This window comes from Nycticebus coucang, chromosome 9, assembly GCF_027406575.1.
Source record: "Nycticebus coucang isolate mNycCou1 chromosome 9, mNycCou1.pri, whole genome shotgun sequence".
Classification (NCBI taxonomy): Eukaryota; Metazoa; Chordata; class Mammalia; order Primates; family Lorisidae; genus Nycticebus; species Nycticebus coucang.
In genome coordinates this window covers 76,839,433-76,945,909 of record NC_069788.1, presented here as the reverse complement: position 1 = coordinate 76,945,909, position 106,477 = coordinate 76,839,433, and the positions used below count along the sequence as shown (strand labels likewise).

The 106,477-nt window shown below is 43.5% G+C and overlaps 2 protein-coding genes across 14 annotated transcripts; both read right to left on the bottom strand.

Annotated features, from left to right (window-relative positions):
• Positions 1-11,990: 11,990 nt before the first annotated feature.
• Positions 11,991-32,961, bottom strand: SERPINB9 (serpin family B member 9). 10 transcript variants are annotated; one of them, XM_053601692.1, is made up of 7 exons: positions 32,868-32,961; positions 26,865-27,042; positions 21,764-21,901; positions 21,273-21,390; positions 19,161-19,303; positions 17,032-17,187; positions 11,991-15,735 (listed from the first exon to the last, which is right to left on the bottom strand). In XM_053601692.1, exons 1-7 carry the CDS (start codon positions 32,933-32,935, stop codon positions 15,331-15,333), a joined length of 1,206 nt encoding a protein of 401 aa, XP_053457667.1. In that variant the 5' UTR covers positions 32,936-32,961; the 3' UTR covers positions 11,991-15,330. The 10 variants fall into 10 exon arrangements, with proteins under 10 accessions (XP_053457667.1, XP_053457668.1, XP_053457674.1 ...); XM_053601693.1 differs by having other exon boundaries at positions 32,913-32,932; XM_053601699.1 differs by lacking the exon at positions 32,868-32,961 and adding an exon at positions 31,692-32,829.
• Positions 32,962-41,602: 8,641 nt separating this feature from the next.
• On the bottom strand, positions 41,603-67,646 carry SERPINB6 (serpin family B member 6). Of its 4 annotated transcripts, none has more exons than XM_053601690.1 (7): positions 67,492-67,646; positions 55,256-55,430; positions 51,359-51,511; positions 46,684-46,801; positions 45,830-45,972; positions 42,316-42,471; positions 41,603-42,146 (listed from the first exon to the last, which is right to left on the bottom strand). In XM_053601690.1, the coding sequence occupies exons 2-7, from the start codon at positions 55,418-55,420 to the stop codon at positions 41,742-41,744; spliced, it is 1,140 nt and encodes a 379-aa protein (XP_053457665.1). In that variant the 5' UTR covers positions 55,421-55,430; positions 67,492-67,646; the 3' UTR covers positions 41,603-41,741. The 4 variants fall into 4 exon arrangements, with proteins under 4 accessions (XP_053457665.1, XP_053457663.1, XP_053457666.1 ...); XM_053601688.1 differs by lacking the exon at positions 67,492-67,646 and adding an exon at positions 67,170-67,451; XM_053601691.1 differs by lacking the exon at positions 67,492-67,646 and adding an exon at positions 67,267-67,451.
• Positions 67,647-106,477: the final 38,831 nt, after the last annotated feature.

The window sequence follows — 106,477 nt, the reverse complement described above, 5'->3', positions numbered from 1 at the left end:
ACAGGCGCTGCCCCCTCTCTTCTTTTTTTTGAGACAGAGCCTCAAGCTGTCACCCTGGGTAGAGTGCTGTGGCATCACAGCTCACAGCAACCTCCAACTCCTGGGCTTAAGCGATTCTCTTGCCTCAGCCTCCCAAGTAGCTGGAACTACAGGTGCCTGCCACAACGCCTGGCTGTTTTTTTTTTTTTTTTTTTTTTTGGTTGTAGTTATTGTTGTTTGGCAGGCCCAGGCTGGATTCAAACCCACCAGCTCTGGTGTATGTGGCTGGCACCTTAGCTGCTTGAACTACAGACACCAAACCCAGACTCTCTTCTTGTTGGCTGAAAATTTAGCCCACATCTTTGTTCCTGTCAGCAGTTTTTGTTTTTTTTGTTTTTTTTTGTACTTTTTGGCCAGGGCTGGGTTTGAACCCACCACCTCCAGCATATGGGGCCACCACACTACTCCTTTGAGCCACAGGCACCGCCCCCTGTCAGCACTTTTGTACCGGATATTGAATAATTTCAAAGTGTGAGGAGGCTTCAATATTTTTCCCACCTCAAAATGAAAATGAAACTTGGTCCCAAAACTTTGTGCTATAACCAAATGACCATTACAACTTGTGCAAAGTGGGAGCTAATGATGACTTCTTGAATTACCCCAAAAGAGCAACTGACCATTATGGAGAATGAAATTCACAAGCCATCTCCACGGAAGGTCAGGACAAGAAGCCCTATTTTCAGTTTGCTTATGTGGAGACGCTTTCGGGGGAAGCCAGAGTGCTGTATATAAAACATACAGTGGCGATGTCTTCAGACACTGCCTCCCAGCCTGAAGCACAGAGGGACCTCTACAAAGCCTGGCAGATGCTGGAGCCAGAGAAAGACAGTGGGAGGAGGCACTAGGCAGTGACCCAGGGTGTCATGTAAAGAAAGCCACATTGCTTATGCTGCTCCGAGTATGTGTCTGGATGTTTTGGCTCTGACCTAGGTTTGAGAAAGCCAGAAGGAGGTGCTGACCTGCTGGACACCAGAGGAGAGGGTGGCTGGGGATGCCGCGAGAGGTTTGCTGACAGCAGCCCAAGCCAGGCTGGGAGGCCCCCTTTGACCATGAAAGCATGTGCAAGGGAGCACAAATGTCTCTTCAGAAAAGGCTCCCACGGTTGGCCTTGGCAACGCTGTTGAAAGCATCCCCTGCTTGCTTTCTCTAAAAAAATATTGCTACTTAGTGTCGGGGGTGGGGAGGGGTGTGTGTGGATTTTGTGTCACTGCCTCTGAGGTTTCCCTACGTCATCTATATAGGGCAAGGCTGGAGGCATGAGAAGCCAGTTTGAAATATAACCACACCCAGCCACTGTCCCCACACCTCTCTCACTCAGGGTCAGCCCCCTGACATTGAGAGGGTCAGCCCCTCTCAATGAGATAGAGGTCAGCCCCTCTACCTCGTTTCGTGGCCTGATCACCCCAAAAAGCACCTATGGATGGGAAAGCACCTTTCTGTCCATAAATAAAGGTGAAGAGGCTGCAGTTTTTAAATTTGAGGCAAGACAGGTACCGTCCCTGCCCTCTCTCGCCCCCCTGCACACTAAGTGGGCCGGAATTCATGCAAACACAGAGGTAGAAGAGAGGTGGCAAGATCTATGTGCGTGGGAGGGCCAGGGTCATGGGGGGGCAAGATCTACGCACGTGGGAGGGCCAGGGTCATGGGGGGGCAAGATCTACGTGCGTGGGAGGGCCAGGGTCATGGGGACTTGTGGTTAGGGGGGAGGTGGGCCTTCCTGAGACATGGAAAAACAGGTTTAAACAAGTTTAGAACAAGCTATAACCATTTTTGTGGGGGTATAAAGTGAAAACAGCACAGAATTAAACTCTTGAACTGGGAGGAGAGAGGAAGGGCACATGAACATTCCCCTTTCGTTAGGGCTCAGCTGTGTTTACAGACAACGAAGCAAGGTGATAGATAATAATAGGCCTTAAGAACTTCCATCTTTCCTTCTTTCTCTCTTCCTTTTCTTCCTCTCGCTTTCCACTTCTCCCTGTCCTTTCCTTCTTTCTTTCACCATGATCTAGAAAAAGAAAGTTCTGCTTCAGACCTCCAAAATAGAATTGGTTTCGTTTTGTTTTATCCAATTGACTGCAGGAAGCTTGCTTATCAAAATATACTATATCTTCTTGAGCAAACAGAGCACAGTCAACTTCCCTTCTTTCCCATGACCCCACTTCTGCTTCAGATCCACCTCACCTCTTCCCCCAAAGGCAAATCAGCCTCTTTCTGGCTGCCAGATGGTCCTTGGGAGCAGAGCTTCTGGTATTCCATCAAAGTGCCGGATATCTGGTCAGATTCCTGGAAAACAAGAAAAAATTAAAGTGCCCTCGCCCCCAATGAGATTGTGTTACGCTACCGATCACTCACAATGGCTCTGGGATTAAGTTGCCCTCAGCTTCAGCATGGCTCCCACCCCAAGGGCTTCAGCCCCCAGCCACTCCCTTTGTCTGGCCCCGCCAGCCGGTCCCTCTGTGACTGTGTTACAGGTCTCCTGCGCCTTTCCTCCTACGGGTCCCCGCTCAGACGCTCAGCTCATCAGCTGCAGTTTTTAAGTCTAACTCACTGCTGTTCCTCTCATTTACATCTCCGTGTAATCAAATGCCCAAATTTAAAGTCCCAGCTCTGTCTCCATCACCTCTATGTGGGTAATCTCAGACAAGTGTCTAGTGAAATCTTAAGCAAGTTCCCAAACCTTTGTGTCCTGGATTCCTTCTATTAATGAATAGAAGGTAATGGTTTATACCTTGTTTGTGGCCTAGAGTTATTATAAAAAAAAAACAAATTAGTACAAATAAATAAAAAACAAATTATCAAGATAACAAGAGTTGGCAAAGATGTAGAGAAAAAGAACCCTGGCATTCTGTTGGTCCACATACAAATTAGCACAGCCATTTTGGAAAACAGCATGGAAGCTCCCCCACAAATTCAAAATAGGACCACCATATGACCCAGCAATTTCACTTTTGGGTATATTCACCAAGGAAATGACATCAGTGTTGACGAGAACACTAGCATGTTCACTGCAGCATTATTCACAGTAGCTAAGGTGCAGAAACAACCTAAATGTCAGTCAATGGATGAACAAAGGCAGTGTGGTGTATGTATAGGTAGTGGAATATTTATAATTCAGCCTTAAAAGAAGGAGATCCTGTTAGAAAGGTAGAAAACGTTATGCTAAGTGAAATAAGCCAGATGCAAAGAGACAAATACTGCAAGATCTCACTTACGTGTGCGGTCTCAAAAAGTTGCTCGTGGTGGAGGAGAATGTTGGTCAGCGGCACAAAATTTCAGTTTCACGGGAGGACTAGGTTCTGGAGTGCTAATGTACAGTATGGTGATGATAGTTAATAATAACATACTGTATGGGTGGTGCCTGTGGCTCAAAGGAGTAGGGCGCCAGCCCCGTATGCTGGAGGTGGTGGGTTCAAGCCCAGCCCCGGCCAAAAACAAAAACAAAAAAATAATAATAATAATAATAACATACTGTGCCTGAAATGTGCTTAGCTGTTCTCAACACACACACACACACACACACACACACACACAGTGATGGGTATATTAATTAGTATTACTGTGGTAATCATTTCATCATGTATCTGTATAGTGCTATAGCTTGAATGTTTGTCCCCTTTCACAGTCATGTTGAAATTTAATTGCCATTGTAACAGTATTAGGAACTGGGACCCAGAAGAGGTTACACCATGAGGGCTTTGCCCTCCTGAATGAATTAATGCGCTTATCTCAGGGGTGGGTCCTTTTCAAAGGGCCTATTCAGGCCCCTTTGATCTCTTTCCGCTTTTTTTTTTTTTTGTAGAGACAGAGTTTCACTTTATTGCCCTCTGTAGAGTGCTATGGCGTCACACAGCTCACAGCAACCTCCAATTCCTGGGCTTAGGCGATTCTCCTGCCTCAGCCTCCTGAGTAGCTGGGACGACAGGCAACCGCCACAATGCCTAGCTTTTTTTTTTTTTTTTTTTGTAGTTGCCATTGTTGTTTTAGCAGGCCCTGGCGGGGTTCAAACCCACCAGCCCCATATATGTGGTTGGAGCCCTAACCACTGACCATGGGTGCCAAGCCATCACAACAGTTTTAAATACACATCTTCCAAAAAGCAATAAAACAAATTAAGTCAGTATTCATACCACTTGTTCCTGAAAGTGAATATATAATATACGTCAATAAATCTCTTCATAATTTCACATTAGCAATCAGGCAGAAAGGACAAGTTTTATTAAAGAAATACTTCAAAGTGAAATGTCCATTTAATTTTAAATCATCTTTAATCTTCCCACCCCACCCCCCAAAAGGTGGCAAGAAATGTACATTTTAACATGTGAAGGTACAGGCAGCACCTGTGGCTCAGTGAGTAGGGCGCCGGTCCCATATACCAAGGGTGGCAGGTTCGAACCCGGTCCCAGCCAAACTGCAATAAAAAAATAGCTAGGCATTGTGGCAGGTACCTATAGTCCCAGCTACTTGGGAGGCGGAGGCAAAAAAATCAGAATCGCTTAAGCCCAAAAGCTGGAGGTTGCTGTCAGCTGTGATGTCATGGCACTCTACCGAGGGCGACAAAGTGAGACTCTGTCTTCAAAAAAAAAAAAAAAGTGAGGGTACCAAGCACAGCACCCAGTGTATTCAGAACATGGGAACCCAAAGATGCTGATACATTATCTAAACCAGTTTGTTAAAATTCTAAAGAAAAGAAAGTCATGGGGCGGCGCCTGTGGCTCAGTCGGTAAGGCGCCGGCCCCATATACTGAGGGTGGCAGGTTCAAACCTGGCCCCCGGCCAAACTGCAACCAAAAAAAAATAGCCGGGCATTGTGGCGGGCGCCTGTAGTCCCAGCTACTCAGGAGACTGAGGCAAGAGAATCGCTTAAGCCCAGGAGTTGGAGGTTGCTGTGAGCTGTGTGAGGCCATGGCACTCTACCGAGGGCCATAAAGTGAGACTCTGTCTCTACAAAAAAAAAAAAAAAAAAAAGAAAGTCATGAAAACCAGATGATCACAATCAAATGATGAAAAGGGGAAGGTGAGGGCGGTGTCTGTGGCTCAAGGAGTAGGGCGCCCGTCCCATATGCCGGAGGTGGTGGGTTCAAACCCAGCCCTGGCCAAAAAAAAATCACAAAAAAAAAAAAAAAAAAGAAAAGAAGAGGGGAAGATGAAAGTTTTCTTTCTTTCTTTCTTTTTTTTTTTTTTGTGATTTTGGCCCGGGCTGGGTTTGAACCCGCCACCTCTGGCATATGGGACCAGCGCCCTACTCCTTGAGGCACAGGCGCCACCCAAAAGTTTTCTTTTTTTGAGACAGAGTTTCACTATGTATTTCTCAGTAGAGTGCCATGACGTCACAGCTCACATCAACCTCCAACTCTTGGGCTTAAGCCATTCTCTTGCCTCAGCCTCCAGAGTAGCTGGGACTACAAGTGCCTGCCACAATGCCTGGCTATTTTTTTGTTGCAGTTGTCGTTGTGTTTTAGCAGGCCTGGGCAGGGTTCCACCCAGCCAGCCCTGGTGTATGTGGCTGGCACCCTAACCACTGAGCTACAGGCCCCCAGCCAAAGACTAAAGGTTTTAACTGTTAAAAATATAACCTAGACTCAGAATGCTCACATGATGTTGTAACGAGAAAATCACCTCTGGAATTTAGGCACTCATTTGCATTTAAAAACCCAAGAGGAATGATTGTGATTCTTGACATTTGTATCAGTTTTCAGAGTTGCTATAACAAAGGACTCCAGTTGGGCGTATACACAACAGACATTCATTGTCTCACAGTCCTGGGGCTGGAAGTCCAAGACCCTGGTGGTGTCAGCAGGCTAAGTTCCTCCTTGGGACTCAGAGAGAATCTGTCCCAGCCTCTCTCCTAGACTTGCAGATGGCCTTCTTCTCTCTGTATCTACACTGTGTCTTCCCTCCCCAGAACCTGTGTCCAAATTTCCCCTTTTTATAAGAGCACAAGTCATATTGGACTGGGGCCACCCTAATGGCCTCATTTTGCCTTAATTACCCCTATAAAGACTCTGTCTCCAAATATGGTCACATTTTGAGGTATTGGGGATAGAATTGCTGTAACTTAGGACTTAGGGTGGGAGGAGTGCGGAATAGCACAGTTCAACCCGCGACATTGTCCCAATGTTTCAAGACAGTTTTTGCACACATAGACATACCTTGCTAATTTTAAAAGGCTTGGTCCCCCAAGATGAGGTTCCTCTCAGCTCCCCCAGAGGAAGGAAGCGGCTCCATCCTCTGACTGCAGGAATATTCCCAGTTGTCATGTGAGCCAAAGACCTCACAGGCTGGGGTTGTCTTTGTATCCTCAGCATCTGGGCCAAAGTCATCATTTGTATATGTTTATTAAACTAAGCTCAACTAGAGGAATCTGCCTCAAATACCAGTGATTCTTTGGCTGCCCTGCCCTGAGCTATGAGGTCTGTGATTTCTCTATAGCTAAGTACAGAGAGGGCTAAAGAAAAATTCATTTGCTGGTGACTATTGTTCTAAAGCTTTTGTCTCCCAGAATGATTAAAACCTGAACACTTTTCCTTTCCTAGTATTTTATCAATTCATATATGGTAGAAATAGTTATGGAAATCCTGGTAACAACACAAAACTATATACAAATTAAAGATTTAATCCTCTGTCCTTCCTGCCACCCTGACATTTGCATGTTACCTGGACACCTCTGAAACTTCAGCAAAGGACGGCCCCTCAGAGGCAGTACAGGGATAGTGCTGCCTCACTTCTGATCAGCCTAATTAACTGTAGAAAAGCAAAAAAAAAAAAAAAAAAAGGACCTCCTAACCACTGGAATTCAGTCCATACCCACATAAAGAGGGGCCAAACCATCTGTCCCTTGAGTAATGTCTTCCAGGACCATCGAAGCAAGATGCTGACGCCAGTTGATAAGGAACCAGACCTCTCTGGATTTAACCACCTCAAACCAAAACAGACCCTCGCACTGACCTTAGCCTGACTTTTCCTTCGTTGTAACCTCACTTTAATGCTAAAAATAATGCCCAGAAGTGGATATCATTCATGTGATGCGTGAAGAAGCAAGACTGCCAAGCTGCACAGCTGCCCCTGCATGTGATGACTTCAGAGCTGGCACCTGCCTCCCTCTTTACAACCCCACAATAGTTCCCCAGCCTCTTGTTTGGAGAGTAGTCTGCCTGCCCTCTTAACTAGTGATGTCTTCCTTTTGTTCTAGTAAAAACTCCAGTAAAGTTTTGCCTGTCTGAATCTGTCCAGTCACACATCAATTTCTATCAACTTGAGGATCAAGAATCCAAAGTCCAGTATCATCTCCTGCTCAGCCTGATAAATTTCTGGCAAGATTCTTTAAAGTTCTAGGAGAAAGACCAATCTTTCTCATTCTTGCATTGTCAAAAACTTTTCCAAGAAATGAAGACCCTAAGAATTGTCCTGACAAGATGGTCAGCTTCCTGCCAACAATCCCAGATGGTCCTATGTGTATGATTAGAGATGAGATGGCAACAGCGACAACAGATTATCCATAAACAAATGGAGACAATGGCAGCCTGGTGTGGTGAAGATCAGTCCTAAAACAATGGGCCCATTGCTCCAGATGGATTTTAAGGTCCTTACAGATGGGATTCTATCTATAGAGAACTCTAATCAACAAAAAATAGCAAACAACCTCATCTATCATTGAGCAGGAGACATGGATAGAACCTTCTCCCAAGAAGACTGATGAATGGCCAAAAAACACATGAAAAAATGCTCATTGTCCCCAATCATCAGAGAAATGCAGATCAAAACTACCTTGAGGGTGGTGCCTGTGGCTCAGTCGGTAAGGCGCCGGCCCCATATACCTAGGGTGGTGGGTTCAAACCCGGCCCGGGCTGAACTGCAACCAAAAAAAATAGCCAGGCATTGTGGTGGGCGCCTGTAGTCCCAGCTACTCGGGAGGCTGTGGCAAGAGAATCGCTGAAGCCCAGGAGTTGGAGGTTGCTGTGAGCTGTGCGAGGCCACGGCACTCTACCGAGGGCCATAAAGTGAGACTCTGTCTCTACAAAAAAAAAAAAACCTTGAAATATCACCTAACCCCCATAAGAATAGCCCACATCACAAAGTCCCAAAGCTGCAGACACTAGTGTAGGAGGGGAGAGAAGGGAGAACTTACCCACTGCTGATGGGATTACAAACTAATACAGCCCTTTTGGAAAGAAGTATGTAGAATCCTCAAAGAGCTAAAACTAGACCTTCTATTTGATCCCACAATCCCATTACTAGATATCTACCCAGAAGCAAGCAATCATTTTATCATAAGGATGTTTGCACTCAAATGTTTATAGCAGCTCAATGAGAAACAACCCAAATGCCCATCAACCCATGAGTGGCTAAATAAACTGTGGTATATGTATACAATGGAATACTATTCAGCTATAAAGAAAGAGAGACATTATATCTTTTGTATTTACCTAGAAGAATGTGGAGAACATCTTCCTAAGTAAAGTATCATAAGAATTAAAAAGCAAGAGTCCAACGTACTCAATATTAATATGAAACTAGTAGATAAATGACTACACATCCACACAAGAGAAAAATACATTTAAATTCAAGAAGGAGGAGGGGTGTGTGGCAAGCTCTCTCCTGCTGAGTACAATGTAGGGGTATATGATATACCTCCCGGGTGAAGGGCTCAACTGCAACTTGGACTTTAGCAAACACAATGTAATCTTATATTAATCTGAAACTTTTAAAAATGATGGATTCTATCATGAATTTATGACCCCTGTATGGGTATGGGGGAGCAGCATGGACTTTTTTTTCTTTTCTTTTTTTTTTTTTTGAGACAAAGTCTCAAGGTGTCACCCTGGGTAGAGTGCTTAGCTCACAGCAACCCCAAACTTTTCGGCTTAAGCGACTCTCTTGCCTCAGCCTCCCAAGTAGCTGGGACTACAAGCGCCTGCCACAATGCCTAGCTATTTTTTGGCTGTAGTGGTCATTGTTGTTTGGCAGCCCTTGGCTGGATTCGAACCTGCCAGCTCCGGTGCATGTGGCCGGCACCCTAGCTGCTGAGCTACAGGTGCTGAGTCGAGCGTGGACATTTTTTTTTAAATCTTGAGTCCCTTCAGGGGAAGTTCCATTCACTTGAAAAGTGAATGCACAATCTGATGAGAACTAGGCCTTCCGAGGGAACCAGATGTACAAAGTGTCTGGTTCCCTGTGGAAACTAAAAGATGGATTCTTAAAATATATTCTAGACTTGTTTTTTAGAAATCCCTAGAGGGTATAAAATTCAGATAAAGGGGAAACTGTGGACTTGGACTCTAACCACGTCCCCCTGTTCTAATTTCTCCCTAAGGCACTTGCCATACCCATCTTAACATTCTTTGCTGCTAATCCAAAAGTCTCTGCATCTACCTGTGCCCCCCACTTCAGGATAGCCTGCATTTTGGGCCAGGCCAATGTATAACCTCCCTATAGTGGTTTATAATTTTGCCTGCCTGAAATGTACCCCTACCTTTTAAACCCTGCCTTGTAAGTCACTGGAGAGTCTGGGTCTTAGGCATTAGCTGCAGGCACTCCTCGCTTGGCGCTCTACACTAAAACCTTTTTCTCCCACTGCAACCCTTGGTTTTGGTGTCTGGCTTTAGCACTGGATGAACAGACCCCAGAGTGGTTCAGTAATATACCTTCTTCACCCTGCAATGCCTAGCACAGAGCTCACTTATCATTTGACTTTGAGAAAGAAAAGAAACTTTTCATCTGAGAAATGTAAGCCCCTTTAAACTATCAGGCCCAGAGAGTCATTAAAAGGTGAGAGGAGTAGGTAATCTTGAGCTAAGTAATCTACTTGTTACAGGATTCTAGACTGAGTATCACCTAGACTGAGTATCACCATCAGTAGCCATTAAATTAACCTAACAACACCATATGCTGGACCCTATAGTTTAACAATGGATAGCCAGTCATTCATCAATGTTATTGCTGTAAACCAATGAGAATTCCTAACAAATAGCTTTCGTAGTAATTTCTTGATTTATCTGTTTTTCTTTAAAAACTCAAGCCTTTCTTTTGTTCTCGAGAGCACTTTCCAAAGTGGCTTGGAGGTGTTTCCCAGGGAGCTGTCATCAATCATGGCCCAAATAAATACTCTGTATTAATTTTGCCTCAGTTTCTTTCTTCAGGTCAGCAACTCCTAACTAGGTGTTTCCATCTGTGTCCCCAGTTGATGATAGAGAGCACCTTAAATGTTCGGAATTTCCTGGGTCATAGGAATGTCTTCTATTATTCACAATGAGCCCTTCAACCATACCTGAGTTTAAGCTAATGATGAAGGGACTCTCAGAGAGGCTCCAGGGGAAGGGGGAATGGTTGAAAATCAAGATCAATCACCAATAGCCAATGATTCAATAAACCATGCCTACATAAAGGAACCTCCACAAACCCCCCCAAAATGGGGTTCTGGGAGCGTCTGGTTTGTTGTTAAGAGAGTGGTGTGCCCAGAAAAGGAATGGAAGCTCCACATGCCCCCACCCCATAACTTGCATCGCTTCCATTTGATTGTTTGTGAGTTGTATCTTTTATAATAAACCAATAATAGTAAATGAAGTGCTTTCTTGAATTCCATGAGTCATTCTACTACTAAGTTATCAAACTTGGGCAGGGTCATGGGAACTCCCAAATTTGTAGTAGTCCTGAAATGTGAATAATCTGGGCTCTTTATTTGGTATTGGTGTCTGAAGTAGGGGCTGTCTCGTGGGATTAAGCCCTTTACTTCTAAGTAATTAGCGTCAGAATGGAATTGTTTTGTTGGACTGCATGTGGTATGGAAGAATTGTTTGTTGTGGGGGAATATAAACCTTTTAAAGTTCTTTACTTATACTTATGCAACAGAGAAAATGGCCTGGAAAGGGGTAAAAATGTTTTATAAGGTGTCTTTTTAAAACCTCCCCCACTCTTTTTTTTGGAATTAAAACCTGCATCTGCGGGGTCACAAGACAGAAGGGAGTGTTCTTTGTACCACAGGTGATGGTTCAACAGAATTGTCTGCAGGAGGTCACCAAATTGTCTTCTCCAGAGATGGCATGGATCAGGATCCCCAACTGAGAGTTATACTTAAACATCAGTAGCCCGAAGCTGAAAACCCTCCCTTTAAAAGCTCTCTTTTTCTACTTATACAGTGGAACCTCCACAGTTGACCACCTCCCTACATTGACCACTTCCTTAAGTTGACCTAATTTTCATAGGACATGTACCTAACAGTCCAGTAGGCCTAGTTCCTTATGTTGACCACCTCTGTGTGTTGACCAGTTTGTTACAGTTCCTTGGATGGCCAACTTACAGAGGTTCTACTCTAGTTAAGACAATGGTACTTTAAGACGGAAGTTGGAAATTCTCTTAATTTGTCAGCAAATTAATAAACCTCCCTTTCTTTCTCCTCAGACCATTTGTCTTCCATTCTTCTGATATAGCTTGGGGAGGTGCTGAACTTTCGGTGACACTTACTGATAGTGCTGCTAAGTTCATAACTGTTTTTTTTTTCTTATCTGTTATGACTTACTAAGAGGAAATCATATGCCTTCTCTCCAATGAACCTGTTAGCTGCCCTACACAAGTGTTCAGTGAGAAGTGACTGTAAACTCCAATGACTGTCTTTATTTCTATTTAAAGAAAGCACCTGTTAAAAAAAGAAAAACAGAGCACCTTCAGAGTTTCCCTTAAATCTCCCAAAGAATAGTGAGTGTTCACCACGTGAAATCTTTCTACTCAGTTCTTCTGGGTTTTTCCTGTATTAAGAGAGAGGTGGGTTGGCTTAGAGAGCTTTGTCCATTCAGGGAATGATCATGTGATAAAACTAGAAAGAAACTAAGCAGCTGTGCTAACTTGGTAGACTGAAACTGTGGTTGAAACCACAAGAGTTTTGATCTAGGACCACTTGCTCAGTTCCCTGTGGCGCACGATCAGCAACTGTTCAGACAATGAGGACTACCAAAGAAAAAAGGAAATTTTAATAGAAAGAATGAGAGAAGCAGCCTCAAATCCACTGCCCTGACTAACATAGAGTAAGAGCTTTTCTCAAGATGGGTATTGCTATGGGAAAAGTTATCTTGAAACTACCAAGAGGAAATTAACAAGGATCTATAGCAAATAATTTTCACCAATAATAAAAGAAAGGCAATTGGCGTCTATCTTTGTATAATATAGGATGTTGCAGATATTTCTAATTTACATAAAATGTACTGAAGTATATGCCTACTTCCATCTCTTTTTTCACTCAGTATCACATACCCATGAGATTGGATGTCTCATCTGGTTAGTTCTCTAGTTTGCTCTGTAGTTCCTAACCCCTACATAGGAAATGAAAATAAAAGCCACTTCACACCCAGTAGGATGGCCATAATCTATTGTTTAAAAAGGGAAAGAAAAATAACAAGTGTTGGTGAGGATGTGGAGAGAAAGTGGAACTCTCCTACAATGATGGTGGACATGGAAGATGGTTCAGCAACTGTGGAAAACAGTTTGGCTCTTCCTCATAAAGTTAAACAAAGAATCACTATATGCCCCAGCAATTCCACTCCTAGATACATACCCCAAACATAGAAAACAGGTATTCAAACAAATACATATACGTGAGTGTTTACAGCAGCACTATCACAATAGCCAAAAGGTAGAAACAATACAAACGCCCGGCAGTAGATGAGCAGATGAACGATTTGTGCTACATTCCCATAACGGAAAGTTATTTAGCCATAAAAAGGGATGAAGCACTGATTATACTACAATCTAAATGAACCACAAAACTTAGGCTAAATGAAAGCAGTCAGACACAAAAAGTTATATGTGATTCAATTTATATGAAATATCACAGAATCGATAAAGCCATAGAGACAGAAAGCAGATCAGTGACTGCCAGGGGCTGGAGAGAGGAGGGCGTGGGAAGTGATGCTTAATGGGTCTAGGCTTTCCTTTTGGAGTGAGGAAAAATATTCTGATTCTGGGAAGATGACTGACTAGTAGCAACCCTTGGCTAAAGCTCCTGATCAGAGGGAGAAAAACTGGACAGAATCGGACTCTATGAAGTCAAAGGTGGGGAGCAAAGCCAAGAAAAAATTTCAGCAAGCTGTGACTCCAAGGAACAGCATTCAAGAAAACAAATTACAGGTACAAGCAGGGGTCCTCAAATGTTTTAAACAGGTGTCCAGTTCACTGTCCCTCAGACCGTTGGAGGGCTGGGCTATGGTTTAAAAAAAAAAAACTATGAACAAATTCCTACGCACACTGCACATATCTTATTTTGAAGTAAAAAAACAAAGCGGGAACAAATACAATCACCCCGCTGCATGTGGCCTGCGGGCCGTAGGCCAGAGACCCATCTTGGGCTCTCTGCCAGGAACAGGGAACAAAAGACCTCTCATCTACGCCACTGGAAAGAGTCACTAAACACTGGGTCTCCTTCTCCAGGGAGGTCCCACTTACAAACCTAGAAACCACCCTCCAGGCATAAAATTGAACAAATATTTTCCCGCACAATTCCTAACTCCCAGTCCACCCTTCCCCCTCACATGGTGGTCTGAAGTTCTGCCCCCTGCAAAGCACAGAGTGTTTGGTCTTTTCCTGACAGATCTGGGCATAGTGTGAACCGCCAAACATCAGGATAGAATCTGTGACTAGTGGGAAAGAAAGAGGGTGAAGATAGGGATACTCATGGGAGGAGGAGCAGTCCCTGGTTAGGACTTTGCCCGGCCAGTGGTGGTGTTGACCCTCGGTTTGGGCTGTGATTGACGGGAGGGGATGCAGAACCCCCAGCTCTGACAGTGCCCACAAGCAGGAGAGTGGTTGCCCTGTGTGGACTAAGCTCAGCAGGCGGGGCTGGTCCCCGGCTCCAACTGGGCCAGCAAACAGAGGCTCGCCTGGTGTGGACCGAGACCTGAGGGCAAGGGCGTGGTCCCCTGATTTCAACAAAGCTGGCAAGCCTCCAGGTGTGAACTGAGACCTGCGGGCAGGGTTGTGGTTGCCTGACTACAATTGGGCCGCTGAGCAGAGGGTTGCCAGGTCTAGACTGGAGGGCGGGGGGAGTGGTCCCTGGCTCCAACTGGGCCAGGGAGCAGATAAGTGGGCACCAGTGGTGGGCGGGGGCATGGACACAGATACATAAGCTATAGTCTCCACCCTCACTGAATTTAAGGTCTCAAGAGAGGACTTTTTTAAGGACAAAGAAACATTAATAAATACAGCTACTGCCATGAGAGAAGTGTCTTTCGTGGGCTAGGAGAATTAAAGATGTGCATCTGGTTATGGAGAAAAGGAAAAACTTCTTAAATAAGGCATCTGAGACGGGCTTTAAAAGTTGAATGGAATTTTTACTGTTAGAAGTAGAGAAACACAATAACAGAGGAAGGTGTGAACCCTGGAAGGGCAAGTTTGAAGACATTAAATAGTTCAATCTGGTTATTGCAACATATACAAGTTGTAATAGATATAAATTGTAAAAAATATAAGTTATAATAGATATAAGTTGGGCACAGATATCAAAGACCAGCTGCCCAAAGACCATGACCTGTCCCTTTTGTCTACTCAAGTGGCTAAGGCAGTGTTTGGTGTGTACTTGGTGATGGGTAAATATTGCAAAAAGATAAATATAAATGTTCATTACAGAAACTTTTTAAAAAGACCAAGCAACAAGAAAACTATAAAATAGTAGCACTATCGCAGCATTGGTAACTATTCAGACAGGTTAAGGCAAGTGACAAGTTTTTTTGTTTTTTTGTTTTTCTGAGACAGACTCTCACTATGTTGCCCTTGGTAGAGCGCTGTGGTGTCACAGCACACAGCAACCTCAAACTCTTGGGCTTACACGATTCTGTTGCCTCAGCCTCCCAAGTAGCTGGGACTACAGGTGCCTGCCACAATGCCCGGCTATTTTTTGTTGCAATTGTCATTGTTGTTTAGCTGGTATGGGCCAGATTCAAACCCATCAAGGCTTGGTATGTGTGACTGGAGCCATAACCCCGTGCCATGGGCACTGAGCCAAGTGACAAGTTTTGAGGTACCAGGAAAGCAGAATTAACTTAAATGAATTGCATGTAGAATTCTAGAAAAACTTGGCATGCCATGCTATGGGATTTGGGATACATCTTAAATACAGCAGGGAGGCATTAAGGTCTGTTCTGGTGCTGGATTTACCTGGATTCAGAGGCATAAGTGAGTGGTGGCTATGAGCAGAGCTGAGTGCCTGAAATCAGATGGGTAAGAATTTTGCCTGCACAATTGCACTTGGCTGTAGGGGGATATGGGGACATGCAAAGAGGGAAGCGCTCACATGCACAGTAAGCACACCCCTTATGGAGACGAGAACCTACCACAGAACAGAAGGCTGTTGGCTGTATTGTGCCTGATGAAGAAAAGGAAGGGGTGGTCAGCACAGAACCTTGGTCCAGATTCCATGCAATCCTGTATAACAATTAAACCCGAGGCTGCCGCAGCCTCTGTACCTTCCTCATTCACCTCCAGAAAACTTTTGTGCACAAACTTGGACAGACACAGGTCTGTCTCCACTGCCATTGCTGACAAGTCAGCCTTGCCCTGTTGAAAGGCATCAACCATTCCCAAACACTGAAGTACAGTTTCCATGTCATAATCCTCTTGCAGTGTAAATTTTGGAAGGAGAACTTCAACATCAGTACTCTTCATCGACTCTGGCTTGGTCCAAGCCATGAATTTCTCAAAAGTGAGATTTCTTTCCACCTGAAAGACCAGAATCAGAATTAAAGATTCACACTTCAGTGCACAGGCAGGCCCACGAGCAGTAACCTTCCTCTTCATTGTCCCCGCAGGAGCAGCAGCCCCTCTGTCTACCTGCCAGGGAGCTTGTGAGCTCTCCTTTGTGGTCCGTGCACTGGTCCACGAACAGCTTCCGTGACAGGCAGAGCAGATACCAGACAGCCCACAGGCAGGAAGTTCATGGCTGTCTCCACCTTACCCAACAACTTCTAAGACATCTTTTACTCCAACAAATGTCAACACCCAGATGACAATGCTTTTTTTTGTTTTAAATGATACTTATTTTTGAAGACAACACACCATTGCTAGTAAGGATGAAGATTAAGAAGGAAAGCGCTCTTGCTATGAGTCACCCTAGGAGGAGAATCTGCCCTAGATGAGATTTTGTTGAGGTTTTTACAGAAGAGAGGTCACAGGAAAGTGAAAAGAAGGAGAAACAACAGCTTCTGCTCCACTCACACAGACCCCTGAGGTCACAGGTTAAAGTTAGGGATTAGAGTTAGCTGCACTGCCTGCTTTCTCTGGGAGAGTGGGCTCTCTCACCCTGGGGATCCACGCTGAAAGGAAGCTAGCAGGACAGAACTGAGCACTGGACTTCACACCTCCCAGCCATGACAAGTCCAAAGTCAAGACGTCCTCATTCTCTATTTCAGATTAGAGCTTTTTAGATTTTAAAAACATGGCGGCACCTGTGGCTCAGTGGGTAGGGCACCGGCCCCATATACCCAGGTTGGGTTCAAACCAAGCGTGGCCAACTAAAACAGCAGGGGCAACTGCAACAAAAAATAACCAGGCATTGTGGCGGGCGCCTTTAGTCCCAGCTACTTGGGAGGCTGAGGCAGGAGAATCGCTTAAGCCCAGGAGTTGGAGGTTGCTGTGAGCTGTGACGCCACAGCACTCTACCGAGGGCGACAGAGTGAAACTGTCTCAAAAAAAAAAAAATGACGCTAATAATAATGATGATAGTAATGGGTCACATTATACTGTTTACTATTTGCCAGACCCCCATTCTAGCGATGAGAAACCAGAGGCTGAGGTGAATGACTCCGCAGATGATTCATATAAGAACGGGAGCACTCAGTCTTGAGCGCAAGTTCCATCCCAAAGCCAAGTGTCCCCACACTCTGCTCTGCAGGCGGCGCCAGCTCCAAAGGAGACTACCGCAGGTGGAAGCCGTGCGTGCGCGGTCTGCGCCCCAAGGGAGCCACCTGATTCTCCCGCAGAGGCAGGGAGCGGGACGGCTGCTTCTAGGGGCCTCACCTCCGCCAGCTCCACGCCGTCGTCCGGCAGCAGCACCAGCATGCTCAGCTCCCGGCCCGCGTAGGGCAGATCCAGCACCTGCGCGCGCGCCTCGCTGATGTAGCCGATCTTAAAAGTGGCTTCCTGAAACATCATCTGCACCGGCCTTTGCTCTTTCTGAGGGAATAATGAACACAGGCTCACGGAATTTAAAATAATTACTGAAAGACACGATAAAACCTTCCGAAGGAGCTGCAGTAAGCCTCTGCAAGTGCTTACAGGCCCATGATGGAAACCACATTCCTGCGGCAGTGAACACTTACAGGCCACGTCAACCAGTGCCTTCCTAACATCAATGAAAGTATTCAATCCTAAGCAGACACAGTGTTAGTCTGGAAAAAGTATTACTCAACTTGGCTCAAAGGAGTAGGGCGCTGGCCTCATATACCAGAGGTGGCAAGGTTCAAACCTGGCCTAGGCCAAAAACTACTTAAAAAAAAAAAAAAAAAAAGAAAAGAAAAGAGAAAGAAAACCTGTTTGGCGGCACCAGTGGTTCAAAGGAGTAGGGCGATGGCCCCATATGCCAGAGGTGTCAGGTTCAAACCCAGCCCCGGACAAAAACTGCAAAAAAAAAAAAAGGCCTTATTCAACAAAATAAAAAGTGATCTGCATTTTCCAGAGGAAGAAAGCAGATTTTTCTCATATAAATATATGCTCAACAGGGCGGGGCCTGTGGCTCAAAGGAGTAGGGCGCCAGCCCCATATGCCGGAGGTTGTGGGTTCAAACCCAGCCCCGGCCAAAAACTGCAAAAAATAAAAATTAAAAAAAAAATATGCTCAACAAGTATGTCTAAAGGAAACAAAAAATTGTTTCTATTTAATTAGAAATAAAAATTTTATAAACTGGGATTAAATTTATAGCTTCACAATAGTATGATTGGTAATATAGATGGATACATTCCCTTGAGACAGGGTAAAGAACCACATATGTATATGTGGGTCACTAGAAAGTTGGTATTTTGGTTTTGTTTTTTTTTTAACTCAAAAGTTTTGAGATAGGCTGTGTTATGATCCATTACTTCACTTCTAAGAAACACAGCTGACAGCGACCTTTCTGAATCACCTGTGCAGTTTCAACTTGCTTGCCTTATCCATTATTTTACTTCCAAGAAACAGAGTCCACAGCTTCCTTTCTGATGTACCAGTGCATCAGCTTGCTCAGCTGATCAGTGTTGCTGGGAGGGCTTCATTTCTTACCATCCTCCCAGAGGTTATCTCTCTTGATTTTTGAGTATCTCAAACTTTTGTAATGACCCAGGTATTTTAACCCAATTGTTTTAATTCTGCTACTTTAAGGAAATTTTTTTAATTACAGAAGAGTATATGATTGCAGAAGTTAATTGAAGTATTAGATTTATTAAATAATTTTTAAAAATTGATACAGATAATCTGTTGTAAAAATTAAAATAGTTCTGATATCAATATTAGAAAATTTCCCCTCTACACCCTACCTTTGCAACTAGAGAAATGATTTTGTTCAAAGTTCTCTAAAGTACATCTTATTTTTTAAAAGGGGCAAGTTATTATTTGTACAAGTTTTCTAATGCATTAAAATGATATTTTTCAGGGGCTAGAGGATTTGGGAAACTATTCTAATATCAAGACTAAGGTCTTTGTCACTCAGTTTTATTAACAGAAAGCTGTAAATACTGAATACATGGTAATAACTTAGAATTGAAATAAATACTTACTTTAATTTTTTTAAAAACTGATTAAAGAAATGCGTTTTCATATTCTCTCCCTCTGTCCTGTCCCCTCTCCACATACACATATCGCCTTAGGACCTGATTCTTTTGCTTTCTATCCAAGCAACTTGGGCTTACAGGAGAATCTTTAGTTTCTAGAACTAGGTATCGGTAATGGTGTAAGGGAAATTATCAGAGGCAGCAAGAGCAGTGATGAAATGCAAAAATTACAGGCAGGAAATATCTTTTATCCCTTCAGTTTTTTTTCTACTGAGTATAAAAATTCATTCAGAAATGTGTCATTTCAAATTATTTTTAACCAGTCATTTATGCACTTACAAAGTTAAACTTCTCCACTTAATTTCTTCATCCAACTAGAATGATTTTTTTAAAGCTTCCCCCTACCTGGTTTACTTTAAAAGGCATTTCTCTTGTGTATATTTTGTCAAACTGTTCATGCCATCTTCCTTTGAAGTAGATAGCGTTGACAAGAACCAGCCTGGTCTGTGCATCAATTGAGTTATCCAGCAATAACTCCCGAATTTTACCTTTCAAGAAAAATAAAGCTACATTTAGTGTTTTTTTGTTTTGTTGTTTTGGTTTTTGAGACAGAGACTCAAGCTGTCGCCCTGGGTAGAGTGTGGCATCACAACTCACAGCAACCGCCAACTCCTGGCTCAAGTGATTCTCCTGCCTCTGCTTCCCAAGTAGCTGGGACTACAGGTGCCTACCACAACGCCTGGCTATTTTCTGGTTGCAGCTGTCATTGTTGTTTGGCGGCATGGGCTGGATTCGAACCCACCAGCTCAGGCGTATGTGGCTGGCGCCTTAGCTGCTTGAGCCACAGGCACCGAGCCTTAGTTTTGTTTTTTTGTTAATAATAATCTGATGAATAAACTGTGATACAATGTACTGGCAGATCCTAGATGATTAGTCCAGAATCAAACATTCTGTTTTCAAATTTGCTGAGTTCGGGTTGTTATATACAGAAATCAAAAACAATACCTATAAGTGATATTCATGATTATTGACACCTTGGGAACATCCACCAAGTTGAGGACGGTGAAAGACTCGTAAGTCACTCAAGGAAACAGGTTGGTAGAGAATAGAAAAACTACACCAGGACAGAGAACAAGACAAGCAGGATATGGGAAGTGGCCTGGGGTGGTGGTGGCACCATGTATCTCACATGGTTAAATGGAGGTTCGATCTAACCCTCCATGGTCACACCAGTTCTAACACTCCATGACTATACATGAGCAAGTCAGAGGTAGCCAGAACGATGGCTCAAAGGGGGGAAAGTTGGCAATGGGCACTCGGGGAGTTTCCAGAAGCCTCTGGAAGAGACATTACTATTGTATCCTCTAAACAAAACACCAGGCAGGTCTGGAAAAGAGAACGTGGTCAAATAAAGATGCCACTTTCTCCCTATGGAGAGCCTGTGTTACCTTTCCAACAAACTAAGGGCATCCCTGCTACTTCACTGTCCCTAGAGGGTAGCAGTGGTGAAAGTTCCAAGATGAAGTAAGAGAAATAATTGCTGAATCTTTAAGGGAAGACTATCTCTCATTCTTGACTGTCTCATTTATTGAGGAAAATATAAATATTTCTATTGGTACTAAACATAAATGGTGCAGAAGACTGTGAATGGTCCTTGATCTTGGGAGCCAAAGTTAGAACCTGTCACTGTTTAAAATAGGAACAAATAAGATTTTGGGTGGTGCCTGTGGCTCAAAGGAGTAGGGCGCTGGCCCCATATGCCGGAGGTGGTGGTTTCAAACCAAGCCCTGGCCAAAACTGCAAAAAAAAAAAAAAAAAAAAGGGCGGCGCCTGTGGCTCAGTAGGTAAGGTGCCGGCCCCATATACCGAGGGTGGCAGGTTCAAACCCGGCCCCGGCCAAACTGCAACCAAAAAATAGCTGGGCGTTGTGGCGGGCGCCTGTAGTCCCAGCTACTCGGGAGGCTGAGGCAAGAGGATTGCTTAAGCCCAGGAGTTGGAGGTTGCTGTGAGCTGTGTGAGGCCACGGCACTCTACCGAGGGGCATAAAGTGAGACTCTGTCTCTACAAAAAAAAAAGAAAAGAAATAAGATTTGACACTAACTAGAGGGTATTTTCAGCCCTGAGAGAAGGTGTGCGGTTGACCAGCATGTGAACATTGTAGGCCAGTGAAGTGTGTTTTAATGTAAGTTATTCAACTAGAAATCTGGCTTAATTTTCTTTTTACAGTTGTATCAGCTGCTCTGGTCCTGGGAGAATAGACAAAATTAAATCTCTATTGTTGAAAACCTGAGCATCTGATCAGAACCTTTATGAATCCGCTAAGGTTCAGTACACCAAGAGGCTCAGCCAGCCAACAGCACACTGACCATCTGAAACACCGATGAGATCAGAGGGGTTGAGGGGAGATAAGAGGAAAGGACAGGAGGGGAAGGCCAGAGAAGAAGAGGACAGGTGGGGGGAGGAGGACGAGGTGGAGGTAGGGATGATGAGGAGGGTGGACTGACTCACAATTCTCACCTTCAGTCTTTTTTGAGACCCAAGTGTTGATGTGTCTCCTGGACTCTTCTGCTGTTATGACAAAAGAAAGCTGCTCCAGCTCGGCGTGGTAGAATTGAAGACAAGATTCCTTAAATATCTTCAGAGAGAAAAGTGTTTAGTGAGGCTGCATTACTGAATAAGATGTCAGCAAGCTTCCAAAAATTCTAAATATTATATATTTTTTAGAATAAAAAGAATATGTATAGCTCTTAAAAAGTGATCATATCTTACTCTACTAGATGTTAAAATATCCATGTTTGTAAATAGGTATGGACTAAGCCCTGAATAACTAGAAGTGAATTTTAGAAATAGTCAGACTTTAAATAATAAAACACATAACTATACAACTGTAGCCATTTTTTAAAAAAAGTTTACAATATCTTTCTCAATTTCTCTAGGGTCTTTCTCATAGACTCTATATCACTAGGTAATTTCAGTACAACTTTTATTGCTCTAAGGATCCAACTTACTGAAAGGAATTTACAAGTCTTCTCTCCAAACAGCCTGTTGGCTGTTCTAAGCAAGTACTGGGTGCCAGGCTTGTTCACTTCAGTGAGAAGTGACTGGAAACTCCTGTGAATGTCTTTCTCTGTGTTTAGAGAAAGCACCTGTTAAAAAAAATAATTTTAAAAATTATCAATGTAGTACTTGGTCTCAGAAAAAAATTTGAAAGAAAAACTTTTTCGCAAATATTTAATAAAATTTTCTTTTGAAAGAAGGCTATTTTATTTTAATTGAGTATTTCATACATCCCAGAGAAATGACATTGGCAGGTGGGTGAAGAGAGGAGAGAGAGAAGGCAGAAAACAGGTGACTAAAAGATTTGGCTACTCTGCCTGAATGGATCTCTCTTGCTTAAAGATAAGTAATAGGAAAAAATGACAAGGGTGAGAGAGGTTCAGAGAAGGGGCTATGATAAAATCCTGCATCCCAAGGAAAGCTTAAATGTGACTTAAATAGAGGAAAACTTACCGCTTTTCTTAAAAATATGCAGTTAAAAGCACTAAAAATACGAGGGAAAATAGGCAGAAATACAATCATAATAGTATTGTTCAAAAGAAGATAAGGAAATAAAATAACAATATAGTTAAGGGTGGCGCCTGTGGCTCAAGGAGTAGGGCGTCGGTCCCACATGCCGGAGGTGGCAGGTTCAAACCTAGCCCTGGCCAAAAACCAAAAAAAAAAAATATATAGTTAATAAGACGAAAACATAGTTGCTACAATTATACACTAGAAGGACATAAAGTTATGGCCATGAAGTTATGGCTACCCTGTGTGTGTATATGTGTGTGTGTGTATATATATATATATATATATACACACATATATATATATATAGAACCTTACTTTAATATTTAAAAAAAAATCTACCATATATCAGGTCATAAGAAAAAGTCTTGAACAATTCTGAAATACAGAAATTATACAGGTTAAAACGTGCAGAAATTATACAGGTTATATTCTCTGACCTCAGAGTGGTAGAAAGAAATCAATAATATTATAATAAAATACTAATACTATGGAAATGACTGTACTAAATACTCTTGAAAACACTTTTCTAAGTAATTGTAAGTAACAATTGAAATGCTCTTGTAAATAATGCTTCTAAATAATCGTTTAAAATACTCTTCTAAGTAATTATATAATTTATAAAATAATCAAAATAGGAGTGATAATATCTAAGACCAAAGGTTTTGACCAAAAATAAGTAAAAACAGAGCACTGATTGTTTTTAATATTATCTAGGAAATAAAGAAATGATAAAACTTTCAATACTTCATGTTAGAAAAGGTACAGAAAAATTCCTAAAGAATTTGGAGAAAGACAGAAAAAGGTCAATGGATCCACGTCCAGGTTCTTTAAAAGAAAACACATATATTCACACACAAAATAGACAACCATCCTGCAAATGTAAGAAAATAAGAAAAAGCATCTGAAAATTATAAATGAAAAAGCTTACAGAAATGGATACAAAGGAAACATCAAAATAATAAAACTATATATAATTACTTTCAACAAAGTGTAGGTTATAAATTGCCAAATGAAAGTCAAAATTATTAATATATCAGTGACAATAAAGAAACAAAAATGCAGAGAACTGTTTTAGAAAAGGTAGGATCTTTTCAGAGAATCAATTTCTAATATTCAATAAATTTATATTTCTCATGCAATACACACTGTTCTATAACATAGGAAAAGAAATAAAGCACCCAAATTAATTTTATAAAGCTCATAAATTAAATAAGGAAACATGTCAAAAACAAAAGCTAAGGCTGGGCACCGTGGTTCATGCCTATAATCTTAACACTTTGGGAGGCCAAGGCAGGTGGACTGCTTGAGCTCAGGAGTTCAAGACCAGTCTGTGAAAGAGCAAAGAAACCCAGTCTCTGTTAAAAACAGAAAAACTAGCCAGGTGTGGTAGTAGGTGTCTGTAGTCCCAGCTACTTGGGGAGGCTGAGGCAAGAGGATTGCTTGAGTCTAGAAGGTTGAAGTTGCTATGAGCTATGACGCCAGGGCACTCTACCCAGGGTGACAGAGTGAGACTCTGTCTCAAAAAAAAAAAAAAAAAATCTGAAAGCTAAAACCAATTTCACTTAAGACTGAAATACCACAATTACTATTAATAGCTAACATATGTTAAGCACTCACTTTACATAGATTGTCTCATCGGTTCCTGACATTACTTGAAAGAATATTTATGAAAGTAAAAAGTACGGGCGGCGCCTGTGGCTCAGTCGGTAAGGCGCCGGCCCCATATACCGAGGGTGGCGGGTTCAAACCCGGCCCCGGCCAAACTGCAACCAAAAAATAGCCGGGCGTTGTGGCAGGTGCCTGTAGTCCTAGCTACTTGGGAGGCTGAGGCAAGAGAATCGCTTAAGCCCAGAGCTGTGTGAGGCCACGGTACTCTACCAAGGGCCATAAAGTGAGACTCTGCCTCTACAAAAAAAAAAAAAAAAAGAAAGTAAAAAGTACGGTATGTTTACCAAAGTATACAATTTAAAGCTAAAATGGGAAAACCAGGGCTGGAAGAGAATGCTTTACATTCTCGAGGGTGGTTGTCAGAGTGGACCACAGGGATTTCTTTCCCCTCTTCTTTCATCTCTTAAGATATTTTATTTTATTTTTTTTATTTTTATTTTTTGCAGTTTTTGGCCAGGGCCAGGTTTGAACCCACCATCTCCAGTATCTGGGGCCGGTGCCCTACTCCTTTGAGCCACAGGCACCACCCTGATATTTTATATTTTTATTTACCTCTTTTATGTTTACATGGATGGAGCTGGAGAATATTCTTCTTAGTAAAGTATCTCAGGAATGGCAAAAAAATATCCAATGTACACAATACTACTATGAAACCAATTCATAATTACTCACACTTTCATATGAAAGATGAATCACAACTATAGCCCAGGATGAAGGAGGGAAGGGGAGAGGCATGGAAGGGAGGGGGGTGGTTTGATAGAGGGAGGTTTAATGGTGGGACCAGACCTATGGAGCATATTGCAAGGGTACAAGTCAAATCTATCAAGTATAGAGCACAAATGTCTTAACACTGTGATTACGTAAATGAGGTGAAGGCTATGTTAATTAGTAGGATGTAAGGCCTCCGATTTGTACAAATAATCAACACACTGAATCCCACAAAGGCATAAATGTATTCACGATCTATGTATATATGACTTAATTTAAAAAAAGACATTTTATATTTTTTTAAAAATGGCTCTTAGGACAGCACCTGTGGCTCAAGGAGTAGGGCACTGGCCCCATATGTGGGAGGTGGCAGGTTCAAGCCCAGCCCCATCAAAAAAAAAAAAAAAAAAAGGTACAATGTAAAAAATTACCACTCATATAATGAAGGAAACAAAAACAACTTCTTATCTTTACAGAAGTAATCAAGTTAGACAATGGATTTGTTAAAACATTTCTGCTGCAATTAGAACATCTCTTCAGGTTATAGGTAGCAATATGCACCTAGCATGAGTGCTTTGTTAGCATTTGGTTGAACCCCAGAGGCAGGGAGCGCTCTGGACACCATACCTCGGAAAGCAGCCAGGCAATTTCCGTGCTCTCAAAAAAGAAAAATTTAAAAGCTCCCCATGAAGGATTTATCAGTGAGTCAAAAACATAGAAACACACTATAAATATTTAAGCATAAAAAACTTCAGAATCAAAATGGTGTCACTAATGTTAAACAATAACAAAAAATCCCCTGACAAATATAAGGTGTCCCAAATGTTGCCATGCATATATACAGAGAGAAAAAGGAAATCTATAGCTAAATGTATCTTTATTTATAAGATATTCATTACAAAATGTTATAAAATATTTCTCTTGGTGTTGACATATAAACATTAAAAATATTAAAAACATAAAATATGATATAAAATATTATGTGAGTTTATTCGTTTTCCTATGTATGGTAACCTTTAGGACACCCTGCTGAGCCAGGAAGGGCCACCAAGAGAGGGTTCTGAAGCTTGCAGGCCTGATAACAAAACTTCCCAAAAACCTCTGTAAAAACCACAGCCTTGCTGAAAGGCCATCACAGCCTCTCACAAAAAAATACTTCTGCAAGGAACTACAGAAATACTTCTGCAGGAACTGCTTGTCCAACCTTGAACTGGCATCACCTTTGTTAAACTCTTTGTAGCCAAGGATAATTATTTCAAAAAAGTTCTGTAAAGCTCCTCATTTTTTCCTTTAAAAGTCTTTATTTTTTTAACTCCCCAAATATGCACATAGCGTGTGCAGCCCCACTGAAGTGCTGTATTCCCAAATAAACATCTTTTCTTTTAGAGAGTCTCTCTGTTATTTAGGTTAACACCCTCTACACATAAGCCTTCATTCTCTCACACACGTGAACTGGGAATTTATTAAAGTGAGAAATCATTATTGAAAAGGGTCATCAAGGGAAAAGAAAGTCCTATCGAAACAAGGAGCAGTGATGAGTAACATTTCCACAATAGAGGTATGTTCAGAGGCCCAAGTTCAAGGATGACACAGCTTTTAGGTTTCATGTCAAGCATGTGTCTTCTACCCTCTCTAGAAAGCTCCTGGAACAGACACTGATTCTAAATCATTTCCAAAGTTTCACTGGATGTTTGTTAAGCTGAACTAATCAGCACTTTGGCAGGAAGGAAGCGCATGCCTCTGGACTCTTCCTTTTTATACTTTCGTTTATGCTTCACCTGGCTAGGAAGGCATTTCGGTGTAGAAATGGCTTAAAACAGAGAATAGCCTTCAGTCTCTTTCTGCAAAAAAATTGATCTTATGTTTCAAATCATTTCCAGTATCATTGCTTAGACACAGATAAAATGCTAGGACACAATTTTGGCAATCTTATCCAGGTTATTAACTGAGGAAACGCGCCCCACAAAACATATCTCAGTGGAGCAGATTCCTCATCTCCCTTCTCCTTTGCACTTTCTTCCCCAGTTGATCCCACCTCCCTGAACTGGTGTGTGCACACCCAGGCACCAGGGCCGCCCTCCTCCCTCAGCACTTCTGGAGCATGAGTGTGAAGCTGGTGATTGAACACATGGTCCTCCCTCCTGGGCAATGGGGCCAGCTTACCTGGGCCATCTGGGCCGCAGTGTTTCCCTTTGCCCCTAGGAGGACCATGGCCAAGGCAGAGGAGACACTCATGGGAGAATAAAACACATTATGCGAAGGGTTGTCTTGACACAGTATCTTTAAAAGGCTAATGGCAAAGGTGCCATTTGCTTCAGCAAGAATTTCCATGATGCAGGTCCTGGAACACAAAAGCAGAGAGAAATGTTGCTTCAACACATCCCTGCCTGTTATTGACTTCATACATGGCAATTTTGGAACATTTCTCTTTTTGTTTTCATATTAAAGCTCATGAATATTTTAAATTGGTGGAAAATGCATTTTCTGTTGGTCTCCATCCAAAAAATAAGTCAATTTTTTTAAGGCAATTAACTAAGTGAAGTGACAGTAGCAAATCAAACCAATTGCAGAGTTTCAGGAATATCAATGGAACTGGCTTCACCTGCCAGACGGATGCACCCAGGAAACAGCCTAACAGAATGGGAATCAGTGAAGTCAGACCCTTTCCTGTAAAGACTTGGTCCTTCCATTTGAGGAGGAGGAATCCCAGAGTGAAAAACAGCTGGGTTGTCTAGGCTGGTCTGGGGAACACTGTGTTGCCTGCATTTATGAAGAGTCCTTCTGAGATTTTTAATTGGACACCAGGCTGTGGCCTTCCTATTTCTTAGGGAGATGCTAAATCAGAGGCAGATAGCTGCGCGGCAAGGAGCTGTCACCTATCAGTGGCTGCTCGGTGGGCCCCAGCCAGTTGGGGGACAGCCAGCTCTCCAGCTCAGTCCCTTCACCTCCCAGACAGCCCAGCCCTAGGCTCATATCTGTTGACATCCGACAACCCAAATCGGCGTTCCCAAACTTTGCTATCCTCCAGACACCATGTGATCTTCAAACACTGGAAGTCGGGCTGAAACAATTGTGTGCTGTTTTAGCTTTTTTTGGTTTGTTTGCAATGTTCTTGCTAACTCAGAAACATATGTTTGGGAGCTTAGCTTTACTCTTTAGTCCCACCAGAAAGTACACTGGGCACCGGAGGAAGGGACTCATGCCTGTAGGGTGCCGGAAAAGAAGGGCAAGAAAGAAGAGTAGAGAGTGAGGCGGTAAAACCGGCAAGAACAAGGAGGCACTACCTGTGAGGTCAATGGAGAACCAAACGTGAAGCTAAGCAGACAGGTCACCAGCACACCTGTGCCACCACCTCCAGGCCACAGTTCCCAGTGCCCTTGGCAATCAGACCTTCACTGCCCCGGCTGCTCTCCGGAGACCCTGGGAGACCTCCCTGACTCCTTCCCGTCTCTCCCTTGTCGCCCCACACCCATCACCAAGGTCTGCCTTCTGCCCCCAGTCTCTCTCCAGCCTGTCCACTTCTCTGGTCCTGTGGCTCATGCAGGCTCCCCCCGGAGTCTCTGATCTCCCTGCAGCCACTTTCCACTGTGACAGCTGATCCACACACACAGAGAGCACTAAGAGGAGGGTGGTGTCTTAAACCTCTTACTTTTACCACTCCCCTTCAACCTCCCCTGGTCCCTAAGGATGAGCTCAAAGCCCCCCTGTTGAAATGGCTTCTCCACCGCCCCTCACACGAGATCTCTCTCCCCCTCACAGCCTCCGCCTTCTGTTTCTATTTCAAAGTCATTTCCGAGCCTTGGCAAACACTACTTATCCCACTTCCAAGGCCCCACCCCCGTCACAGGTTAATCCCACTGCCCCTTCCTACTTCCACTGGCAACTGCAGACTCCGGAGGCTCCCTGGACCCCGTCCACCAAAAAGCTCCCCAGAGGGCCCATCACCCCCACGGCAATTCCTAGTCTTAGTGCCTGTGGTCCCCGCCACACTGGACATTCCGAAGGCAGGGACTGTGCTTTGCACGGCTGATGCTAAGGCAAAAGGCTCAGGTGCTCAGGCAAAAAGGCTCCGTGGGTTTAGCTGCATTATTGAAAGAATGAGGATGGGTAAGAAGTGCCGGGATTTGCAACCGGAGACAGGGTGATCCTAAAAGGACGGAGAAGAGGTAGGGCGGACGTCATTCTGTAGATCCCTGAGGACAGAAGAGCGGTGAGAAAATAGTGCTGGCAGGCTGAAGACAGAGGCGGAGTGAGCAACGAGAGGGACAGCGTCTGCGGCTTGCGGAACATCGCGCGCACAGTTGCGGCCTCCGGCTCCTACCCCTGGCCGGCCGCAGGGAAAGAGGCATTTCTGCAGCCTAGACGCCGCCCGCTCCGGCTTTCCTAGTGCGCAGAGGGCGCGCCTATCCTCAGTCCCTTGTCTCACCGGTAGCCGGAGGGATTTAAACCTCTCCACTCCCGTCCTCCTCCCCCACTTGCCTCCTCGATCCAGCACCGCCGCCGCCTCCGAGCCTGGATGCCGCCCCGGGGCGCAGGAGCCCACTACGCCCCTGCGCGCCGCGATGTCCCGGCCTTTATAGCCTCTGCACTTTCAGTCTTACACGCAGCGCGCACCCTGCGGAGTAGGCGTCTACGGGGAAAGCAGGTCAGGGCCTCCGGGATCCCCCAGGCGGTACCCGCGGACGAAGCCCCCGCCCAGGCCCGGCCTCTGAGACCCGCAAGCTCGAGCGAGTCCCCAGTCGGCGGGACGCGGGGTTGGCAGAGGCGCGCGCTCCCCCCGGGCCGGGAGACTCCAAGATCCGACTGGGAAAGAAAAGTGTCCCGAAACTGACCTGGTGGGAAACCAGGCTGCAAGTCCGCGGCGCCAAGGAACGCGGAGGAGACGGACCCGGGAACCCTGGTACTTTTCCCTGCCGGGGAGCGAAGGTAAAGTGACAGGCTCTGACGCTAGGGTCTTCTGCAGTTACTCTTTTACTTTCTTTTTCATCAGTGTGCGAACGCCACCGGGGCTGTCCGCAGTTCTGAGAAAGCGCTGTGTACCAGCCATGTGTTCGCAGCAGTGACAAGAGCCTGGAAACCTTGGTGAACACCTGTGCCTTTGTTTAAACAAAGAGCCTGGGGATAGTAAACGGCACACAACTCTGAACTTTGCCGCTTAATTCCTCAAAGAGCGACCTCCAAACAAATCTTTATGCTAGAAAATGATGGAGATTCCTGTGTGAGAAGGCGCTTGGTTGAATTGTCTAGCCCGTGGTTTCTAGACTGCGGCAATGTTGACCCTGAGGCCAGAAGATTCTTCGTCGTGGGGGGACCGTCCTGTGAGATGTAAGCTGTATGGCAGTGTCCCTGGCCTCTCTACTCACTAGATACCAGCAGCTTTCCCCTCACAACAACCAAAAACATCTTCAGACAATTGCCAAATGCCGTCTTGGCTAGGGCATAGTCGCTCCCCACCCAAGATGGGGACTACAGATCTAGGAAATTTAGTCTTGCCAAGGAAGGCATACTGACAGGAGACAGACAGAACAAAAGGAATAAATAATAAGTCTTAGGAATTAAATCTAACATGGCTCCAAGGAACATAAAAAGAAGAGACATAAAAACAGCAATGATTCTCCAGTAATTTTACTGAAGTTCCCCAGACCAGACTACGATTTCACTGTCAAGCCACAGAAAGAATTAAGGCTGTTTCTATCTCTTCCTCCCCCTTCCCTCCTCCAGTGGGTGAGCTGGGCATCTGGATCCACAGATTACTTGCAAAATGTGTAGGTGGTAACACTTTCTGGGACATTTTCACCAGATTACCAAAGAAACCTAAGACTCAGAGAGGTTAAGGACTATGTCTCTAACGCATTATCCACTACCTCATTTGTAGATAAAATCACACATAGCCCATTTTTGAGAAATCATATTATTTATTCCCTCTTAAAAAACTCCAAAAGAGGGTGGCATCTGTGGCTCGGTCCGTAAGGCGCCGGCCCCATATGCCGAGGGTGACGGGTTCAAACCCGGCCCCAGTCAAACTGCAACCAAAAAATAGCCTGGCGTTGTGGCGGGCGCCTGTAGTCCCAGCTACTTGGGAGGCTGAGGCAAGAGAATCCTTAAGCCCAGGAGTGGGAGGTTGCTGTGAGCTGTGTGAGGCCACAGCACTCTACCGAGGGCCATAAAGTTAGACTCTGTCTCTACAAAAAAAAAAACTCCAAAAGATATAAGTTCTCATTTGTGCATAATCATACATAAAATAACCCACTTTACAAAATGTTTATTGACATATATCTGCATTTCCCTCTTCAATACAATTTTAGCAAAAATTTAAACTATAACAAAATTGAAATCTTTTGCCTTTCTGTGGATAGAATTGTAGCTTTACTTGACTTATCCAAGAGCCAGCTTTGCTATGGTATATGGATGCTTTTGTCTAGAGCAGTGGTTCTCAACCTTCCTAATGCTGTGACCCTTTAATACAGTTCCTCATGTTGTGGTGACCCCCAACCATAAAATTATTTTTGTTACTACTTTATAACTGTAATTTTGCTACTGTTATGAATCCTAATGTAAATATCTGTATTTAGGTGACCTCTGTGAAAGGGTTGTTCGACCCCCAGGTTGAGAACCACTGGTCTAGAGAAAATAACTTCACATGATTTCTCTCATAAACACCACAGGAAATTCCCGTCCTCCAAAGTTCCTGAAGACCATGATCATGGCAGAGGAGATGCCCAGGGGTAAAAAAAAATATGTTTCATAAGTTTCTCTTGTTATGCATCATTCTTAAAAACCGATGGCAAAACCACCATGTGTGTCTCAGTTTATCCATCAAGGAAGGTTAGGATCAAAAGTACAACCCAGGGGCCTTCCTGTAGTCACCTAGTCACTAGTTCTCTGGTCAGTGGACATGGGTTGTAGTCAACAGGATAATAACCCCGCCCTGTAAATGTTCACATCCTAATCCCCAAAACCTGTGGCTGTTAATTCCATGGTTAACTCCACCTTTGAGTGAAGAATCTTGAGATGTGGAGATGATCTCACTTATCTGGATGAATTCAGTGTAGTCACAAGGTCCTCATAAGAGAAAGACAGGAGGATCAGAGTCAGAGAAGATGTGAGGACAGAAGCAGAGGTCACAGTGACGGTCACCGTGAGAGAAGCCACAGGACAGGAATGCAGACCACCTCTGGAAGCTGGAAAAGGTAAGTAAAGGGATTCTCTCAGGAAAACGAACCAGCCCTGCGGACGCACAGTGGACTTCTGACTTCCAAAATTGTAAGATATAAACTTGGGTTGTTTTCAGCCACGTCTATGGTAATTATAGCAGCCAGAGGAAACTAATATATTGGTTTATTTGCAAAGTAGCCAGTCCTGGTGGCCCTCAGCAACAGGATGGCTGCAGAGCTCACAGACTCCCTCTGAGGCCTGCTTGCTGTACCTTCCCCTAGAGCAGTGGTTCTCAACCTTCCTAATGCCACAGTGTATTTTCATTGTTAAAAAGGGGTCTCGACCCACAGGTTGAGAACCGCTGCCCTAGTGTAACCACAGCCAGCACTTTTCCTGGCAGGCTCTGCTAAGTAATGTACATGCATCACCTCCCTTCACCCTCACAACATGCCAGGTCCTATGGTTATTTCTCCACTGAGATGAGGAGACTGCATTTGCTCCAGGTCCCATAGGTAATTGCTATCGAAGCAGTCAGGATTGGGACCCGAGGTTTGACTCCAGAACCTGCATTCTTGATTGTTGCATAAAATCCCCTGCTGCTGCTAGGATTTTCAGTTTGGTATCACTAATACAATTTATAAGCAATGCTCTGTAAATTAAGAATGTAATGGGCTCAGCGCCCATAGCACAGTGGTTATGGTGCCAGCCTCATACACCAAGGGTGGTGGGTTTGAACCCAGCCCGGGCCAACTAAATAACTGCAACAAAAAAATAGCTGGGCGTTGTGGCAGGCGCCTTAGGAGGTTGAGGCAAGAGAATTGTTTAAGCCCAAGAGTTTGAGGTTGCTGTGAGCTGTCACGCCACGGCACTCTACCGAGGGCCACATAGTGAGACTCCGTCTCAAAAAAAGAAAAAAGAATGTAATTCTGTGTAAATAAAAACATTTTTGCTACAATGTTGTGAACTAAAATAAAATCTTAAGCACACACCCCCCCCCGCACCCCTTCCCACCTGACTGACTGGATCGTTTCTTGGTCAAGGGGATTCCAGAAATACCTGAAAGCTGAGTTTCTGGCCATGAGAAGGGAAATCAGACAGACCTCACCATGCCCCGCTGCCTTCTTGGAGACAGCCTTCATAACTCATCAACAGGCCTAAGGCTATGCAAGACAAAGGTTAACCCACATTTGCAGAATCAAATGGGAGGTCTAGTTTGAGTTCCTTGAGGATACTTTATACTTCCTTGCAAAAAGGTTGTATTAGTTTGCAGTCCCACCAGCAGTGTAAAAGTATTCCCTTCTCTCCACATCCACACCAGCATCTGTGGCTTTGAGATTTTGTGATGTGGGCCATTCTACAGATGACCAAATTGTGGAAACAACCTAAGGGATTAACAAGCTGTGGTATATGTATACCATGGAATACTATTCAGCCACTGAAAAAGCCACTAACTTTACATCTTTTGTATTAACCTGGATGGAGTTGAAACATATTCTTCTTAGTAAAACATCACAAGAATGAATAAGCAAGAATCTAATGTACTCAATTCTGATATGAGGACAATTGACCTGTACATGGCAGGGGTGGGGGATGTATGAGCAGAGAAAGGGAAGGAGGGAAAGGATGGGGGATTCACAGTGTGTGGGGGGACACACCTCTTGGGGGTGGAACACAATTGCAAGAGGGACTTTACCTAATAAATGCAAGCAGTGTAACCTGGTTCTTTGTACCCTCAGTGAATCCCCAACAATAATAAAACACACACACACACTTGCAGTTCCTTGATTTACTGAATAAATCATTGAGTCCTGGTCTATATCTAGTGGCTTATCTATGAATTAGCAGACTTCCTCATCTTAACTGAAAACATTCCAAGCCTTTAGATAAAGGTTCATTTCTTTAAGTAATCAAAAATCGAAGAATCTTTAAAGCCAAGTATAAACTAATCTCCCACTTCAAGAGGTCCATCATTTTCAGGCTAAACTAATGTACACCTTGCATGTATTAATTTTTTTTTTTTTTTTTACTGAATGTGGGTTCTTTTCCATTGACAATGTCATGTGGAAACAGCTGAGCAGAGTTCATCAAGCCTGAAGGATTTGTTTGAGACATAAAATACGGGCTAAATTAGAGAGTCCACGGAGATGTGCCATTTCCTAATAGAGTTACCAGAACTGGACTAGGAAGTTGCCCAGGGCACCCTTGGCATGGATTTCTGATATAAAGACCGAATCTCAAGTGGGGTCTTTGAGTTAGAGGCATTGATTTGGATCCAGCCGTCACATCTCTTGGTCTACCGACGAGGCATGCTCCCGGATAAGAGCAGCAGGACTCACCCATATGTATCCTGGAAAGTACAAGGAAAAGATGTTCCTGAAAGAAGCCTCATTACTAAATCAAAAGTTATTATAGCTTACTAGTCATTATTATAATTTCAGCAAATTATCATAAGTCCAGCATTGTTTCTTTCTAGTAAGCCTTAGTCATAGCAGGGTTCTCTTTGGCTGGGTTACTAAATAAAATATTAAAATTCATCAGTGCACCTCTATTTGCCTGGATCTCTTTTCTGTTACAGATTTTTCGAGGATGTTTTAGGAATCCATAATCTAATAACTCTATGTGAGAAGAGATAAAACTGGGCTTTCTCACCCATAGCCCTGCTGGAAGCATGGGATGAGCCAGAAGGCACCTGGTATTCCTAGATAGACATCCCTGTACACAGTGTCATCCTTCTTAGGTAGCTCTGCTTGGTGTTGCCACTTCCATTCCCTTGCTTATAAAGATGTAGGGCACCTGCCGCTTGGTGGGACCTGCTAAGCTAGCACTCCGTGCCTCTGTGAGCTGAATAAATAGCATGTCAGGCCTGCCCTCCAGCCCCAAGTTTTTCTCCCACTTATCTGAAGTGAACCATTTGCACAACACTGTACAAGCTATTTTTCTCTATTTTATTGTCCTCTCTCTTTTTCTATTTTCATATAATGTAAATTTTTGCTCAAATGTTTTTATAGCCACATAGGAAAATGTCTAGTTTGGAAAGTTAGAAAATAAGCAAAACAAAAATTATTGGAAACTCCATGCAGAGATAAAGATCACTGTGCACATGGTGACTTTTATATGTGGGCAGATCTATTTATAAACTTTAGCAGGTGTGAGCAGTGAAGGACAAAAGAACTGAGCAGGCAGGGCAGGGTATGGAGAACAACTCTTTCAAACAGGGCATTGCCCTGTTAAATGTTTTCTGTTGTTTTGTTTTGTTGTGGAGACAGAGTCTCACTCTGTTGCCCTGGATAGATAGCTCACACTAACCTCAAACTTTGGGCTTAAGTGATCCTCTTGCTTCAACTTTCCCAGTAACTAGGACTACAGGCACCCACCACAACTCCAGGCTATTTTCCAATTTTTAGTAGAGACAGGGTCTTGCTCTTGCTCAAACAGGTCTCCAACTCCCAAGCTCAGGCAATCCACCCTCCTTGGCCTTGCAGAGTGCTAGAATTACAAGCCAGGCGTGGGACACCACACCCAGCTAGATGTTTTGTTTAAAACTTCTTCCAAAAATATCTTCTCAAGAGGGAATTTCATACTTAAAAAAACAAAAGTGTGAAGTACACTCTTTAAATATAGAGAAACAGCCCAACCAGCGCAAATTCTTTTAAGTTTCAAACACCATGTGCAAAGGCCAACCAAAGAAATGTAATAGTAGCATAATACACACGAGTGCCCTGCACCTAAAAAGTCAGGTGTTATAGGACAAAATGTTAAAGTTCATCAACTATCCTCAAATCATAAAGCCTTTCAGAGCTCCAGGCAGATAACCTGATGACTTTTCTAGTTTCTTCTTGGTGCTCCAGTTCCATTTGTTCATTCAAGCTTTTGAGAGGGTTGGAACTTTAAAAACAAACCTCTCCCAAACAAAAAAAGGAGAGGATAACTGCTCTCAATTCCCAAAGCACCCCGGTGTGCTGTGAGAGGTCTTAGGTGTACCATGAAAAATTTAAAGATCATTAATTAAATTATTTTTGAAAGAAGTTCTAAGCACAGTAAGCATGTGTATATTCTTTTTTTTTTTTACTCTTTTTTTGTCAACATAATTTAAGTGTAATGCAGAAGTTTGACTATAGGTTCAAGTATACTGTGAAATAAAAAAAGGTTGAAAAACACTGCTTCAAGGCCTGCAGCTGCTCCAACATGGGTATGTTTGCTGTGGGAAAGTCTTCCGCAGAGCAGGGTCCAGCCTGCCTCCTGATTACTTCTGGCCACACTTTTCTGTTTCTAGTTAGTCCGGCCAAAGGTTTATGGATTTTATTTATCTTTTCTTTTCTTTCTTTCTTTCTTTCTTTTTTTTTTTTTTGAGGCAGAGCCTCAAGCTGTTGCCTTGGGTAGAGTGCTATGGCATCACAGCTCACAGCAACCTCCAACTCCTGGACTTAAGGGATTCTCTTGCCTGGGTCTCCCAAGTAGCTGGGACTACAGGTGCCCGCCACAACACCTGGCTATTTTTTGGTTGTAGTTGTCATTGTTTGGCGGCCCAGGCTGGATTCCAACCTGCCAGCTCTGGTGTATGTGGCTGGCACCTTAGCTGCTTGAGCTACAGGCACCGAGCTGATTTTATTTATCTTTTCAAAGAACCAACTTTATGTTTTGTTAATCTTCTGAATGGTTCTATTCTCAATTTCATTTAATTCTGGTATGATTTTGGTTATTTATTTTCTTCCAGGTTATCTTATCTTCTGCTAGGTTTGGGATTGTATTACTCTTCTTTTTCCAGTTCCTTGAGATGATTTATTAGGTTGTTGAGCTCTACTTTTTTTTTCTTTTTTTTTTTTGAGACAGAGACTCAAGCTGTCGCCCTGAGTAGAGTGCATTGGCATCACAGCTCACAGCAACCTCTAACTGCTGGGCTCAAGCGATTCTCCTGCCTCTGCCTCCCAAGTAGCCGGGACAACAGGCACCCACTACAACACCTGGCTACTTTTTTTTTTTTTTTTGGTTGCAGCCGTTGTTGCTCGGTGGGCCCAAGCAACAATGGGATTTAAACTCGCCAGCTCAGATTTAGTGGCTGGTGCCTTAGCCGCTTGAGCCTCAGGCGCCGAGCCAAGCTCTTTTTGTTTTTTTAGATGTGATGTGGGTATCTCATGTGATAAATTTCCCTCCTAGGACTGCTTTTGCAGTATCCCACAGGTTTTGTTTTTGTTTTTTTGAGACTAAGTCTCACTTTGTCTCCCTTGGTAAAGTGCCATTGTGTCAAAACTCACAGCAACCTCAAACTCTTGGGCTCAAGTGATCCTCTTGTCTTAGCCTCTCAAGTAGCTGGGACTGTAGGTGCCCACCACAATGTCCAGCTGTTTTTACAGACAGGGTCTTGCTCTTGCTCAGGCTGGTCTTGAACTCCTGAGCTCAGGCAATCTACCTGCCTCAGCCTCCCAGAGTGCTAGGATTACAGGAATGAACCATGGCGCCCAGCTATCCCACAGGTTTGATTAACTTTTGGGTTTGTTGTCATTTTGTTTGAGGAATCTAGTGATTTCCTTTGTTATCTCCTTCTTGATCCAGCTGCTATTCAGCATAAGGCTTTTAGTTTCCATGACTTTGTGTAGGGATGAAGGTTTTTTTGTTGGAGTTGAGGTCTACCTTTATTGCATCATAGTCTGAAAAGAGACAAGGTATAATTTCTATTCTTTTAAATTTGCTAAGGTTTAATTTATGTCCTAGGAGATGACCAACTCCAGAGAAAGATTCATGAGTTGACGAGAGTATATACTCAGTAATATTGGGGTGGTATGGTTCAGGTGTGTCTGTTCAGTCCGTTGTTCTAGGGTCATGTTTATTTTTTTTTATTATTTTTTTTTTTGTGGAGACAGAGTCTCACTTTATGGCCCTTGGTAGAGTGCTGTGGCATCACACAGCTCACAGCAACCTCCAGCTCCTGGGCTTAAGCGATTCTCTTGCCTCAGCCTCCTGAGTAGCTGGGACTACAGGTGCCCGCCACAGCACCCAGCTATTTTTTTGTTGCAGTTTCGCCGGGGCTGGGTTTGAACCCACCACCCTCGGCATATGGGGCCAGCGCCCTACTCACTGAGCCACAGGCGCTGCCCTAGGGTCATGTTTAACTCCATTGTTTCTTTGCTTGGTTTCTAGCCCAGTTCTGTCCATGGGGTGTTAATGTCCCCAGTTATTATGGTGTTGTAGGTCTCGTCCTATACCTCATTTTTTACAACCCCAGCTCCTATGGTATTGTAGGATATCATATTGTTCAGACCCACTAGGGTTTGTTTTATAAATCTGGGATCATTTAAGTTGGGTTCATATATTTTCTTGCTGTATTATTCCCTTGACCAGTATAGTGTCCATTAAAAGTCTTCCAGCAGATGTCTGGTGGGCTGAAGTCCCTCACTAAAACTTCACTGCTCTCTGAGGGTGTGGTTTATAAGTACTAGTGTCCCATATAGGAAGGCATGTGCATAGGAGTGTATGGAGGCTAGAGCCCACACCGTGAGACAGAGAATCTCAAACAATTCAGACAGAGCAGAGAGCTGTGAAGTTGGCACCACAGGGTATATCTGAGAGGTCCCAAGGCCATGTCACAAAGGCCTCACAGACTCTGATACTGGGTGCAGTAGTCAGGGGTCTCCAAAAACAGACCCAATAGGATGTGTATACATACATAGAGAGAGAGTCCTTTTAATGAATTTGTTCATGTGATTGCAGCAAGTTCAAATTCTGCAGGCTGGAGACCCAGGGAAGAGTTAATGTTGTAGCTCAAGTTCAAAGGCCATCTGGAGCAAAAGTCCATCTTCTTTAGGGACCTGAGTTGTATTTTTGTTTTTTTTTTTTTTTGTGGGGGGGGTTTTGAGACAGTCTCACTACGCTGCCCTCTATAGAATGCTGTGGTGTCACAGCTCACAGCAACCTGAAACTCTTGGGCTTAAGTGATTCTCTTGCCTCAGCTCCCAAGTAGCTGGGACTACAGGCACCTGCCACAATGCCCGGCTATTTTTTTGTTATTGTTGCATTTGTCATTGTTGTTTTAGCTGGCCCGGGCTGGGCTCAAACCCACCAGCCTCAGTGTATGTGGCTGGCACCCTACTCACTGAGCTATGGGCACAGAGCTTGAGTTGTTTTTTTAAAAAATACTTTATAGAGCTATTTTAGGCTCACAGCAATATGAAGTAGAATGTAAAGAGAGTTCCCATATAACCCCTGCCCCCACAAATGCACAGCTTTCCTGATATCAGTATCCCCCAACAGAGTGGAACATTTGTTACAGTGGATGAACCTACACTGACGCGTCATTTTCATCTGATGTCCGTTGTTTACATTAGGGTTCACTCTTGGTGTTGTACATTCTGTGGTTTGGATAAACTTTAAATGACAGGTCTCCACCATTGTAGTATCACACAGGATAGATTCACTGCCCTGACCTTTCTTTGCGTAATTGAGTATATCAATATATACTTAGAATAATGTCTGAGTCAGCTTGGGCTATAACATAAAATACCATAGACTATTTGGCTTAAATAATAGGAATTATTGACTAACTATTTAATTAACCTCGTGGTTCTGGAGGTTAGGGAGTTTAAGATCAGGGTGCCAGCATGGTGGGTTTCTGATGAGGGCTCTTTTTCTGGCTTGTAGACAGCCACCTTCTTGCTGTGTCCTCACATGGTGGAGAGAGATCTCATTCTCATTCTCATTCTCATAAGGCCATCACTTCTATTGAATTGCCTACTCACCATGTCCTCATTTCACCTTACTGAGATGTTAGCAAATACTGAGTGACAGATAACTCTTCAAAAGCGATTTGACAGCTAATTTCACAGCAATTTGAGGTCAGCACCTCAGTGAGGACCAGAGAGTCTCTCAGGGCAGAGCATGTGTTGTGTGTCACAGGTTTGTAACAGACAGGGCCGCCAGCATTCATCTCCCTAACTCACGACTGATATGGTCCCAGGAAAAGGGAGGACAAACACCAGGACCTGGATGGTGAGAACTATTCCACTTACCACCAACCCCCACCTCACCCGAGTGGACCCTCTGCAAGGCCAGTCCCAGGAACAGGATGGTAGGCTGTAGCTGCCATCTACAATCAGGCTTCTGCAGAACTTAAAGCATCACATTGTAGGGCCAGACAAAAGATGTTTGGACTTTCTTGCCCATGGCCTTGGGTATGGGATAAGATAAAGCTGTCTGGCTTTTCTTCCTCATGCCCTTGCCAGAGGGGGCCTGTGTTCCTAGTTAGCCGTAACTGTGGGTGAAGTCATGCTTATGTAACTGCTGCTTGGCATGCTGCCACTTTTGTTCTCCTGGGTAGAAAGGTGGACATGACCTTCTCCTTGTTTGTACTGCTGATCACAGAATGTGGACTTTCCATGTAACTCAGCCCTGGGTCGCCAAGAGCTGGATAAAAGCGGACCTCCCCTGCTTGCTCACCAGTTCCTGCAAGTTTTCTAAAGGGTGTTGCACCTGCCCTCCATGCCCGAGTTTCTGTCCGGTCTGTCCAAATAAGAGCACTGGCTTTACCTTGTCCTAATTTCTTTAAAGAAGTACCAGGAGTAGGCTTGGCGCCTGTAGCTCAGCAGCTAGGGCGCCAGCCACATACACCAGGGCTGGCGGGTTCGAACCTGGCCCCTGCCTGCCAAACAATGAGAACTACAACAAAAAAAAATGGCCAGGCGTTGTTGTGGGCACCAGCTACTTGGGAGGCTGAGGCCAAGAGTTTGAGGTTGATGTGAGCTGTGAAGCCACAGCTCTCTACCCAGGGTGACGGCTTGACACTCTGTCTAAAAAAAAAAAAAAAAAAAAAAAGAGGACCTGGAGTACTATGTGGAGGAGGGAGGACACAAGAGACAAAACCACAAGCCCCAGGCCTCCCTTTCCCCTCCGGCTTGTCGTGGCCACATGTCCGGATGCTCCTGAGTCCTATTCTATCACCATGGCCTAGATTGAAGGAGATAGTGGACCACGTGGAGCAAGGTTACAAGTTGCACCAGTGGTCAGAGGGGCTGGACTCCCACTGCCTTCAGACCAGGCTCAAGGAGAAGCCATTCCTGCCAGCTCTGAGAAAAGCACAGCTCCTGCACTTGAATCTGGCCCACATTTTCCTCCCATGTTGCTAAGCAGGGTGGTATTTCCAGCAAGTAATACAAGTGGCCTCAGAAACCTTAGCTGTCTTAGTTTCTGTTTATAATATTGGCAATGAAACAAAGTCATGTGGTGCTGACTCACGAAGTTCAAGTAAACTGTGTTATTATGAACAAACATGTCTAATTATCTCTCCCCCTTGGTAGTAATTTGAGATATTCAGGGGAAATGTGTAGTGTGCATTTGAATAGGTATGTGACTAACCCACCAGTCCCTGGGGATGCATAAAGTCCCATAGGGACTGACGGGAACTGATTTCTCAACAGCTGTCCCACCTCCTTGCTCACCTCTGGAGAGCTCCCCGGGGAGGACCTGCTTCCCATACCTCCCCACAGCTCCCACTTCACTCTAACCTCTCCCTAGAAGTCAGTGAGATTTTAATGCCACTGGTAGAGAAACACCCTTTGTCTGTTTGTGCCTGGGGAAGAGTTGCACAGCTGACAGGGGGGCGGAGGGAGGCAGCTGTTTGCCCACAGTGAAGCGTTAAGGTCCACACAGGCTGTAGGGGTGGGAGACACCTTGTCCCCAGCAGCAGTGAGCTCAGCCACCAGTGACCCAGACCCACAGAGAATGGCAGTTTCAGATCTTAGAAAAACACCTCACAGAGATTCCACAATCAGGCCCTTTATTTCTGAACTATCATTGCTGCATAGGTCAGGTCACGTGGGGTGCAGGCACAGTGTATATGTCAGAGGGAAGTGGGTCAGCAGGAGAGAGGAGAGGGCTGCATGAGTGTAGGCCACGTCCTCACGGGGAGGAGAACCGGCCGCAGAACAGCATCTGTCTGCTCCTAACATTCTGGATGAAGAAGAGGAAGGGGCGGTCAGCACGGAACTGGGGGGTAATCCTAGCACACCGCAGCATCATGTTGGCGGCCGTGGCAGCTGCGGCCTCTGTGCCCTCCTCATTCACCTCCACAAAGGACTTGTGCACGACCTTGGACAGAAACAGATTTCTCTTGGAAGACATTCCAGAAAAGTCTGCCCTGTTCTGCTCAAAGGCATCGTTCATGCCCAGGCTGCGAAGGACAGTCTCCATGTCATAATTCTCCTCCAGTTTAAACCTTGGGAGGAATACTTCCACCTCCTCTTCATCCATCATGTCTGGTCTCGTCCATTCCATGAACTTCTCATAAGTGATTTCCTTTTCCACCTGGAAGGAGAGAGTGGAAGACTTTAAGGCCAGGAGCCGTGACGTGAATGCTCTATGCTGTGTGCAGCTACCAGTAAACCAGTTGAAACAGCCGACTGGCAGAGCAGCCACAGCGGGAGCCGGGCACGAACCCTCACCAGATACCACAATTCTAGCTCAACTCCATTACCGTTTTTAAGTCGGTGTTCTCATCTGGAAGCATGATGACCATATTCAGCTCCTTGCCAACATAGGGAAGCGCCAGAATTTGGGTGAATATTTCTCCTACATAGGTGATCTTAAAAGTAGATTTCTTAAACATCATTTGCACAGGTTTCTTCTCATTCTACAAAAGAAACAGATAAACATTAAGCCAAAACAAGACCCAGCTAAGACACTGGACAAATCCGACAGAGTGTCTCGTGGGATCACTCGCTCCCCAGTTTCTAGGACACACTTGTCACCACTCTTCACTGGTGCCCGTTGATCTCCTCAACTTCTAGCTACTGTGATGCTGGGGGGAAAGCCAACACTTCTCTTCTCTTGGTGATCTCATTCAGTCTCCTGACTTTAAACATAATTCTTAAATGTACATCCCCAGCATGGCCCTCTCCTCTGTAGGCAGGACTCTGATATTTTACTCCCCACTCGATGCATTTGGACATAAAAGAAACTCCCAATGTTGCCCACAACACTGGGCTCTGAAAACTTCCTCCAAGTCTACTCCACCCACAACCCTACCCAGCCCAGCTGAGGACACACCATCATCAGCAGTCAACAGCCTGGAAGTGGCCCGAATTCCTATCTGTCTCGAGCACCCCCATACAGCAAATTATATTGGCTGTATCTCTAAATTATAACCCAAATCTGACCTGCTTTTTCTACCTCCACTGCTACCTGCCCTGGAGATCACAATAACCTCCTGTGATTATTCTCTGCTCTGCAGCCAGACGGAGGGGGTGCAATCTATGTCAGATCACATCGCTCTTTGCTGGACACCCTCCCTGGCTCTTCCCTACTTGGAGCAAGGGCCAAAGCCCCTAAAACAACCGGTGATTACAACAAGAGCTCGTTCTCCTTCCCTGTCCCTTTGCTCAGCTGCTGTAATCACAGGGCCTTTTCATGGTTCTGGGGGCAAACCCGGTTCTCACTCAAGTTCCAACCAGTGCTTCCTCCTCTTCCCCTGCCTCTTTCTGGTCTTTGCCCACCTGAGACTACGCCCCCATGCCCCCCCTTGGTGTGTCTCCCTGGCATTCACCACTGTCTTAGCTAGGCTTACTGTCTCTCCCCCAGGGAGACGTGAGCTCCGTGAGAGCAGGAGTGCTCAGCTGCTTTTCTACACGGCTGTTACAATACCTAGCACAATGCCTGGCAGCAAGCAGGCCCTGGCCAGGCCAAATTTACACATCTTACTAGAAAAAGCTGCACTGGTCTCCAGTGCATCCCCAGCGAGACAGGGAGAAAGACCGGAGTACAGTCATGCAACCCACCCACCAATCCTCCTCAGCCCAACTCCAAGCAGCTCCTCTGAATTTACTAAATAACCTGCGGCAGGCACAGTCAACAGCACCTTATAGTCTCTGGTATAGCACGCTATTATCATATGGAACAAAGTACACCGCTGCTACAGATTTCTATGTTCACCTCGTGGCACCCCAATTCCCTTCCTCAGCCAGTGACCAGCACACTTTTTCCATAACTGGCCAGAAAGTAAATATTATTGGTTTTGTGCCTACACACACAGTTTCTGCCACAACTACTTGACCACCATTATAGGATAAAATATGTAAGCAAATAAGCATGGCTGTGTTTCAATAAAACCTGCTCTAAAAAAATAGGTGATGGGCTGGCTTTGGCCCTACGATAGGGAATTTCTCCCCGAACTCCTCCAGGACCCAAAGCCTCCAATTTTATAACATAAAGCTTTCAATTTTAGTAACTGGATGATTCACTCAATATGCAATTGTGTAGATACTTTCTATTTTATTAGCAATAAGGCATTAAAATGAAAATGCTTTATCAATTCAAAATATGTGCCCTTAGAGGAAACCTCTCCACCCCTTCCCGCCCCACAGCAGCCCTTTCCGCTTCTTTTTCCGCTGCAGAGATGGGAAAGCAAGAGCGGATTCCTCACCTCCCCCAACAACATGGAATAGTTCTGGCCTTTGCCACACAGAAGGAAGGTTTCCCTTTCTGAATACAAAGGCAGATCCTCCCAGGGAAGAAGGCTTAAGGCCCCTTCCTTGCTCTGTCCCTCTTGCTCCCTGCTGCCTGGACTGCAGTGGTGATGTCTGGGGCATCTGGTGACCATGAGCAGGTTGGTGGAGAGAAGTGAGCTAGCCCCTTGGATTGGTGCCCCACTGCCGCCTTAGCATGCATCTCCACTATCTCCAGACCTTCTGTAGCAGAGATAAACTTCTGTGAGCTAAACTGTGATGAACCGGGGTTTCTGTTACTCACAATTGAATGAAATCCTATTGTACATCTTATTAAAGATTAATTTCTAGGACAGAAAAAAATTTCCCAGGGGGAAAACTGGACAATTCATCTCAGAATAAAGCTTCAGAGAAAATACATTTCTAGAGGAACTAAGGTTCAGGCTCTAATTGGCCTGGAAGATCTATTTAGTGATCAAGAATACGCTGTATTGGGCAGCACCTTGGCTCAGTGAGTAGGGTGCCAGCCCCATATACTGAGAGGGGCGGTTCGAACCCGGCCCCGGCCAAACTGTAACAAAAAATAGCTGGGTGTTGTGGCGGTTGTCTGTAGTCCCAGCTGCTCGGGAGGCTGAGGCAAGAGAATCACCTAAGCCCAGGAGTTGGAGGTTGCTGTGAGCTGTGACACCAGCGCACTCTACCCAGGGGGATAAAGTGAGACTCTGTCTCTAAAAAAATAAAATTAAAAAGAATACGCTGTGTTTGTGCGATGCAAAAATCTCTATAAATAGAGATGAACAAAACAGGCAAGAAGCAACCGGATTCCGTGAGAGAAAGATGAAGGGCTATTAGCAAATGACATATTCCAAGCTGAAGGTGGCTAAACTCAGTATTTACATACGTGTCTTTTTGTTTGCTTGTTTAAAACAAGCAAAAAACAAAAGGCTATCCTCATGTAGCCCGTACTATCAAGAGAAGACTGAACATCACTCATGGGTTGGGCACTCCAGGAGCGCCACCTGCACCTCAGCGCCGGGTCGGCCAGAACGCAGCAGGGTGGGGCTCGGTCAGCCCCGGCAGAGTCTCGTGGCGACCAGCAGAGGGCGCGGCAGCTCAGAGGAGGGAAACCAGCGGCAGGACTGGCCAAGGGCTTATCCCCAAGTGCTACGGTCCTGATGGAAATGAAGCTAGAGAGATGGGGGGAATGGGCAGGATTTGGATCCACCCAATCCCTCAGCAATCGTAATTAGGAGTTTGAACTTTCAAGGCCTCAATTAAGCCTGAGACACACACTATCAGGTCTGCCATGTAGGCAACAGTCGGGCAAGTGTCGGATTGGGGAGTCAGACCAGAAGCCAGGACCAAGGTCCCCCCCCTTTGCGGACACCTAGGGGAGGAGCAGGACCCGGCTCGTGGGGAGCGCGGCCATCAGCTTCCCGAGGCCACACAAGGCTCAGTTGCTTGAGCTAGACTTGTCCCGTGTTTTAGAAACTCATGTGAACAAAAGGACCATGGTAAGAATCTCATTTAATAGGGCACAGTATTCACCTTGCTGACTTTAAATGGTCTCTCCTTGGTATGCTCTTTGTTAAACTGTTTATCCCAGTTTCCTTTGAAATAGATGGCATTCACAAGAACCAGATTAGTCAATGAATTCACTGAATCTGGAGAGAGCAACTCTGAAATTTTACCTAAAAGGAAGAATTAGAGAATTTCTTAGTTATACATCAAGATTGATTGGGGACATTTCCTTAATTACCAAGATACATGAATAAAGAGTATCACTGTCTCTCAGATATAAACGAATACTTGTCCTTAAAACAAAGCTACAAAACTTTACAAGTAAAAAGTTTTACTGCTAAAAAAAAACAAAACCATTATTTGAATAAAATGCACAAAATGAACGCGTAGATGTTAATTATATGCAGGACTAATTCATACATATGAGACAGAAAGGAACGGACTGGCGCCTGACTTAAAAACAGCAACTTAAAGGACTGTCAAAAAGATGGACAAATCGATGTTACTGCAGGTACAAGCCAAGTGTCCCACGGCAATACCCAAAACTGTTGAGCATCAGCTATCCCACAGAGGGCAATAGCTCAAGACCCATAATAACCATCTTTTCATGCTATCTGTGAAAGGAAAGACTGTAATTTAAAATGCAGATTGTTCCAGAAGAGACATCATAGGTACATTGAAGAGAGCAGGAAAAAGCTACAGAAAATGTCACACATTCCAAAGTTTCAAAATGTCAAATACTGATAATATTTTAGATTTTTAAAGTTTACAGTTATTTAGGGAAAAAAATCATTCCTGTTTACAATCGACAGTCTTGCAAAGGAAATGACAATAAGACTGACTGAGACACTGTTACAAATAGAATAATAATATATTTTCACCTTCTGTCTTTTGCTCCACCCAGGTGTTTACGTATTTTCTGGACTCCTCCGTAGCATTCCTAAAGTCGAGCTCTTCTAACTCTGCTTGGTAGAATTTATGGCAAGAATCTTTAAAACACTAGGAGAGACAGAGTGACAGCATGGCTACAAAAATAACCAGCACCAACAGCTTACTTCTTCATTGTGCCAAATCAGAGAATTAGTAACTTTATGATTTACATGTGTACTTTACAAATAAATATAAGGGGGCGGCGCCTGTGGCTCAGCGGGTAGGGCGCCGGCCCCACATGCCGAGGGTGGTGGGTTCAAACCCAGCCCCGGCCACCCAGCCCCGGCCAAACTGCAACAAAAAATAGCCGGGCGTTGTGGCAGGCGCCTGTAATCCCAGCTACTTGGGAGGCTGAGGCAAGAGAATCACCTAAGCCCAGGAGTTGGAGGTTGCTGTGAGCTGTGTGACGCCATGGCACTCTACCAAGGGTGATAAAGTGAGACTCTGTCTCTACAAAAAAAAAAAAAAAAAAAAACCAAATAAATATAAGGAATTAACCTGAAATCCATTTTTTCAATTTTTAGGCTTTTTTTTTTTCTTGAGATAGGGCTCTGTCACCCAGGCTAGAGTTTAGTAGCATCATCATAGCTCACAGAAACTTCAAACTCCTGGGTTCAAGTAATTCTCCTGCCTCAGTCTCCTGAGTTGCTGAGACTACAGGCATGTGCTGCCCAGCGTATTTTTCTATTTTTTTTTTTGTAGAGATGGATTCCCACTCTTGTTCAGGGTAGTCTCAAACTCCTGGCCTCAAGCAATCTTCCTGCCTCAGTCTCCCAAAGTGCTAGGATTACAGGAGTGAGCTACCATGCTTGGGTTTTAGCTATATTTAACCCTTGCTTATAAACTAAGTCAAATCATGATCTGAATATAAAACAAACTGCCAGATCCTTTAAGGGAGCAGCTATGCACAGAGGAGGTGATTTATGAGACACGGCGACCAGTAACTATATTGCATCCCTCCTTGATAAACCCTTTCCTGCTCTGAGTGGGGTTAGACAGTAAGAACCACAAGTCCCTCTGTGCTGCATAGTAGCCAAGCTGTACTGTGCCACAGAATACAGGAAATGAGTTAATTTTATTTATTTATTTATGTATTATTTTTAATTTTTTTTTTAAACAGAGCCTCAAGCTGTCATCCTGGGTAGAGTGCCGTAGCATCACAGCTCACAGCAACCTCCAACTCTTGGGCTCAAGCGATTCTCCTGCCTCTGCCTCCCAAGTAGGTGGGATTACAGGTGCCTGTCACAACACCAGCTATTTTTTTGGTTGCAGCTGTCATTGTTGTTTGGTGGCCCGGGCTGGATTCAAACCCACCAGCTCAGGTGTATGTAGCTGGCGCCTTAGCTGCTTGAGCCACAGGCAATGAGTCGAGTTAATTTTAAACAGCGCTTTCTCAAAAGCCTTCTGTGATGACATCTGCAAGAAGGCCATTGCATGGCTATCCAGCACCAGAGACTCCATGAGTGCAGCTGAGGAAAGAGTGCAGCTGAGAAATGGAATGTCATTTCATTCCATGTTAATTCGTCATATTGGAATTCAAACAGCTCATGAGCCCAGTGGCTAAGATACTGGATGGCTCAGTTTTAGACTCTTAACCCAATGCTGATGGGTCACAAGTTACCCAGTAACATGGGTAGTTTCTGCATAAAACTGCCAGTCAACAATGTGTTAACATAGCAGCTGCTGCCTGCTTCATTTCTCCCAGTCTCAATTCCCAGTTGTCCCAAATTCAGTCTGTTTTATTCCTTCTCCCCTCATCTCTCAGCTGCTTATAATGTACAATCACTCAGCGCCTCTAACAACTCTCAAAAAAAAATTTCAAACTGTAACTTGCTAATATATTCTATGAAATGATAATGATGTTAATGAATGCCTACATTGTACCACCGAAAAGCAGAAAATGTGAAGGAAAACAAGTGCGCTGGAATAACTATGTGGACAGTGTACTAGGGATGCTTTCCCAAACTTTTCTTTTGACTAGCTTATGGCTAAGAATTTAGTTCGTCTTTTGTTTTTATATTACAGGATTTCACATTTCTCCTTCAGTAGGACATCGGAGAGGCAATGCCACACATTGGCATTGGAGTGAAGGAACACAAGTTCTACAACACATTAGCAGTATGGTCTTAGAAAAATTGATAGGTCTCCCTGTGCCTTCTTGTTCTCCCCTGTTTTCCCCTCTAGTTGCACCTCAAGGACCAGATGAATTATTTTCATATTACTATGTACCGTTACTGTAGTCTCAGTATGGTGCAGACAGTGTACAAGGTGAACTGCACAGAGCATTTAAGCCTCACATAACACATGCTTTGCCAGTTTCGCTGCGTGGCTTATCGATCAATGCTTTTGAAAAAATTTTGTTAACTCTCTCAATCTAACAAAATAGCCTGGAAGAAAACCGGTCACTTGTATATTGATAATTTGCCATACCCTAGGATGATTTTTACGACTATTAAACACATTTGAAAAAAATGTCTGCTATTTATAAATTTTTTATAAGCAATGAATAGTCAAACTAACAGTGAATAATCAAAGAAATATCTAATTATATGTTGCGATTGGTACTGGATTCTTGTAACACTACATTAATGAGAAATAATTGAAAAATATGTCTGGTTTCTTCAGTTTATAATAGCAAAATAACAGTTGTTTTTTTTTTAGACAAGAGTCTCACTATGTCACCCTGGGTAGAGTGCTGTGGTGTCACAGCTCACAGCAACTTCAAACTAGCAGGCTTAAGCAATTTTCTTGCCTTAGCCTCCCAAGTAGATGGGACTACAGGCTCCCGCCACAATGGCCAGCTATTTTTTGGTTGTAGTTGTCATTGTTGTTTGGCAGACCCAGGCCGGATTTGAACCTACCAGCTCCAGTGTATGTGGCTGGTGCCCTAGCCGCTGAACTACAGGCACCAAGCCGCAAAATAACATTTTAAATATCAATCTTTTTCTTAAAAATATCTACCAAAAGAGAAGGAAAAAAAGAAAATTAAAGTAAATCAGCAATCCTCTGTGTTTGTTGGAAATTTTGTTTTTCTTTATATAGATGGCTTTAAAAAAAAAAACACAATAACCTAGGGCGGCGCCTGTGGCTCAGTGAGCAGGGCACCGGCCCCATATACCGAGGGTGGCGGGTTCAAACCCAGCCCCGGCCAAAACTGCAACAAAAAAATAGCCGGGCGTTGTGGTGGGCGCCTGTAGTCCCAGCTACTCGGGAGGCTGAGGCAGGAGAATCGCCTAAGCCCAGGAGTTGGAGGTTGCTGTGAGCTGTGTGACGCCACGGCACTCTACCGAGGGCAATAAAGTGAAACTCTGTCTCTACAAAAAAAAAAAAAAAAGACAATAACCTAGAAAGTAGCTAAGATTGATAAAAATAAAACAAGTTGTAAAAAAATCACACTGTGGTAGAAAACTGACCAATATTGGACCTCATACTTGTCTACATTCACTTCATACCATTTATTTAAAACAATTAATGTAGATTCTGAAGCCAGTTTCAAAAATGATGGAAAAAACCCCACAGTAGAATAAGACTGATATCCCAAACATATAAAGAACTCACAAATGAATAAGAAAAAAGGCATACATACAGTCCAATAGAAACATGAGCAAAGGATATATAAATAGGCAATTTAGGCTTGGCGCCTATAGCTCAAGCAGTTAAGGCAACAGCCACATACACCAGAGCTTGCAGGTTCAAACCCAGCCTGGGCCTGCCAAACAACAATGACAGCTACAACCAAAAAATGACTGGGTGTTGTGGCGGGAGCCTGTAGTCCCAGCTACTTGGGAGGCTGAAGCAAGAGAACTGCTTTGAGCCCAGGAGTTCGAGGTTGCTGGGAACTGTGATGCCACAGCACTGTACCCAGGGTGACAGTTTGAGGCTCCGTCTCAAAAAAAAGGCAATTTGCAGAAAACCTACAAATGCTCAAAAAACAAAAGAAAAGTTGTTAAATTTCATTAAAAAATCACTTTGAAAGGTTCACAACACACATTATTGATGATGGGTGCAAAGGAGCATGCTGCTAATATTCCTAGAGGGAATATAAACAGCATTTTGAAGAGCAATTTAGTAACATTTATTAAAATTTCAAAGCTTACCTTCCTTCCTCCCCTCTACAAATCCATGTTAGAGCATGATGTAGATCCACATATACTGAGATGCAAAGAATTTAAGACATTTTGTTTGTTAGGTGAAAAGAAACAAAATTACAAAACCATGTTTATGGACTCGGCACCCATAGCTCAGAGGTTAGAGCGCCGGCCACATATACGGGGGCTGGTGGGTTCAAACCTGGCCCGGGCCTGCTAAACCACAATGACAACTGCAACAAAAAAAATAGCCAGGCATTGTAGTGGGTGCCTATAGTTCCAGCTGCTTGGGAGGCTGAGGCAAGAGAATCACTTAAGCCCAAGAGTTTGAGGTTGCTGTGAGTTGTGACAGCACAGCATTTTACTGAGGGTGACATAGTGAAACTATGTCTCAAAAAAAAAAACAAACCAAAAAAACCCATGTGTGTGATATAATGACCTTCACATCCCACGCACTTCCTGCTGTGCCACATTTCTCCCCATCACCACCACCTCACCATTTTTATTTCCTTGGTCAGTAACAAAGAGTATGACTTACTGAGAGAAAATCACAAGTCTTTTCCCCAAAGAGCCTGTTGGCCATTCTAAGCAAGTACTGCTTATCAGTCTGGTTCACTTCGGTGAGAAGTGACTGGAAGGCCTGGTGGACATCTTCACCTTCACTGCCCTTGATTTTGTTTAAAGAAAGAGCCTGAAATCAAAATAGAATAGAAACACAACTTCAGTAAACCCTGACGTCGGGAAATGAAGCCAGCACCAAAGTTGACTTAACAATGACTACGTGAGGGGTGGCGCCTGTGGCTCAAGCAGTAGGGCGCCGGTCCCATATACCAGAGGTGGCAGGTTCAAACCCAGCCCCGGCCAAAAACCACAAAAAAAAAAAAAAACAATGACTACGTGAGGACACGGGAGGAGATGTCATCAACCACCCAAGGAGACAGGCCACGGGAGAACCCAACCCTGCCAGCATCTGGTTCTTGGACTTCCAGAACTGTGAGGAAATAAATTCTTGTGATTTAAGCCTCCAGGCTGTAGACTTCTGTTACAGCGGCCCTAGCTAGTTACCTTACCTGTCCTCACTGTTTTTCTTTAACACAAAGACAATTTTATTTCTCTATCAAAGACTCTAGGAAATGATGACATATAATAAGGTTAATGGAGTTACTGGCAAGACAGAAAATAGGGTTGAAAAGTTATTGATGATTGATCATCCTGTTTCATTCAACCTGTTCCAGAGCACCTCTGGCCTACTCCCAACTGAATCATAAACGTGATGTGTCCTGGTGATGCAGTTATGGTCCCCTCCTGGTAGTCCTCATTATCCCACCTTCTTTCTTTTTCTTCTCCTTCTCTGGTCTGGGAATTGCTGAGCTGTGCATGGCTCTTCCTCCGAAAGCGGCTCTTCCTTAGGGGTTTCTTTTTATCCTTTTTCTTCTCCTGCACAGATGTCCCTTCTTCGAACACTTTTTCTTCTTCCTCCTCTATTGTCAACTTTAATTTCAAGCTTGGCTGTTTCCACTTTCTTTTCGGTAATTTCCTTGTCTTTACCCATTTGTTCTAGTTTGTGTTTTTTACAACAAGTTGGAAGTGTAGAGTCCACCAGAAAGATGATCTGTGTTCACATTTTTCTGTTTTTTGCACATGCCTTTTCTGTTCTGCTTATTTTTTCTTATTGCTCTATCTTCCAAAATTCTCAGCCTGGCCTCTGATTTGGCTCTGTTCTCAGCTCTCACCACAAAGCTGAAATCTTCACTAAAAACATCATAGCAGAGAGGTCAGTCTTGGTTGCCAGAGTCCAAGAACTCTTTCCCAGGCAGTCTGCACTTGTGGAGCCCAGTCTGTGAGACCGTGCTTAAGAGAACCATGCCTAGACCTGAGGGCTCTGACAACTGAATTTTTTCTTCTATGGGTCTGAATGTGGAAGCTACACGCTCAGCCAAATTAAAAAAAGAACCTGTATGAGCAATAAGCCGTGTTCCACTAATTTCCCAACCCTGGGAGAATGATGATCATAATAACTCAACATTGTAGATGTTCATAGACCTGGGTTCTATATTCGGAGATTGTTGGAACCTCTGTTTCCACAGATATTTCTGCAGCTGCTTTCATGTCTGCTTCAACTTCTGGCAGCAATTCTGAAAGTCTAGTGGAGGCATAGGTCTTTCTGTCGCCAACTTTTCTGTAAATGCTAAAAGTAATAAATTTCCCTCATTTAGAGAAATGTCAGTCATACCAGTCTCCACACTGCATTCATGTAATACAGTTGTTTAGTTCTTTGTCCACAAGGAAATTGCCTGAACAATTGTTGTGCCCACTTTATCAGTGCTAAATTTCAATCTATCACAGGCTGTGATCCATCCCAGGCACACAGTTTCCATTTCACGGGTTTCAGCCCAGGTGTTAGTCCACCCATTTGTGAATGGACTCCTCCCTAAGTTCTGTAACAACAGGACTCTGGATATGAATGGGATCCAGCTTTTCTTTCCTGACCCCTCCTAGTTTGGCATCAGGTACAGCTAGGGCAGCAGTTCTCAAGCTGTGGGTCGCGACCCACAGGAACTGTATTTAAGGGCTGCAGCATTAGGAAGGTTGAGAACCATTGAGCTAGAGGTTCACGGGCTTTTTTTTTTTTTTAACTGTTTTCTTTAGAACTTTCTTCAGTTGAGGGCGGCGCCTGTGGCTCAGTCGGTAAGGCACCGGCCCCATATACCGAGGGTGGCAGGTTCAAACCCGGCCCCGGCTGAACTGCAACCAAAAAATAGCCGGGCGTTGTGGCTGGCGCCTGTAGTCCCAGCTACTCGGGAGGCTGAGGCAAGAGAATCGCTTAAGCCCAGGAGTTGGAGGTTGCTGTGAGCTGTGTGAGGCCACGGCACTCTACCAAGGGCCATAAAAGTGAGACTCTGTCTCTACAAAAAAAAAAAAAAAAAAAAGAACTTTCTTCAGTTGCTAATCAATGTTGTCCTCCATCAGGGCTGTGAATGCTGCCAATGGCTTCTGCCGTATCCTGAAATTTCTCAAAATGTTCTAGTTTTGCTATCTTATTGTGAAGTTTCAAATTCTTTCCACAATCATCAACCTCTTTAAGTTTCTTCTCACTTAGAACCTTAACAATGACATTTCAAACAGCAGTGACGTGGTAAGGCTGAATCAGGGTAGCGCAAGGCCCACCACGAGTTCCTATGCAAATGCTGCAATGCAAAAGCTGCAATGCAAAAAGATCAACTTCCGCAGCCCCCAAGGCCTGCTTGACCAAGCACAAACCTGCAGGCCTTCCTGCAATGAGTTAGAGTATGACACCTAAACATTCCATGTTGAACTTCCCCCCATGCTTTTTCAAGGGAGTGTCCACTGCAGTTATTTCACTCTGACTCACCACTGCATGTCTGGGTGAGGTGAGAAAAGATAATTCTCTTTCTAGTTTAAGAATCTCTGCACCCAAGTAGCCATACAGAGGAGCCTCACCAGCTCCTATTCCTTTTGGACTTCTAAGCTGAGCTTGAGCCCAGTGGGGAATGGACTTTGGGGTCCTTGGAGGGGAGAAGGGTCCATATCCCTTACCTGTGGGAGAGCTGGGAACTAGAGGGCAGACAGCAGCAGGCACAGGTGATCCCAACAAACCATGCCTTTGATGTTCATGCTCCTTCTCAGGCTGACCCTGGGCTTGGAGGTGTGTCTGCCTGCAGCAGCCGGACAGTACAAGCAGGACACTTGCACAGGCTTGAAGTGCAAGTGTGTATCAAGCCACATGCACTTCAAGCCTGCCCTCTGGGAGCACTCCCTCTCGGAAGCAGTTACAGTGCTAACAGGAGCCCCAGAAATACTGCTAAAGAGATGCATGCAGAAGGCCCTCCCGGAAGAAGGCCATGGGGAAGGGGCCCCCCTGAGCCCCCACTGAAGCAGCCACATAAAGGACCCACCCAGCACCATGTGCAGCAGAAAATCAGCAAACAGAAAAGCATCAACCTAAGCCACAAAGTTTTTGAGTGCTGTTTACTCAACAACAAATAACTGAAACACTACTAAAACATTTTTGGCTGACAAGTGACCTTCTAAGAGGATTTTATACCTAAATGAGAAAATACAGCTTGCTAACAACCAAAAACCAGGTGACAATATTCAAAGAGCAACACAGGATTTGACCTGAAGGGTGTGGCTCTACATCTCTATACAAACTCATGAACCAGCTAACCCACATGAAGATGAAATCATTCATTCCTAGTTTGAATCAAGCACCTCCATGGATCCCAACAGATCAGAGCGTTCTGCCCGGGGCACTTGGGCAGGGGTAGCCTGTCCTGTCAGCTCTTCACACCCTATGATACCCACAATTATTCATCTAGAGCGGTCCTGTGGGACTTGGAACAGGGAGGACCAGCTCAATTGGCAAATAAGCATTTAGAGTAAAACGGCATTTACTTTTGCCCTGAAATGGTACCTGAGCTATCTGGGTGGCAGTGTTTCCCTTTGCCCCCATGGAGACCATGGCCAGGGCGGAGAAGATGCCCACTGGTGAGATAAACACATTCTTCGAGTTGTCTTCACCCAGAATTTTCAAGAGGTTTAAGGCAAAGGTGCCACTTGCTTCTGTGAGAGGCTCCATTTTGGCAAACCTGGAAAATAGATTTAAAGTGAGTATCACACAGACATGGCTTACTGTACTCTCATTCTCCTGCTGACATTTACCACTGACGTGAGAGCTCAGGGAGCAGCCAGGGACACACACAGAACTCTGAGCATTTTTTTGGGGGGGGGGGCTCAGAATTATTTTGTGTGTTTCTAATGTTAAGTGAAAAAAATAGTTATGTTTAGCATGCAACCTATATGAAGGCTCTAAGTGCGTGCTCACCTGTGAGCAGGGAGCAGGTACGGGAGGGGCCTGGGAAACCCTTTCCTGGACTCACTTTCTCGGAGTCAATACCCCACCTCCAGGGCTATATTCTTTGGTGTGCTGCATATGCCTAGACATGCTGTGTTATAATTTGAAAATCGTTCAAAATGATAAATAAACCCACAGAGTTACACAAGAAAAGATAGCTGAGTGTTTTCATAACATGGGACAGGACCCCATTTTAGGGTACCCTGATGCCTTAAAATAAAAGGTAAGTCAAGCCATATACAAAGATGCATACAAGTCTTACCAACCTGCAGACTCGTTCTAGGAAAGCTATGCAGATGACGGAAGCTCCGGTCCTCAGCTGTGCTCTGAGGACCTCCTGTTGGGTAGGGCAGCCACCCTGTCCCTGTTCTGGAGCATGAGGGCACTGGGCCTGAGCACTCACAGCACCTGTCACACAACCCCAGCCCCTGGCACCACCTGCAGATCTAGGCTCTGAGTTTGGAGCCAGGCTGCACTCATCTCAACTGCCTGGCCATGAGGCTCTAGCTGGGTCCAGAATGGGAATGTGGCTGGGCAGTAGGGGCAGGGTAAGGCGGGTTATCTTTAGGCCAGCCAGATTGAAGAATCACAGAACGTTCAAGCACAAGAGGTCTTTACAGATACCTATGGTCAACTCCCCATTTTATAGGGAAGAAGGTGAAGTTCACAGAAATGAAGCAATTATTTCCAGGCCACGGAGCAGATGAGCCGATTAAAGGCCAAGGCCTTGTCTTCCAGCTACTGCTCAAGAGAAGCCTTCAGGAATAGGGACAGAAAGCACAGGGCAGATAAGGGCTCAGCAGTCAGGCAAGGCAGATGGGGAAGAGGGACTCTGGAGCATAGAGACGTCTGCTCTGACAAAGTTCACAACTATTTACCAAATTAATATTTTCCTAGTGGAAGAATGCCACATTCTGACACATTCCTGATGACTCACTTGAGCGGTTGGTGGGAAACCACAGAACAAGGAAGGGGAGACGCCAGAATAGCTACCTCAAGGAGTAGATGGGAGAGGGAAGGAGGTGCCCAACTGAGGGACCTGTGAGGAGATGACAAATTAACCCCTTCTTGTCTGCATGGCAAGGGCCACAAAGATAACTGGGTCCTAAACCGGCTCCCTTATATGGCAAGAGGGACTCTGCAGCCATGCTTGAGTGAAGGCTACTGAGATGGGGAGATGATCCTGAATTATCCGAATGGCCCCTAAATGCAATCACATGCATCCGTGTAAGAGGGAGAGCCGCAGAAAAAAGCAACACAAAGAAAAAAGCAAGATGCCACTCTGCTGGCAAGGAAGGTACAGAGGCCTCAAGCTGAGGAATGAGGAAGGCAGCTGCAGAAGCTGGAAACAGCAAGGAAAAGCAGCTCCTGAGGCCCCTGCATTTGATCCTAGCAAAAACCAGCTTCAAACTTCTGACCCAGGACTCTGAGAATAAACACCCGTGGTTTTAAAGGTACCAAGTTTGTGTTAATTTGTTTCAGTGGCCACAGAAAACTAATACAATGATTAATATATCTGACAAATCTTGCTTACTGTCCTTGTTTAAATATTTTTTTTTGTTTTCGAACTCTTCTTTATTTGTTATAGAGAAGACTTAGGGCTCTTTCTATATATATCTTAAGATCACTGATTTTTAATGAAAGCAGAATACACATTACTAAAATTCTTCTGTATATAGGGATTCTTTGGCAACACAGAAGTATCTCCAGGACTTAGCAGTGCACATCAGTATAAACAAAAGTAGCCATTACATGAGACTGAAGCAACCTATTTTTGGTTCTCTGGGTTCTAGATCAGCAAGAGCTGCCCACTGATCATAAACCTTAGGAAAAACTATTGGTAAAAAACAAGAAAATGTCAAAATTAAGTATTAATAAAAGAGGAGATACCCCAAAGCAAGAACCACAAATCCCACCCTGACGTCCTAATTTAGCCAAGATTCCATTTTACCATCACCACACATTTTCCACCCCAAAATGCTGAAGCCCTCTTAATTCAAATGCAAATGGCAACCTAAGAAAGCCCATTAATAAAGCACGCTGGTAATGTCCTTAAGAATTTATTTTGTATCAGTGACCTCAACAAGACAAAGCTATCCTCTTCTCTCCCCCGCCTAAGACACAAGGGCAGGGTCCCTGCCAGTCTAGCTAGCCCACGATACATCATCGGGGCAGAGGAGAAATCCATGTGCACGGGTTTCATTGTGTCAAGGGGACCTAATGCAGTCATTTTTTTTTTTTTTTATACTAAACTGGGAAAATCAACCAGGACATTCAAAGGAAAAGGCCCATGGTAGGAAGGAGACAGGGTTTACAGTCTCAGCTCTGGGGTCCGGGACAAATCACTGGGTTTCTGATATCACTTCCCTCCCTGTATGAAGAAGGGACTATACCAGAGAGTTGGTGTTTGCTTCCATCTTTAACATTCAATAACTGTTAACATCAAATGCAAAAAGAAGAATACAAATTCAGCTCCATTTACAAAGCCCACAGTGAGACAGTAATAACATTCCATTTTTCAGTTGAAAGTCACTGCTGAGAGCCATGAAAAAGTAAAATTATATTTATGCCCTATATAAAAATGACTAAATATAGCCGGGCATTGTGGCGGGCGCCTGTAGTCCCAGCTACTCGGGAGGCTGAGGCAAGAGAATCGCTTAAGCCCAGGAGTTGGAGGTTGCTGTGAGCTGTGTGAGGCCACAGCACTCTACCCAGGGCCATAAAGTGAGACTCTGTCTCTACAAAAAAAAAAAAAAGACTAAATAAAAAAGAAACAATAAATCAGTAATGCTCTGGAGGTTTATCCAAGATATGCAGGATAATCTTGACACAGAAAATAATGTTAATCACAAAATGACTGAATAGCCCACTCCTGCTAAGTGCTCTTCAATGAAATAGCAAATGACACATCCTATACTTCCTTAAGATAAGAGATAAGCATTATCTACTTCTTGGCTGGGTATGGTGGCTCACGCCTGTGATCCTAGCATTCTGGGAGGCGAAGGCAGGTAGATTGCTTGAACTCAGGAGTTTGAGACTAGCCGGAGCAAGAGTGAAACCCCCATCTTCCCTGGTGGCGTGTGTCTGCAGTCCCAGCTACTGGGGAGGCTAAGGTAAGAGGATCCCTCAAGCCCAAGAGTTTGAGGTTGCTGTGAGCAAAGGTGCCATGGCACTCTACCCAGGGCAACAGAGTAAGGCTCTGTCTCCAAAAAAGAAAAAAAAAGAATTATCTACTTCAACTATCATCATAGTCAATATAGCATTGGATGCAGCCCCTTTAATCCCCAAATAGGAACAAGATAAAAATATCTGTCATCTTATCCTTATATAACTTTAGTTTGATGGCTCTGGCAAGGCAAATACAATTCATGAAACAAACCCGAAGGAAAATTATCAGAAAGAAGATAAAATAAGCATAGTTTGATGTTTTACCTGAGAAGCAGCCAGAATCAACAAAATATTCTCAAAAAATGATAAAAATAATGAAGTAAAATGGGCTACAAAAAAAGGTGAAACAGTCCCCAATAGAAATATGTACAAAGGGCATTAACAAATTTACCCCCAACAAAAGAAAACAATGCTAAGGCTTACATTGAAAAGTTTCAATTTCAGAGAAAAACAGTAAATACCATCTTTTAAGAATACACTATGTTCTAGTCCACATTAGTGCTTTTCTTGAAAGAGCCTTACAAACCTACCAGGTAGGTGCTGAGAATTTCTGCATTTTATAGGCAAAGATACGGAGCCTTATCTCTTTAAGTGTTTCTAAGTAGCCCAGAGGACCCAGCGTAGCAGAGTGAGGCCTGGACATAAGGTCTGTATGGCTCTGAAGCTCACCTGCTAGATCACTATGGTACACACCCCACCCAAAAAACAAGTGGTGGAAAGCAAATTAAAGATACTTTTTTAAACCATGAACTTTGCAAATATAAAAACCATTCATTTCCAATACTGACAGACAGGTGAGCCCTCTCATACTATGCAAGTGATGCTTTAAATTAGTACACCATTATTTCCTGAGTACAATTTAGAATTATGTAAAAAAAAAAAAAAGTAAAATAAAATAAAATGAAAGAAGGAGGGAAGGAAGAAAAGAAAATGTCATGAAAACATACCATCTGAATCAAAAATAACACTTCTAGGAATCTCACTGAAGATAAAACTCACAGGTACTGATACAAATTTTATATACAAAGCATCTATTGGAGTATTTCATACACCACAGGAAAATAAAATCCTTAAACGCCCAACCACAGAGAAACAGTTAGATTACATAATATCCATGATGGAATATTAAGGGAGGTAATCATAAGAAAAATCATAGTAACGCCATGGAAATGCACAAGATTATGTGGGGAAAAAAGAAGATACAAAACTAGAAGTATAATTTAATCTTATCTATGCAAATTAGGAAGAAAGATACATGTAAGTGTAATTTCTGTAAATGTGTACGTTCTATAAATGTAAGCATAACTTGCAGGAAGAACAGGAGGATATCCCATATACCAGATGTTTTTCAGTAATGGATAATTTTTAGATTCTTTTGCATTTTTCTGTGTTTTCACATTTTCTACAACATATTATTTTAGGGAGTTTTATGGTTAAGTGTTCTTTCTATGAAATTAATATAAATGCATTTAAAGGCTGGGCATGGTGGCTCACACCTATAATCCTAGCACTCTGAAAGGCCAAGCTGGGTGGATCGCCTGAGCTCACCAGCCTGAGCAAAAGTGAGACCCTGTCGCAGGATCGCTTGAGCCCAAGAGTTTGAGGTTGCTGTGAGCTATGATGCCATAGCAATCTACCAAGGGTGACAAAGTAAGACTCTGTCTCAAAAAAAAAAAAAAATGCATTTAAATCAGATACTGCTAAAAGAGATATAAAATATCAGGTATCCTCCCATATCTCCCAACTTCCAAGAAGCAATGGCTCGCATGTCTTCTGCTCTTTCTTCTGGTATTTACCTCCATATTTCTACACAATGTGTACATTGATATTGTTGACATAACAATTTTACTTATTTACTTTGAGACAGAGTCTCACTATGCCACCCTTGGCAGAGTGCCGTGGCATCACAGCTCATAACAACCTCAAACTCTTGGGCTTAAGCGATTCTCGTGCCTCAGCCCCACAAGTAGCTGAGACTACAGGCGCCTGCCATAATGCCCAGCTATTTTTTATTGTAGTCGCCATTGTTGTTTGGGAGACCCTGGCCAGGTTCAAACCCACCAGCCACAGTGTATGTGGCTGGCACCCTAGCTGCTGAGCTACAGGCACCAAGCTGACATAACAATTTTAAATATTCTCTATTGCTTTCCTAATTTAGGGGCTGAGAATCTGGTTCTCTTAATGCTGCTCCCTCACCCCTCCCTTATCCAGGCTAAGGTGGAGGGGTGGAATAGAAACCCATTTCCTGTTTTCATTTAATGCTGCTTTGCCCTATGTGAATATTGTCTCTTCCCATATTCTTTAATTTTCTATGTACTTATGACAAATTTTCCCCAAATGTTCAATAGGTCAGTCAATTTTTTTTTTTTTTTTTTTTGAGACAGGGTCTACTCTGTCCCCTGGGCTAGAGTACAATGGCCTCCTCTCATAGCTCACTGCAGCCTCAAACTCCTGGGCTCAAGACATCCTCCTGCCTCAGCCTTCCAAGTAGCTGGGACTACATGTGCACACCACCATGCCCAGATAATTTTTCTATTTTTTTTTTTAGAGGTGAGGTCTTGCTCTTACTTACTCAGGCTGGTCTTCAACTTCTGACCTCAAGCAATCCCCTTGCCCCCTGCCTTGGCCTCCCAGAGTGGTAGCATTACAGGTGTGAGCCACAGCGCCAGGGTCCCTTTCAGCCATTCTTTTCATTCATTCAGACACCAGGACTAATTTTCCAGCTGCATTTCCCTCTCCCACAGCATGTCACAGTGCTGCTGAGCACAGGGACTTAGACTCTGAAGAGGAATTTTCACAGGCAGACAACTTTCCCTATTACAACCATTAGTTAATGGCCCAATTTATTGTATGGCAGACTGGTGAGTTTCTGCCCTCCTCAAACACAGCACATTGCTTACATGGCAAAGAAATTATTTTTTCTTAAATATTTAAGTATTGATAACATATTTCAATTGTCCGATTTTTAAATACTTCTGTGCACCTCTTAAAAGCAAACAAAAAACCCACAAACAAATCTTAGTAAATATTTAAATTTCTATAAATCTAATAAATCAAGATTTACAAGTTTAGTAAGTTAGCTTGTCCTAAGACTTTCATACACAAAAGGATACAATGATTATGAAACTTGTTTCTATACCTGTTCTTGAGTCTAGCAAAAGGTATTAATTAATATATGGGTTTAACTTATTTTGTCTTTGTTATAACTTTCCATACTTTTCCTAAAGTAATTGTAATACCTATTTTAAGGGTTTCCTAGGGGTTAAATTAATTGCAAGGGACCATTTTATCTCTGCAAAAACAAGGTTGGGCTCCCAGGTTCACGGTCTTTGTACATCCCAGTTGTTTCTCAGCACTCATTTATTACAGCAGGCATTTTTGACTAGTTATGGGAGCTTTGACCTCTAATCTCACCTTCCTTGGGATTTTACATGACCTTGGCCAAACACTAAATTTCAGTTTCTTGTAGCCTGATGTCCTTTCTTAAAATGAATATTATTTGAGTTTTCCTCTGAGTTGTATAACCTAGAGTTATAGCATATAATTTAGTCTTTTAGTTTAATTTTTAGGCCTTTAGGCTGGTTTGTACAACTGCTGTGCTTGTTAGTCTAGGAACTTGTAATAATCAAACTTTCTAAGACAAAAGCAAACCTTATTTTAAAGCTCATTTTGTTTGCCTGAAGTTATTAATGGACTTGAATTTTTTTAGCTATATATTTCAATGAATTGATGTTCATTTTCTTCTTGGCACTCAAATTGCCCTAACTTGATTTGTGGGGAATCTCTTTAAATAGGTTACTTTATCCCTAAACATTCTTGCTTTATAGAAAGTTTTTTTTTTTTTTTTTTTTGTAGAGACAGAGTCTCACTGTACAGCCCTCGGGTAGAGTGCCATGGCGTCACACGGCTCACAGCAACCTCTAACTCTTGGGCTTACGCGATTCTCTTGCCTCAGCCTCCTGAGCAGCTGGGACTACAGGCGCCCGCCACAATGCCCGGCTATTTTTTTTTTTGTTGCAGTTTGGCCGGGGCTGGGTTTGAACCTGCCACCCTGGGCATATGGGGCCAGCGCCCTACTCACTGAGCCACAGGCGGCGCCCACTTTATAGAAAGTTTTAAGGCCCATTTTGGATTTTTCTAGTTGAAACACATCCTATGGGCCCTCTTCTGGTTTCTTTTAATGCAGAAGAGTTGTAAAGCACAAAATCTGAATTTGGGGGGAGTACATGAGTTTTGGGTGCTGACCAAAAATATTGTTGCTGTTGTTGGGCACACCAGTGACAGATTTGGAACAGGTATTTCTTCTAAGTCCTTCATATATCATGCTGCAAATAAGACTGCCAATTTAAGTTTGATAAACCTGGCTCTGCTAAAACACACTTGCACTTAAAAGCTTTCATCAGGCTGCAATCTGACTACTCTTTCATAATATGTACCTGTGGGCATCAAGCATGTCATTATTAGCCACATTACTGAACTGGTTCCAGTTTGGACTTATTACTCTGTAGAGCACTGAATAGCTGTCTCATCTGAGGTGACTCTTTGCCAATAATATCTTGGGTTTGGACCCCACTGTCTTCTTGCTTCATAGTTTAATTCCTTACTTTAATAGAGCAAATTGTGCAATAACTTTCTAAGACAGAATACAGATGTTGTGATTTCTTGCATTTCTGGAAATGTCCTTTTCCTACCATTCTGTATGACTGGTGGATTGGCAGTCTACCAGTCTGCACATCATTTTACCTCCGAATCTCTGAGACATCCCTTCATTGCTTTCTAGCCTCCAGCTTTGGAACTGAGGAGTCTGGAAACATTCTGACCCAAGTTCTATCTGCTGCCCCTACCCTCATCCACTCATTGGAACCCTATGAAATTTTATCCTTACCCCTGATATTTGGAAATGTCCTTCTGTGAGCTCAGTTCATTCATTTTGCTGGGCACTTGGTGGGCTCTTTCAGTCTAGCAAGTCAAGAAAACTTCCTTTCTGCTCTGGCCAGGTGGGGTGGCTCATGTCTGTAATCCTAGCACTCTAGGAGGCCGAGGCAGGTGGATTGTCACAGGTTCGAGACCAGCCTGAGCAAGAGCTAGACCCCATCTCTAAAAATAGCTAGGCACTGTGGCAGGCACTTGTAGTCCCAGCTACTTGGGAGACTGAGGCAAGAGAATCACTTGAGCCCAAGAGTTTGAGGTTACTGTGAGCTGTGATGCCATTGCACCCTACAGAGAGCAACAAGTGAGACTCAGTCTCAAAAAAGAAAGAAAACTTTCTTTCTGCTCTGGAGGAAATTTTTGAAGTGCTTTCTTATTTCCTCCAGAGTGGCTTTCTGTTCTTTCTTTGTACCTCCTATATTAGTCAGGTACAAAACTCATGACCTGACCTCATCCAGGACTTTCCAACATTCTCCATGTTGTGGCACACACAGAAAATGATAGTGGCATGGCACTTTGGGCAAGGCTACCTGCTACAGAGGTGACTACCCGAGAGCTTCAGCCACCCTGACGCACCCAGGTACCCTGAGTTGGAGGGTTCCATTACCCCTCAGACTTCTTCCCTCTCTTGGATTTTCTGCCATCATTTGTTCTGTTTTCTGGAAGAAAGTTCATGATTTTATCTTCTGTTTTGTTTTTGGCCAGGGCTGGGTTTGAACCTGCCACCTCCAGCATATGGGGCCGGCGCCCTACCCCTTTGAGCCACAGGCACCACCCATGATTTTATCTTCCAATCCTTCTAACGATTGTTGTATTAATTTCAGCTATTACACTTTCAATTACAAGGACTCTTTCTCCTTCTCTGATGCTCCTTTCTTTCTGGACTTCTTTTTTAATTGAGTCCTCTTCTGCTTCCTGCACTGTCTTTCTCTGGGGCCTTTCTATCGTGGTTGGCATTTGCTTTATTTTATTTAGGTCTCTCTCTTTCATACCTCGGCATCCCCAAAATGCCTGATGACTCTTGATGTCCATCCATATTTGAGGAAAATGCAAAAAACACTAGAAATTCTGATGACAGGACAGGACATGTCAGCTGAGGGCTTCATTGCAGTGTGAAAGGGGTCAGTAGTGTTTTTGGTTGAAGAACCAGTAAATGGAGTCCGGCTGCTGGTGGAAGCAGGCAGGGAGGGGGTGGGGGAGGGGGATTTCCACTTATCTCAGCCCAGCCCAGTGCCTCCCCATAGTGCCTGCAGGTCCCCAAGTTTGAGCATTTTCATTATCACTTTGCAATAATGAATAATACATAAATACTTAACAATCAATCATAAAGAGATGAAAGCAATCCTAATCCTAGAAAGAAAAACAAACTCAAAGTTTACCACCCACTAAAATACTCTAAAAATCAAAAAATATATAAACAATCCAGTGAGATTTTTGCCCTTTAAGTGAATGTGCCAGTAGTAAGTATGCACCTTTCAGATCACATTGCAAACGCAATAAATAAGTAATAAGATAGCCAAGTGTCCTTCATAAATATGAAAACATACATATGTATATATGCACATGTATATGTAAAATTCATCATGTATTTCAAAACTATTTACTACTTTAAAAACAGTATACCTTTTAAAAATAAAAATATTTAACCACAGATGTAAAAACTGGATATTCATGAACAATTTTATATATTTTTTAAATACATCTACCAAATCTATCCTAGCATCATTTTTTTCCTGTAGCATCACCAGTAACTTTGAGCAGGTAATGTTCATAATTGATTTTGTTCAACTGCTCATGTCTTAATAATTTTTTAAGATGTCACTATTTAATTGTGCTTCTTAACTTCTATTAAGGGTGTCTTCATTTTCTACAAAATTAACCATTCCAAGATAGCTTTAATGGAAACGTGGGCTCCTGCTTTGTCCCCACTTTGTTTTCTTGTGCAGTGTTTATGAGTTTAACTTCTCTGAGCAGCAGATGCCTACCATGTGAACAAAGCATTTACTGTACACACTATATTCTTTCTTCAGATGTCTAGGCCTAATCTAGGTCCAGCAAGCCTGGAAATAGGAGATGTGTGCTCTTCCGTCCACTTGGGTGCCCTTATCAACAGCTACATAGAAAAGAATGTTGATTAAGTTAATTCTAATTTCACCCTATTGTTACTGGTCTGAGTTAACTGTAATATGCTGAATTGCAGTAAGATGCCTTGGATCGGAACTTCTCTTATTTAATCTAAATACTAAGTTTCTGTCGTCAAGTTGACCAAAGTGCCTTTCTTGGTGATGACACAAAGTGACAATAGATTCAATTTATTCCTAGGTGGCCATGAAACAGCCTGGTACACCCCATCCATACTGATAACATCACTCATTCAAGTTAATCACAGGAACACAACAGCCCCAGCAATATAACGTAGTCCTCAGACCCTTAAATCCAAAGGTTACCTAAGGCACATAACTTTTTTTTTTTTTTTTTTGTAGAGACAGAGTCTCACTTTATGGCCCTCAGTAGAGTGCCGTGGCCTCACACAGCTCACAGCAACCTCCAACTCATGGGCTTAAGCGATTCTCTTGTCTCAGCCTCCTGAGTAGCTGGGACTACAGGCACCCGCCACAATGCCCGGCTATTTTTTGGTTGCAGTTTGGCCGGGGCCGGGTTTGAACCCGCCACGCTCGGTATATGGGGCCGGCGCCTTACCGACTGAGCCACAGGCGCCGCCCTAAGGCACATATCTTATCTCACCAGTCCTAAACCACCCCAAGAAGCAAGCAGTAAGCCTTTGGGTATATTCCTGTCATCAGGAACACTGGTCTCAAGGAAGCAAAAGTGCAAAAGCTGCTCCATCTTCTCCCTCCCATTTGAGTATTCCTGACAGCAAGTGAAAACTAATTTTCTATACATTTTCCGAAACTGAGCTTTAAGAGGAAAAGGGGGAAGAAACTAACTTCAATGCCAATTTCATCTAGCACACAAACTCCAAATACGGTTAAAATCCTCCACCCCCACCCCCATGTCCTCCTTACCTTGAAGTCATCAAATCTTGTAATATTTTGCCCGCAGTGAGTTTACTTAAAAAAAAAACAAAAACGGCAGTAACAAGATCTGGAGAAAACGTCACGAATTGTATTCACAGGCCTGAGGCCCTGAAAAGTACCGCAGAATTTGCCGAACTGCGGAGCGCAGGCTGGGCGGGTCCAGAGAAAAGGCACTGGAGGGCTGGGTCCCTGCTCTCTCCTCCACCCCTCCCACGTTCCCAACGCCTGGCGTTCCGTGGCGCGAGACCACCACTTGTGGGTCGCGGGGCGAAAGTGTCACCCGTGGACTCTGGGAGGGTGAGGGATGTCACCGTGGCCGCGGGGACAGCGAGGATCACCTGTGGCCGAGGAGGCTCTGCACCGCCCCCATCCCGCGCCAGCTGGGGGTCGGGGCGGTCGGCTGCGTCACCGTCCTGGCGACCATGCGCAACTCACCGGGCTGCGTCACTGTCCGCCGGAGAAGGGAACCTGATCCGGGACGCTCAGCCCTAGTCCTCCGCCCCTTGGGGACTGCCGGGGTCACGGTCCTGCACGGACACGCCCCGCTGCTCCCGGGTCCCGGGTCCCGGCGCGCGGTACCCGCTGCCCCTCCATTCCCCCGGCGCTGCAGCGGGTAACTGAGCCCCGCGCGTCCGAGCGGGTCCCACACCAGACACGTACCCCAGAGTCTCGGCGCTGTCGTCCGGAACGAGCAGAGCGGCTGGAAGGAGGTGTCCCAGCGCCCTGGGCCTCAAATACTGGCCAGGCGGAGAGGCGGGCCGAGGGCTGGGCGGGGAACCGGCGCGCCGCCAGCCCCGGGCCTGGGCCCGGAGAGGGAGCGCTGGGGAAGTAGGTGCGCCGGTGTGGGTCAGGTGCGCTCTGACGTCAACCCGAGTAGCCTGGCCAGTCTTTTGAAGGAACCGCTTCTTTCTTGGTGCTCTCACTTTTTTCTCTGGACACTGGAGAATCAATGGGAACCTTGGCCCTCAGGGAGTTCTCCATCTGGGGGCGACGTTGCGCAGCGCACTGGGGTGTTTACTGTGCCTTTGTAGTGACACAAATACCAGCTTAAATTGGACATGGGCAGAACAGAAATTTTAAATGAGCAACGCCCATGAGATCACGATGTGTGTTCAAAGACTTATAATACAATTCAGTTTCATAAGAACTGGACCTCAGGGTACTAACAAATTATACAAATGAATATGAAGACCCTGTTCACCATCTCGAAAATCTGGAGTGACTGGGAAAAATGCCAGCCAAGTTTTTAAAGTGAGTTCAACTTTGGGAAGCTCAAGCTATTTCCTGCCTTCGTCCTTACCCTAAGGAGAGTTTCTTGATACTATTGACATTTGAGCCAGGTAATTCTTGGTTGTAGGGGACTGTCCTGGAATTATATAATGTTTCACAACATCCCTGGTTCCTTTACCTGTTAGATGCCAGTAGCAAACCATGACACACACACACCCCCAGGTTGTGAGTTTTAATTTTATTCTTGGAGTAGTGCAACATAAAGGATACTCAGAGGTATCTCACATTCACTCTTCCGCAATCCTTTCCATGCCAATTTTATTAGCTTCAGATTAATCCTTCCTGCTTATCTTTTGCAAAAATAAGCAACGTGTATGTATCTGTATAAATTCTAATTCCAATTCCATCCTTTTCAAAGGGGTAGCATCATATTATCTATCAGTAGCTCAACAACTTACTTTTTCCACTTAACATATTTTGGAGATCCCTCTGATTTGGCACACATAGATCTCCTTTTTTTTTGTTTCAGACAAGAGTCTCACTATGTCTCCCCCCAATAGAGTGCTATGGCGTCTCAGCTCACAGCAACCTCAAACTCTTGGGCTTCAGTGATTCTCTTGTCTCAGCCTCTCAAGTAGCTGAGACTACAGGCTCCGTCACAACACGGCTGTTGTTGTTGTAGTTGTCATTGTTGTTTAGCTGGCCAGGGCTGGGTTCGAACCTGCCAGCCTTGGTGTATGTGGCCGGTGCCCTACCCACTGAGCTATGGGGCTGCCTGATGTCCCTTTTTTCAGGCTGTATACTATTCCTTTGAGTGCCATTTGGATTATTTCCTATCTTACCTCTTTACAAGTAATGCTGCCATAAATGAGTGCAGCCCTTCTCAAACTTCACTGCACATACAGATCATCCCATGCTATTGTCAAAATGCAGATTCCAATTAACTAGGTCCTGAGATTAGGCATTTATAACAAGTTCTATGTAGCGAATCCTGCTGGTCCATAAACCACACAGTACAAAGAGTTTAGTGTGAACATCATTTTCCATTAAGCAAGAAGTACCCTGGGCGGTGCCTGTGGCTCAGTGAGTAGGGCACCAGCCCCTATAACCAGGGTGGCAGGTTCAAACCCGGCCTTGGCCAAACTGCAACAACAACAAAAAAATAGCCAGGTGTTGTGGTGGGCGCCTGTAGTCCCCCCTACTCTGGAGGCTGAGGCAAGAGAATTGCCTAAGCCCGGGAGTTGGAGGTTGCTGTGATCTGTGACTCTACGGCACTCTACCGAGGGTGATAAAGTGAGACTCTATCTCTTTTTTTTTGTAGACTGAGCCACAGGCGCCGCCCTAGATCTCTGGGTTTTTACCAATCTGATAGTTGAGAAATGTTCTCTCAGTGTAGTTCTAATTACCATTTCCTTTATTTTGAGTTAAGTTGTTTATCTTTTCATATGCCTAAAGGCCCTTCTGTCTTTCTTAAGGTTTCCCCTCTGAACTGTTTCACTTTTGTTCTTTGTTTTAATTCACTTAAAGATTTTTTTTTTTCTTCTTGGTCTTAAGAGTTTTTTATAATTTTTTTTTTTATTCTTTTTTTTTCTGAGACAGCCTCAAGCTGTCACGTGTTGTGACATCACAGCTCACAGCAATCTCCAACTCCTTAAGCGATTCTTTTGCCTCAGCTTCCCAAGTAGCTAGGACTAGAGGTGCCAGCCATAATGCCTGGCTATTTGTTGGCTGCGGTTGTCATTGTTGTTTGGTAGGCGCAGGCTGGATTCAAACCCGCCAGCTCAGGTGTATGTGGCTGGTGCCTTAGCCACTTGAGCTACAAGCACCGAGCCTTTTTAAAATTCTTTTTTGAGACAGAGTCTCACTTAGTAGCCCTTGGTAGAGTGCTGTGGCATCATAGCTAACAGCAACCTCAAACTCCTAAGCTTAAGTGATTTTCTTGCCTTAGCCTCCCAAATAACTGGGACTACAGGCACCCGCCACAATGCCTGGCTATTTTTAGAGATGAGGTCTCACTCTTGCTCAGGCTGGTCTCTAACCTGTGAGCTCAGGCAATCCACCTGCCTTGGCCTCTCAGAGTGCTAGGATTACAGGTGTGAGCCACCTGCTCGGCCCAACTTTTTATATTTTAGTGTAATTACTTCTTTGAGATAGGTCACAAATATTTTCCTTCAGCTTGTCATCTATCTCTTGACATTTCTTCTGGTGATAGGGTCATACAACTTTTTAAGTACTCAAATTTAATAGTTTTTTCCTTTATTTTCCTTTATTGTTTCCAGATTTTAAATCATGGTTAGAAAATCTTTCTCTATTCAGAAGGAGCAATCTCTTAAACGACCAAAATAAATATTTTTCTAAATTACACACCACCTATCTTTTCTCCAGTATTTGTGTGGTTTTATTTTATTTTATTTGCAGTTTTTGTCTAGGGCCAGGTTTGAACCTGCCACCTCTGGTGTATGGGACCAGCGCCCTACTCCTTGAGCCACAGGTGCTGCCCAGTGTGGTTTTATTTTTTACGTTTAGATTGCTGTTCCCTTTAGAGTTTATTCTGGTGTATGGGAAATATAAACCAATTTTAATTCTTTATCAAATGACTTTCCAGTTTTTTCCACTCTGTTTATTGAAAAACATGGAGACTAAAGTCACTCCATCTTGAATGCTAATCTGCCAAATTTACCATTATTAACCTGAGTGTTGAGAATGCCTCTAAGATTTCCATTTTATCTACTACTCCTTGGGTAAGAGCACATAAATCTTACCCTTAGGTCAAAACCACCTTAAAGTTATTGCACAAATTACAGGCTATGATTTGTGCATGCGTGCAGAGGTGGCATACTCCCAGGGCGGGGCTGAGCCAGAACTGCTGCTGTTGTGAGCCTCAGATGCAACCAGCCCCCAGGGGAGCAGAGCTGGAACAAAAGCAGGCATGGCAGCAGCATCAGCCCAGGGAAGAACAGGAACTGAGAGCCATTCGTGAGCTCTCACACAGAGTGCAGCAGAGACAGAGGCACCAGCTCTATGAGAATCGGTGCAGGGGCAGTGGCACAGGGCGGGGCTGAGTGGTGATTTCTGTGAACTAAAACAGCGCCTGGCCCATAGGGGAAGATAGCCAGGACTGAAACGCAAATTCTGTGAGAATATAAGTAGCAGCAACATCAATCTGGGGCAGGGCTGGAACTGATTGAAAGTCCGCAGTTTTCATTAAGCACCCTGAGGTTCTCACGCTTCAGCTTACCCTGCCGGCTGGTGGCAGAGTGCAGCGGCCTACTCGAGGAGACAGATCTCCCAGTGACTCAGGCAGGCACAAACCCCTGGAGTATCTGCTCATTGGAGGGAACTGGGTCATAGCATTGCGGGGTTATCAGTGACTGGGTGTGACAGAGATGCAAGGTGGGGAAGGAGGCATCAACCTTCCCAGACTAAATCATTTGCTGGGTGGGCCCTTCTGACTCCACAGAGCACCAAAGTAAGTCATAGTCAAGCTGCCAGCGGACCCCTACTATCTAGTTGCTGGAGACTTTTTGAACTCTACCACTTGAGACCAGGTGCTGACTGGGACAATTAATTTGGAACTCTTGACCTGGGCCAGTCACCTGCGGACCATCCATGGTGATACCCTGGTTGTGTTGTTGTGTGAAAGTTTGATTTTCTTTTTTTTGCAGTGTTTGGCCGGGGCTGGGTTTGAACCCGCCACCTCCAGTATATGGGGCTGGCACCCTACTCCTTTGAGCCACAGGCACTGCCCTGATTTTCCTTTTCCAGTTGTTGCCTGTGGGGGGCAGGGTGTCTTAGTTGCTGGTATTTCTTCATGGATGAGACTTCAACCCAGAGTTACTGATTCACTAGGATTGGACAGAGACCAGCTGAAAACAAGACAGAGCCACTTAGCCCCACCACATCAAGCAGGTCCCTAGTGTCTCAGGACATAGTACTATATAGGTCCTTTGCAAAGCAGTAGGGGAAAAGCTTCAGTCACCAGTCCCAGCTCTTAGGCAAAGGGCTGATTAATTGCTACTCCAGGAGCCCCCAACACAATTTCGCCTTATTTGCTCATCTAGATACAATAGGCTTTAAACCAACAAACGTAAGGAAAGATAAGGATGGTCACTTCATATTTGTTCAGGGTAACATGCAACATGGCGAGATTTCAAGTATTAACATTTATGCACCCAACCAGAATATGCCTCAATTTATAAGAGAGACTCTAACAGACATTAGCAACTTGATTTCCTCCAGCACCATAATAGTTGGAGATTTTAACACTCCTTTGGCAGTGTTGGATAGAGCCTCTAATAAGAAACTAAACAAAGAAATTTTAGACATAAAAACTTAACCATTCAACAATTGGATTCAACAGACATCTATAGAACTTTCTATCCGAACAAAACCGAAGACACATTCTTCTCATCTGCCCATGGAACATCCTCCAAAATTGATCACATGTTAGGTCACAGGTCTAATCGCAGCAATTTTTTTTTTTTTAGAGACAGAGTGTTACTTTGTTGTCCTCGATAGAGTGTGGTGGCATCATAGCTCACAGCAACCTTCAACTCCTGGGCTTAGGCGATTCTCTTAACTTAGCCTCCCGCGTAGTTGGGACTACAGGTGTCCACCACAACACCCAGCTATTTTTATTTTTGTTGTTGTTGTTGCAGTTTGGCTGGGGCCAGGTTCAAACTTGGTATATGGGCCTGGTGCCCTACCCACTGAGCCACAGGCGCTGCCCAACCTCAGCAAATTTAAAAGAATAGAAATTCAAACCCCAAACCCAGCAGAAGAAAAGAAATAACCAAAGTTAGAGCAGAATTAAATGAAATTGAAAAGAAAAGGACCAGTAAATCAAAAAGTTAGTTTTGTGAAAAGGTCAATAAAATAGATAAACCTGGGCGGCGCCGGTGGCTCAAGGAGTAGGGCGCCGGTCCCACATGCCAGAGGTGGTGGGTTCAAACCCAGCCCCGGCCAAAAAAAAGAAAAAAAAAAAAAATAGATAAACCTTTGGCTAACCTAACCAGGAATAAAAGAGTAAAATCTCTAATTTCATCAATCAGAAATGGCAAAGATGAAATAACAACAGACTCCTCAAAAACTCAAAAAATTCTTAATGAATATTACAAGAAAGTTTATTCTCAGAAATACAAAAATCTGAAGGAAATAGACCAATATTTGGAAGTACGCCACGCCACCTTCCTACACTTAGCCAGAATCAAGTGGAAATGTTGAACAGGCCTATATCAAGTTCTGAAATAGCATCAACTATACAAAATCTCCCTAAAAATAAAAGCCCAGGACCAGATGGCTTCACATCAGAATTCTACCAAACCTTTAAAGAGGAACTAGTACTTACATTACTTAACCTTTTCCAAAATATAGAAAAAGAAGGAATACTACCCAACACATTCTATGAAGCAAACATTACCTTGATCTCCAAACCAGGAAAAGATCCAACAAGAAAAGAAAATTATAGACCAATATTCTTAATGAATATTGATGCAAAAATATTCAATATGATCCTAGCAAACACAATCCAGCAACATGTCAAACAAATTATACACCATGACCAAGTGGGATTTATCCCAGGCTCTCAAGGCTGGTTCAATGTATGTAAATCTATAAATATAATTCTATCACATAAACAAATTAAAAAACAAAGACCATATGATTCTCTCAATTGATGCAGAAAAAGCTTTTGATAATATCCAGCATCCCTTCATGATCAGAACACTTAAGAAAATAGGCATGGAAGGGACATTTCTTAAACTGATAGAGGCCATCTACAGCAAACCCACAGCCAATATTGTATGGAATGGAGTTAAATTGAAATCATTTCCACTCAGATCAGGAACCAGGCAAGGTTGCCCATTGTCTCCACTGCTTTTTAACATTGTAATGGAAGTCTTAGCCATTACAATTAGGGAAGAAAAGGCAATCAAGGGTATCCATATAGGGTCAGAAGAGATCAAACTTTCACTCTTTGCAGATGATATGATTGTATAGCTGGAAAGCACCAGGGATTCTACTACAAAACTTTTAGAAGTGATCAAAGAATACAGCAATGTCTCGGTTACAAAATCAATACTCATAAATCTGTAGCCTTTATATATACCAACAATAACCAAACCGAAAAAACAGTCAAGGACTCTATTCCATTTACAGTAGTGCCAAAGAAGTTGAAATATTTGGGAGTTTATCTAACAAAGGACGTGAAAGATCTCTATAAAGAGAACTATGAAACTCTAAGAAAAGAAATAGCTGAAGATGTTAACAAATGGAAAAACATACCAAGATCATGGCTGGGAAGAATCAACATTGTTAAAATGTCCATACTACCCAAAGCAATATACAATTTTCATGCGACTCCTATTAAAGCACCACCATTATACTTTAATGATCTCAAAAAAATAATACTTTGTTTTATATCGAGTCAGAAAAAACCTCTAATAGCCAAGACACTACTCAGAAATAAAAACAAATCAGGAAGAATCATGCTATCAGACCTCAGACTATACTATAAATTAATAGTGATCAAAACAGCATGGTACTGGCACAAAAACAGAGAGGTAGATGTATGGAACAGAATAGAGAACCAAGAGATGAACCCAGCTACTTACCATTATTTGATCTTCAATAAGCCTATTAAAAACATCTAGTGGGGAAAAAAAAAACCATCCAGTGGGGAAAAGATTCCCTATTTAACAAATAGTGCTGGGTTGGGCGGCGCCTGTGGCTCAGTCGGTGGGGCGCCGGCCCCATATACCGAGGGTGGCAGGTTCAAACCCGGCCCCAGCCAAACTGCAACCAAAAAAATAGCCGGGCGTTGTGGCGGGCGCCTGTAGTCCCAGCTACTCGGGAGGCTGAGGCAAGAGAATTGCTTAAGCCCAGGAGTTGGAGGTTGCTGTGAGCTGTGTGAGGCCACGGCACTCTACCGAGGGCCATAAAGTGAGACTCTGTCTCTACAAAAAAAAAAAAAAACAAATGGTGCTGGGTGAACTGGCTGGTGACCTGTAGAAGACTGAAACTGGATCCACACCTCTCACCATTAATTAAGATAGACTCTCACTGGATTAAATATTTAAACTTAGGACTAGAAGAAAGTGCAGGGAAAACAGTTGAAGAAATTGGCCTAAGAGAATATTTTATGAGGAGGACCCCCGGGGCAATTGAAGCAACATCAAAAATACACTACTGGGACCTGATCAAACTAAAAAGGTTCTGCACAGCCAAGAACACAGTAAGTAAAGTAAGCAGACAGCCCTCAGAATAGAAGAAGATATTTGCAGGTTATATCTCTGAGAAAGGTTTAATAACCAGTATCCACAGAGAACTCAAATATATTAGCAAGAAAAGAACAAGTGATCCCATCTCAGTGTGGGCAAGGGACTTGAAGAGAAACTTCTCTGAAGAAGACAGGTGCACGGTCTACAGACATATGAAAAAATGCTCATCATCTTAATCATCAGAGAAATGCAAATCAAAACCACTTTGAGATATCATCTAACTCCAGTTAGAATAGCCTACATCACAAAAATCCCAAAACCATAGATGTTGGTGTGGATGTGGAGTAAAGGGAACACTTCTGCACTGTTGGTGGGAATGCAAACTAATACTTTTCTTTTGGAAACATGTTTGGAGAACACTTAGGGATCTAAAAATAGACCTGCTAATAGCCGGGTGTTGTGGCAGGCGCCTGTAGTCCCAGCTACTCGGGAGGCTGAGGCAGGAGAATCTCTTGGGCCCAGGAGTTGGAGGTTGCTGTGAGCTGTGTGATGCCATGGCACTCTACCAAGGCCATAAAGTGAAACTCTGTCTCTAAAAATAAATAAATAAATAAAATAAAATAAAAATAGACCTGCCATTTGATCCTTCCATTCCTCTACTAGGTATATATCCAGAAGACCAAAAATCACTTTATAACAAAGATATTTGCACCAGAATGTTTATTGTAGCCCAATTCATAATTGCTAAGTCATGGAAGAAGCTCAAATGCCCATCGGCCCATGAATAGATTAATAAATTGTGGTATATGTACACCATGGAATATTATGCAGCCTTAAAAAGATGGAGACTTTACCTCTTTCATGTTTACATGGATGGAGCTGGAACATATTCTTCTTAGCAATGTATCTCAAGAATGGAAGAAAAAGTATCCAATGTACTCAGCCCTACTGTGAAATCAATTTTTAGCTTTCATATGAAAGCTATGACCCAACTATAGCCGAAGAAGAAAGGGAAAGGGGAGAGGGAGGGGAGGGGAGAGATGGGTGGAGGGAGAGTAATTGGTGTAACCACACCTACAGTGCATTTTACAAGGATACAAGTTAAATCTACTAATTGTAGAATATGAATGTCTTAACACAATAACTAAGAAAATGCAGTGAAGGCTATGTTAAACCAGTTTGATCAAAATATTTTAAATTGTATATAAAACCAACACATTGTACCCCATAATTGCATTAATGTACACAGCTATGATTTAATTAAAAATATTAAAAAAAAGAAAATTAAAAAGAATTGACATTCAACCTATATTACGGGTCAGTAGCTATTTCTGGACTTTACACCTGGATTCATTAGTCCCACCCTTTCAGTTACAGAAGTTTTCTCTCTATCTTGTAGGGTGAGTTCTTACTTCTCAGTGTTTGATTTTCCTGGGTATCTTACTGCTTTTTTCCCCATATACGCTTGAGGATCAACTCATCTAGTTCTAAAAAACACCTGGTTGATGTATTTATTGGAAACATTCTGAATTTATATATTTACCTATTGAGAATCAGCATTTGTACCTTGATTTAGTTGTTTCTAGTGAAAAACATGCTGGGTCTTTCTATTCATTCAGATAATTTTTTTTTCTTCTGGAATGTTTTCAAATTTTATTTGTGTAAGATTTACCCTTGTTTGTTTTATTTCTAGTTATTTTATCTTTTTGTTGATATTATATGCAAACATGTTTCTTTCATTACATTTTTCCAACTAGCTTTTGTCTGTGTATAAGAAAATTGTTGGGTGGCACCTGTTGCTCAAGGAGTAGGGTGCCCGCCCCATATGCTGGAGGTGTTGGGTTCCAACCCAGCAGCCAAAAACTGCAAAAGAAAAGAAAATTGTTAAGTTTTTCTCTGTCTTACTTTACTGCCCAGGCTGTAGTACACTAGCCTAATCTTAGGTCACTGTCACCTCCAATTCCTGGGCTTACGCAGTCCTCTCCTCTGCTTACAGAGTAGCTAGGACCAGGTGCACACCACCATGTCTGGCTAACTTTCTTAACATTTTCCTAACATAATACCCTAACAGGCTTATAATGAAAAACAGAATAAGGCTTGGCACCTGTAGCTCAAGCAGCTAAGGTGCCAACCACATACACCAGAGCTGGCAGGTTCGAATCCAGTCTGGGCCTGCCAAACAACGACAACTGCAACCAAAAAATAGCTAGGTATTGTGGCGGGTACCTGTAGTCCCAGCTACTTGGGAGGCTGAGGCAGGAGAATAGCTTAAGCCCAGGAGTTGGAGGTTGCTGTGAGCTGTGATGCCACAACACTCTGCCCAGGGAGACAGCTTGAGGCTCTGTCTCAAAAAAAAGAAAGAAAGAAAAACAGAATCAGGGTGGCACCCATAGCTCAGTGGGTAGGGCACCAGCCACATACACCAAGGCTGGTGGGTTCAAACCTGGCCCAGGCCTGCTAAACAACAATGACAACTGCAACAACAACAAAAGAATAGCTGGGTATGTGGCAGGCGCCTGTAGTCCAGCTACTTGGGAGGCTGAGGCAAGAGAATCTCACTTAAGCCCAAGAGTTTGAGGTTGCTATGAGCTGTGACACTACAGCACTCTAACCAGGGTGACAACTTGAGGCTCTGTCTCAAAAAAAAAGAAAGAAAAAGAAAGAAAGAAAGAAAAGAAAAACAGAATCAAACCCAAAAGTAACCAGGATTTTAATAATAAATGATATGAGTACACAATTAGAGAACTAGGTTAATGAGTAGTTTTGGTTTTCACATGACAAAGGCCTGGGATTTCAGGTTTCTCAAACCAAAAATGAAACAGCAGTTTGCTGTGGCACCACTGGGAATACGAACAGAACCTTTCTTCTCCTCTTTTTAACATTTGCAGAGGGACAGAGAGAGGAGGTGCTGCATTGTCTAAGAAAGACCCATGGTAGACCAGTCTCCAGAGTCTCATGCCTGAAGCTCTAATACCATTCACCATCACTCAGAGCTCTTTAGTACTTTTTCTCTTCCCCACTTCTCTTGCTCATTTAATGAAGAATTGAGCAATCATTCAATACATCTTTGGTGCAGACTTCGGGTGAGCAATGATGAGTCAATGGACTCCTTAGTCTCACATGCATTTTATTTATTTTTTGTTTCAGGGCTTGTAAGGGTCTGGGCGTTTACTCATGGAATGTTCCCAAGCAGCTGTCTGGGGAGCTGAGTTTGGAAGTCCTCTAAACTAGCTCAGTGCCAGGTGATGGCTGGAAAGCAGGGTGATCAGCATCAGAGAATAGTAAAAAGCAGGAGGTAAGTGTCTCCACAGGGTCACATGCACAGGTGTTGCTCAGCGGGGCTTGGTGGTGCACTGGTGTCTAATATTTGAACAATTCATCTTCAACATAATGAAATAATGACATCAACAAAGAGGGCTGACTCCAGAAAAGGTCTTTCACTCTATCCCCAGCTTAATTGTTCCCTGTTGCTAACCACAACTGAAAGCAGATGGCTCGGGCTGAACAATCACGTGGCATTTTCCCTTCCTACACTTCCCCCCAGGGCTGGTCAAGTGATGGTTTGAAAGAACTTCCCTACTCCCTGCAAGATAAAAGTACACAAAGCCTTTTGGCGTAAACAAAGCCTTTTCTGTGTTTATAAGACAGGGTGAATTTACAATCAGTAAACTGAAATGAAGATTTACCAGCTTTGGTCATGAATACTGAGCACAGCTCATTTTACTTAGAAATTTGGGATTTCTTTTTGTAGATTCTGTCTCACTTTATTGCCCTCAGTAAAGAGCTATGGCATCACAGCTCACAGTAACCTCCAACTCCTGGGCTTAGGTGATTCTCTTGCCTTAGCCTCCCAAGTAGCTGGGACTACAGGTGCCTGCCACAACACCCAGCGATTTTTTGTTGCAGTTTGGCTGGGGCCAGGTTTGAACCCTCCACCCTCCCTATATGGGGCCGGTGCTCTACTCACTGAGCCACAGGCACCGCTCGAAATTTGGGATTGTTACAAGTAAATATTTTGATTTGCTATAGTTTATTTTTGAAAATAACACCCCTTTCAAATGTTGTAAAACATAGATTGATAAAAACACATTCAAAAAGAATGTGCAAGCCATATCCAATTCATTTAACACAAATTAGTTTTGGCATTGGAGCACAGCATTGTAACTCACCCATGACCAGATCAAAGAACAGCAGCTAAAAAAAAATCACTCTGGGCGAGTGCATTCTGCTCTGCTGACGGATCAACTCTAACAAAAGGAGAAAGAAGATGTTTTTGTCAATGATTGAATATTTCCCTGTGATATTTACGTCATATAATACTATCATTCTCCTTGTAAATTTTTCAGAATTGCGTGAGTTGACCGACTTATAAAACTGGGAGCGTATTTCTACGTGGTGTTAGTGGGAGAGATGGATTTGTATTGACTTAGCCGTGTTTTTTAAAAAGCAGATCACAATGAATTGAACCAAGTAAGGCTAAGTGTCTAAATTGTAAACTGGGACATTTGGTGACTAAAAAATTTTTTCTCATGGATTCAACTATGTTTAAGTCAACTGTTTAGTTAACTCAATTTGACTAAATGAATATTTATAATGTCTTACATCTATAGTTCAAACATTCTAGCTCTAGATCTGGAGCTAAAACCCCCATACCCTCTGATAGGGGACATAAAATAACTTCCTAGGCAATAACCTATGCCTGTATTGTTTTCTTTACAGATTATAAACCTTGCAGTGTTTCCTAAGCACAACAGAGAAGTTACCCAAACAGCATACAGCAGTACTCTATCAGCAGCGTTACTTTTTAGCTCTTCATACCTGATGTCTTAATTGTTATTTCAAAGAAATAGTAACAGCCACTTCCAGGAACTCATTTGCAAAACCTGTTAGGGTCATGGATCACTTCTAAGGGACATGGATGAGGCAGGCAGCAGAAAGCCTATGACAAAGCCAAGAACACGGATAAAACACATGTAACCTCGCCTTTGCCAGTGAAAGGCAATAAAGAGGCCAATTTAAAACAAGATGCTTCCCCAAGTGGGCAAGGTGTAAGAGGCAGAGATCTGACGAGATTGCAGGAAGTGGGCAGATACAAGGGCACACTCCCTTCCTCTGGAGGTGGTGACCTGCTTACCCAGGAGAAGGGTGTTTGGAAGGCTCAGGTCTTGATCTTTTTTCTGCCCCAGGAAAGCTTCTAGAACCACTTTTAAGGCGCTGCTGACAACTGCTCTCTGCTTCCCACAAGCCATGCATGCCCAGCCACAAAGAGGACCCTGGGCTTCTCTGCGTCTCCTCTGTGAGGACCTTGCACCATCCCATGCTGGTGAAGGCAGCTGCTGTGCTCTGTGCTCCTGAATTTATTGCAAAGAAGACTTCCCTTTAATGTTTTCTGGGCCTGAAGCAAAGAATTTACCTTATCTCCTCAAATATCTTTGAGTGCCAGTGGAGGATCTGGCACCAACAATGGGATGTATTTTTCTGAGGTCACTCCCCAGCTTCCCTCCGGGCTAAGAGCCAGAGCAGGTTCCTTCTAGACTGCTGGTTTTCTTTCCCTTAACTGTAGGCCTGGAATTGAGGTAAAGCTATGGTCTTTCAATACAGACCTAATCATGGCTTTTCTTCTTGCTCCCTGGAATTTTGGGGAAGATCCAGCATGGATTTGCCTCTGCCACTTCCTCAACTGAAATAATTCATTTATGAGTGAGAAGGATCCAGAAAGGTAACCGGGCCATGCTCCTTTGCTCTGCCTTACAGTATTCTACTGTACCATTTTTTTTTTTTTTTTTTTTTTTGTAGAGACAGAGTCTCACTTTATGGCCCTCGGTAGAGTGCCGTGGCCTCACACAGCTCACAGCAACCTCCAACTCCTGGGCTTAAGCGATTCTCTTGCCTCAGCCTCCCGAGTAGCTGGGACTACAGGCGCCCGCCACAACGCCCGGCTATGTACCATTTTTTTAAACCACAAACTCCTTTCACATTCAGATGCCTGGATATTGTAAACCCTCCCCACAATGAATGCATACATTCGAGGTTCCTCCATCAGTAGGTAACAGTGCTAGAAAACAGACTAGTTACTAGTTCCCCATAACTTCATAAATACACTGAGTGCTGTATCAGGCCACAGAGAAATTGAGAAAAAAAGAAAACTGAACAAAGCATGGTCCTTCCTTCTTCAGAAGCTCAGATGTGAGAAAGGTGCTCACAGTGTGTTGGGAGCCTGCTCTAATGCAGCGCCCACACCCAGGAAAGAAGAACCAGGCTGGAAGGGTAGCTCCATGGGTCTCAAGATGGGTTTCCAGGGGTGTCAGCTGAGCTGGGGGTTATAGGAGGAAAGATTTTCCAGATGAAGAGTTGGGAGAAAACAACTGAATGATGAGGATTTGTCGGCCAAACTTTATTCAATCCTCTAAATCTGCTGCTAGGCCCATGTGTGCTAGGCACTTTCTTGTAAAGCCTAGTTTTATCAAAGAACCCTGATAAGTCATTCTAACCAGAACCCCATTCTCAATATTTGATCACCCTCAATATCTGATGGGCTTCCTTGTCCTCCAGGGTATGCCTGGCCACCTGGCCTGCCTTTAGCAAGAATCATGTTAGGTCTATTAGCCAGAATCCCTCCATCCCTGATGTTTCCACTGAGTCACTTTTCATTCACTGACCATCCCCATCTGGCTTCTTGGCTGTCAATACCCACATCCCATGTATTTGGAGTTGAATCCAGTCTCTCCCCACTTCAAAACCCTATTGCTGTGCTGTCCTGTACCCATGGTGATGGTCCTAAATAAAGTCTTCCTTACTGAGCTTTAGCGAGCATCCCTGAACCATTTTTATTTATCCATAGCACAGGCAGTGGAACAGTGTGGCCTGGCAGGATAGGCAATGGATGAGTGTACTTTGAGGGCAGAGGGATGGGTGTGAGTTGGGCAGTGGCTACTTTGAGGTTGAGTAGGGCTAATCCATGTGTCAGGGCTGGACTGGGGAAGAGTCTGGTGACATTTAAAGGAATTGGGGTTTTGTCTCTCAGGCAATGGGGAACCAGCACAGGATTTTTAACTAGAGGAGCAGAATTCATTTCTTTTTTTTCCTTTCCTTCTTTCTTCCTTCCCAACTCATCATCAGTTCTTGGTCTCAAGAAATTGAAGAATGAATTCACGGGCCATGAGTAAGCAAAAGGATAGATTTTATTATAAATAAAGGAAAGGAAGAGGAAAGCCTCCAGCACAGCAGAAGGGGTCCAAGTGGATTACTACTGTAAGGTTATATATAAACTGGCTTCTTATATATAATTTTTAATCATATCTCCTTCCCTGCAGGCGGGGGGTTTGGGGAAATGAAATGTATGTCCAAAATAGATGTCACAGCCATTGGGCCAAAGGCCTGTGGGCAGAAGTTAATTTTAAAACTGCCATTGTGTAGGAATGTGATCATGTTTTGGGCATCTGCTCTTCTTGCAGAGTGGTGGCTTAGATGGAACCTTGATCGATCTTGTTTTTGAGCCTGCTTAGGCCCAGAAAATGGCATCTATGTGCAGCCCTGAGTGAAGGGAACCTGGGTCAAGGCACTGGGAACATTCTCCAAAGCAGTATCTTCTTAAAAGAAGAGTGACAGGGTTTTTATGGGATGATAGAGAAAGAAAAATATGTATCCAGCATGGTAGTGGCTCATGCCTGTAATCCTAGCACCTTAGGAAGCTGAGGTAGGAGGATCACCTGAACTCATGAGTTTGAGACTAGCCTGAGCAAAAGCAAGACCCCATCTCTACAAAAAAATTGAAAAATTATCTGGGCATGGTGGTTTGCCTGTGGTCCCAGGTACTTGGGAGGCTAAGACAGGAGAATCACTTGAGCTATTGCAGGTTGCAGTGAGATATGATGACACTGATACAGGGTTCCTTCATTCAAGAGTGGACAAGAGATTCCAGTTTCCTAGACCTGGGCAATTTCATGAAGGGAACTACTGGACATTTTACCCTAAGTTGGAGGAACTGCATTTATTCATTTGTTAACACACTCATTAACTTTGAAAAGGTGTTTTTCTACCTACCAAGTCCTGACAAAATGTAATTCTCAAGACTATCTACATATAACCCTAGACAAAGGACCCATGCAGAGACTTCAGATTTGGGTCTTTCCCTTTGCCAGAAGTTCTGGTGCTTTTTCTTTCTGTATTCCTTTCTGTCTAATAAATCCTATCTTACCACTGATCTGTGGTCTGTGGGGTCATTCTTCCAATCCCCGAGACCAAGGACCTACTGAAGAAAGAAATTCCGGTAACAATACTACTGCACTCCAGCCTGGGTAACAGAAGGAAACCCTGTCTCAAAACAGAAAGGAAGAAAGGACAGGAGGAAGGGGAGAAGGGAGGAAAGGAGGGAGAGAGAAAAAGAGAAGAAAAAGTGTCATCACAAGCAGGGGAGTTCCAGTTGCACAGCCATACAGGGTTGGGTCAGGCTAATACCTAAGTTGCTTGTTATGGTAATGAAGCTATAGCTCCTCCCAGGGTTGAAGCTTTACCATGGTAATGAGGAGAGTTCACCTGACTTCCTCTATAAACTGCCGGGGTCTTTCAGGGGCTAGTTTTCGCCAGGTGTTTGGCCAGAGTGCTCACACAGTTCTGTAATACTAGAAGCTGAAAAATAGGCTGGTTGCTCAAGGTAGTTGAATTTCTATTGCCCCAGAGACTCTCCTTTCTTGTTTACATTAGAATACTCTTTCAAGAAACTTCGTTGTGGAGAATAAGAGAGTGCCAACCAGAGTTAGCAGAGGGCTGGAAGGAGGATAGGGTCTTTTCCTATAGGAATGTGAGCTGTGACTCTCATAATGGGTAAGGAAAAGTATTGCATTTTTCCTTCCCTTGCAAGATTAAACTCTCAAATTTAAAATCTGGGTTAAGAGAATCTTGTTAACCTGGAGATTTTCTAAAATATCCTTGGTCATAAGAATTTAAGAAATAACTAAATGGGAGGCACCTGAGTAGGGCGCCAGCCCCATATGCCGAGGGTGGCGGGTTCAAACCCAGCCCCGGCCAAACTGCAACCAAAAAATAGCCGGGCGTTGTGGCCGGCGCCTGTAGTCCCAGCTGCTCCGGAGGCTGAGGCAAGAGAATCGCGTAAGCCCAAGAGTTAGAGGTTGCGGTGAGCCGTGTGACGCCACGGCACTCTACCCGAGGGCGGTACAGTGAGACTCTGTCTCTACAAAAAAAAAAAAAAAGAAAGAAAAAGAAATAACTAAATAACAGAATATAGGTTTCTCTCTTTCTTTCTTTCTCTCTCTGCCCCCATACCTCAATCTCTTTTTCCATAACAAGAGAAGCTCATCTTCTTATCTGGTCTGCTCTTACTTGGGTGATCCATTTCAAAATGCAAATGAAGACCACGCTAGAGGGTTCTGCATTGTGCTGGGACAGGCTGCAGCTGAGTGTTACTCAGGGCAGCCTCCCCTGAGGTCCCAGGTAATTGCTATGGGTGGCTGGGTCAAATTCACACAAGTAACTTGAGGAAACTGCTCCTTCCAATGCTAAGTTAGAGAGGCCTTGTAGTTCTGGTGAGAGTAGTCCCAACCAGGCCCTATGACAACAAAGCCCTTGAAACTTCTTAGCTAAAGGAGATAACAAAGTTCACAATTTGGAAGAAAGCTTTATTTCTCATAAAGGGTTGCAGCCTACAGGTGGTCATTCCAACAGGCTGGAATACCAAATCCCTGGCTGGAAGCCAGAAACATGTGCTTTAAGGCAGGGACAATGGGAACAGCAATTTATCCTGAGAGGGGTGACCAAATATACACATTTAACAAGCTGTAGGAGGAGGTATGAATAGTTATGAAAGGAAAAATATGAGCCTGCACAATTGAGCTTTATGCCCCTTTATAGGGCACATGCTCAGAAACAGCCACCCTCTGTGTCAAAAAGGTGAAGCAAGGACTTGAAAACCCTCTCTGCGCATGCTCCATAGACTGGTTAAAACCACCACGTAGTTGATAGTCTCTTACCAGGAAAGAATGCTAGTCTGGATCACAAGATTTGTTTCTGTTTTGCACTTTGGAAGAAAGCCTGATGACTGTCAGCAAGAAAGGGGATGAAATGAGAGGCGTTGAACCTTCCTTCCCATCATGGCTGGGAACCCAGTTTTAAGGTTTCTCTAGGGTCCCTTGGCCAAGAGGGGGTTCATTCAGTCAGCTGGGGGCCTTAAGATTTTATTTTAGTTTATAGCTTCAGAACCACTGAGCCCTGTTCTCAAGAGTTTTTGTTTACTTTTTTAGTTTATGAACTAAAATAAAATCCTAAGCCTCCTGCTGACTGAACAGACACCCTCTCAGCCAAGAGGACCTCAGAAATACCCTACAGCTAAGTTTGTAGCCATGAGAAGGGATGTCAGACATGCCTCATAATGCCCCCTTCCTTATTGGAGATATCCCTTGTAACTCATTAAAAGGCCTAAGGCTATATAAGACAAAGCTTAAACCACATCTGCAGGTCTTCCGTTTGCTGAACAGGTCACTGAGTCTCAGTATATGTCCAGTGGCTTGTCTGTGATTAACAGACTTCCTCATCTTAACTTAAAACATTCCTTTAGACAAAGCTTCACTTCTTAAACTAATTACAAATCAAAGAATCTTTAAACCCACCTATAACCTATACCCCTGCTTTGAGATGCTCTGCCTTTTCAGGCCAGACCAATGTATAACTTCCACATATTGATTTATGAGTCTACATGTAATTCCTATCTCCCTGAAATGTATAAAACCAAACTGTAACCCAACCATGATGAGACCACTTGCTCAAGGGTTCTGGGGTGAGGCTCTGGGCCATGGTCACACATGTTCTTGTGAACCAGTGTGAAGAGTAAATGAATCAGAGTGGGGATGGTGGTGAATTGAGAAAGTAAATTACACAAGAGACATAGATTACCTGAAAGATGAAGACAAAGCCATGGGATTGGGAGGTCTGAGGCAGCTGATGACTGCAGCCAGCACCAAAGGGTGTGAACAGCTTTATTTATATAGTACCTAAACAAGGTTGCTTATATTAACAGTGTTGCAAATCAGTAAGGAAAGTGAGTGGGAATGTTTTCCTCTTAGAAGGCTGAAGGGAAATAACTGGACAAGTAAAACCAATTTTATTATAAACAATATTCTTAAGGACGTGATTCTTAGTACATGGGGTAAAGACTAACTTTAGGGAAAGAAGGCTGTTTTTTAGGCCAAAGGTGGAAAAGTATACAGAAGCCACGTGACTTCTGGCAGAGAGAGCAGAAAAAGGACTATTGTTGTTTTAGTGTTATGCCCAGGAGTCTCTCAAAGACCACACGGCCAGACAAGTCAAATTTAAAGAGGAGTCCTTTTATTGAAGAGCTGGCTGGCGACTGCCTCAGTGTCCCAACATGGGGTTTCTGAGAGCAGCCCCAGATGCTTAAGGGGTCGGGTTATTATGGCTTGTTCTGTATCCTGGTTGGCATGCAGGCTGCCCAGGTGTATTTGGGTAGGTTAGCAAGCATTGTATAGAAACAGAATTTTGTGGTTAATTAGTCATACATCTTTGTTTCAGTACTTTCTCCACCTGGTATTTCTTTCTTTTCTTTTTTTTTAGAGACAGAGTCTCACTTTGTTGCCCCTTGGTAGAGTACTGTGGTGTCACAGCTCACAGCAACCTCCAGCTCTTGGGCTTAAGTGATTCTCTTGCCTCAGCCTCCAGAGCAGCTGGGACTACAGGCGCCCACCACAATGCCCAGCTATTTTTTGTTGCAGTTTGGCCAGGGCCGGGTTTGAAGCCGCCACCCTTGGTATATGGGGCCGTTACCCTACTCACTGAGCCTCAGGCACCACCCCCACTTGGTATTTCTTAAAGGTCAGTTTGGGGACAGTTGGTACTTCCTGGTCCATTTCTCAGGGGACTTAGTCAAGCAAGAAGTCAGTGAGTGCTTTCCCATCTATCTTGGGAGTGAACTAGATTTACTCCATTTTGTTGAGGGCTTTCGGCCCAGAAATTTGCCAGGAGTTAACTGGTATTTTTCTACCTTAGTTTAGGCCTAATATTAGGCAGACAGGAGAAGCAGTTCAGGGGTTGTGAGGTGGCAAAACCCCCAGGGTGTGGGGGTTTTGCCACCTCACAGTCCACACTCCACAATGCGCGCTCCACAATGTTCAGCTCAAATAAATTTCTTTAAAATATTTTACAGAGTTTGGATTCTTTTTTTTTTTTTTTTGCAGTTTTTGGCCAGGGCTGGGGTTGAACCCACCACCTCCGGTATATGGGGCTGGCGCCCTATTCCTTTGAGCCACAGGCGCTGCCCGTAGAGTTTGGATTCTTTTCTGTTGACAAGGCTAACTCCAGCCAGTTTGTAGCTGCTGCCATGGTACAATCCCATCTGGATCCTGCTGCCCTGCTACTGGGAGTGCTCTGAGAGACAGGGGCTGAAATCAGGACTTGCATCACAGCAAAGTGGCCTTGAAGACCCACTTGGATTTTTCACAAAGGGCAAGGGCATTAATTACAAATGCAGGCTTGGGTATTACAGAATTAAAGCAAAATAGGGCATGAGATGTGCTTTTTTTTTTTTGCAGTTTTTGGCCGGAGCTGGGTTTGAACCCACCACCTCTGGCATATGGGATCGACGCCCTATTCCTTTGAGCCACAGGCGCTGCCCTAGATGTGCACTTTTTAATTAAAAACTTTTTTTAGACACAGGGTGTCAATATGTAATATGTTGCCCAGGCTGGAGTGCAGTGGGCAACATATTACAGTGTACGGCAGCCTTGAACTCCTGGGCTCAAGTGATTGTCCTGCCTTGGTTCTGAATAGCTGGGAGTACAGATGTGTACCACCTGTACCTGGCTGAGATATGCATTTTTATTATTTCTACTTGGAATAATAGAAGTGATCAGAAATTTTCATTCTTTATAAATAAAAGTGGGCAGTTCCTTTCTTTGTACCCACCCCACCTTGAATTAGAGAACCCCAGCCCCTTATCAAGAAGGTATCTGTTCACTGAGCCTCAAAGACAAAGCAGCTAGGATTGAGTGAAGGGCTGTACCATCTGGTCACCACTGCCACCTTCTCTCACTCCTCCCACCCTAAACAGTCCCCCAGTACACATACTCTTTTCGTTCCCAAGCTGAACACCACTACCAAAGCAAACTGTCACCCTGGATAGAGTGCTTGAGCAAACTGTCACCCTGGGTAGAGTGCTTGAGCATCGCAGCTCACAGCAACCTCAAACTCTTGGGCTTAAGAGATTTTCTTGCCTCAGTCTCCCAACTAGCTGGGACTACAGGCGCCCACCTGTCACAAGGTCCAGCTATTTTTGTTGTTGTTGTTGTTGTTGCAGTTGTCATTGTTTTAGCTGGCCCAGGCTGGGTTCAAGTCTGCCAGCTTCCATGTATGCAGCCAGTGCCCTGTCCAATGAGCTACAAGCGCAGCCCTCTTATGCTTTCTTATCTAAGCAACATGATGGACTCTAGATCACTGACAGTGTTATTCTTTGGATAACTTGACCTTTGCTGATTAGGTTTTATAACATTATAAAAGCTAGCTATCTTCTAGCTGTTTGATTCCACGCTAACTAATTTGGTGACAAGTTTGTCTTCCCAGGTGGAAGAGACAAGATCAATCATTCCTCCAGTTACCCAGAGCCATCTACAGAATTGATTTTTCCTTTACTCCCTTTTTCTCTGCAAACATTTACCTTCTCTTATGTAAAATTTACTGAGCATTAATTAGAGCCTCACAAGGAAGTAACCATTTGCTTCACAGCCCACCCCTTCCTCCGTTTTCTTTTTTTTTTTTGCCAGGGCTAGGTTTGAACCTGCCACCTCCGGCATGTGGGACTGGTGCCCTACTCCTTGAGCCACAGGCACCACCCCCTTCCTCCTTTTTCTTTCTGTATGCCCTCTCCCCTTACTTTCTGAGTTCCCAAATCCCTCTTCAGAAAGCACAGGTCACAGATGCTTCTGCGGTGTGTGCTTATCCCAGAGTGTCCTCAAACTTGGCTTAATAAGCCTGCATTGATGGATATCCTTGCTTCAGTCACTTATTAGGGGTTGTCAGCTACACCCTCATGGGCAGTTAGGGCAGATATCTATCAAAAGTGTCTTTATATTCAGCAAGTCACAAGAAGTTTTTATTTCATTTTATAGGCAGTGGAGAAGTTCTGAAGAATTCTGAGCTGGGTGGTCACATCATCAGAGTTACGTATGTAGGGGAAAGATTTCTCTATAGCAACGAAGACAAATGGGATAGGAGCCAGACCACCGCAGGGAAACCAAGAGGTGAACTGGGCAGTGGGAGATGGGGGCACAGATGGAGGAGCTGTTTAAAGAGGAGGGTAGACAGGGCTTGAGGACTGTCAGACCAGTGGATAGGGAAGGAAGGATCTAGCATGACTTTCAGATTACTGACTTGGACCAGCCACTGAATGGCTGTGACAAGTGGCATGACTGGGAAAACAGGACGGAGGGTGGATGTGAAGAAAAAGTGTGTTTCCTTTTTGGCATAGTGGTGGGCTCAGGAGAGAGGTCTAGGCACCAGATGGTAATGTGGAGGTCAAATGTCTGGAGGCATGGGCAGAGTGAGATTTTCCAGTGGGAGCAGGGAACCCAGGGAATGCCAACACATAGGGCAGAATAGAGAGAAAAGATCCAGACAAAGACAAGTAATGTCCAGAAGGATATGCAAAAAATCAGGGAAGAGTTACTAAAACAAAAGAAAAGAGAGAGGGTTTTAGAGAAAGAGCTGAGCAGTTTGGGCGGGAGTGGGCGGCCGTAGCTGAGAGCCAGGGGCCTTCAAATTGGGCAGGGTAGGATCTGACGGGTCAGGGGTTAGGCCGGTCCTCTGTGAGGACCCTGAAGGCTGCGCAGGCAAGATCGGAGGTTGGTGTAGCGATGGATGGTGGGGAAGCCGAGTCAGGCTAAAATCCCCCGTGCACGGGCGTGAAATGAACAGGCTTGGAGAAAAGAGGCTGAAGCCGGATGGAGCTGTTGTTGCCTGATGGTGTGGGAGGGGCAAAGAGCTGGAGGGCTCTCTCCGGGAAATGGTGTCCCGCTCCGGGACAATGAGAGGAAGAGACCGCGTGAGCCAGAGGGCAGAGTGCCTGATGAGTCACCCAGCGGAGGCACGGATTCCGGGAAGGGAGCCGGGGTGGGTGGGGTGGGGTGCGGGTGGGGGGAATGAGGGCGGCGGTGACAGGCTCAGAAAGGACCAGCGTCGGGGCTGTTTGCTAAGCAAGACCCAGATGGAATACAGCACCGCAAAACAACAGCCATCTCTGGGGCTCTCCATACGCGCAGTGGTGGAACCCAGGCAAATCCAGCCCTGGCCCGGCCAGGCCCGGAGTGCAGTGGGCGTGTGAGTTGCGGGAGAGCCCCGCAAGGTCAGCGGCGAGGAAGGTGGCCGTCCCAGGAGGGTCCCTTTTTCCCTGCTGTGTCCCTAGCACTGGCTGCCGAGCTCGACCCCCGTTCTGCAGCGCAGGCGGCGGAGTGCGCTCGGGAGCGCCCCACAAAGTCCCCTCCACCCTGTCCGCAGCCGGTGCTTGGCTCAACACTGAGCCCTGGTGGCGGAAGCGGTCCCGCCACGTAGCTTGCCATGCCTGAGAGGGGTCTGAGGAGATGTGGCTGAGGCCTGCGGGGACCCGGCATGGAGCAGGGGTTCCTGGGTCTGAGGCCGGGGGCGCAGGGCAGAAGGGCTGAGGGAAGTGTCAGCCTGGGTGAATCGGCTGGTGCCCAGAAGGGTGGAAATGGGTCAAGTGACACCTGGTCCCTCTACGGAGGCACGTCTGCTAGTGTCTGCCACAGCTTTCTTTTCATTTGCTTCCCTGCAAAGTCATCGTCTACAATTAGTTTTACTAAGTAATTAACGGATTTTTCACTAGAAGGTAATTTCCAGGAGAGGGGCTAAAGGGTCCCCAACGCCACAGAAGCGCGTGACTCCTGGAGGAAGGTCAGGCTTGAGGCCCAAAGACCTAGGAGGAGCAGAGATTGACAGCCTTATGTGGTGCTAAGGCCCAGCCAGGGTCAGCATGGGATGTCAACAGTGGCTGCGTCCTGGGTCCCCAGTAAGAGGAACTTCACCACATCATATCCATCCTGCAGGTCCACTCCAGTGCCACTCACGCCACTGTTAGGGCCCCCTGGCTTTGGCAAGGTAAAGCCTATGCTTGGGTTGGATCCCCACCAAGTCATACCAAGACCTAACTAACAGAGAGAGGTTTTTGTTTTTTGTTTTGTTTTGTTTTGTTTTTGTAGAGACAGAGTCTCACTGTACCGCCCTCGGGTAGAGTGCCGTGGCGTCACACGGCTCACAGCAACCTCTAACTCTTGGGCTTACGCGATTCTCCTGCCTCAGCCTCCCGAGCAGCTGGGACTACAGGCGCCCGCCACAACGCCCGGCTATTTTTTTGTTGCAGTTTGGCTGGGGCTGGGTTTGAACCCACCACTCTCGGCATATGGGGCCGGCACCCTACTCACTGAGCCACAGGCACCGCCCAGAGAGAGGTTTTTGAAAAGAAAATGATAATTATTTGGGAGTAGAGCATTGCAGTAGGAATACGCACGCTTAGGCATGCCCTAGAGGCATGTTCAGGGAGGTAAACAAAGACAAAGGGTTTTAGAGGAAATCTGAGAAGGATTACATCATTGTTTTGAGATAATTATCCTTGGCTGCATGAGTCAGCAACAAAGGTGGCACCAGTTGGAGGTTGGACAGGCCGTTGCTGAGAGGATGTCCTTGTAGAAATAAGGACATGTGATGACAATTTGTGCAAACTGTGGTTTTTGCAGTCTTTTGTGACAGGCCTTGCTGTATGAGAGCCCTTCCTTCATGGCCTTCCCAGGCTTTACTGGTCAGCACTTTTTTTGCTTTGTTTTGTTTTGTTTTGTTTAGCACAAGTGACTCCATTTTGATTCTTCAAAACAGTCTGTGCTTATGGAAGTCCTGAAGCCTAGCTTTCTTTTGTTGCCCCAATTTTTCATTAGATATTCATCTTACCTACACTTCAGGCCATTTTTAAAGCACTTTACCAAATAAGCACAAAATATAAATAGCCAACTTCAATCAAAAAGTAGAATGTTTACTATCCTATGCAGATCATTAAAACTAAGTTTTGTTGGTCAGTTACTTTGGCATACTATTCTCCAGATACGCCATATAAACGTATCATTTTGCTACTCTCCTTGGTGGGGAAGCAGAGCTCACATTTAATTGCTGATTTTCCTGTCTGCTCCTGCTGAGATCCCTAACTAATCAACCTGTGGTGGGTTACCTGAGGGGCCTGGTGCTATTCCTATATCCTGGTGCAGTGCAAGAGCTTTTCTGGAGCTGTTCCCACCTTATATAGCAGCCTTGTCCTGTGAATGTTCTGATCAGTAATGTAGTTATTTTAGCTGACCCAACAGCTTCATTTTATAAAAAATAAAAAATTAAAGACAATTTTTAGAGCAGTTTTAGGTTCACAGCAACCTGACCCCATGGATAGCTTCCCCCATTATCAACATTCCCCACCAGAATGGTCCATTTGTTATAATGGATGAACCTATATTGACACATCATTGTCACCCAAAGTTCATAGTCAACTTTCTATTTGTTAGTGCTTACTGAGAGTTTTTCTGGTTCACCAAATCTTGCTTTCTTGTTTTGTAGTGGGATTAAGGGTTTGCTTATGTTTTAGAAATGTTTTTCCTATTTCAAGGAATTTGGATAGGAAGGCTTCACAAGAGCTCAGTTGCCATCTTGCAACAAAATGCTTCCATGCTGTTTTTAATTCCATAAAAAACACTCCAAGCTCAGCCCAGAGGACTGTTCTACATACTCTATGCTTTAAAAAATGTTGAAAACGTTATAAATGTTCCTGTAACAAAATCAAGCAATCCAGAAATGTAGAAAGTAATAAAATATACCTCTTCTTTCTCCCTCAGAGACCCTTGTGTGCAGTAAAAATATATATGGAAACATTTACATTTATATAATAATTTTACAAAAATAAAACCATACAGTATGTAAAGGAAAATCTGCAAACAAAAACCCAACAGGAACTGAGACCCCTCTGGCAGTACCCTAAAATAATTTTATTTTTCCCTGGTAACAGATGAGATTACCAAAGTAGATGATTATCATCTACTGCGATCCTCTCAAAAAGATAGGCTACCTGAATGCATACTACAGGAGTAATGTCAGCAAAATTCCCCCACTTAAAGCCTCTTTACTGAAAGAGCTTCATATTCAGGCACACACGCTGTGTGTATATGTATATACAAACACACATACATGTACGCTCACATGAATGTGTCTTCAAGATGCCTACAATTTATTTTGCAATCATTGCAAAGGCACTAGGTCCCAATCTGAGTCCATTTCCCCCACTAGTCTGTAAGCTCCATGACTCCAGGAGACCATAGGACTGGGGTCTGTTTTTGCTGGAAAGTGAATCTTCTGTGCTCCAAATAATGACTGGCACAGAGTAGATGGGCAGTAAGCACTTAATAAAAAATTCTTTTTTATTTTTTAGAGAAGAGGCTATGTCGCCCAGGCTGGAATGCAGCGGCTCTTCACAAGACATAATATGGAAAACTATAGCCTCAGACCCCTGTGCTCAAGCAAGCCACTTGCCTCAGTCTGAAACTCCTGGCCTCAAGTGATCCTCCTGCCTCAGCCTCTCCAGGTCCTAGAATTATAGAAATGAGCCCTTACTCTCAAGTAGCTCTTGCCTCAGTCTCGAGAGTGGCTGAGACTACAGGCCATTGGCACTGTACTGAGCTCTTAGTAAGCACTTTTTTTTTTTGTAGAGACAGAGTCTCACTGTACCGCCCTTGGTAGAGTGCCGTGGCGTTGCACGGCTCACAGCAACCTCTAACTCTTGGGCTCACGCGATTCTCTTGCCTCAGCCTCGCTAGCAGCTGGGACTACAGGCGCCCGCCACAACGCCTGGCAATTTTTTTTTTTTGTTGCAGTTTGGCCGGGGCTGTGTTTGAACCCACCACCCTTGGCATATGGGGCCGGTGCCCTACTCACTGAGCCACAGGTGCCGCCCAGCAAGCACTTTTTAAATGAATGACTGCCTGACCGAATCTTACGGATCTGAAACTTCTAGGCTTGTCCTTTGTCTTTTATGGTTTGTTTGAAATATATTATGTTTAAGATCTCATATTCAGCCTCCAAAATAGGGTTGTGTGGGACTTGCTTCATTCTGGCTTAGTTTCCATAATCCCAATTCACTTGTTACTTCTGAGTTCACAATGATACACAACTTTTAATTTGCTAGAACACAAACACAAGGGATTTTTGTGCATTTAATATGAGATATTACGATGGAGTCAAAATGTGTCTTAAAGATATGATAAAATAATTTTTCCAATTTTCTGTCTTTGGCATTAAGGCATAGAACCATTCTTTAATCCAATAACACAGGACCAAGATTCGATTAAGAAAAGAGAATTTCTTGGACTAATTTAGACACTGTTCATGTCAGATCCAGTTTTTATTTTGATTAGATGAATGTGTGAAAACAACCTGGAATTGTGCAATCAGTGTAAAAGTAGAATAACAGCCAAGTAGACTACCAATAAGCAGTTGTGTGGTAGGATTTTAAAAGAAATTTAAAATATATAATTTTGGGGAGATCTAATGTCACTAAGAATATCTTCTTATAGCTAACAGTATCTATGTTTATTTAAATTAGAAATTTATTATTTTAGCTCTATGAGTTTTTTGTTTGTTTTGTTTTGTTGTTTTTTAAAACAGAGTCTCATGCTATTGCCCTGGGTAGAGTGCAGTGGCATCATAGCTCACAACAACCTCAAACTCTTGGGCTTGGGGTAATCCTCTTGCCTTAGCCTCCTGAGCAGCTAGAACTACAGGAGTCTGCCACAACATCGGGCTAATTCTATTTTTAGTAGAGACAGGGTCTCACTCTTGCTTAGGCTGGTCTCAAACTCCTGAGCTCAAATGATCCACCCACCTTGTCCTCCCAGAGTGCTGGGATTATAGATGTGAGCCACTGTGCCTAGCCAGCTCATGAGATTTTTAAAAGCAGGGATATTAGCATATCTAAACTTTTATATATATAATAGCTATCTTCAATGCAGTTTTCATTTTGGAATAATTTTTAGATTCACAGAAAAGTTGGAAAGATAATACAAGGGAATTCTCCTAACACAGCTTCCCCAAATGGCAACATCTTATATTACCATGGTAGTGTAGTGAATTCTTATTTTCTGTTGTCTCAGCATCCATTTTGATAACAAATTGGATTTTCTTACGCCAGAAGCAAGGCTTAGTCATCCTGGGCACGGTTTTCAGTTCTCCAGCTTCTCTCAGTTCCTCTGTGTGGCTGACTCAGATAACTGCATTATACAAGTTGCTTGCTGATGACCACTTCCCTATAGATCAGCTGATACAACCTGCTGACCCTGCTGACCCTCACACCCTGCACAGTCTGTGCAGATATGCCACAGTGACCACCTCTCAGTCTCAGCATGACCTCCTACAACTCATGCCTGCTTGCTTTAAACCCACCCATTAAAACCTGTTGGGAAGGCAGTGTCTGTGGCTCAGTGAGTAGGGTGCCGGCCCCATATACCGAAGGTGGCGGGTTCAAACCCGGCCCTGGCCAAACTGTAACAAAAAATAGCCGGGTGTTGTGGTGGGTGCCTGTAGTCCCAGCTACTCGGGAGGCTGAGGCAAGAGAATCGCCTAAGCCCAGGAGTTGGAGTTTGCTGTGAGCTGTGACGCCATGGCACTCTACCAAGCGCGACAAAGTGAGACTCTATCTCTAAACAACAACAACAAAACTAAAATAATAAATAAATAAATAAATAAAACCTGTTGGGAAAATGCCCTGGGCTCAATAAAGTCATTGTCTCGCAGGCTCCTTTCTCTCCACATCCTTCCTGGCCTCCCTATTTATGTGTGGCATCCAGGTATGCTGTCTACCTCCAGAGTTTGTAAGCAATAAATAGTATCTTTACAGTATGTATTTCCATCCTATATCTTTCCTAGTCACTGAAGGGGTGCTCTCCATTTAAAGATCCTAAATTAAAACAGATACATGTGTCAAAACTATGAAGCCAACATGGGTACCTTGCTATAACTAAACTCTAGACTTCATTTGGATTTCACAGTTTTTCCATTAATGTCAGCTTAAGTATCTTAAAAATAGTCATTAGAAAAGGGGGATTTTTACACTAGTAAATTTATAATCAAACAAATGACACTCTTGAGAAACTTCTTGTTTATCAATAACATCACCTTTAATTATACTATACTAAATTTTACACTGCAGATGAACTTTATGGACACCCTGTATATTATCAATGTACTTGAGAAATTAGGCCTTGGTAAAGATTTATCTTTTTTAAGTTGACACATGTGACATATGGTAAATGACAGTAATGCAATTAAATAACAGAGTATTTCTGAAATGTAAAAAGATAAATGTAAGTAAAAATCATATTGAGACAAAATACAGTAGAACCTCTGTAAGTTGACCACCCAAGAGACTGTAACAAACTACTCAACATGCAGAGGTGGTCAACATAAGGAACTAGGCCTACTGTACTGATAGGTACATGTAGTGCATGTCTGGTGAAAATGTGGTCACCTTAAGGATGTGGCCAATGTTGAGAGGTGGTCAACTAAGGAGATTCTACTGTATGTTTACTGCATGTGATAAAAGCAAAATTTGTTACTCTTTCTGGCTGTATAGATGTGATAGTATCTCTAGAATGTATTACTTCAAGACTTATTTATTTTTATTTTTTTATTGTTAAATCATAGCTGTGTACATTTGTGCAATCAAGTGGTACAATGTGCTGGTTTCATATACAATCCAAAATATTATCATCAAACTGTTCAACATAGCCTTCATGGCATTTTCTTAGTTATTGTATGTAGACATTTGTATTCTGCATTTAGTAGGTTTCGCCTATACACATTCTAAGATGCACAGTAGGTGTGGCCCCACCCATTACCCTCCCTCCACCCTGACTTCCCACCTCCCTTCCCCTCCCTTGGCCCTTTCCTCATATTCTTGTGCTATAGTTGGGTTATAGCCTTCATATAAAAGCTTAAGTTAGCTTCATAATGGGGCTGAGTACATTGTATACTTTTTCTTCCATTCTTGAGATACTTTCCTAAGAAGAATATGTTCCAGCTCCATCCATGTAAGCATGAAAGAGGTAAAGTCTCCATCTTTCTTTAACACTGCATAATATTCCATGGTATACATGTACCACAATTTGCTAGTCCATTCGTGGGTCGATGGGCACTTGGGCTTCTTCCATGACTTAGCAATTATGAATTGGGATGCAGCAAACATTCTGGTACAGATGTCTTTGTTATATTGTGATCTTTTGGTCTTCTGGGTATAAACCTAGTAAAGGAATTATAGGATCGAATGGCAGGTCTATTTTTAGGTCTCTAAGTATTCTCCAAACATCCTTCCAGAAGGAATGTATTAGTGTGCATTCCCACCAGCAGTGTAGAAGTGCCTTTTTCTCTGCATCCATGACAACATCTCTGGTTTTGAGATTTTGTTATGTGGGCTACTTTTACTGGGGTTAGGTGATATCTCAGAGTAGTTTTGATTTGCATTTCTCTGATGATTAAGGATGATGAGCTTTTTTCATGTGTCTGTAGATTGTGCATCTGTCTTCTTCAGAGAAGTTTCTCTTCAAGTCTTTTGCCCACCCTGAGATGGGATCACTTGTTCTTTTCTTGCTAATACATTTGAGTTCTCTGTGGATTCTGGTTATTAAACCTTTATCGGACGTGTAACCTGCAAATATTTTCTCCCATTCTGAGGGCTGTCTGATGCTTTACTTACTATCTTCTTGGCTGTGCAGAAGCTTTTTAGTTTGATCAGGTCCCAGTAATGTATTTTTGATACTGCTTCAATTGCCTGGGGAGTCCTCCTCATAAAATATTCACCCAGGCGGATTCCTTCAGGAGTTTCCCCTACACTTTTTTCAAGTATTTTTTTTTTTTTTGGTGGTTTTTGGCCAGGGCTGGGTTTGAACCCACCACCTCCAGCATATGGGACCGGCGCCCTACTCCTTGAGCCACAGGCACCACCCACTTCAAGTATTTTTATAGTTTCATGTCCTAAGTTTAAATCTTTTATCCAGTGAGAGTCTACCTTAGTTAATGGTGAAAGGTGTGGATCCAGTTTCAATCTTCTACAAGTTGCTAGCCAGTTCACCCAGCACTATTTGTTAAATAGGGAATCTTTTCCCCACTGAATGTTTTTAATTGGCTTGTCAAAGATCAAATAACGGTAAGTAGCTGGATCCATCTCTTGGTTCTCTATTCTGTTCCAGACATCTACCTCTCTGTTTTTGTGCCAGTGCCATGCTGTTTTGATCGCTATCGATTTATAGTACAGTCTCAGGTCTGGTAGCATGATTCCTCCTGCTTTGTTTTTATTGCTGAGTAATGTTTTGGCTATTCGAGTTTTTTTCTGATTCCATATAAAATGAAGTATTATTTTTTCAAGATCTTTAAAGTATTACAATGGAGCTTTAATAGGAATTGCATTAAAATTATATATTGCTAGCAGAGAGCAAGACGGTGGCCGAGTAATAGCTTCCTTGCATCTGGGCACCGTGAGTCTGGGGAGATAGGACTCCAGGCATCTCTGGCTGGTGGGATCTGCTTATCATCACCCCTATGAGGATACAGAGAGGCAGCGAGAGACTTCCGGACCCCAAGAGGAGGACTAAAACAGTGGAAAACTGGCAAGTGGTTGTGTGTGTTCAATCGGTCTAAACCTGCCCACAACTGTAAGTTCAGTAGCAGCAAGACTGCAAACCGGAAAGGCCTTACCTGTGAACTGTTTTGGTGTCTTTGGACTTGGCACTCAGTTGAACTGCCTGGGGGAGAGCCTGAGCGGGAATGCAGAGAACTTTGGCTGTTGTCTAGGGCCTCAGTCTGAGCCGCTGAGCCAGACGGAGCTAATAGTGTTTGGCTGTGGGCCACAGGCAGCCATTGTGAGCGATCTGCCCCGGCAAGCTCTGCCCTCAGGGTCCCAGAGCTAGAATCAGGTTGGAGCTGGTAACCCGCGACCCAGTAGCCTAAGGGAGGGATCTGAGCTGCCTTGCAGCCCTAACCCTCAGGGGCAGAGTGAGACCGGTTTTGGCACACTGGGTAAGTGGACAGCCACTTCAGCAGTGATTCCAGCGACAAGCGCTTTCCTGGGAAAGCTTCTGCTCAGCAAGTTTACAAGTTCAAAGTGCCTTTTAAGTGGGCTAAAGAGAGATTTAGGGTGTCTACCGGCTGGGGTTTGAGAAATCAGCAGCCTCCAGTCATATCAGAACTGCGATTAACATCTCATACCCCAGAAGACCACATGTTGCTCAGACAATATTCAACAACATAAACATACAGCTTTGTTTTGGTTGTGTTTTTTTTTCGGTTGTTTTTTTGTTTATTTTGATGTTGTTGATGCTGTTTTGTTTTTTAATTTCAATCTTTTCGGTACAGAACTTTTTTCTTTTTCAATTTTTCTAGTTTAATTATAATTTCCCATGCTGCCTTTTTTAATAACTAGAACTTCATTTTTGCTAGTGTTTCTACCGCTATTATTTGGTTTTTCACCCAATAATATTCCGTAAAGTTTTCTGTTTGCTTGTTTTGGTTTGATTTATAGCATTTTTGTCTTTCCTCTCTACTTGGTGGAGGTAAGGTACTGTGTCTGATCAGGTTAGCAAAGAGCTGCTGACCTCAAGGGAACCACCCAACTGGGCACCCCCAGAAGGTGGTTTTTTTAAGGTTGTGTCAAAGTACCCTACTGTACACCTATGTTGCTCTGTCTCCCTCTTTCTGTGCCTCTCTTCTTTTTGTCAATATTCCTTTTACCCAGCCCCTCTCCTTTCTCTATATTTTTTTCCTTTTCACTCAGTCCTCCTTTCTTTCATCCCTTTCTTGCTCTTCAACCTTCTCACCCTTCTGGTCCTGTACCAAAAGGACTCATCTAAACCTTAGTCCACAGGCACAAGAACTTAAAGAGCAAGAGGAAGTGAAAGGAAAATTAGGGCAAGGAAACAGATAAAAGAAATCACTCATGAGGAAGAATCAGCAGAAAACCCAAGGCAACATGAAGAACCAGTCCAGAACAACCCCTCCAAGGGACCATGAGGTAGCTACTGCAGAGAATTCCACCTATAAAGAAATGTTAGGAATGACAGAAAGGGAATTTATAATACACATGATAAAAACAATGAAAGAAATGATGGAAACAATGAAGGAAACTGCTAATAAAGTGGAAAATAACCAAAAGGAAATCCAAAAACAGAATCAAATCAGAGATGAATAATATGAAGAATATAAAAAGGATATAGCAGAGCTGAAGGAACTGAAACAGTCAATCAGGGAACTTAAAGATGCAACGGAAAGTATCAGCAACAGGTTAGGCCATGCAGAAGAAAGAATTTCTGAGGTAGAAGACAAAGTTCTTGAGATAATTCAGACAGTAAAAAAGGCAGAAAAGAAGAGAGAGAAAGCAGAACGTTCACGGTCAGAATTATGGGACTTTATGAAGCGTTCCAACATACGAGTTATAGGAATCCCAGAAGGGGAAGAAGAATGCCCCAGAGGAATGGAAGCCATACTAGAGAATATTATAAAAGAAAATTTCCCAAATATCACCAAAGATTCTGACACACTGCTTTCAGAGGGTTATCGGAGCCCAGGTCACCTCAACTCTAACCGAGCTTCTCCAAGACACATTGTGATGAACCTGTCCAAAGTCAAGACTAAAGAAAAGATTCTGCAAGCTGCCGGGAGTAAGCGCCAGTTGACCTACAGGGGCAAATCCATCAGAGTGACCCCAGACTTCTCTAATGAAACTTTCCAAGCAAGAAGACAATAGTCATCTACCCTTAATCTACTTAAACAGAACAATTTCCAGCCCAGAATTCTGTACCCTGCTAAGCTAATCTTGAAAATTGACAGAGAAATAAAATCATTTACGGATATACAAACATTGAGGAAATTTGCCACAACAAGGAATACTTCAGGGAGGTACAGGGAATACTTCAACCTGTTCTGCACACTGACCACCACAATGGATCAGCAGCAAAGAAATTAGAAATTAAAGGACAGAACCAAACCTCCACACTGATGCAAAAGATAAAACTCAGCAATGGACTCTCACAAAATAAGATGAATAGAATACTACAACACTTATCAATTATCTCAATAAATGTTAATGGCTTGAATTCCCCACTGAAGAGACATAGATTGGCTGACTGGATTAAAAAACACAAGCCATCCATTTGCTGTCTGCAAGAAACACACCTGGCTTCAAAAGACAAATTCAAGCTCCGAGTCAAGGGTTGGAAGACAATTTTTTAGGCAAATGGCATTTAGAAGAAAAGAGGAGTTGCAATCTTATTTTCAGATTCATGTGGATTTATAGCAACTAAAGTCAAAAAAGACAAAGATGGTCACTTTATATTGGTCAAGGGAAAAATACAACAAGAAGACGTTTCAATTCTAAATATCTATGCACCCAATTTAAATGCTCCCAGATTCTTGAAACAGACCTTACTCAGTCTGAGCAATATGATATCTGATAATACCATAATAACAGGGGACCTTAACACTCCTCTTACAGAGCTGGACAGATCCTCTAAACAGAAATTAAACAAAGATATAAGAGATTTAAATGAAACCCTAGAACAACTGTGCTTGATAGACGCATAAAGAACACTCCACCCCAAAGATAAAGAATATACATTCTTCTCATCACCCCATGGAACATTCTCCAAAATTGATCATATCCTGGGACACAAAACAAATATCAACAGAATCAAAAGAATTGAAATATTACCTTGTATCTTCTCAGACCATAAGGCACTAAAGGTGGAACTCAACTCTAACAAAAATGCTCGACCCCACCCAAAGGCATGGAAACTAAACAATCTTCTGTTGAATAACAGATGGGTGAAGGAAGAAATAAAACAGGAAATCATTAACTTCCTTGAGCATAACAACAATGAAGACACAAGCTACCAAAACCTGTGGGATACTGCAAAAGCAGTTTTGAGAGGAAAATTCATCGCTTTAGATGCCTACATTCGAAAAACAGAAAGAGAGCACATCAACAATCTCACAAGAGATCTTCTGGAATTGGAAAAAGAAGAACAATCTAAGCCTAAACTCAGTAGAAGAAAAGAAATATCCAAAATCAAATCAGAGATCAATGAAATTGAAAACAAAAGAATCATTCAGAAAATTAATCAAACAAGGAGTTGGTTTTTTGAAAAAATAAATAAAATAGATAAACCATAGGCCAGACTAATGAGGAATAGAAAAGTAAAATCTCTAGTAACCTCAATCAGAAATGATAAAGGGGAAATAACCACTGATCCCACAGAGATACAAGAGATCATCTCTGAATACTACCAGAAACTCTATGCCCAGAAATTTGACAATGTGAAGGAAATGGATAAATATTTGGAATCACACCCTCTCCCTAGACTCAGCCAGGAAGAAATAGAGCTCCTGAACAGACCAATTTCAAGCACCGAGATCAAAGAAACAATAAAAAATCTTCCAACCAAAAAATGCTCTGGTCCAGATGGCTTCACTCCAGAATTCTATCAAACCTTCAAGGAAGAGCTTATTCCTGTACTGCAGAAATTATTCCAAAAAATTGAGGAAGAAGGAATCCTCCCCAACACATTCTATGAAGCAAACATCACCCTGATACCAAAACCAGGAAAAGACCCAACCAAAAAGGAGAATTTCAGACCAATCTCACTCATGAACATAGATGCAAATATTCTCAACAAAATCCTAGCCAATAGATTACAGCTTATCATCAAAAAAGTCATTCATCATGATCAAGTAGGCTTCATCCAAGGATGCAAGGCTGGTTTAACACACGCAAGTCCATACACGTTATCCACCATATTAACAGAGGCAAAAATAAAGATCACATGATCCTCTCCATAGATGCAGAAAAAGCATTTGATAAAATCCAGCATCCCTTTCTAATTAGAACACTGAAGAGGATAGGCATAGGTGGCACATTTCTAAAACTGATTGAAGCTATCTATGACAAACCCACAGCCAATATTTTACTGAATGGAGTAAAACTGAAAGCTTTTCCTCTTAGAACTGGAAGCCAACAAGGTTGTCCTCTCACCTTTACTATTCAACGTAGTGCTGGAAGTTCTAGCCAATACAATTAGGGAAGACAAGGAAATAAAGGGAATCCAAATGGGAGCAGAGGAGGTCAAACTCTCCCTCTTTGCTGATGACATGATCTTATACTTAGAGAGCCCCAAAGACTCAACCACAAGACTCCTAGAAGTCATCAAAAAATACAGTAATGTTTCAGGATATAAAATCAATGTGCACAAGTCAGTAGCTTTTGTGTACACCAAGAACAGTCAAGATGAGAAGCTAATTAAGGACACAACTCCCTTCACCATAGTCTCAAAGAAAATGAAATACCTAGGAATATATCTAACGAAGGAGGTGAAAGACCTCTATAAAGAAAACTATGAAATCCTCAGAAAGGAAATAGCAGAGGATATTAACAAATGGAAGAACATACCATGCTCGTGGATGGGAAGAATCAACATTGTTAAAATGTCTATAATTCCCAAAGCAATCTACCTATTCAATGCCATTCCTATCAAAATACCAACATCGTACTTTCAAGATTTGGAAAAAATGATTCTGCGTTTTGTATGGAACCGGAAAAAAACCCGTATAGCTAAGGCAGTTCTCTGTAACAAAAATAAAGCTGGGGGCATCAGCATCCCAGATTTTAGTCTGTACTACAAAGCCATAGTGCTGAAGACAGCATGGTACTGGCACAAAAACAGAGACATAGACACTTGGAATCAAATTGAAAACCAAGAAATGAAACTAACATTTTACAACCACCTAATCTTTGATAAACCCAACAAGAACATACCTTGGGGGAAAGACTCCCTATTCAATAAATGGTGTTGGGAGAACTGGATGTCTACATGTAAAAGACTGAAACTGGACCCACACCTTTCCCCACTCACAAAAATTTGATTCAAGATGGATAAAGGACTTAAACTTAAGGCATGAAACAATAAAAATCCTCCAAGAAAGCATAGGAAAAACACTGGAAGATATTGGCCTGGGGAAAGACTTCATGAAGAAGACTGCCATGGCAATTGCAACAACAACAAAAATAAACAAATGGGACTTCATTAAACTGAAAAGCTTCTGTACAGCTAAGGAGACAATAACCAAAGGAAAGAGACAACCTACACAATGGGAAAGGATATTTGCATATTTTCAATCAGACAAAAGCTTGATAACTAGGATCTATAGAGAACTCAAATTAATCCACATGAAAAAAGCCAACAATCCCTTATATCAATGGGCAAGAGACATTAATAGAACTTTCTCTAAAGACGACAGACGAATGGCTAACAAACACATGAAAAAATGTTCATCATCTCTATATATTAGAGAAATGCAAATCAAAACAACCCTGAGATATCATCTAACCCCAGTGAGAATGGCCCACATCACAAAATCTCAAAACTGCAGATGCTGGCGTGGATGTGGAGAGAAGGGAAGACTTTTACACTGCTGGTGGGATTGCAAACTAATACAACATTTCTGGAAGGAAGTATGGAGAAACCTCAAAGCACTTAAGCTAGACCTCCCATTTGATCCTGCAATCCCATTACTGGGCATCTACCCAGAAGGAAAGAAATCCTTTTATCATAAGGACACTTGTACTAGACTGTTTATTGCAGCTCAATTTACAATCGCCAAAATGTGGAAACAGCCTAAATGCCCACCAACCCAGGAATGGATTAACAAGTTGTGGTATATGTATACCATGGAATACTATTCAGCCATTAAAAGAAATGGAGACTTTACATCCTTCGTATTAACCTGGATGGACGTGGAAGACATTATTCTTAGTAAAGCATCACAAGAATGGAGAAGCATGAATCCTATGTACTCAATTTTGATATGAGGACAATTAATGACAATTATGGTTATGGGGGGGGAACAGAAAGAGGGAAGGAGGGAGGTGGGTGGGGCCTTGGTGTGTGTCACACTTTATGGGGGCAAGACATGATTGCAAGAGGGACTTTACCTAGCAATTGCAATCAGTGTAACCTGGCTTATTGTACCCTCAATGAATCCCCAACAATAAAAAAAAAATAAAAAAGAAAAAAAAAAAGAATCATTCAGAAAATTAATGAAACAAGGAGTTGGTTTTTTGAAAAAATAAATAAAATAGATAAACCATTGGGCAGACTAACGAGGAATAGAAAAGTAAAATCTCTAGTAACCTCAATCAGAAATGATAAAGGGGAAATAACCACTGATCCCACAGAGATACAAGAGATCATCTCTGAATACTACCAGGAACTCTATGCCCAGAAATTTGACAATGTGAAGGAAATGGATCAATATTTGGAATCACACCCACTCCCTAGGCTTAGCCAGAAAGAAATAGAGCTCCTGAACAGACCAATTTCAAGCACTGAGATCAAGGAAACAATAAAAAATCTTCCAACCAAAAAATGCCCTGGTCCAGATGGCTTCACACCAGAATTCTATCAAACCTTCAAGGAAGAGCTTATTTCTGTACTGCAGAAATTATTCCAAAAAATTGAGGAAGAAGGAATCCTCCCCAACACATTCTATGAAGCAAACATCACCCTGATACCAAAACCAGGAAAAGACCCAACCAAAAAGGAGAATTTCAGACCAATCTCACTCATGAATATAGATGCAAAAATTCTCAACAAAATCCTAGCCAATAGATTACAGCTTATCATCAAAAATTCATTCATCATGATCAAGTAGGCTTCATCCCAGGGATGCAAGGCTGGTTTAACATACGCAAGTCCATACACGTTATCCACCATATTAACAGAGGCAAAAATAAAGATCACATGATCCTCTCAATAGATGCAGAAAAAGCATTTGATAAAATCCAGCATCCTTTTCTAATTAGAACACTGAAGAGTATAGGCATAGGTGGCACATTTCTAAAACCGATTGAAGCTATCTATGACAAACCCACAGCTAATATTTTACTGAATGGAGTAAAACTGAAAGATTTTCCTCTTAGAACTGGAACCAGACAAGGTTGTCCTCTGTCACCTTTACTATTGAACATAGTGCTGGAAGTTCTAGTCAATACAATTAGGCAAGACAAGGAAATAAAGGAAATCCAAATGGGAGCAGAGGAGGTCAAA

Coding starts and splice junctions, on each gene's coding strand:
- SERPINB9 (XM_053601692.1), bottom strand. CDS start 32,935: ATGGCCAGAAACTCAGCTTTCAGGTATTTCTGGAATCCCCTTGACCAA. Junction 19,304..21,272: donor GGTCTCAAAAAAGACTGAAG/GTGAGAATTGTG, acceptor TTTTCTTGAAAG/GTAAAATTCGGGAGTTATTG. Junction 17,188..19,160: donor TGCCTTTTAAAGTAAACCAG/GTAGGGGGAAGC, acceptor TTATTCCCTCAG/AAAGAGCAAAGGCCGGTGCA.
- SERPINB6 (XM_053601688.1), bottom strand. CDS start 67,255: ATGGTCGCCAGGACGGTGACGCAGCCGACCGCCCCGACCCCCAGCTGG. Junction 51,512..55,255: donor CTGCCACCCAGATAGCTCAG/GTACCATTTCAG, acceptor TTTTGATTTCAG/GCTCTTTCTTTAAACAAAAT. Junction 46,802..51,358: donor AGACTTGTGATTTTCTCTCA/GTAAGTCATACT, acceptor TGTCTCTCCTAG/TGTTTTAAAGATTCTTGCCA.